Genomic DNA, 102,865 nt, shown 5'->3' with positions numbered 1-102,865 from the left:
TCTAAAGCAAATGGTGACCAGGGACAGCAGGGAAGCAGACCTGGAGCTGATCTGCATGGAATATGAATCTGGAGTAACTTTAAAATTTGATTTATTCCATTTTACTCCCAAACTAAATTAGAGTATATCATATTAACACCACTGACATCTTTAATGAAAGCATCCACATTGGGATTCAATGTATTTTAAGTAATCTGCTTTTAATACACACCATGTATAATTTGAATTAATTTTCCTCTGCATTCCTGTGTACACAAACCCTCCAAGGCACTGTGTCTTTCTGGCACTGTGCCTCTGGGGTGACGCCTCTCATGCAGATTTCCTTATGTGGAGTATTGTCTAATGGCAGATATCACCCATAAGGTTTTTATATCTTCATTAACTACTACACAGATGCTGCAGTGCCCATCTAACATGGATGCATTTAGCATCTCTGACAGCCTCTGGCTAAGATAATTGTCAGAACACAGAAGCTTACACTAGGCATGGATAAATCACATTTTATTTACATGAATTGCTTGTACTCTCAGCTTCCTGTGTTCATTCCATTAAAACTAACTTGTAGAAGAACTGGAAAATTCTGCCAGTGCTTGAGGTGCTGTTGCATGGCTGTGTGCAGCTACAACCTTGCTGAGGCCACTACTGAAACACAACATTTGGGCTGTATCTGCTGCTGGGTTTATCCCAGAATGATGCACTGAAGTTGATCATCCTCTCTCTCTCATCCCCTCCTGGGATAAATCCATAGTACTTCCCTGCAGGCAGATGAGGTATCCCAGTGCAGAGTGCAGAGCTGCTCCATGTGCCAGCCTGCAGATACCACCATGGGCTTGAATACTTGGGAACCCACTTGCCTCTCCAAAAAGGTCAAGTAATCAGCAGGAAAAACACTGGCCAGAGACACAGTTGCACCTTCAGCAACTGCCCTTTACCCTGAGTCAGATTTTATTATCTCAAAAAGTACAGAAAAATCAGAAAAATCACAGTGCATTTTAATTTTTTCCCCTTTCAGTGAATTTATAGCACATCTCTTCCAAACATGTATATGTGTGTATATATATACACACACGTGTGAGTTTGTACTTATATATATACGCACATATATCTATCTTTCAGAACCAACCACAGACTTTGAAAGCATTTAGCAATAAGTTGAATTACAGTAGCTTCTAGCACATGTGTAAGTTGTGTGAATAGATCATTTTCCAGCTGGAGCTCATTGTAAGTGTTCACACAGGCATTGTCTTTGCATGGGAGCCTTCATGTCTCACCCTTGCCAGTTCTGTTGTATGGGCAAAAAGGGAACCTGCTATATTTGGATGTAAATAATGAGAATTGAACAGAGAATTTTCAGAATTTTTATAAGTGTTTTTAAAAAAAATTCAGCACCAGAACTGTAAATATGCCAACCTCAGCTGGACCTGTTCTGATGTCCATCTCGTGTCTGGATGAAGAGCCAAGGGGACTGACTGCCTTACAGCGCCTGCGTTCCTCCCAGCCAGCAGGGGAGAACATTTCTCTGAATGGTTAAAAACTGTCACCTACCCAACTTTCTTTGGGTCATTCACATCAGGGTTTTGTGATGCTGCTATTAATTTATTAAAGAAAGTTTGTTGGTTTAATCATTCTTCATTATTTATTTTTTTCATGATCTATCAGAAAATAAATGAGTGAACATGCCCTCTCTTTCTTTCATCTGTCCCCAGTTAAAATATGTCCTGACCAAAAAACTAAACCAACCACAAAAAAGGAAGATAAGGGTTTATACTTGAAGTATGGCCCACAGCTGCTTAATCACAGGAATTAGTGTCAGCAGATGTCCCAACACTCCCAACCCCAAAACTTGTTAAATGTGAAAGCAGTGATAGACTATTCTCCCTCTTCAAATTGTTCCCTTTCAGGAACAACTGTTAAAATTTACAATTTTTTAAACTATACAAATTTGAAGAACTGATTAAATTTTCTGAAACTTAACCAAAGTCAGGTTGTTCCCACAGCTCCTTTGCTTCTCCTGAGATGTAACCATTAACTGTGATGGTGCCTCCAGAAGCCCTGCCTGGGGCTGCCTTGTGGAAACACCTGCTGGAAGCTTTGTGTGAGTCCTCAAATCCCAGCTCAGGTATGTTTTTTTCTTACAAATAGTGTCTGTGGCAGTGTTTTGCTTTGATTTAGACTGAAGAAGTGAAGATAGTTCCTTGGAAATGGTTGGAGGCTGAGATGTGCTGGCTGCTTTGTTTCCCAAACCAGATGGAGCTGTGCAGGCAGGCTGCCCATGGGACAGCACACACGCAGAGGCTGTGCCCCAGCAAAAACACACCACCCCCTTGGAACTGGGAAATCTGCTCTGGGGACAGCCCAGGTCAGAGCTGGCATCTTCCTGAGCTCTAGGGGCTTGCTGTTTTCCCTGCCCAGGGTCAGAAGCAAGGCTGGCCACAGTGTTCAGGCACAAACCCTGTGGCTGGGCAGCCTGGCTTCCAGACCTGAGCTGCTCATCTGCATCTGTTCCATGCTGCCCCACACAGCCAGGTCTGGGGTGCAGCCTCCATGGGATCAGCTGTGGTGGCTTTGGGGACCTGTGTGTGCCTCACAGTGCTTTGAGGAGAAGAACAGCTCCTCCCCATCTGTGCTTGCTGAAGATAAGAGCAACTACCCAGAGGCTGTGGCATTTGGGAGGTGACACAGTTCAGCGCCAGTGCTGAGGAGTCCTAAGGCATCCCACCTCAGCATAGCTCTTTATTGTCTGAAGAACTGTGAGTCCTCAATGGTTTTCATCTGAGTGATAATTCAGAGATGTAAATGTGAGGTGATGTGTGAGTAAGCACTGTGAACAGTGTGGTTCTTGCTGTTTTCTCTGCAGAGACACTCATGTCAGTGTTTTGAGCCTTTCTTCTGGACAGCTCTGTGAAGAGTTTCATCACTGGTGTGGAGGGTGCCTGGTGCTCTTCCCAGTCACCATCCAAGGTATTGGAGCCATGAGGGCCCTGAAGAGACACAAATTCCAAAGAAGAAACATCTTTTAAGGAAGAAAAGCAAACTGCAGAAAGAAACACCATTTCACTTTGAGCTGCTGAAGGGTGTGTGATACTGTGGCAGACAAATTGTGCATTCCAAAAGCAGAACCCATCATGTGATAAAGGAGCAGATGTCTCTTGGATGGCTTTCCTCCCTGTGTCACAGCATCATTAGGACAGCTACATGCCAGCACTGCACTTGGCTTTGTCTCCATTTCAGGGGCGGAGAAGGCATCAGAGGCTTTTTCCTAGGAAAAGGCACACAAAAAAGCACCAAGCCTTGTGCAGGTGAAGTAGAAGGACAGAGCTAGACAGATGTGTGCACATATCCCAGAGACCCCAGAGAGCCACAGATGTCATCACACTTTATTCTTGCCTCAAAAAAATGGGAGTATCTGAAAAGCTGGGGAGGAAACCTGTGATGGGGAGATCAAATATTCCTGCTGGTGTGATTGTCACATGGGGGCTGTTCCAGTGATAATGCAGCTTGTGGGGGTGCATGTATCCAAAAAAAATGCTTTTGTTTTTTTCATTTTTAACTGTGAAGTTGTTATTATCTGTTTTGTCTTTCCCCCTGTTTTTCTCCCCTCTGTTTTTATGTAAGTCTCAGGTCTTCTGCTTGTTTGCTTTTGCACACACTGAAACCTGTGCTCTGAAGCTGTCAGAAAACATCCATGGGATGTGCCATTCCCTCTCAGCTGTGCAGGGATGCTGCAACCCCACAACAGCATGGAGATGGAGAGGCTCCAGGTGAGGGATTTTAGATCTGTACACTACAGGCAATCAATGCAACAAGGCACACACTCCTGATTAAAGAACCACACCAGTCTTTAATGAAGTCAAGTGCATGAGCTACACACTGACAAAAAATTTCTTAAGACTGTCCTAAATGCCAGGTTGTGCTGACAGCAGGAGGGTGTGTGGGTACAGTGCAGGAGTGTGGCAGCAGCAGGGTTTCTGCTCTGGGCAGATCTCCCACATGGTCCCTCCAGGAGGGTTCTTGTCTCAGGAGCAGCACAGAATGTCCCAAGACCCCCAGGATTCACTCCACCCTTTCCAACCACACAAAAGGTTGCATGAGCCCATGGGGGCCACAGCTCTCAGGGTCTGTGAGGGGCCTGGCAAGTGGGGAAGTGTCTACTGGTGACAAGCGCCAAATAAGTCTGGTGGCTCTGGTGTGGTGACAACAAGAGAATTGTACAGACTGCTCACAGCAGGCAGTGGGTGACAAATTATTGTGGAAAATTGAGACTCTGGAGCAATCCCTTCTCTGTATTAAATCTCATTAATGTTGTCTTATGTTCTGCTTCCCCAAAACTCAAACATCTCCTAGCAGATAAATGCAATTTCCCCAGCAGCTTCCTGGGACAATGGTAGCTGCTTTGTGACTAGTTGATACCAACACTTAGGTGACTTGAAAAATTAATCATGCAGCACCACAAAGGGGCATGTTAAATCCACTGTTCTGAATTTTCCTGTGCTTGAATTTTATAAATTGGATAAATTAATGTTTAATTAAAATATAGCCAGATAAATCAACATATATATTTTAATAGGATCTAGTTGTGGCATTTTGAGTGATTTAAATTTTGGATACACAGAAAAAAAAACTCTATAAACTAGTGCCTGTAAGACCACTGCCTGGTTACATTTGTTAAAATTTAGAGCAGTTTTGCATCTGTGTGTGCTGCTGATGTTGGTGTCTCCTCCTGCAGGACAGGTGGGAGCCAGTGATGGATGCTGATCAAAGACACTGAAGATTTTAATCAGGGTCCTATTCCCTGACTGACAGCTAGAACAGCTGTTCTGTGATATTTGGGGAGGAAGATTGCAGTGCCTCTCCTACGGACCTTTCCCAAAGATCATGACACTGCTCAAAGCAACAGGTAAGAGCAATTGCCCAGCAGAGATCTCAGGGGTGTTGGGGGTTCTGTCCTTCAGGCTCCAGTGGTTCATGTCCCTCCATGTCTCCACAGGTCATAGTGACTCTCCTGTGAAGCCATGGTAAGGTCTGGCCCCCTCAGCTAAGTGCTCCCCACCTTTTCTTTTGGCAGCACAGCTGATGCCTTGTGAAGGCTGACTTAGAATAGAGACTAGACACATTAAGAATAAAGTAGGGATTTATTAAAAGGCCTCAATGGATGCACCTTGGGCAGTGCAAGAGCCTGGCCAGGGCTACACCCAAGATGGACCCAAAATGGTCACAAAATGGACAACTGGTCACGGGGTCTCTCACTTTTATAAGTTTTGGTCCGCTTGCATATTGGAGTTAATTGTCCAATTTCAGCTTTAGGTTATGAAGTCCCATCTTTCTTGTTTGTCTCTCTTCAGCCCACGTTGTTTGTGCTCTTGGGCCTGAGATTTGGATCATTTGTCTTTGGTTCCCAGCTGGAGCAGGAATTGTTTTATCTCCCTGCTCTGTGAAGAGAGCTCACCATCCCCTCATATGAAGCCCAGACCCACACACTAAAACAGTACAGAATCTGAAAAATATAAAAGCTCAGCCCTGAGGCATCACAACCACAAGGCTGGAGCACGGGTGGGACAACCCTCAAGTGAGCATTTGCTCTCTCTCTCGTACCTTCTCTGGGTGTTCTGAGGAGAAAGCTGCTCAGATCATGCCCAGGCTGTGCTGTTCTGGCCTTCAGCAAAGTGCAGGGATGAGCTCTGACTGTGCAGTACACCAGGGGCAGGAGTTGTTGATTTCCTTTACCCCTTGAGGGTAAATGAACGTGGTTCCCTGTTGGTCTGTAGGCAGTTGCCATGTTTGTTTAGAGAATAGGTGGGACTGTGTGTTGGGCCTGACCACCCTGGTGGTAACACCATGTGGGGACACCAGGCCAGGCAGGCCTCTTATGAGAGGAGAGCAGAAACCTTGGTTTTTTCCTCTTAGCAGCCAAAGAGGGGTGAAAAAAGGTCTCCATCAGGAGATAAGGGGAGAGAGAGGAGCTATTTAGGCTAGAGGAAGGCGTTGATATACAGAAAGGGTGGAAATAAAGTAGGAATTAGAAGCAGGCTTCCAACAAGCGGGGTATTCCCATTGGGACTGCATTTCCTGGTGAGGCACAGTAACAGGAACTGAAATGCTTGTTGAGGGCTCAGCTCTTGCATTCACACAGGAATTTATCCCACAGGAACAGCAGGAGGGCCCAGGTCAGCCCATTTGTCCTCATCCTGTAGTTTGGCAGAGCTCAGGCACCAAGCCAGCCATCTGCACAGCAGCACCGCCCCAGAGACACCTCCCAGAGTGTGGGAGGAACAAACATCCCAAAGGGAGAACACTATTTTTGGGCTATGGCCCTTCCAAGTCCTAGCAAAGCCACGAAAAATGCTCCAATTTTGGAGGAAGGCAGGAGAGGCCGTGCCAAGTCGGTGCAACTCCCACACGCAGGACAGCATGAAGTCAAGGCATGGCAAAGGCTGAATGTTCCCAGCCCTGGGCCAGCCCCAAGTTCTATGAAGCAATATTTCATTTGCATTCTCAGAAGCATCCAGAATCAAGCTAGCCCGAGCCTGGCTGCATGCGGTCACAGAAGTATGGTTTGGTTTATACAACAGCATTTCCATGGACATTTAGTGTTGCTGGAGTCTACTCAGGAGAGCAACAGCATTGAGGTAATGTCCTTTTGGGCTGCCTTCAGCTGCTGTGGTTGAGCAAATACTGCTGAGAAACTCTCAGGGCTGAACCTGCTTCGTGCCTGCACTGCCTGGCTTTTTAAAAACACTTTTCTTTGTTGCTGTAGCCAGGAACTCCATGGTTTTTATTCAGTGAAGTAAATTGTGCTGTTGGCCTTTTAAGCTCTCTGTTGTTAAAAGTGAACTTTGCTGAACCTGGCAGGCAACAAGGTTATTGTTTTCTCAGCATGAGTGTTTCTAAACAAATTGGCATCATGGGCACAAAGTTCTGGGCAGCTACCAGCCAAGATCAATTTGAGAGTCCCAAAGGTTGGGACATATTTCCATTTCAACAGGTAAGAGCTGGAACATCATCAGGCAAAAGGCAAGGACTATTCTCTTCTGGGCTTCATGCATCAGGTGGGACCTCTTGGTGGCACCAGGGCTCCCTGGGCAGCCCTGGCTCTGCAGTCAGACCCTGCGGGGGTACAAAGGATGTTTGGGTACCACTGCCTGGTTGCATTTGTTTATGTTTAGAGCAGCTTCACATCTGTGTGTGCTGCTGCAGTTTGTGTCTCCTGCAAGACAGCTGTTGCTCTGAGTGGTTTAACACGCTGTTGGCATCTGCTTGCTCTCACCAGCGTGCCATGGCCATGCAGGGAGGGTGCCTGGGATGGGTGACATGGCCAAGAGCAGCCTTGGAGGGAGGCTCTAACCCCTAGGGATATCAGTCTCTGTGTGTCTGTTTGCTGTGCATGTTTTCTCCATTACTCCATCAATTCCAGTGAAGAGTGTTCTGCCACTCTTTGTTTGTTTTTAAATCCCAATGATATCTAAATAACATCAAAGGAACGTGTTCTTTGGTTTGCAAAAACCCCCTGATATTAAATACTTCTTTTTCCCAAATGAAAATAACTCCTGCAAGTCGCTGGTGCTTGGGTGAGGTGAGACTTCCTAGCGCACAAAAGGTGTGACCTCCAAGCACACCAAAGGTGTCACAAGCCTTTGTCACCTCCATTCACAGCTTCCCAGGCAAGGAAACAAAACCCATCCTTTGTGGATGATCGCTGATGGCCATGGCTCAAACCCTGTCACTGCAGCTGCAGGAACCTTTCACAGCTTCCATCAAAGGCAAGGCAGTGCAACCTCGTGTGGCCTCTCAGAGAAGTCAGAGGTGCTGTGCAGGCTGTCCTTGCTGTCCCACATGAGTGCAGGCACCACTGGGGGCCACAGCAGCACTGCCACCGTGCTCATCCCTCCTCCCAGCCTAAGGAAGCACCCACACTCAGCCCTCCCTGGGCTGAGACACGCTCAAACACTGAGATTGTTTCCTGAGTAGACTCATCAAGAAAGGAAATATCAAAGCCACGTTTAATATTTTTCAATTATATCCTTTTTTTTTTGTAATTTGTCTGATGGTGTGGGACTTGCTGAAATGACATTTTATTTCCTGGATGTAGCAGTCCTGTGTTGTGTCTGGATGCAGATCCACACAGGAGGCAAGCAGCCCAGGATGGCAGCAGGGACGTGAATCCTCAGTTTGGGGCTAAGCCTTGTGGTGTGTCATTTTTCAGCTGGTTGTTTTATCTCTCTGTGCTCTGGGAAGGGTATCTTGACACAGACAGTTTGCAGAGCTATTTCAGCTGTTCAGACAGCTCAGCCACAATATGTTGCCTCAAATTGTTCTGTCAAGCACATGCATCAGCTGTATTTGCTTGCCTTGAAGCTGTGAAAACCAGAGACCCTCCTGAGAAAATTTAGCTTCTACATAGAAATAAAGAGGGTGACAATGTTCTCAAATGTACAAACGCCACACGAGGCAGTGAGCTGCAAACCTGCCATGGTCTGTGAAGCTCTTTAGATTTCAGATGAAATCATTAGCTGCTACAGTCCCAAGGCCTTGGCATGGAGAAGCTGCAGGAGAAGCTGCAGCTGAAAGGCTATGTTGTCCTTCCAAGGTGCCTGCAGTGGCTCAGGGGTGGCTGCTGAGCTCCTTGGGGGCTCAGGGGTGCAGGAGCTGCTGCCAGTGAGGCAGGGACACACAGCAGGGCACAGTCAGACCAGTTTGGGCTGATGGGACCTTTCTGTGCGTGCTCAGTGGCATGAGCATGGGGGAGGGCAGTGGCAGGGGCTGGTTTTGGCTGGTACATGCCCTGGGGGACCCAGATCTGGTCAGAGGAGCAGCACTGGGCTGTGGGCACGAGGCACAAGGTGAGGCTATCCCTCGGTCACACCAGAGCTGAATGATGGAGCAAAACTGTGACACTTCTCTGCTTCTCAGGACACTTCTCAGCTTCTCAGAAAGAACAAGGCTCCTGTTCCTTATGGTGACAGACACATTATCCCTTCTGTTTCATTTTTGTGCACTAAATACCAAATTCTGGCGGCACGATGCTGCACCTGCTTTCCATGTCCTCTGCATCCAAGCACAGAGGCTGACACCCAGTGGCCATGGGATTTCTAGCACCTGTACAAGATGGAAAATTTCAGCAGAGATGCCTCAGCCGGTGAGATCCAACACCCACCTTTTCATTCCTCGAGTGCAGGAGGAGTAAAGAGTTCCTGAGAGATCACAGAATGGGCAATTCTGTAAGGGAAGTGGAGCTCATCTTGTTCAAACCCCTCTCAAGCAAGGTCCCCAAGTGCTCTTTAGTCAGGATTGTGTCCAGACAGCTTTTTAATATCTCCAGAGGAGACTCCACAACCTCTCTGGGCAGCCTGTTCCAGTGCTCTGTCTCCTTCACAGTAAAGTTCCTCATGTTCAGGTATCAATTCCTATGTTCCTATGTCAGCCTTGCTTTGTGTCAAGTTAGAGTGGTTGAAACACTTGTACTGAGGCCACTCAGAAAAATTTAAAAATATGAGGATGAATATGAGGAAAAAGAATGTAAGCTGATTTTCAAATTATTCTCTTGCTGGCAGCTTGAAAATACACCTCAGTGAGAGAAGAAGGGTGAGTTTGAGTTCAAAGACCTTGGTGTTCCTCTTCCCTGTTTTGCTACTTCCCAAAAGCAGCTAGAATATGGCAGACTAAAAGGATTTTGCATTTCCCTTGAGCATGCACAGGATCGTGCTTTTGTATGTGTGACAAGTATTGACATTCTCTAGGGAGAAAAAAGCTGGGTAGGAAAAGTTGGGTTTATTCTTCGACAAATGGCTCTAAGACTTTATCAGTCAAAGACAGAAAGAAGACTCTAAACTCATGGGTATGCAAAGACAAAGACATGTCTCACCAAACATGTGGAGCTTAGTTGGTAAAAATATGTGGAACCCAGACATGAGCTGGGAACAATAAGAGCAGAGCATGCCAAAGGAGGGATTTTGAAAGTGCTTTACTAAAAATATTAATTATGGAACTACAGCAAATGAATTAAAACACTCTCATGAGACAACTGTGTGAAAGAAATACTTTGGTGTAATTCTATAAACACAGGATAAAAAATCACTACTGAAATTCTAGCGAGGTTCAGGGTGTTAGGAAGGCAAGTGCCATCTCTTAGGGCTGGATTTTGCAAATGAGGCAGATGTGATTCTGTGAGAAAGCAGGAGGGAGGTGTTCTGGTGCTGCTGCAGTGAGGACCCTCTGCAGGGATGAGTTTGGGGAGCAGGGAGCCCTGCACTGGGGCCAAGCCCAGCTTTCCTCACCTAAATGCTCCTGTGAAGATGCAGCATACAGATACCATAAGTAGATGTACTTAATTTATCATTCTGTTACTAGGCAGGTTTCTAGGCAGGCTTCAGCCCAACTTTTATATTCTGTGGTTACTGAAATAGCTCTGATCTTTTTTGGGGTGAGTTCTAGCTGTGGAGGTACAACAGCCTTTCCTTTGCTCTCTCTTACTTGCACCCGTGCACTTTAATTCTTCCTTTCTTACTTTGTTTTGGGTAAAACTGGACTAGAGCCTTTAGCCCAGTTTAGACCCATCCAGCAGGTTGGGGCTGCTGCAGTATTTGCCCCAATCCACATGCCTTGCCCAGCATTCCCACCTGGTAAAGTAGGTGAGATTGCACCAGATGTACCCAGGACAGCAGGCTGGGCTTGGCTACCTGCCCTACTTCTTCCCTTGGGGACATTCACAACGCACTCACATGTTTTTAGTAGATATTTTAACAGTTTAAGAGTCTGGCAGAACATCAGAGGCTGGTGGCAATTCTGAAAATCCACATCCAGTGCATGCTCACAGGTGTTTTTCAAAGTAAAGCCGTCCCGTGGTGGCTGCCCAGGAGGCAGCAGAGGCAGATTGTGTCTCAGCAGAATTACAGCAACCATGAAACTTCATTTCTGCTTCAGTTCATGCAGTGACCTTTTTTTCCTGGTTCTTTCCTCCTTAGGTTGCTCCCCAAATTACACTGGGCTGTTTCCCATTTAGCAGTGGAAGCAGCTGATAGTGATTGAATAATTTTGCAGTTGGATGTGTAAGACGTCCAACTGCTTGCATCCAACAACACTTGCTGTGTTGTTTTGTTTCTGATTGGATTAGTATGGCTCTTTACATAACTGATTGACACAAACTTGATTTTCTCTCTGGGCTTCCACTGTTCATTAGAAATTCCCAGTTTGAATGAATTTCCTTCAAGAAAATACATTTTCAGGGTTGTTGTGATGAAATGAAACCACACTAAACCCCTGTGTTTGCCTTGGTTAGTTCTTCAAGCAAAAAAACCCCAGAATGGGCTTGGAAAAGGGTATTTCATCCAGTGGATGCTTTTTAATTTTTTTTTTTTCTATCATCATCATAGGGAATCATTCCTAAAAATCAGTCAACAATTTAATCACCTGACTACATGAGAAACATCAGGTGTGCTTCATTGAATTCTGGTGCCAATGTCCAGTTCCTAGAGAAATTCCCAAGAAGAAGAGACCCTCACTTCTCTGAATCATCTTGCAGTAGCTGTGGTCATGCCTCTTTAAAGGAAAAGTTTCTCTCAGGGCCTCTGCACCTGAGCTTTTCAGCAGATGAGCTTTTCAGCTGATGAAATGGATATCTCAGGTAGCTCCTGTTCAGCATTTAGGTGCTCTCAGCAGGCTGAGTGGGAAAAGGGAAGACCTGGTGAGAGCAAGGTGGGCACAGGGGCTGGATGCAGGTGTTTGCACACGTGTAGCATTTGCACACGTGTAGCATGGTGTGTGAGCTGCTGCCCTTCAGTGTGTGTGTCCTGCTGACAGATTTCTGGAGTCCTCACAAAAGAAAAAACCCAAACAAGCCCACAGAAGAACATGTTATCTTTATTCATGGCAGTTTCCACTGCCTCTTTTTCTCCCTTGTCCTGGTATCAGAAACACCTTTGCTTCAGAGGCAGGTCAGATCTCTTTCAGTTTTCCTGCAGTCAGTTCAAGCCCCTCCAGTTTTCCTGGGCCTGTTGAGGACTGGGATTGCAGCAGCTGCCTCCACAAGTGGCAGCAGGCAGGGAAGACCCACGTGGGCTGCAGAAAGCTCAGGGCTCCTGGGCTGTCCTTGGGATGGTTCCATGAGCAGCCCACCAAACACCAGCAGTGCAGCAGGCACAGGCAGTTAGAATCCCACAGATGTGTGCAATGGCTTTCCTGCTGGGGATCTGAAAGGGACACAGGCTGTTATTCCCAACACTCACAGAGCTGAGGCCATGCTCCAGCGTCCCCGTCACACATCCCAGTGGCAATGCAGGAAGCATTTGCTTTCCACAGATTTCTCACTAGCATCTACAATTTGTTCAAATTTCACAAACCAAAACATTTGGAAGGCAGATGCACAGCAAAGATGAAGGGGTGTGATTCTGGGAATGCAAACAGGTATCAGTTCATCTCTGGGGACCACACAAGGGTCTTTCTAGAGCCAGTTCTCCCTCATGAGTGATGCCTTAAAAGGCTTATTAGAGAAGCTTTCTGCTTGGTTATGCTACATAGCCATCAATAAAAGAAAACAGTTATCAGTACTGGGGCATCAGTTCTCTCAGACCTGAAGAAATTATCATCAGTAAAAGCAGACAAATTCATCTACTCATCTGCTTTCCCCTCATGGCATCACTGACATGAATGTAAACAGCTGGGATGAGAGTACCAAAAGAATGAGGATTTAGCCCATTAAAATGGCACTGCTATAACACAGCTAGGACAAATCTCTGCTCTTGAGTGGTTTGGGGCATGATAATAGCTTTATTTATGCTGCTGTGCATGCAAGCAACTGCTGCATTTAACAGAAGCAGTCTGAGCTCTTATGAGCAGTATTTGAGTCTCTGCAGTGAGTTTATGGGTTGCTGTAGGGGCATTTCATATCAGAAACAGACACACTCAGAAGGGTTGTTTACTGAAAATGAACTCTTGTTTGCTGTCCAATCTTAGAGCATCTATTAATGTTTGGCCCTTAGACATTCAATGTGATATTTCAGTTACAGCTAGCTGTAGTTATAAATAGTTACAGACACCGACAAAAAAGCACATTGCTCGGACAGGCATCCTTGGTGCTTACCTTTTCTTGCACTGGCCAATCAACATAAATATTATGAGGCTAATTGACAAACTCAGGATTACTGGAATGAGAATAAATAGCTGCTTGTCCTCTTTTCTGGGCACTGCAAAGATAAAGGGCAGGAAATAAGAAGATGGTAAAATGGATTATATTACCTCCTACAAAGCTTGAGTTCAGACACAAACTCACCTTTTCCATGTTGTCCTACACCTTTTTATTTATTTATTTGTTTGTTACAGGTATATATTACTGTGTTGAAGGTGGAACTAAGCCAGCAGCCCGCCTGCAGGGCTGGACACCAGCATATCCCCAGGGCAGCACCTGCACCCAATCAGGTTTTATAAGCCATATTAAAGAAACACAATTTATTTTGAGTTCCATACCAGAGAAACAGTCTTGCGTCCATTCACTCCAGAAGCCTTGGTCTGCACAGAAAATGTTTGTTCTCCCCCTGACACGAACACATGAAACATGGCTTTGGTTTGCTCTGGAAATTGTTACAGCAGTTTCCATTTGGGTCGAAACAAACTGAGAAACAAAACAGAAAGAAATATCAAGGAATTACGTGCCACCACCAGAATCTGCCTGGTGTGGCCTGATGTTCCAGCACATTTTCCAGGCTCTGTAAACCTTTGGATTATCTTTTGGCAGTTTTAAATGATTTCACAATAGTTTTGTACAAGCTAATGCAAATAACATGACTATGAAGACAAATCTACTGAAAATACTTTTTGGAGGTGTCATCATGTATGTTGCCATTTATGCCTGTTAATTTATAGAATCTTTCTTTTAATTACCTAAGAGGACTCATGAGTGGAATACAGCAATTAAAAAAGAGATGTCCCCTATGATTAATTAGCCCTTTTTGGTTTTGCCTCCAAACTGAACCTGGATAACATACAAGGAAAAATCACCATGCATAAAATATATATTCTGTCCCAGGCCACTCCTTTTGAGAGATTAGAATTACAGTTTCATAGGTCCAAGTTATGTCACCCTATTCAGGGAAACAAACCGTAGCGACCTTTAAATTTCCTCGACGGCAGATTTCTGAGATAGCAGGCAGGAGGAAACGCTCTCTTGGAGCCTCCCGCTGGGCTCCGTTCCTGCTCCAGCCGAGCCGCAGCTGCGGGTCAGGGGGTTAAGGAGGAGCGTGTGCGGTGCAGCCGCGATCCCCGCGGGGTAACCCACACGCCCTGCCGCAGCCTGTGCCCCCGCCGCCGGCTCGGCCGCGCTCCCCGACCCCCTCCCGTCCCTGGGACACCCCGGCGCTGTCCCTACCGCCCAGGCCGCCGCGTCTTCGGCCACCTGCACCTCGTACTCCAGGCAGTGCGGCGGCACCCGCCCGCCCGGCGGGCTCCAGGCGGCCCTCAGCTCCTGGGCTGCGGACAGCGAGAGCTGCAGCTGCTCCGGGGCCGAGGGCTGGGCTGGGGAGAGAGACAGAGAGAGGGTCAGGGGTGCTGGGACAGCTCCTGGGCTGCGGACACCGAGAGCTCCCGCTGCTGCGGGGCCGGGGCTGTGCTGGGGAGAGAGAAACAGAGGCCAGGAGGTGCTGGGATAGCTCCTGGCCGAAAGGCTGCGGCTGATCCCCGCCTGCCTCTGTCCCTGTCCCCGCTAATGGATTTCTGAGCGCTCCTGGCTCTCGGCCACCACGCTGGAGGAGCAGGATGTCACCGAGGCTGCAGGGTGTGTTTATTTTAACTTAGCACACAGGCTGGCCGGGGTCCCTGCTCTGGGCTGCGGGGCAGGGGTTTGGAGGCGCGGGGTGTGAGCGCGGTGCCCGGCACGTTCCCTGCCCGGCACGTTCCCTGCCCGCTCTGCCTCCCAGAAAATGTTCTGATTCCTCTCCCAGACCCAGAGCCACACGCGAAGCACGTGGCAGCACTAATTGAATTCAGAAATCCTGCTCGTTAGCCCAGTGGCTCAGCTGGATGATTGGCTATTTGTCCTTCTGGCATGTAGGCAAATGCACCAGCATAGTTTAATAAATATACACCGTAATAAACACGGAGTACATGTAGTGTTTGCACATCATGCTGTGCTCCGCTCCCTTTCCGTGTCTGTCACGGGTTTGAAATCCATCTCTGACAGACCCCATCGCATCTGGCACTCAGCTCACCCCAGACCTTAGCTTGGTTTGAACAGCAGAGCCCAAAGAGCTCTCCTGTGCTTGCAAGGAGTGCAGCAGTGGTTTCAATCCCAGCAGGAGTAAATGAAGATATCTCTGTGACTGTGCTGCTAGAGCCAAACACCCATAGCTGCTCTGCCACATGCCCAGCAGGCCATTTGTGTCCTGAGCTGTCCAAATGCAGCACTTGGAGGCACCCACGGACCTCCAGGGCTATGCTGGGTGGTGTTGCTTCCCTGCAAACACTCCTGGAAACTGAAATCTTGCTTGGCACATGCCACAGCCCTTCCCTGGGGGAAATGCACACATTCCAACCACCCAGGCTCCAAAAGCACACATTGAATGGAAAGCCCTAACGCAGGCAGTGGCCCTGGGCTCTGTGCTGGCCAGCAGGGTCCCTTACCGAGGTTGTGCAGGCGCAGGGTGCTGTACAGCGGCCGGAGCTGGGCGGCTGCTGCCGAGCCATTGACGCAGATGTGGAGATCCCGGTACTCTGCCCGGCTCAGGTTGTGCAGCACACAGCCCAGGTTCAGCCCATGCTCCTGGATGTACTGAGCACACTGTGTTGTCTGCTCCAGCCCCTCGTACCTGGCACGGAAACAGAAAGAAGAACAAAGCAAATTACTGCTTAGTAAGATGGTTTTTATGAGATTGGACCTCAAGTACTGCCCATATCCCAGCCTTTGTCCTAAGCACAGTGCTGTGGGTCAGTCACCTGCACTCCTGCTATGGCACTAGTGTGGAGAAGAGAAAAAACCCAAATTAACATGCACAGACAGCTTCTCAGGTTGGTTTTCAGGTTGTGCCAGGCTCTCCCCAAGCCCATTCCTGGAGCACGAGAGGTGCCACTGTGTGACTGGAGCTGGGGAAGGATCTGGCCTCTATTCATGGAGACAGTCCTGCTCCTCTAGGGCCCTTCCTGCACCATCAGCCACGGACTCTGGAGTTGCAGAAACCCTCCCAAACCAAATTGAAGTGTCTTTGGGCAGGAGATGTGTGCCTGAGTGCTGCTGAGCTGCTCTGGCTGACTGCAGGTGGTTCCCATGGCTCTCCATGGGCACGTGGAAACTCAGGGTTTGCTGTTTGTTACTTGCTGTGCAGCCACAACCCTGTCCCTCCTGCCTTTGGGGGCCACTCCCAAAAGCTGAGCTGCTGGCTGCATCCTGGAAACACTGACTGGTGTCTCATATTGTCTTTCAAGATTCCTGCTGCTCTGTGCCCTCACAACAGGGCTGAATTTGGCCCCTGTACTCCAGACCTAATGAAAGTCTCCTTGCACAGCACATTATGTTTGGGGGAAAAACTTCATGTTCTAGTACTATAAAAATTTGCTCACAGGGATCAAAGGATGCCGTGGTGTCCACCCAATCTTGTGATAAAATGGGACCCAGATCCAAATGCCTGGTTTTATTGAAGGCAATTGACTCAAGGTTGGGTTATTTTAGTGTTTGTTTTCCTTTAAGGCATGAATCATGCATTTCCATGGTTTCCTTCAAGCAGATCTTTGCAGTTAGCAAAATGGTTTTGAATTGGGGCTTCTCCTTTGAAGACTATTTCCAAGAACTCCATGGAAGCTCTTTAAAATGCAGCTATGCTTTTGTCCACATAGCCCAGTGGCACGAAACCCAGCCTAAGTCATCCTTTCCATAATATCATAGGAGCTGAAGCACAAATACAGTATTTACTTTGTCCCAAACCACTAATTCTAGCTGTGTTTTTCCTGCAGAACAGAATTTAGGCACCAGTTTAAAAGAAACAGCTGAGAATTATGTATTATTATTATTATTACCTTGTGGCAGCGTGTTTGCTTGTATGGGATGTGCTGAGGCTATGGAAATATATTTGAACACTAAAGCTCTGAGTTGCTGAGAAGCTCCACTCTGTGTCTAGGGTTCACTGAGCTCAGTAGCCTTGTACTAAATCCTGTCCAATTGAGATATATGCACTGTGATCATGGGAAATGTGCAGCCAGAACTACCCAGGTGTGTTTAGCAAAGAGAAAACACAAGTCTTTATGGTGGACAACATGCAGAAAACACCTCCTGGGGATGAATAAAAGGAAAGGAGGAAGAGAGAAGACATTTCCTGGCAAAGATCAGCATGGGCCTGATTTAAGAAAGTAAGAAAGGATTTGGTGTTTTCTTGCCAGAAGCCATGTGTCGCTTGGGACATTATTTTGGCTCGTTCTGGGTGAACTGGGCAATAGCACTGCCAGCTATAAAAACATATTTCCTGTGGCATTTTTGTACTTTGAGTGGCTCACTTGATTGCTGCCTGGCTGTTTTCCTGTTTTGCTGTTACATACCAATAATAGAGCCCATAATGTGCACCACGCGGTGTGAGGAGACCGGGCTGCCAGGTGCACTTCAGGTATTCCCAGTCATGATAGATGCACTTGAAATTCTGGATCTCTGATTCAAGTTTTCCTGTCAAATGAGAAGGAAATAACCACTATTTAGCAGTGTGCAGCAAAACCACAGTTTTATGCCTTTGAACAACTGTGTGCTGCAGTTCAAAGATAAAAAAATGTAAAAAAAGGAAAAAAGAAAAGGCAGCCAGTCAGAATTATTAGTTTTACTGCCAAGTGCTCTGTTTCTCATAAAAGTCAGTCCACCTTGGAGCAGAAAGATGCTAAACTGACCTTTTCACTCAGCAGTGGAGCTCTTGCAGGGCAGCTGAGCCAAGCTTGGGCAAGGGCAGAGGGAAACAAGCCCCAGGTATCCAGTGACCACAAGCACAGCCTTTGGTAGCAGAGCTGCTCTAGTGCCTTAAACATCAGCAAACCCTGCAATAACTTATCCATCCAGGAACCCTCCAGCCAGCACTGGCTCATGCAACAGGCTCATGCAAAGCACCCAACTGCAGCAGGTGCCACAGGCTGCTCCTGACCTTGTGGTGGGATCTGAAAGGTTGCATAAATCCAGTCACTCTGCACCTCCACGTCACCTGTACACCTTCCTTTGAGCAGTGTCTGCAGCCTCACTTCAGCAGTCCTGCTGAGGTCAAATCCAACTCTGAGTTTTAGCTTCCTAGTAAAAATAACCTGGTTGAAAGACAGATTTTTTTAAGCACCTCTTCTGTCACTAAGTGGGCAGCAGAATTAGGTACCCTTGCTCTTGCTCCAGCTGCAAATTTGTGTGCTTTATTGTCTCTTTATAATTCTGTCCTGCCTCACTTGCCCAGGGCTCCTCCAGCAATAATTCAAGGCTGTGCCCAGCCTTGCTGGCTGTGAGCCCCCTCACCCCACAGGACCCAGCCAGGACAGGGCAGAGCAGGCTGATCAATGGCACCCCAGCAGCAAGGAGCACAGCCTGAGGAGGATACCACCACAAACCCACATTAAAGGCAATTTTTTATGGTGTGAAATAATGAGAAACAGAAAGAACAATGAGTCTTGTAAGGCTGGTTCCTGTGGGAAGTCAAGCAGCCCCTGAAAGGGTGAACCAGCAGCCAGGCAGAGCAGCACTGCCTCACCCACCGTGTGCCGCATGGCTTGCCCTTTGGGGGACTTTCTGAGCACCCCCTTTGAGGATTTTCTGGTTTTGTTTCCCCTCAGACTTACTCCCCTTCACTTTATGCGAGGACAACAAAGTTGATAAATGATGGGACAAAGTGTTGTGTTAGCTCATGTAGGACAGAGGTAACGTGCCCTAAATGCATCTGTGCCATAAAATGCAGTGGGAACAGCAGTGGCACAGCCCACAGTGCCCTCAGCACTCCCCAGGTGTGAGAGCTCTGGTGAGCCAGGTATTTCTAACAGATACCAGTGATGTTGTCATTGATCATCTTCTGCTGATGTCCTATGGATTCTCTTCAGCCTGACTGTTCTTGGTGACCTTATCTGAGGTCAACATTTTGGCAAGGTGTCAGAGGTGATTTTGCTCTAGTCTGTACATCTGCCTCATATAAGAAGCTTTTATTACTCCTAACTAAAGGAATTCAGATTTTTTTTTTGAAACTGCATATGGTTTTCCTTTAATTACAGTTAAAATCATCCTGGAGAGCTCTGCACTGCTGCACAGCTGGGAGCATGAGGTGCATTGTGACCAGCACCTGGTCCAGGAGCCCCTTTCCATGCCCTTGCAATTGCAATCCATAGCTGAAACAGGAATTTCCCCTCTGCAGGCTCCTCTGGGATGAGCCTGACACCATTTCTGTGGGGCTGAGCACAGCCCAGCAGCCCTGGCTTTGCTGCCCAGGCAGGTGAAGCAGTGACCTGTTCCAGCACTGCCAGCCTGACTGACTGCTCCTTCTCTCTCCCTGTCTCTTGAGCTGGCAAGCCCTCTAGCTCTCTTGCTTTAGGATTGTGCAAAAAAATCCCTTTTTTCTTTCAGGATTTCAATCTGTGTTTTGGGTTGTTGAGGGAGATCCTCAGCATATTTTTCATGTGCTCCTCAGTACCTTGTGCCAACCAAACAGCCCCCACTGCTGGGTTTCTCCTCTCCTCGTTCCATTTACCTTCCCAACCCTGCAGCAGCTTTCATCTTCTAAGCACTCACAAAACAAATTCCAACAGCCCTTCCTGTGCTGTGCCTGCTGCTGCCCTGCTACCCATCAATGAGAGATGACTGACAATCTTATCAAAGAGCTGAGTTACAATCAACCACATCTAAAGAGAGAAGTAAATTGCAATTAGAAACACAGTTCTGGATAGAGGGAATTTTAGAGCATTAGGATAATTAATGAAATCTAACTTTTATTAATTCATCGCTCTGCATCCCTAAGGATCTGTTGTTTCAGCTCAAGCCCCATAAAGATGCTTTAGAAAACTGTAAATATTTTTTCCTTTTACAGTGAGGAATGTTATTATTCTGGGCAGCAAACACCCAGCCCTGTGACAGAAAGAACCCCTTCCCTGGCTGCTGCTGCTGTTACATTTCAAAGCACATTCCCATTCAAACCACTGAACCAGTCTGGTTTCTCATGGAAAACTGGAACAGCTTTGGTTCCACTCCTGCTCAAAATGCAGACATGAATTTGTGCAGGAAGGAAAGGCAGAACAGCCCTGGTTTGGGAGGAGTAATCCATGCTGTGCCTTACCTTCCACTCTCTATCCCCAGTGCTGTGATATTCAAGCTTGTATTTTACTGTGCACTCCTGCAAGGTCTGGGCGTGGGGAGGAGGCTTCCACTCCACATCCAGGGAGCCCAGGAGCCCGGGGTCAGTGATCTGCAGGTCTTGTGGGGGAGCAACTGCATTAAAGACAAACAGAGGGTGAAACACAGAGTCCAAGTGGAGAAAACAACCCCAAAGCAGCCATGAAACATCAGCGTGATGCTTTGCTATGAATTGTTGAAATGCAGCTGCTGGATGTGAAGTGCTGCAGCCCTGGCTGTTCAACAAACACACATGAGCTCTGTCCTGCCCACCAAAAACCAGTTTTTGCTGGTGCTCAGAGAGAGCACTCAAGGATCATTGAAAAGGCACACAGAAGGCCACTTTTTCACACCCTTTTTCAAGATGTTTTAAGCAAAACTGCTGCCCTGGGATGACCTTTCATGTGCTGTATTTGCTTACCTTCAACCCCTGGTATTTACCAACCTTCAGGACACTTATCTCTGCAAACATTGTGTTCAGCACATCCACCAACACAGGATGGCAGATCAAAGTGTGCTGTCAGGGGGATTTATATTCCTTTGCCTTAATAGACACAAATCACCCATATTGCTTTAAATATTCCTTTCAAGTATATTAAAGATTATTGGGGGGGAAAAAACAGGGGGAAAAGGTAAAAAGCAGAGAATTAGAATAATTCTTATTTTGGACATCTATCAGCTATACAAAAATGTGCCTTTACAGCTGATCTGCCTTCTACAAAGGTATTTCAAGGTGCTGGTATGTGTCAATAAATAAGGAAGTGTGGATGAATTCCATCCTAAGACATGTCCTAAAGGTCCAGCTCTATATGGAGTTGTCATTCACATGACAAAAACTGTTTGGCTGCTCAGTTTTAGTAACTGAAACAAAGCCAATTTTTGTCAACATCAAAGGTCATTTTTCTCCACTATCTACAGGTGAGATTATCCATTTTGTTTCTATATACTCATTGCATGATACACTTTATTTCACAGGAATTTGGCAGTGCCAGTCCAGAATTACCACCATTCTCCCTTTGAATCTGGCCCCCAGATCATTTCTCTAACACCCTTTTCACGTCTTCATCAGGATTTACACCATTTTTTCCCTTTTATTCTTTTAATAAATCCATTGTGAAAGCAGACCATAAGGATATTTTTCTGTGGAAGATGGTGACATAAATCCAGCTTTAATGTGCTCCCTGGAAAGTTTGCAGGGTATATTGCTGGAGGATTTGTTTCTTCTACAGGAATTTTCCCAAATAAAACACACTCCAGGCAGCAGTTTGAAAATCCCACTGTTCCCAGAATGTGAAGGTCCATGGGAGATTTGTTACTACATTAGGTGGTGAAGTAGGAGATGCATTTAGGATGACACTGGACCAAGGGCTTGGGAGGCTCCTCCTGGGTGTATAAATGCTGAACCTCATAAGGAAAAAACAAGGAAGAAAAAAGCTGCTAGCCTTTGTCATGATAAGCTGTCAAGAGGGGATTGGATTGGTCAGAACTGGAATTTCTGTCTGGGTAGGACAATACTCTGAAATTTATTTATATCTTGAGCTTAAGCAAAACAGAAGTTTTTTTTAAAAACAATTGTAATTGTAAACAGCAATTCTTGCAAAAAAAATTGTCTGGATTTCAGAGAGAACAAAAAAGCTTCTCTTTGGGATGGTGCTTGCATTCTGGGATTTTATTGTTTTTAAATGCCAGCACTGCCTCCCGCAGTTTCTCATTTTCACAATAACACATTACCAGTCTCACTCACATCCCCATCACTCACACTGAACACAGGACTGGAAATGCACTATTTCATCATGCAGTCTTGAAGGAGAGCTGCTCCTGGATGTTTCTTGGAGAAAACCAAACCGACAGCTTCTCCCCCTGAGAACGTTTGTGGAGGTGAGTCAGGCAATGCTGAGCTGGCTGTGGGACAGCCACAGCCCTCAGTGCCACCAGCACCCCTGCTCTGGGGACTGCTGGGACCCAGGGCACAGGGAATGTTCCTCTGCCTGTCCTGAGAAGCCCTGACCCCCAGGAGAACACTGCTTTCAGCCTTCATCCATGGAGAAAGCTTCCAAGGCTTTGGGATGAACTGGAATCCACGAGTGTGTGAAATAGATGGTGGTGTAGTTCATCACAGGGTGAAAACCTCAGAGTTTTGGGTTTTTAGTTTGGAGGTAGATGGGAGACAAGATGGAGGATTTTGGGCATTGTCTGATCTCCTTCTCATTCTTCATCTGCTCCGTTTTCTGCAGTGTTGGTGGCACAGGGTAATTGGTTAGAAAGAGCCCCAGTGCAGATGTTGTGTGAACAGACAAATAATTAATTATTGGTAGAAAGGCAGAAATAAAATTAATTCTAAGAGTTAATTGGACTAAATAGTTTTAAAAGACCTTGAACCTGCGTGGCTTGTGCCCTTTTTGGAGCCTTTCTCTTTGTGTGTTGTCTGGAATGGCATGCAGAACTGTTGATAAGAGAAAAAATAAACAACAACCTGAAGACTGACAAAACCAAAAGTCCCCTTCATTTCTCAATCCTGGCACAGAACTTTTTAGGAGTCTCCCTGTCAGGGGGATTTTCACAGGTGACAAACCCCTGCCTGTCCCCAGCTGCCCCTCACCACCTCTGTCCACAGCACACCCTCTGAGATTCAGGTAGGGTTTGCAATTTCCCACCTATTTTGCCAGTGGAAAAGCAGCAGCCTGCCAGCTGTCCCCAAATGTCCCCTCCTGTCTGCCCTTCCCTGTGCTGCTCAGAGAGGCGGAGGTGCCACTCATGTTTTCTGGAGCCCATTTCAAAGGCAGCAGGCTTTGCTCAGAGTGGCAGCAGGGGGTTTGTCATAGACAGGTAAAAGAACTATAAAAGAAAAGCCTCATAAAGTCAGGGTTGATAGCTGGCCTGTCATTTCTTCTAAGTGCAGCTAGTACTTTGCAACTTCCCATGTGAAAACAATCTTGGTATGAATAGTTTGTTAACATAACAACTTATTCTTGGGTGAAAAATAAGTCCACCTGCATAAACATTAGATCTGTTCCATGAGAACCCACAAAAAATGTAAACACCTGAACCTTAGCACGTACACGCAAATCACCTTCTGACCAATAAATGGAGTAGTAAGAAAACTACCAGCCAAGAGATGTTGCACATGAGGTCTGTGAAAACTGAATAAAACAAATAATGTGAATAAAGATTTGGCTTTTCCCACATTAAGAAAATGGAGCCTTGCCTGATTCATTCTGACAGGGGTTGTGGCAGCTTTCTGTGCCTGCTGGCTGGCAGGACAGGCAGCCTCTCAGTGGCCTCCTGGGCATGTTCTCAGCTCTGCACCATGCTCTGCTTCCATCAGGGAGGGCCAGACCTGCTCAGCATCTCTCTGGGTGCAAAAAAGAGCCAGCAGGTGCAGTGCAGCACAGGGATGCTTGAAGGGCCATGGCCATGAATGGCAGCTTGCAGAGCAGTGCTCTCTTAGCAGCATGACTCTCCAAGTGCAAATAAGCCTTGTGTTTCTTACACCAGCACTGTCTGTCTGTCTGTCTGGGACCATGCTCAGGAGCATTTACAGCAGTGTTTCTATTTGATATCTCTCTATCAAACACCAAAGGCAGTCAAATCCACTCAGAAAATAGCCACTAAACACAACGTAATCACACCACGGATTGCACGTTTATGAACCAGCACTCACACAGCAATGCACACACAGAGAAGAGCAGCTCTGGCTGAAGGACAAAGCCCCAAAGTCCCAATGAACCCAAGCAGTGCCACAAGAGCCTGCTGGCCTTTACCTGTGCTGGGTGAGGAGGAGGAGGAGGAGGCCAGCAGCCAGCCCCACAGCAGAGGCACGAGCAGGGGCGGCCTCCAGGGAGCCATCAGGGCTCAGGCTGGCGCTGGGCAGAGGAGCAGTCCTGCAGAGGCTCTCAGGGGCTGTGGAGACACAGCAGAGGTCAAAGGCTTCAGCACTACCCTGCGTTCCCTCTGCAGGCTCACACAATCAGCCTGGCTTTATTTGTTTACCAAGGCTGATTAATTATTCCCCAGGGGAATTCTCTTTGCAACTTTTAGTGATGGCCAAACGTGGCTTCGTTTGAAATAGCTTCTGGCCAGCTAAGCTCACTGTGCAGAAGTGTGTCGGTGCTTCAGTCACCAGCCCTCTGTCTCATGCCTTCTGTGGAAAGTGATTCAACTCCCTGCCTTGGGAAGTGCCTTGGACCAGTGATACTCTCATTTAAAAAAAAAAGAAAATAGAATGCCTGAGCCTTGCCTTATGTAGACACATGTTATGCAATCATCCCCACCTTTTCCCTTTGCTGTTTCAGGACTTGATAGGAATGGTAGGAATGCTTGGGAGAATTCTTCTTAGTTGTCATGGCAATATTTGAAGGGGACAAATTTCTATTCCTGTGCAAGTCTGCTGGAGGGAAGATGGGGACTGAGAGGGAAAGGAGCAGAGTTTGCAGGGAGGGGGCTACTCTTTCCTTCAGATTTCATGCTAAAGGTGGGTAGAAATTACTGTCTACAGACACCCAGCTCAGCATGCTTCCCTGTGCCAGAAAGCACATGGGTTCTGACAGGGCTTTAATTTTTTCATATAGATACAGGTGGAGGTATAGATTAGATAGAGATGGAGGATGAGAGAGAGATCTAGATTAGATATAGATAGAGATCTAGGTATATAAATGGGTTTAGATAAAGACATTAATCTTCCTGGAACCTTGAGACCACTGCTTGAGCTCCACTTGAGCAAGAGCTTGGCAGCCTAAGTGTGAGCGTGCAATTCATCACTGAGATCTGTTCAGAAAACAAACTCACTTTATATTGCCCACACAAGCCTGGCTTAAGCAGGTGAAATCCCAGGTCAGGCTCTGGCACAGCTGCTTCCTCCTCAGCAGCCACAGCTACCATGCAGCAATGGGAAACTTGGGCTCTGCTGAACAACAGAACTTCAGGTCAGAGGGATCTTTGGAAATCTGAGGACTGGAGCCAACACAAACCCCCCATCATTAAAAGAAGTGGCTCTGGAGAGCCAGAGGAGGAGACAGGTTGTGCTGGCCAGGGTATCTGTACCTGTTTAAAATTAACCAGAAAGTCGAGCTGGCAAAACATAGCAGCAACTAAAAACACACAACAATTTTAAGAGCAAATGTTCAATTTAAATTAATAACAAATCCCCCTAGTCCATCACATAATTGTAACTATTATATCACATAAATCCATCACATAAATATAGTTATTACATAAGTATTATTATTATTATTATTATTATTAGAGCAATAGCAGCAATTTTTCTGTTTCACTGTGAAGCAAGAACGTGTAGGCAGAAGAAATCATAGGAATTACTTCTTTAACCTATGAAACACAGGGTAAAACCAGTGTCAGTACAAACCTGCAGGCAGTGGCTCTGTGTTTCAGAGAGCTCTGGGGTGCAGGGACAAAGGAGAGCTGCCCTGCAGAGCTGGGGGAAGCAGCAGCAGCATCCAAGGACTGTGCGTGCATGCTAGCACAGAAAGCTGCTCTTCACTTCCAGTATTTGAATATATTCATATTATTTCAGAAGGCAAGTAAAAATAAACAAATGCTTTCACAGGGAAGTTTAAAATCATCAGAGTGCTCTTACCTTGACCTCTAAGTGCGTGGGAGCCCATCTATCTCTGTAGTGTGGGGCTCCTCAGCAGCTCCATGGCTCAAAGCTTTGCATTTCGCAGAAGTCCTGTGGTTTTTAAAGACTCCTCTCTGAGCTCCCCAGGGATCAGATGTTGCATTGCAATGTGATGGCTTTGGCCACACGGTCAGAGGCTTTGCTAAGCATCAGAGGGAGCATTGCTGGCTTTTATGAGGTGCTGGTGCTAATTGTTGTTCTTATGTGCTCAAATGGGTCAAAGGTATGTTTGAAATATTGAAGTGATTCACGAAGATGAAAACCAAATGTCAGAATCAGCGCGGGCTGTCTGCTGGCGCCGGTGACACGCAGCTGTCCCCAGCAGGTGGCAGCCACAGCCCCTGGCTCCCTGCATTGCCTTGACCCCTGTGGCTCCCCAGGACCACCCCAGCGTGACCCACCGCAGAGCATTCCCATCATCTCCCTGGCTCTGGAACCAGCCCAGCCTCTCCTGGCTCCGGGGGCTCTGCAGGGAACACAGTGAATTATCTGAATTATCCCCTCCTCGCCCTCTGCTGTGGCCAGCATTCAGCCCTGACCTTGTGCAATGCCTGTCTCCGTTCCCTTCATCCCTCCCTGGCCCCGGCCTGGGGAGCTCTGCAGGGAGCAGGTGCTGCCCCCACACCTGGTTTAGCCCAGGTGAGACATCCATTGCCAAATACACCTTGCTGGAAAAGCATCTGATGGCTCTGCTGATCTGCCCAGGAGCGTTCAAGGTCATGGGCAGTCTCACATGAGTCAGCCAGGCCGTGGTGCCTCCTGTGAGCTGCAGGGGCGGGAGTGCAGTGGGTGCCCTCCAGGAGGGACAATGGGGATGTTTTGGGAGGAGCAGAGCTGTGCCCCATGTGCCCTGACATGCAATGGGCTGTGGCTCAGGCTGACTCTCCCCATGGCCGAGTTTAGGCTTGTTGGGAAAGAGTTCAGGCATACAAAGAGCATGAGAGATGGTGCCAGGAGCTGAAGGAATGCTTCTTGTTAGGAAGAAAAGTGTCCTCCAAGCACCTGTCCAGGACTTAGGGTATCACTGTTTGATGAGAGGCTGAAGGATGTGCTGTCACTTCCCAGTTGCTGTCAGTGGGAATGTTTTGGAGCAGCAGGGGTAGGATCAGGCTCCTTTCCAGCTGCCAGGTGTCCTCTGCATTTCTCTGTGTGCATAGACATGCAGAAATGTCTTGCACTAACACTGTCACCTTGAGAGCCCTGTGAATTCTGGGGGTGAGAGGATTATGGGTGACTTGTCCCTTCACTGAAATTGCACACTGCTGGATTTCCTTCTTACTTCCTGCAAAGGATGGGGAAAAAAGTCCCTTACTGCTGGTAAATGTATGGCCCTGCTTTCAGAGTTATGCAAGATTAGAATTTAGCATTCATGTATTCCTGTTGTGTAAGCTATTTAAAAAAGAAAAGGTCACACTGGACAAATTGTTTGAAACAAATAAGAAACATTTGCCAGTAGAGTGAATGCCAGTTCCCAAATGCTAGAACTGGGTCAATTCCTGAGAAAATTGGGTTGGAAAAAATGCACAGTTGGGATTTGCAACAATAGAGCTCCACCACCCATCCAGCAGCACTGGAGCACCTGGGAAGGGGCAGAGGGTGCAGGTCTGTGCTGAGCAGAGCCTGCTGGGCCAGCTGCTCTGGCCATGTCCTGCCCAAAACAGCCCCTGGGTGAGCTGCAGGTGCTTTTCCCTTCCTCTCCCTGTGCCATTCTCTTTTCCCTTCCTCTCCCTGTGCCATTCTCTTCTCCCTTCCTCTCCCTGTGCTGTCCCTGCTGCCCCTACTCTGTCCCTCCCTGGCAGGGCTGGTGCAGCCAGGCTGCTCCTGCAGGGGCTCAGCTGAGGCTCCTGGAGAGGATCCATGGCCATTGCAGCAGAGCTGGGGAGGCCCTGCCATGGCTGGGAGAGCCATCAGGGCACAGCTCAGCCCCTGGCTGGCTCCAGCCTCGCTGACAAGCTCTGAGCAGTGTCCCAGCACTGAGGGACAGGCAGGGACAAATCCCTGCCTGGGCTGCACCAGAGCCTCAGGGCCCCAAGGTCAGGGCAGGGACAGGCAGAGGATTTGAGTCTTATTAACTGTTGTGTAAAAGGGATAAAGCTGCAAAAAAAAAAAAAATTAAAAAATCCATCATAAGGTGATGTCAAGATCATGGAAAAAGACGTAAATGAAACCAGAGCAGCTCTGGCTCACCAGCAAGCCCTGCCAAAGCTCTGTGCAATGAGCTGAGCCTGTGGCATCACTGCAGGCTGGGCTCAGCCCTCCCTCTGTCCCCTGTGTCCCCTGGTGTCAGCAGCAAAGCCCCAGGGGCTGTGTCCCCTTTGCTTGTCTGCCTCCCTTGCTGCAAGGATGTGGAAGTTGACTCGCTTGCTTTGCTCATGAATGAGTTTTTAGGATTTGTCATCGGGGTGACCGACTCCTGGAGTCACTGTGTGCTCAGGAACACCTCAGCTTCCTCCTCTCCCACAGCCTGGCCAGCTCCCAGAGCCCCACAGCTGCTCTCTGGGGGCAAGAGTAATAAAAACACTAAAGCTTGTGAAGGTGCCACCAGGCTGAAAAAGAGATTTCAAAGAGCCAAGAGTGCTCTGAGCTGGGTTCTTGGACTATGACAGATATGCAGCTGCATGAAGAAATTAAAAAGGCCCTTCTGTAAAAATCTGCTTTTGTTTGAGGAAATAAAGGAACAGCAGCATCATTGCTGAAATACTTCATTGCAAATGGCAAAGCAGTTGGAAGAGGTCATTAATGGAGCTAAATATAAAAAATGGGCCAAATCCTTTTTGGTTGAAATATATTTGATATATTCATCCCATTTGTGCTAAATTGGTTCTGTCAAGCAATCCATTGTAAACCTAGGTTAAAATATTGGGATGCCATAGCTCAAAAGCTTTCAACTTTGCAACTTCCATGTTTAGAAGCAGCTTCCTAATCATCAAAATAAAAACCAGAAAGGCTCCAGCTATGAACAGACCATTTGGTAGAAAAGAGCAAGTTTCATTTGATCCAGAAGGATAGTTTTGAAATTGCCAGGGGCATGGAAAATGGATGATTTATAAAAGCCTCATAACTGCCTGGTGTTTCAGGGAAATCAGTCTCTTTTACAGAACTTGCATTAAACAAGCTCTTTCCAAGGTGCCAGGATGAAGCACTCAGTAATTCCAAGCAGACCTGTGGCCTCCAGCACAGGGTGATGGATTGCACTGCAGAGGGGATGTCACCACAAGGACAAGGGCTGGGAAAAGGAGCACGGGACACTGAGTGTTGCAAGGAACAAAATCCCTTCTTTACATTCATAAATTAAATACTTATGGCTGTTAGAGGATTTCAGGAAATGATGGAAGGAATCCAGGCTCTCTAGCAATGTCCAGTGTCAATATTTATTTTTCTGGTGAGCGAAGACCTCGGTTTTCCATATTTCTTTGCTGATGGCTGCTATCCTGGCTTGGATGGCATCTTGGGAAGGACAGCAGCTGTTGGAATGTGCCTGTGTCATGTGAGCCAGCCAGACTGGAGGTGGCTCCACTGAAATCTCTGCTTTCTGTAATCAGTGCTGCTCCCAGAGAGACCCATCCAGCCCAAAGTCAAACATGTCACACTCCCTCTGCCTTTCAGACGAGTCTGTGGCAGCCTCTCCACTGCCTGTGAGGCAGCCCTTGCACAAACCCATCAGCAGTTTCCTGCAATTCCTGATGAAATGGTTTCTGTGTGCTGTGCCTGCTGCCTGGGGAGCACACCCTGACTGAAGCATCCCCAACCTGCTGGCTCCTGTCGCCACTCTGAGTCAGCTCCTGCTCCTGGAGCCATTCCTTCCACAGCCTGCATGTACCTTTGCCCACACAAGGACTGCCTCTGCCTCTGCCTCTGCCTCTGCTGCAGCTGGCCTTGGGCTTAGCAGAATAATCGAGTTCTTCTCATGGCACAGGGCCAGGCTGGATCAGGAACTCGGTGACTCTACCCTGGAGCAGCAGTGCACGTAAAGCTTCTGTAGGAAAGCAGAAGTTTTCTACAAAGCAGCTGAGGAATTAGTGCTGACCAAAGTGCACAGCAGTGCCTGGGAATCAGCCTGCAGGAAAAACAGGGCTCCAGGGGCTGGGGTGAGCAGGGCAGGCTGGGGAGAGGCTGGAAGGGGAAGAGGAGTGCCAGGGACCAAATTCTGCCACTAAATGCACCAGGGCATTACAGAAGCAACTGAAGACAAAGCTGGCAGAGCAACAACTGCAACAGGCTGCGAGTACATCCAAAGGGAGATGTAAAAGAAGGTAAAAATTCTCTCCAGAACAGAAAGGCTCTGCCACAGAAGCATTAGGGGGGACAAAGAGCCACATTTGTGCAGGCAGCTGCTCCTGGCTGCAGCCTCAGCACTGGGTGCAGTGGGTCCTGCCAGGGGTCCTGCCAGGCTCTGCCAGGGATGTGGGCTAACAGGGAAGATCTGTGTATCCCTGTTCTGAGAAAGGGATTTCCCCTGTTGCTCCTGCTCCCCCCTGCCTGCAGACTGGGATCTCTGCTGCCCAGAGTCAGGGGCAGTGCTGACCCCATGCAGAAGCCCAAGGCTGCTCCAGGACCACTCTCTGCTTTCAGGTGAGAGCAGGCAGAAAGAACACCCTGTATCCAACAGACTGAGCCCTGCTGGAGCACAGAAAATGGAGACACCCAAAGATAAATGGTGTCACCCACAGCATCTCCCCTGCTGTCCTGCAGGGTGGGCAGGAGCCTCCTGGGTCTCAGGCTCTGACTGTGCAGGTGTTCATTCAGAGTTACACAACACCCTCCTCTTTCTTCCTCCCACCGAATGCCCCAGCCTGTGAGGGGACAGGTGAGCACAACTGTTCCCTACCTGGCCCAGAGGCTGCCTTAAAATCTTCCCACCACATGGCTGTGAGCCTGGCTTGAAGGCAGAGTTTATCTGGAATGTCCTAAATCTTGCTGCAATCCTGAAACCTTTCCAGAGTTACAGGAGAGGGCAGAGCAAGCTCCCAGGCTGGCTGGATGGTTTTCTGCCACTGAACACCTGAGTGCAGCCCAGAGCCTGCTGCCTTTCCACAGAGCAGTTTTGTCCCCAGAGTGATGTGGGTGATGGCAGCCAGGGGCTCAATCCCTTCCTCAGAGCTAAATCCTGGGAGGGGCTGGCATGTCCCACTGGGACCCTCCTGCTCAGCCTTTCTGCTGTGATGGGTGCCCGGGTGCCAGCCCAGCCTCCTCCCTGCTGCCAGGCCATCACCATCTCCACTGGCACCTGCCCTCCCTTGTACCAATCCTATCCCAGCAGCATTTGCCCCCAAAAGTAATTACAACTGTGGTAAAAGTAATTGAAGGAATGATCCCCAGTGGTAAGCACTTCCAGTCTCCTTTTCAGGTTGCTCCAGAATTAGAGAGACATCCAAAAAACCAGGTTGAGAGTTGTTATTGAGGCAGAAATATTTCACATGAGGTGCTGTCCCAGCAGCTGTGACAGCAGGACAGAGTGACAATGGGGGAGGCAAAACAGGATCCAGGCAGGCAGGGATCAGCTGCCTCTGGTGGCTCTGGCACAGGCAGCAAAGGGGGCCAATGCTCCATTCAGGCCATCCTAAAGGGAGAAAAACCTCCTGGTTTCTTCTTCTCTGCCTTGTCTTTTAAAACTGATTTGCCCTCCACAAGCCTGTAAGCCCTTGGAATAAGGAAAATAAATTTCCCTTTCCTTCTCCTTTAAACTTCATGCACCAGAGGGTTTATGGAGGTGTTGGCAGAGGTGTTCTGGTGCAACCACTGCGCAATGGGACCAACAAGTGAAAAAACAGATATTCTGGTTTTAATTCATGCAGTTATTCATACAGCTGAACACCCTGACTTGGGAGCTGGCAATTCCCAATCTCTTCCTTTTTGCTTCCTGCCTTTGTCTCCAGTGGTGCCGTGGGCAGGGCAGGATCTGCCAGGGTGGAACAGCACCACAGTCACTGCTGGGGCCACAGGCAGGGAAAGGACCTGCACAGGGACGCCAGGACAGCCAGGCTGGCTGGGAGAATGGTCAGACAGGCAGCCACAATCCAACGCTGCCTTTGCTGCTGAGGGCAGGGTGTGGGATCCTCCAGAGGGATGGGCACAGGGTCAGTGCCTGGGCAGGGAGCTGGCACACACAGGGGAAAGATCAACCTCCAGGTCAGCCTCACAGACTGGTCCTTGAGCCCTGAGCTCAGCCCTGGGCATATAAAACCACATTTTCCCTGTGGGCAGGTGGTTTTCCTGGAGTCTGAGGGGGCAGCAGTGCTGGGCTGCTCTCCTGTGCCTTCCAGCATGCAAACAGCAGCCCGAGCCTTTATTGCTCACGTCAACAGCTGCTGGTGTTGAAAGCTGCTTTGTGAAATGTTAGATGTGCAGTTTGGTCTGAGAGTGAGCAAACTGAGGAGAAATTCTTATAACAAGAAAAAGGGAAAGACAGTCCAAAAATGCTGAATGGGTTTGCCCTTTTCAGAGGCAGATCTTTGACACCTCCCCCAGGAGAGGAGTGCTAGCCCAGAATAAATGCTTGGCCAGACAGCCCTTGCATGATATCAGCTGACAGCTCTTATCAGCAAGCCAGGGCTGGATTAGGACATGCCTAAAGGCTGTCACTGATATGAAAAGCTGTTAAATCTTCCCATAAAAGAAAAAATATAGGAAGGTACTTAAGGAATGACCACCAGAAGGATTTCAGAATGGAGAGAATGTGGCTTGAAAGGGATGAGACAGCAACAATGGTGTAAACACACACGCACACAACTGTCTGAAATTCTGCAATTTAAACATCACCCTGCACTCTGAGCAGATACAACCAAAGTTATTTCAAGAACACAAACATCAGTGCCACTTAAAAATAAAGAGGTGCTGGAAACTCTTACAAATTTGAACAGAATTTTTTTCAAATTTATATAGAAATTCTTTCAAATTTATATAGAAATTCTTTCAAATTTATATAGAAATTCTTTCAAATTTATACAGAAATTATGGTATGCACAAATCCATATTCTGCACTACAACTGAACAGCTTTGGAGAGTTTCAAACACACACAGACACACAAAATAAAATCATAATCTAAAGTAACTACAACTTACCATCACACTTTGGGATTTTCCTTTAAACCAGGTAACGTGTTAGACAGAACACTTACTAGCTCTTTATAAAAAAAGAAAGCTGGAAGAGTGAAATGAAAAAAAAAAGTTCTGTGTAGATTCCTGTTTCTAGAGAGCGAGCTTTGATCAGCTGCGTCTGACAGGGCAGCCTGGGAGTGCTCTGTGTGTAGGATGCACATGAGGAAATAGGGCAGGCAGGGAGAGCTGGCAGACGTCAGGCTCAGCATCCCCTCCCAGCTCACAGCGGCCCCACAGCCTCCCCAGGGTGAGGGACTTTCCCTTCTCAGTGAGAGGAACAGCAAATTTGTCTTTCCAAACAAGCTGTGGGTCGGCTGGGAGATAAAATCAGCGCTGGGAGGTAAAAGAAACAATGGGAAGGATTCTGTCGCAGACATCTTTTATGGAAAATCCTTTCCTTAGGGTTTTTCCTCCTGAGAAGCTGAGAGGCCTCAGGAACAAAATGTGAACAATGGTTATCTGCTGCTGTGGAATGCAACAGGTGCATCTGTGATTGGTCTCATAGAGCTGTTCGTAATTAATGGCCAATCACAGTCAGCTGGCTCGGACTCTCTGTCTGAGCCACAAGCCTTTATCATTCCTTCCTTTTCTATTCTTAGCTAGCCTTCTGATGAAATCCTTTATTCTATTCTTTTAGTATAGTTTTAATATAATATATATCATAAAATAATAAATCAGCCTTCTGAAACATGGAGTCAGATCCTCGTCTCTTCCCTCATCCTTGGACCCCTATGAACACTATCACAGGATTCCACTGATTGATGAATGGAAAAAGAGATTTGCTTTTACAAATAAGCTTTAGGTTTGCTGATAAATGAAATTAGACATTGAGAGATGAAAGAAACAATGGGGAAGAAAAACCACTAAATTCCATAAGAATTAAAAATTAAAAGGGAGAGTTATACATCAGAGCGAAATCTCTGGTATCAGGTGCACTGGGGAGTCTGTACCTCTCAAGTACCTCAGAAATGGAGAAAGAGAGAAGGGAAATGTACCCAGGAAATTGGGATAAAAAGGAGGCTGCATCCTCCAAAAATCCCCAGGGCAATGCCCCATGGCCTCTCCCTTTATTGGAATAAAGCCAGAAAGGACTCCTCTGTCTCCTTTTTGGACATAAACCTCTGGTGTTTGTGGATTAATTTTCCTAACAACAGGATGCAGTATGGTTGGGGTAACCTTGATTAGTGTGACCTGAAGAGCCCTGCCTGGCTGTGGGACACCGTGGGGACAGCGCCACAGGCAGGGCCCAGCAGATGGGAAAGAAATCCTTGGCAATCCTGGCTCCATCACCTGTGGCTGCTGCAGCTCTGCACAGCCTGGACCAACATCAGCACCTCAGCTGGGCACAGGCGTCCACAGACTGCTGGACTTCTTCATTTATGGGGAAAACCTCCCACAAAACAAACACAAGTGTCAGAAAGTAAAATGCTTTTTATCCAATGAGAAATTTTCTTCTCAGCTTCCACTGGGTCCTTTCAAATTGGGTGGGGCTCCTTCATCAGGGAAAAATCTTGCTCCATTGTTATTTCCTGTGAGATGGGCTGTGAGCAAGGTCCTGCCCAGATGACTGCAGCTTTCAGACAGCAGCTCAGCAGCTCTGCAGCCACAGGTCCTTGTGCTAAGGATGTGCTCACGGGGCTGCTCCCCGAGGCACAGCTGGCTGCTCTTCCCAGCACTGACTCCAAGTGAAATCAGGCACAGCTTTGATCTCCCCTGGCTTGTGGATGCTCTTACATAGCTTTGCTCTGCTGCAGGAAATATGGAAATATGGTTGGGAAGTATGATTAGGGAAAAAGGGTAGACCAGCTGAAATAGGGGTCTCCTCTAGCCAGGTGTCAGAAGCTCTTGGAGATCTGTTTCATACCCAAGATAGCTCAGCTACCTTAGGAGGCATAAAATCAGCAGGATGGCTTCTGTGGTAGTGTTGGAAACAAAAAGGTTTTATTAAAAGGCAAAATAACAAACTCTTTACAAAGAAAAACAGATTCAGGTGCAAGAGGCCCTCCTGCCCCTGGTAAAACACCTCACAAAAGCCATTAGTTTCTTTGTTCTCTTCTTTTTCTGGTAAAGTGCCCAGGCAGGACTTTTTGTCTCCTGTCCAACTGGCTATACTTAAGTTTGAGGTGAAGTCCCCCAGGCCTATGAGATGTCTTTTCATTTAATGGAGGAGAGAAACTTCTGGGCTTGTTTCCTTTTTAAGGGGACAAAGGATAATTTTGCCACTCTGTGAGCAGGGGGCACACTCCTATAACCAGCCCAGGAGCACTCACACATCAGGGCACAGTGGAAGGGAAGCAGAGGGGCTGGTGCAGCTGCTGTGATCTCTGGAAGGTGCTGCTGGCAGGATCCTTCACCCAGCAGCTGCTGCAGGGCTGAGGTCAGCACAGGGAGGGAGGGGGGACACCCTGACCCTGCTGAGGGGGTGTCAGGCTCATCCCACCCAGTGGGCTTGGACAGGACAGCATTGGGTGCTGGGAGAGATAAGCTCTGGCCAGAGATGTGCCTGGGATGCTTTTGCCAGATAATTTACCAACAATTTATAGCACTGATAAAGGCTTGGGTCAGTGTGACCAGACCTGAAGTTAACACTGTTCAGACCTCTACAAAATCACAGCAAATTTCCAAAGCCTGAGAGAGCCATTCCCATGTCAGTGTCCTGAGGATCCTTTTCCGTAGAGGCTGTGTTGGGCTTTCCTTTCAGAGGGGTTCACCAAGCACCATTTGCATCAACCACTGCACTTTAGCTCGGGTTAAAAGAATCTGAGGATTTTCATCTCTGCTGAGAACCAACACTTACAAAACAAAACCATGCTGGGATGGCTTCATTGCAGATCTGTTGCTGGAAAGAAAGAATGAATGTTCCAGTTTCACCTTGAAGGCAGGGCTCAGACAGTTTAAAAACTGCTTTTGCAAACAAAAATATTGCCTAACACCTAATTCTGACATTAAATTCTTGAGAAATTAGAGGTCCCACGGGTACAGGCTCTTGTGGGCGTGCAGGATTAAGCCCAAAGATCGTCCTGTTATTTCCTAGTTGTTCCCTTTTCTGAATTTCCCTGGTGTTACGTTCTGTTCTTGGGGCTTGCCCTGCATTAGAGATGACTTCATGGATTTGAGTAATACTACTCAAAAGATTTACAACAGCAAAAACAAAGATTTCAACAAGCTTTAAGAAACATACCAATAAATCCTTCACCAGTGTAATTATCAACTGCCACTTGCAAGATGGATTCTAGCTGGTGGGGGAAGATTTGTCTTAATAGAGAAAATAAAAATATTTATTTTAATGAAAGGATCTCAGTAGTTTGCCTGCTTTGTGAAAGACATTCCTTTACCCTGTGGGTGCAGCAATCTGCACTCCTCTAAAATTGACTTAATTCCCCACAAGGTGACTGAGCAGTGACTTTTTTAATCCCACTATGAGCCTTGAAACTTGAAGAGTTGCCTTCTTCTGAAGCATCTCCCAGTCCTACACCACCAGTTCCTGCAGGAAGCCCCTGGGAAGATGCCATGGGGGCAGAGGAACCCTGTGATGCTTCCTGTGTGAAGTCCTACAGCACACTAAATCCCTGGAGGCCTGAACTCCCTTGCTCCTGGCATTGGCTCAGCCCAAAACAATTATATGGCTCATTACACACCAAAATATATTTAAATAAACCCATATAATGTCAGGAAAAGGATAAACAGGGAGAGTCTCAACATTGAGCCATTGAAGTGGGTCTGTTCCAGTGGATGCTCCAGGGCATCACCTTTAATTCCAAAGTCTGGGATTGCAGGGAGCAAAAGAGAGCTGGAGCTGCTGTGTGTGCTGGGGCAGGAGCTGCAGCTCAGCTGGGCACAGGGGTGGGCACTGGGGGTCCTGTGCTGGGCACAGGGGAGGGCACTGCCCAGAGCAAGAGGGACCCTGCTGCAGCTGGAGCTAAGGAGCCGCAGCCTTGGCTCATCCTCCGGCCCACAGCATCTGCCCCTCATTGGTTTCCTCTTTCCCAGTTTGGAAGGATCAGGCATAAAGCAAATATTCCTGTGCTTGTAGGTTTTGTTTCTGTGAATGTCTGGCGCAGAAAAAAATCATCAGAGGTCAGAAGTTCATCCCCTGTGAGAAGGACTGGTAAACAAAACAAGTTAACCACTGTCTTCTTCCTGCTGGGTGGGAGACAAGTAAATAAACTCTCCAGCCTTAATCAGTTCTGACAGCCTGATTTTAAATGCCTCATTTTGACTTCCAGTTTGTCTCCTACACTGTCTAAAAGAGCTCTGGTCTGCAGCAGCACTTTCATGGCACCACAGTGCGTGAACTGTCCACTCAAAACTGAGCCCAGCTAAAGAGTGTCATGTGGGGCAGGGTAAAAACATCTTTGGATTCCTCCTTTGGTCCACCAGAATCACAGCATGCCTGACAAATTACCCAGCAACTGGGACACATTTCACGTCAATCCAGCTATACAGTTTGAACACACCAGAGCACAGGATGCTTGTGAAGGAAGGAACATCCCACCCTCTGTTCTGCCAGCTGACAGGAGTACCTGTGTGCTCCCCAGCCATTTTCCTAAAAAACCTGTGGGATTTGTCACAAACCAGCATTTACAGCTGTTTAGGGCCTGCTGGCCAACAGGGACAGCCTGAGGCAGCATCCTGGGGCCCAGAGCCAGCAGGACACTGCAGCTGAGCCTGGAGGGGGCTGCAGGAGGTTGTCCATCCCACCCCAGTCCTGGCAGAGGTACCTCAAACGCAGCAGCAGTGAGTAAAACCTGAGCAGAAGGAGCAGCAGTGAGTAAAACCTGAGCAGAACGTGCAGCAGTGAGTAAAACCTGAGCAGAAGGAGCAGCAGTGGGTAAAATCTGAGCAGAACGAGCAGCAGTGGGTAAAATCTGAGCAGAACGAGCAGCAGTGAGTAAAATCTGAGCAGAACGTGCAGCAGTGAGTAAAATCTGAGCAGAACGTGCAGCAGTGAGTAAAACCTGAGCAGAACGTGCAGCAGTGAGTAAAACCTGAGCAGAATGAGCAGCAGTGAGTAAAATCTGAGCAGAACGTGCAGCAGTGGGTAAAATCTGAGCAGAACGTGCAGCAGTGGGTGAAATCTGAGCAGAACGTGCAGCAGTGGGTGAAATCTGAGCAGAAGGAGCAGCAGTGAGTAAAATCTGAGCAGAACGTGTTTCAGCCCTGCAGGGCAGGCAGGGGGGAGCTCACCTGACCTGGTGGGGCATGGAGGGATGCCAAGGCTCAGAGACACTGCTGGAAGGTGATGGAGAGCTGAGACTCCTTTGGGCAGCCCTGAGCAGCACCCAGGTGTGTGTGTTTGACTGCCACAGCCTTGGCTTGTGTTTCTCACGTTTATGAGCTGGGAAGGGTAGCAGCTTCAGTGGCATCAAGTGTTTATTTGTATAAACAGGCTGCAGAAGTGGCAAACAGCAGAATGCCCTGGTTCTAGAGATCAGGGTGCAGGAGAAGTTCTCTGGTCAAAGAAAAGGGGCTGCACTGTCTGTAGGCAGAGCACAACCTGCACTCACAAGGAAATATGGGATTAATTCAAGTTGCAATGCTGTCAAGCAGATGCAATCTGTCAGAAAGTGAAAAATACCTCATGTTTTTACCATTGTTGAGTAAGCTGTCAATTTGGACATGAATTTGTTGTGGTTTTTTTTAAAGACAATTATAAATTTAGTTTTAAAAATTTGTATTCACAGAAACTAAATTTACTCTTCTATGCATAAGGCTTTCTTGGTTTATGGGAAAGTCCAAGTGAGAAAAGACAGATGGTGGTGAGGTTTCTTTCCCCATCTGCACCTGTGGGAACAGAAGTGATAAGATCTGCTCTGTTTTATAGATGCCTTCAAAGCATATTACAGCAATTCTGAGTTTGTTTTTAGTCAAAACAGAACTCCTTGCAATTTGTTGATATCTGAAAGGGCAAATAATTTTGCCAAAAAAAAAAGAAAATGAACGCACCCATCTGGGGACCCATAAGTCCTGAAAGAATCAAGTATTTTTCCTAAATAAAATGTTTGTCATTTCAATTTATGCATCAAACACAATTCCTGAATTTGCAGTGAAAGCTCTTTGAATAAAATGTTAATGCAAGTTATCAGAAAGAGCACACATCAGAAACAGCCTGTGTGATAAAGCTGTTTCTAAGCCAGTAGCAAAAGTAAAAATTGGGAATGGGAGTTTCAAAGTCCCCAAATACACAAATAAGGCTCAGTGATGCCATAGACAGGCAATACACAAAAACTGATAATCAGAGCAGTAACACTGAATAATAACTCATGGCTCATTCACTGGGTGGTCTATCTGATACCTCTCTTTTGTAATCCTGTTGCATATACAGGAGGAAGAAAACTTTGGGAATTCCCCTATGATTTCATCAGAAAAAAAAAATATCGCTATCATTTAAACTAATATTCCTGGGAAACAGAAGTTTATGTTGCTTGAGCCAAAAATTACAAGATGATCACTGTCCTTACTGGAGAAAGAACAGAATGCACTTACTATTTCAGTACACAGTGAAAAGTGCAAGCTAGACACAGCACCCAGTGGTTTGTGGAGAAGAGCTTTCACATAAACATTATTTGGAACTGAATCCAGTAGTACTTATCTATTTGTAAATTATACCCCTGAGAGTTTTCAGAGATAATCCTTCTTTTGGTTCTGTTTCTTAGGGCTTGGAGAATACAGGGAGTGTGGGATGATTTATCTAATTAAGTATTCTTCAGAAGTTCATGCACTTGGAAGCTTCTGCTAGGAAAGCCTGTGTTGGCTGTTGCTTTGCCTTCTTCTCTTTCTGAGAGCTGGAGATTTTGGAAATCAAAAGGAAGAGGATGAAATGAACAACACAGCATCAGCTCATGGATTTATACCTGTCTGTCTGGAATGTCATATTCTTATTAACACAAATAAACATTTACACTGAAGGTATCAGTACTTCTCACTCAAGCTGCAAAAGGATTTCAGCCTCCACTAACTGTGGAGAGGAGAAAGATCTGGAATTGCATTAGGAGAGAAAGTAACAAACATCATTGGGCTGCTGAGGAGTAGGAAGTTTCGTTTCATGGAAGATAAAAATGTCTTTGTATGTCATTGTCTTGGTTTCAACAGGGACAGGGTTAACTTTCATCTTAGAATGGCACAAGCACAAAGGTTGGAAAAGACTCCTGAGACCCTTGAGTTCAACCATTAGCCCAGCACCACTGAGCTCACCATCAAACCCTTTTCCCAGTGCCACATCCCACAGAGCTCTTGCCCACTTCCAGGTATGGTGATTCCACTGGGCACTGTTCCAATGCCTGACCACCTTTCAGAGAAGAAATTTTTCCCAGTATTCAATTGAACCCTCCCCTGACACAACTTGAGGCCGTTTCCTCTCATCCTGTCACTTGTTACCTGGGGGAAGAGACCAACCCCCAGCTGGCTCCACCTCCCTGAAGGGGCTATACAGAGTGGCAATGCTCCCCTTGAGCCTCCTCTCCTCCAGGCTGAGCCCCTCCAGCTCCCTCAGCTGCTCCTCCTCAGACCTGAACTCTGTGGAGTTCAGCTCGGAACAGAGGCTTTTGAACCTGGCATCATTGCCCTTGAATGTCCTTTTCATAAGAGGGAAGTTTTCTTCAGAGCTGAAAACTAAACAACAGACTCAGAATATTTCAACTATAAATCCATCATTGGCAACTGCAAAAAAAATGTTCCAGCTGCTGAGATGCTTTTGTCAAGGAATGGCGCTCACTTTCTTTGGAATGCTGCTCCTCAGTTTCTGCTTTACTGTCCCCAATGTGCCTCAACAAAGAGCAGCTGGGTGTGTGCAGGTGCAGAATAAGGTCTCACAGGGAAAAACATCTCTCAAAACAGAGTATTTATTTTCAATATTCAGGTCTAATAATAAAATTGACTACATCTTTAAATAATCTAAAAGAAATGAAGGTAAAATAAATTTGGTCCTATAAAACACTCTGTTAACCTACATTTGAATAACCCAATTCAACTGCAGCTCCAAAACCTGGCAGTTCAGTTTCCCTGAGCTGGATCAAGCAATTGATGACTGCAAACCACACAGATTATCTGTGCTAGTGCCAGAGCCAGCCCAGGGAACAGAAGGGAAGCAGATCACCTCTGTCAGGAGGAACTTCTGTGCTGCTTTAAGGTTATCATTAGCAAGACTCAAAAATCTGTGTTGTTCCAAATATAAATGTGAGAAGACATTGGGTGGTTCTCACAGCAAAGTGTGTAAATGTATAAAGATTGCTACAAATGAGGGCAGCTTGATCCTTGTGTATTCTCACCACTGTTGGTCAAAACCAAAATCCCAACACACTTATACATATGTGGATGTGTTCTACTTCCCTGAACCAGGAATTAGCTTTCCTTCTGTTTGTCAGAGGATGTATTTCCTGACATAATAAAGCAGGTCACTTATCTATCAAAATGAAAACACAGACATTTGAGAGAACATACAACAAATTCTCATTATTTACTACAAATATATAAACTGAAATGAAATCAAATTGAATAACTTGACTACATGAAAATTATGAAACAGTTTGTATTTTATACACAGCGTATGTACACTGGTTTTGGAAATGTGGGGTTTATCCATGCAAATTTAATACAAAACACTATTTACAAAAACAAATAACAGTAAGAACATTTTTCAAAAGAAACATGTATGTTGGAAGCTCCAGCAATAATGGAAATCCTGGAAAAAGGCTTAATACAGTATAGTACAAGTAGACAACCCTCAAAAGTATGAAAGATGCACTTTACAAGAACATGAACTGCAAAATCAATTGAAATGCACTATCAAAAACTTTGCAAGTATATACACAATTTGAGCATCTATTTTTAAGAATCACTCTCCTGCTGTGCCCTCAGAACTACTTCTGCCACATCCTGCACACATTTACATGATGACCATTTGGTTACATGGCATCTTCTGAGTTTCATAACCACAAATTACAAAATAAAATAACTGAATACTAACTGAATGATAACTGTAAAGCAATCACATTTTCATTGTTCTAGACATTCCACAATAGTAAAAAGTATTCACATTACTCCCCAATGTATTCCACCAACCCACCCTTTCTCACTACACCTGTGTATTCCTCCTGGGAATGTCAGCCTTGCCAGGAACTCTCAGGATTTGCTCCAGGTATCACATCCCTTCAGCAAACACAACTGCATCAGCAAGAGCACAGTCCTGCACAGCTGCAGAATACAAATTAATACTGAACAGCTACTGCAAATTCCTGTGCCAGTCATGGCACAACCAAACCCTACACAAATATAGTCATTTTGGAAATATTTCACTGGTTCACTCATTTTAAAATGAAACAAAGTGTAAAGGTATCCTTGTGGCATTTCCAAATATTCTCTGTTTTACAATTTGCCTTCATAAAACTGTGATGGAAAAAGTTATGTTTGCCTTATTTCACTTAACTTTGAATGAACTGAGAAAACCCTCCTCAGTGCCAGGAATTTAATTTAAATGACTGACTTTGTACAGTAACTGAGTTACAAAACTCTGGAGGGAAATTCTGGTCTCACTGAAGCCTTACAATCATAGATATTTAGTTTGGAAGAGACTTTTAATGGATCAAGTTCAACTGTAAATATAACACTGCCAAAATCAAAACTTTTACAAAACAATTTAATTGCTATCAGTCCAAGCTGTTCTTCTGCTTCAGAATTTCCTAAGATACTAGAGTAGCCATGGAAAAAGTTTTTGGTTTTTGCTTGTTTTAAGATTCTAAAATGTAAAAAACACTCTGAAAATTCTTTTTTGAAAATGCAATTGGCTATATATAATTTGAACTAAAAATGATAGATTAGATGTCATTTTATGATAATTGGTGTGCCTTCCCTAAAAGCAGCTGCAGAAATCTTGCTGCCCTTTGCCTCTCATGCTGAAAAAATAATGGTCAAACCTAATGAGGGAACAAAGACTTCATATAACCACAATTTTAATACAGTATGTTAGCAAAACTGTACTATGTGAAATACTTAAAGACAAATAAATCCAAGGGCATTTTATTATGTAACAAACACAGGAGCCAGAACTGCTTCTGTGCAGTGGCAAGTTTAAACTAAAATTCAATTAATCACATCTATTCTCTATTTAAGCAGTGAAGATCAGTAGAATTTTTCTTCACAAGAAAAGAGAAATTTATCTTCATATTTTCCAAAACAAACCTGTACCATAACATTGCTCATTAAGAACAGACAGTTTACCTGTCCCTCTGTCTGTAAATGAATGACACATGACCAATGTGTGGCATATGGAACAAACCCAGCAGTTCTGTTTGCAATTCCTCCTGGAAGTGCACACATTAACCCCTTCAGAGCCACAGTGCCATTTGCAGTCAGAAAAGGTCTGCAGTTCCCAGAGCAAAAACTGCATCACCCACTGCTGGGGCAAGTTAAATATTGCTGAAGATCTATTAGTGATTACTCTCAAATTATCCCCTGGTGGTTTTGCTCAGGTTGCAGCACCTCTTTAGGAGCAGGGAGGTGTTTTTGTCAGCAGCTGTCCTGCACAGCCTCACTGGCACACAGGCAGGGGAGCACAGGTGGCACCAGCCAGGTCCCCTGCCCACGGGCAGTGCCCCCTGCAGCATCAGCCACTGATGCACCAAATGGCTCTGGGAACACAAAGCTGGCAAATCCCTTGTTCTGAGCTCTACTGAAAGCTCCACACACTCCAGGATCCTCAGCCCTCAGCTACAGAACACAAACTTCTTTACTGAGACTGAAGGCTTTTCCTGGAGTGATTCACTGTGAAATCAATTCAGAGCACTCTGCTTGGACAACTCTACTTTGCCTTTTCCATCGGTGGTCTTAATGACATTCTCTTAATTCCAAATTGTGTGTGTTGGGGTGTGCTTATTTACTTTTGCTTTTCAAGTAGAGATCCTCTAACAGAAACACAGACATTAGCTCGATTTGGTGAGGGAAAAGTGACATTTGATTTGCCAATACCAAACCACATCTCCTATCTGCAGAAGGGCTAAAAACTCCCACAGGTTGTTTTCAGTTGAAACCAGTGGAATCAGCCTTTCAAATAAACATTTAAGGAATCAGCAAAGGGAAGAAGAGCCAGACCTTCGTCTTTGTCTTCAGTACCAACATGACATATAAAATTCCATTTTAGTGAAAATAAATGTCTTCACTTTTGTTTGGATTTAGCTACAGATTTATGTCAAAAGCTGATGAGACTGCCAGTAAATGATATGGTATTTGAAATGAAGTCTTTAGTGCAGTAAAAACCTAATAGCTGTCCTCATCTACAATTTTATTGAGGTAACACCACCTTCCCACCTCACTTCAATGTAATTTTTTCCTACCATCTAAATACTGTTTGGCTTATCAGAAATTTTTTTATTAAATTAATCCACGTAACATTTGACAAGTTCATTTGACTTACCAGGGGTCACTATTTTAGTCAATAATCTGACACTAAAGTTTGCTAGTGTCAAACAAGTTTAAGCCATGTTTGCTATGGTCTCCAGCTCAGGTGTTCCACAAATCAAAAAGGTGAGAATCTACTGAAGTCAAGGGTAAAATTTGCCTTGACTTCAGTAAAGCCTAGGATTAAAAAAAAAAAATTAAAAAATAGATTCATGTCAGTTGTTTATTGTTTCAAATCCATTCCTCCCTATTTTATGCTCAGAGTTCTTGGTTAGATTTTGGAAGGACTCCAGATCAGGGGTCTGGATGGTTTCTGCATCCCCAGCAGTGCCCCAGTGAGCACAGTGGATTAGCAGTGCTGGAGAACAGATTAAAAGCATTTCTGAGACTCTCTGGGAAGACACCACACTTCACAACAATTATTTCACTGTCACTGCTGTAAGACCTCACCATATGTGGGACATTATTGCTCAAGTGAAAGATCAGCCACATGTGACATACTGCATGCAGTGACATAAAACACAGAACATACACAAGGCCAGAAGCCCTGTCACTATGCTGATCCACTCTGTAATTTACAGTTCATGCCACATTATTGCCAAGTTTATTAGGAAAACTTAGTGCACCTTCCTAAAGCTTTTAATGTTGACTTTCCTTCATGTTCTAAGTGAAAAAAGGAAGAGCGCAACAAGAACTGAGCAGGCTCTGTTTTTACCTACCCCTATCAGCTGTATCAAGTACTGAGTAATGGCATCATATCCTACACAAAACTGAAAATGAGTATCTCAAACACAGGAAATGTTTGGAGCAGGGATTCTGGAATCACTGGTACAAATTCTTAAAAAAATTCAAGAGGAAGAAGGGAAGTGGCCCAGAGTAAGCAACAGCCTGAATGCACTAGATCTGAGAATGAACAAAAGTAAGATGCTGGGAATCAAAAGGAAGGGGAAAAAGGAGTAGAGTATATATGTAAATTCTTGTACAGACAAGACACAACTATCTCCACAAGCTTCCTGGAAATGAAAACTTCAAATTCAAATCTTTTTAGTATCACTTTTGAAATTGCTGTTAAAGAAATCACAGTGGTACAAGCCAATGTTAGCAAGGCTGTAGACTATTAGTAGTAGTAGTAAAAGCAGTTAGAGATGAGAAAAAGACTCATCCAAGCACAGTGGATCTTTTCTCAGACTGCTCCTAAGGGTACTTGAAGGCTTTAATCTTTGCTATGCTAAAAGAGAAGCCTTGGAAGAATCAATATTATTCTTCCCCATAAGCAAGAAGGCAGCCACAATAATTTCCAAGGAATGGCAAAGCAAGATTGTGGGTAGCAAGTCTGTGGGGAAGAACTGCAGAGTACTAAAAAAAAATTGTTTTAGTAGATTTCAGTTTAAAATGAGTACATCAGTTTCAAATCCAGTTTGCAACTTACTAAGGAGTTTGAAAACCCCAAGAAGTAAGCAGCTGCCATGCAAGGGAATTCTTAATGTTTACACTGTGATACAATTTAATAAAATTAGTTCAAGAAGGAAAAATGTTACCTTAAGATCAGAAAATGTTTTAAAATATGACTATGAAATAGCAGTGGGGATCAGTTTTCAGATAACAAAGTGACAATTTATATTTAGCATTTCCATGGCTAACACTGAACTAGAACTTTGCTCTGGTAGCAGCAACAACAGTGAAATGAAAGACAAGGATTTATTCTTTTTGAGTGGCTGGTTTTTTAAATGTAGCATGCAAGCATTTTGCTTAGTGAATTATAACTTTTCCTTTAGTTTTTGCATGACTTTTCAGATAGTGACACTAATGAAAATAAGAGACTGAAGTTGTTAAAACAACCATTAGAAGAGATGCAAGAACCAATCAGAGATAGATTTGAAATACAATATTTCAAATGTCAAAGCAATCCAGTTTCTTTAAACACATTTATCTAACCTAAGATTTATATCTAGGACTTTGCAAATTAATTTATACACCAGCCTCTCCATAAGCTGTGTTTTAAGACAACACTATATGAACAATAGTGGATTTTAGCTATTACATGTACACAAACTTGTTTCAATGGATTTAAAAATAAGTGGTATTTTTAAACCTATAATCAGAAAAAGGCTATTTTTCCTGTCAGCTATTGCCTATAAGACTACAGTACAATAGTCAATACTCCTCTCTCATTTTTTAATGGATTATCTTACACAGGGTCTTGGTCAATTGGAAAGAACAGAATCAAATCTTGTCACATGCCTGGCAAACATATCCCTCAACTGAAAATAACTTAGCCTGAAGTAGAAAATCTGTGGCAGTCAAAACACTTTTTTAATTGAGCTACCTATTCATGAAGAACAAACTAATACAAACAGACCTACTACCAAAACGATGAAATTATTTGTAACTTTTTTGGAGAAGAACTCAACTGTGTATGGTTCAACACACCGAGAATTTGTTCAGAAGCAAAGAGATACATGAACTCAGAAGTCTCAAAAGAACACCACGGTGGAAATGTTTCATTTTCACATTTATCCATGGATCCAATGTCTCAGCACAGTGACATTTGTACAAACTGACCTGTGTGCTAATGCCACACTCATGGAAATGACACAATAAACACTGCTAAAAAGATAAACACTGATATTTCCAAGCTAAATTATGGATATACCTGTTGTAAAAATGTCATGTGAGATCAGGAGCAATATTACACAAAATCCTGAACGTCACAGCGTAAACCTGAGATTTTGGCAGTTTTATCAAAATGTCCTAAATTACTCTGTATGAATCACTAGTCCTCATGTCTTATTCATCATGTGTATTTGTTTGTCCCAAAGAAAGAACAACTTTGTTTTTGTCCAACAATACAATAAACCAAAAGTAATTAGGTATTATCAAATTAAATAGCATAAATAAAAAGTATTTACAGTATTTTCTAATTATTAGACAACAATTAAATTGTGCAACAAACTTAAAACACCCAACATCAAAAATGTGAAGTATTACTTAAATCTTCACATACTGATTTTACAAAAAAACTATTAAAATATTAAAAAATTTCCATTTTATCTATTTTAAACAAAGAAACTTCAAAAATGTTTAAGACTATTAAGAGTTATCAATTACACAGGCACTTCACAGGTAAACAATCTACAGTACAACTGAAAAAAAATATTTGGCACCAACCTAGAAGACTGGAAAAACTCAATAAACTGTGTCCTTTTCTCACTGTATCCTGTTCTGTGTAATCACCAGACACTCAGACTCAATACTGGCAATGTTAGAAGTGCGAAGTTACAATCAGGAGTGCAAAAAATAAATATTAAGCTTTCAGAGAGTGAAAGGGGATTACAAGTCATCAGTTGCTCATATTTTACCATCATAGCATCGCTACATTTTTGACTTATCTTAAAATCAAATGATTGACTCAAAAATTAAAGTGACAGGGGGTGTGCTTTGTACTTTGAAAAGTAATTCAAATAACATTTTCAATGTAAAAAAAGAAATCCAGTATTTAACTCTAACACTGAGATGTTAAATGGCAGCTTTTAACTTATCTAGAAAGAGAACCTGATGCTACCACATTCTCTTAGTACATCCAATTACAAAAGAAAAAAAAAAAAAAGAACAGTTACGTTCCTTTAACTGTGAACTGACTCCAAGGTTTTCACACACAGCTCCAAAGTAAGGCTCTCTACAGCATCTGGACAGGTTTTAGTTTTTGATGGCTTGGGTGTTCCTGTGTAGGAGGCTGCAGTGCCTCAGAGCAATCCATAACAGAGCTTTAAATGGAAGCTGTCTGGCTGCCACCAAGTTGTGTCACATGGCAGAGAGCTGGGATACTTTCAATGCAGGCAACTCAAGCAGAGCTTGGACTGTGAGGCCAACCTTCACCAGACCCCTTTCCTCCAGAATGTGATGAGGCAAGCAAAGTCTCTCCTGCAAAAGAACACAGGACATTTAACCAGTTCTGTCCTTTGTCCCCAGGGCAGGTAACAAACACATTCTCTGAAGCCACACACATGTCAGGAAGAAACTTGCAGAGAAAACACCTTAGGCCTTAAATGTCCCTGTAGTTCTCTCCAGCAACAGAATGGGCAGAAACTTTTCATAGTTAGGATCTGTTTGAAGGGTTAAACTATGACAATGTCAGAAGATACATAAAAGACTCCTAAACTCTTAAAGTAAAGGACTTTCTTTTCATAAGCAGAGAAAAACAAGCTGGTGGGTGCTGTTGGCTCAGTGGCCTTCTCCCTTCCCCTGTTTTGCAAACTTATTACCAATCTTTCTCTTGGGATAACTTAGAAATGCTGATAGACTCAATAATGAACCATTCTGCAAGAAAATCATCATTCAGTCTCAAAATTCAGCACAAGCTGGACAATGTTCCCAACTGCCAGCTGGTGTTACAAGCACTTCAATGGTAAATCTCAGCACCTCTAGCTTCTGAATGGCCTGTGGCTCCACATGAGACAGAAGCTATGGCAGAGCAGTAAAACAGCTTCTAAATGCATCAACTAATTTTCTTCTTGCACTAAAGAATATCAAGGGAACTTTTTGTCTCATAATATGCAGGAAATTTTTTCTTTTTTAGGTTTTTTCTCTTCATAAAAGGAAGTAAGAGGATACACTTGGGCAACAGACGCACAAGTAATGGGCTGCAACTACAGCCATGCTAAAAAAGAGAGTCAATCATTCAGGCTACAGACTTCTGTAAGTGTAGGATATTTCCTAGGCAGACTGAATTCCTGCCAAAATGGTTGCTAAACTCAAGACTTTCCAGTAACAAAACAAGTCTCAAGTCCATTTCTTTGTTTAGATGACAATATATTTTATAAGGAGGTTAGTGTTATTTTTACTATTAAGAACTGACTAGAAACCCATAAAGTAGCTTCCTCAACTTCTGGAATGGAATTTCTGTTCAGATCTTCAAGTTCTCTGGTCAATGTCATAATCACTACTGCTCCCTAAACAAAGCTCCCCTAACACCCCAAACTCAGTATTTGTTGACATTTTCTGTGGTTATTAATAAATCAATAAAGCAATTAGAGTACCTGTGGAACGCCCAATTTTTTACAAGCATCAAGAAAGTTTTCAACATTTCTTCGGCACTTTGCCATGCTGAGTTTAGGCTGTGGAGACAGGATATTAAATCTTCATCAGACATTCATGAAGGAGTGCATATTTCTGATGTTAATTCACTTACAGTTACTAAAACACAGGACACATTTTATGAAGACTCGGTATGAGAAAAACAGCTCTTAAACTAAACTTCTGAGCCTCGCTTAAGGCTTCTTCCAAGAAAAACAAAGTGAGTAATGTAGTAAATTAATGTGGTAAACATGAGTCACAGTGTTTAATACTGAAATTCAAAAACTTCTTTTCATGTAAGATGTACCAAGAATGAGATAAATGATTGATGCCTTACCACTGCTGGCGATGGGACGTGAATGCTGGCAACAGAACGTGGCCTTATGTGATTGGCTAAATGGCAAAGAACCACCCCATCCATCAAGGCTGCTCCAATGTCATCTGGCAGGATCACCTTCAACCTGGACTCAAGATTCTAGGAAAAAGGCCATAGGGAAGTTACTCTCAACATTAGATAGCTTTTCAGTTTAAAAGCATGGTATTTTAAAGCATGTAGATGTTTAAAAGGAACATTTTAATGCTAAAGTGAAATAAACAGAATAAATTTATGCTTTACTCAGTATAAACATCCTTTTCTCTTTACAGGCTCTGTGTTCCTTTTGTTTGTATTGTTGGGTTTTTCTTGTGTTTTATGTTATTTTGTGGGGGTTTTTTAAATGACACAACAACATACACTGTGAAAGACATTCTGCCAACAATGACCAGAATACACAGCTCTCAAGCCCATACAAAATTCCACTGTTCATAACTGGAAAGCACAGAACTTAAGGACAGAAATGGTATGCTGAATATGTGATCAGTGCTTAGTGGGCAGAATCTGTGAGTTGAAACCAAACAGGATTTTATGAGAAGGAAAAAAATGATTTTATGAGAATAAAAAAAGAAGGGAACACAACTGTAGGAAAAGTTGTGTTGCAAAATAGAGATGGCAAAAAATGGTTTTTCCCAGCCCAACAACAAGCCCAACTTCACTGCTCAGGAAGTGAACCAGAAAACAAACATCCTTCAGAGAAGTCATACCACAATTCAGCGCTGCCTTGAAAAGCAAAGCAGCTACGATTTAGTCAACTCTAACTGCTAAATGCCTTGAAAACAAAAAACAATTTAGCAGATATCCGAAATGTAGATCCCATTCAGGATTATGAAATTTGCAGCAACTTTTTACACTCAAAAAGCATTTGGCCATTTAGAAAACAGTAATAATTTTTCTTCACATCTCAGGTCAAACAATAGCAAACACAAGCAGATTTATTGTGTCCCTAGAAAATTTAAAACCTCAGAAAAAAATTAATTTCACTTTGTTTTTTAGAAAGAAAACAACCCCAACTAATTCCCAGTTGGTATTTTTGTTGGACACAAACAAGTACCAGTGTAGCCTGTTACATGAAATTCCTTAGGAAGAAATACCACTACAGAGATGCACTTTTACAACAAATTGGAGGCCTTTAAAATGCAGATTTAAATTGTGGAACAGAGCAAAGCAAATGCACTGCACCCATGGAGTGAATGATGGTACCTACACTGCGAAGCTGCCTGATTTGTTCCCTCTCTTCCCTTAAATGTTCCATTTTCCTCCTCATAGTAAAGCCAGGATCCACTGCACCGTAGTCCTGGCGTGAGGCACGGCTGAAAGCTGTCAAACAGGAGGGAAGTCAGTCAGAATTCAGATTCAAAAACTAAAGATCTATAACTGACAAAAACTACAAAAACGGGAAAAAACTTGCAGCACTTCTAAGAACAAACATATTTAAGCATCCTGCTAGAAAAGATGCTGCCTATGAAACATCTTTCAAATAAAATGCAGAGATCATCTGACTTAAGTGTAAGTGGATAATTAGAAAATATGGAGACTGATGTGACCTCAGTATTGAATTATCAGTATGGGACAACACAACTCCATCTGCACTTCTTCAAGAATCTCCATCTGGCTTTGGAAGTATTTGCATTGTGTTTTACTTTTAATCAAGTATAAAGCTTTTAAGCCATCAAACCTTGAGAACAATTGTGTATTGTTTCTCTGTTCTTTGACAATTACTAAGTATGCACAAAATAAAGAAGTGGAAAAAAAAAACTTTAAAAAAAACAATCCCCCCAAAAATCCCAAACAAATCACTCTGAAACTTGAGAAGCTTCCAATTATTTGTTTGCCAAAGCAGCTGTCTGTGCTTTCCCAGTACTCTGCAGTGATAAGTAAATGGAGTGAACTGCTGTACTGTGACATCTGCTATGCCTCTTGCAGCCTGGCAAATAAATACACTGTGCTAGAGAACAGCAGCTTACCTGACCTTGGTTTGAGACCAAATGGACCATGAGTGTTACTATCTGTCCTTTCATAATCCTGTTAAAAGAGATCAAGTCAGTTTTCTTCCACTCATTAAAAGAAAGAACTTTTGTTCCCATCAAGATACTGTTTAAATTATTTTTGCCTAAGATAACTGTAAGTCCTGCTTAACTGTAAGTCTTTCAAAGAGGACAAGATAAAATGAATTGAATGAATGTAACCTTACAACATATAAATAAAACTGTCATGATGAGAGAGGAAAGCAGCACCAGATTATCTAAAATGTATTTCAAAATATTTCAAACTACTGCAAATCATTCTGTGAACAGAGTTTAAGCCAGCTGTAAGCAGATGCAAATATTCTCCCAATATTTAGTATCACAACATTTCTTAAGAAATATCTACTTCCAACTATGAAGACCAGGTTTTTATCATTTCACCATCTGAAAAGGGAATGCACTCAATATCTTGCTATGTACAAGAGATAACCTTGTTTCATTCCTGTGTATTCTGGGAGAGGTTTTAATTCTGCTCTCTCAGGCTCCTCACAGACATGAGGAAGAAATGTTAATAATATTTGCTTTACTCTGAGCTAAGCAGTGCAGTGCTCTCCCAGTGACACTCCATGCACAGCCACCCCGTTTTTGCACCACAAAGGTGACACCCAGGATTGAGAAGGCTCAAGCTCCTCAAGCAGTGTCACCACGTTTGGGTTCCTGGTGATGTATAAAGTACTAAACCATAAACTTCAAATCCTCTCAGGGACTACGTGCCCTGAGGAGCAGTATTCTCTAGGAAGGCCTATCAAATATGGCAAATTTCATTTTTGTTTCATTAGTATTTTCATCAGGAAAGATAATGGAGACAAAGCAATGCACATTTCCTCACACCAGTCAAAAAGAACAACTCTAGTGGAGACCAGAGTTGCAAAGGTAAAACAAGTTGCAATATCTGTCTCTAATTTCTGTCTCTTTTTAAAATTTTTATTATGATGAAATACCTCTAATTGTAATTTCAAAGGAAACGAACAGCTTTGTATCTGCATGAAAACCTGGTGACAGCAATGAACACAAAGAAATGTTTGTTGAATGAAAAGCAAACCCACAAACTTGTACCTCAGACGACACAGGAGACTGTGGGGACACATTAGTATTATCACTGTCTTGCTAAAAAGAAATCAAAAAGATGAAATTATAAAAATGAAAATGATGATTTAACAAGAAACATGAAATTATGAAATCCATGAGACGTGTAACATTTATCAAGTATGCTACAAACTGGCAGCAACTAAATTTAAAATATGTAAGGCAAGGAACCACTGTTGGCTGTTTATCAAATACTAGTTTTACATCACCTCTGCTTGATAGGTGAATTAATTTTGCTATTACCAAAGCAAGCAAACATCCTACTGCTCCCCAGCAGGCAATCATGATCATTTTTTTCAAATAAAGGAGTATAATAGTTATTTCTGCTATGGCTTTGGAATGCAAAGTTAATTTGTTCAAAAAAGACAGAAGAATACATTTATTTCTTAGTATTTCCAACAATTACTACATCTCACCTCATCATTTTCATTTCCACTTGAACTCTTTCTGGAAGACTTATACTGCAAAACACACACAATTATTACTTTAAAATGAAAGCATGGTTTCCATTTGAACTAAAAGCTTTGCTTTCACTCAGATGTTATTTATTACTAATGAAGCTGCAGAGAAAAAAGGCTATGTTACAGAAACAAAGGAACAAAAAGAAACAAACCAAAAAAGAACATGACATTTCTAGGCGAGACAAGATCTTCATTAGTTGAAGAGATAAGTGCATTTTAAAACTAAACACTTTCATAATGTGAACTCTGCATGTGACAGCTGATCCAAGTGAAAAGATCTTAACAACTGCTAACATGAAGCATTATTTCTTAGAAAAAATTATGCAACCTGTGAAAGCTGCTTTTGTAATATGTTTTAAGTGACTAAGATTGCTTACACTTCAGGAGATTGACTTGACATTGCAAAAAATTAAATTGAAAAAGATTAAGGTTGCCTTTAAAACTTCAAAGCCTGATCACATCCTTTTATGTATTTAAGACAATGCTTTACCCACAGGTTTGGCTGATCTGTTGTGTGTTGCCTTCAGCACTGTCCCACTTCCCTGATTATGCAGAAAGTGGAGATAATGAAGGAGGAATTGAAGGAAAAAATTTACAAAAGTGGTATTTAAAAAAAAATAAATGTATTTCATTGTCTACAGATCAAGTGTAGTAAAAATTAGAGAAGCCCCATGCAGATTGAATTAAAGAGACCATCACCACAAAAGTCCAAGTTCGTGGGGTGTACATGGCCAGGCTACTCCTCCTCATGATGTGACACAAATCCAGGCTAAGCAAGAGACAACTGCATTGTCGCTGCTTTCTCACAACAGCACTGGTGTCTATTTTTTTTCCAGTTTGCCATGGCAAACAGGCTCTGTTTCAGTGGCTTATTGCCTTAGTTTTCCAAATGAAACCATGAAAAGTGTTGTTTGTTACTGCTACAGGCTGTTTAATTCACTTAGGAGACCCATCTACAGCTGTGTGTAATGTGATTTCAGGCATCTGCTCCCATCACAGAGCTCACAACTGACTGCTGAGTTATGAGCAACAGTTCTGTAGTGGTAGCACAGCTCTTTAACCAGGCAAACCACTGAATTCTGCTTTACTGAGAAGATTATCTCTCCTTCTCCTCCAATGCCACATAAAAAATTAATTTCAGGATGAAAACCCTGGAAAGAGGATACAACTCCATATTCTCTTCAGGAAAAAAAAGAAAAAGCTTCTGTAAGCACAACAATATATCTGAGATATCTGAGATGGATGGCATGCTCTGTTCTCATAAAGAATTTAATTTCTTTGAAGTTCCCTGGCATTTCACAAAGATGTTTGATGGCAAAGACCAAGAAACTAATTTCATAAGTGACAAATTTAATTTCAATTCAACCTAGCACTGCTCAGAGCTCTCCTATTTCTCTACTTAGCCCAAAACAAATGTTTCCCAGTGCTGCTAGAACTTCCCCTCTGTTCTGCACAAAGCAGACACTGGCACCTGCTGACTGAGGGTGCACACTACAGCAGCAAGGGAACACTGAAAATACTCCTTCTGAAATGAAAACTCATGCCATGAGACCCAAAAGGCATAAATCATTCCTAGAACCATGCTGCAAAAAAAAGGCAATGTATCTTTTCTTTGCACTAAAAATAAGTACATAACTAGCTAAATAAAAATCCCTCCAAATAGATGGTGAAGGACCAGTGACAAAATTAGTTTTTGGTTTTTGCAGAAAATAATAATTAATTACTTTCTTTTCTTTAAAGGATAAACAAAATCTTCAATCATTTTTTTTCCTCTTGATTTTCCTGCACTCTCAAATTATCTTAAATACACACATATATATATTAATCAAAAGAGTAAAATAAAAAATTGTACGTTACATGCAAATTTAAATGCATCACAACCTTTGAGGATCTACCTTTACTTAGTTCTATAGCTTCTTCTATTCTTATTTAAAAAAACCCAAACCAAAACAAAAAAAACTGTCACCCATCCTCACTCCCCTCATTACCTTGAAATACTCTTTTCTAATTTGTTTACTTCTCCTTCTTTCTTCATTCTGCCAGATTACTGGCTGTGTTTCTGGCCAGTGCTGCTCATCCACCAAATCCTTCTGGTTTTCCAGTGGCTGTAATAGTCAGAAATACTTTAATGTAAAATTTAAACATCCCTCTTGTGCATTAGCACAAATTATTATGAACTACAATTGTTAATTGCTTGCCTGCCTCAATCTAGCTTTATGACCTGAAAGTTGAACACTCTTAATGGTGATTCTGGTAGAAACCACTTGTATTTTAGAATTTGAAAAAAATATTTCACAGAAGAAAAAGAACCTATGAAATAATTCTTCAGAAAGTAACACTTCTCAGCATTGAGACTAATTTTGTAGGTAGGTAAGGAAACCACCAAAGGCTGCCAGAAATATCAATTTCAAGTGTGGTTAGCCACCAGCACATCTAATTTCTCACTGTGAATACTCATCACACAGAGAAAGGATGGCTACAACAAGACAGTTGGAGTAGTTGTTGGCTGTTTCTATCTAAAAGATTATACACCCCAACAAGCTGGAAGAGAAATCTCTCTTTCAAAGTATTGTATTATGTAATACATACTGAGGAGACAGCTAAAGTAGATTGATTCTTAAATAATAATAAATATATATGACTGCCTACTACATGAAAATTGAAAGTAGACAATCTGAACGGACTGTTTCTGAAGGGAACCACAAGATTTGTTTCTTCCTCCGAGAATATGAAGGCATTTAAAGCAAGTGTAGACAACTAACAGATTGAAAGAATAAGGTACTCTCTACAGTTTAATTGGAATTTTGTCACATCATGCAAGCTTCTCATTGAGGTATGGGAAATGAAATACTTCATACTTCAACCCATCCAGAAGCTGCATCTAAAATCCAAACTGAACATTATGGTGAGGCAATACCTTTATATGGAAGGACATACTAAACCAAAGAAAGTAAAATTTATGCCTCAGTAGTTTCAAGACCTTAAAGCTGGTACCACATGCTTTTAAAACAAAAGGCCTCCATTACAAACAAGTCAAACTGAGGCATAAGATCTCCAAAGAGTTCATATTTTCCACCACAATTAAGACACCTTCAAGAACTATGTCTATAAGCAACCACACAAATGCATAAAGTTTTCTGCCACAGAGACAAAATCAAGGAAACAACAACAACAACAAAACCACTCAGATATAAAGCCCCCACATTTACATTTGAATATTTACCTGCCAGCTGTATGGGGACACTGAGGAATTCACTTCATTTGTTGAAACACTAAAAAATAAGATGAAAGGCATTATGAAGCACACTACTTTTTTGTGTACTTTAAAACAAGTTACTTGAAAATAACAAAAAAGCGAACCCTTAAAAAGTGGCTTCTCCACAGCACTACAGTATTTTTTTGCCATCTGTATAAGATGTCACAATGTGGATTCAAAGTATGACCACTTAACTAAAATCTGAAATCATATTTCACTCTCCTTTAATAGAACTTGACAATGGGTCTTCCATACTACAGTACTTTATTCAGATAAAGCTTGCTTTGATTCTATTAGTTTGTTTTGGTTTTAAGTTTCAGAACTGCCTGTTTCATTAACAAAAAAGGAAAAGGCAAGTTTATTTCTTCCTGGATTACCCTCTAATAAAGAAGCCTAACAGAGGTGCACACTTGAACAGGTGACAGCAGCTCACAGAGAAGCTGTGCTAAGTAAGCAAGGCCTGGAAGGTTCCAGGTAACAGCTGCAGGAGGGGTCACACAAGCACAGCACATGATGCAGGCAGCTCTGCAAACCACAGGTACCACTGAGAGGGGAGACAGCAAAGGATGTGTCACACTGAGGGAGCTGCACTGGCTCAAGATGCTCCCCTGAGGTGCAGCTGAACTGCACAGAGCCATTCCCACCCCACTGCGACCCAGCACCATCAGCTTTTTTCTCCCCACATGGGTCTGGACATCTCCCAGTTCCCTGAAAGCAAGGCTTTGGGTATTTCTGATTACTGTTGATTTCTGGGCTTGCTGTTGTTTGGTTTGTTTTTTGGGTTTTTTTTGCTTTATTTTGTGTGTGGGTGTTGTGCCTTTTTTCTTTATTTAAATTCAAAGAAAAAGCCTAAGTACAGCTCCTGCAGACAGTGCATTCCTCACTAACACACCCTCCAAAAACAATAAAGGTGCTGTAGGCTGAGCTCCCAGCAATGCTTTTCCAACAGCTCTGAAGAGCACAAAAGGATTGCCAAGGAGGAAAACTGGAAAGTGCAGATGCCCAAGCACAGCTCCTGTGCCACCCTGTGTCACACAGGATAAGGCATCTGCACAGCACCATCACCTGTGGGGGGAGCTACAACCTCCACAATGGAACTGGAGTTCTGAAACAAATTAATTGCTGCCATAATCAAACCTACAAATTTGTTTCTGTATGACATCTACTTTCCTAAATGCTCAGAAGAACACTTTTTTTTTTGATCTGAAAGAAAGAAGCTCAAGAATAGATTACTCTTGTAGCTTCAATTTCATCATGAGCTTTTAAAAGCATTATGACAGAAGGTGGCATAGTAACACAATGAACAAAAATGAAAGCAATAAAAGACTGAAAGTTGTGATATATTTAAGTATATCAATACCATTTTTCAGATTCCATTGGCTGCTTGGGCCTGTTCCTTGTGTTTACTGAAACTGAATGATTAAGAAGCCTAGGAAAAAAAAAAAGGTATTTGAAACAATTTTCTTAGTATATGTTACTTTCACTGCATCACATTTCCTGTAAATAAAAAAAGTTTTGAACATTAAGTGGCACCTTCCATAAAACTAAAATGTGTGTGTATACACATGAAATCCAGGCCCATTCCTACTTCCATTTGAATTAAGAGTATAATTTCCAGCCCTTGAAGTATTTCAAGTTCTGTACTTTAAGGAAGCAAAACTTGGTGATAGTTCAAACCAAAATGAAATCTCCTCTTATTTTTCTCCCTAAATAGATACTATTTCAACTGATCTCACACCTGTGTGAGATGTGCTCTAAACACAAAAGAGCACATCTAAACACCTGTGATGCTGCTCTAAACACAAAAGACCCCACTGTTCCTTAAAATTAAAGACAGATAGTCAACCTAAAGCAGACCAGCAAGGATAGAGAGAGACTGAGCACAAAAAGTCAGAAGGGGCAGATGAGAAGGTGGCTGAGAAAGAAACATCACAAGTGCAAAGGAAATGAAGGTTAAAAGGTGAGGTGGAAATTGAGGAACACAGGCTAAGAACTAAATGAAAATTTTAATGCAGAATTTAATGGAAATTCCATTCTTCTACACGGCAAAGAGCCAAAAAAGCCTGAACTTAGAGAGATTCAGAAAGGTGCTTTCATCTGGAGCAAACACATACCACATGTTTGTGTGTGCACAGAAAAATGATATGAGCTATTATGGATGTTTTAAGTGTCAAAAATAAAATTATCAGTAACACTTAAAACTAAATGTGTTCAAGTAAGCATCACCTTGACTAAAGTGAAAAATTCTGAACTCTTGAAGGTAGCAAAATTACACTTTGACACTGAACTCATGGGCAGAAGTGTGATGGAAGTGTATTTATACAGACTTATATTGAGAACTAGAATGTATTAAGAATCAGAACTCAACTATTCCATGGAAGAAAGTAAAACAGCAGCCCCTTTTTATATTCCTTTACCATTACATAGTGCAGCACAGCCATTTACTTTAAATGACTGATGATTTTTCAATCAAACTTCCCTGATTACTGTGATAACTTTGAGCTCAGTAATCTCATTTGCAGTATAAACCTCTCATAGTGTGACCCTCACTTTAATGGGATTATGAGAAGTTAAGCCTGTAAACCTGTAAATGTCTGTAAAAGTTAAAGCCTGTAAAAGTTAAGCCTGTAAATGCCTGCTGCACTCAGTCTGTAGCATCTGCCTCCTCTATTCTGTGTTCAGAAACTAAGTTTTGAGAGGGCATTCCAGGATTAATTTATACTACAGCCTGAAAAAAATAACCAAAAAGATATTCAGTGCATGGGTTATAAATCCAGAATATAAAGATGCTGTTTTAAAGCCATTGCTTTTTACAGAGAACCCCCATATAAACTAGCTTTGTCTTCAACTGAAAAAAATGAGAAATTCAGTGGGACTTCGGAGCAAACAACAATTACAAGTAAAGAAAAAAATTAGACTCAGTTTGATGCAACACTTGCACTAAAACTGGCACTGTAGTGTAAATGCAATGATTGTATATAATACAGGCTATACCTTTTCTATACTTATTATCTAAAATGCAAGGAAAAACTATTGAAGCTAATTCTAACATATATATACATACACTTTTCAGCTGCTATTCACCATTTCTGTGCAACATGTATGTAATTAATGATTGAGTTCATAATGAACTTAAAATTATTTAAACAAAGTATATTCTTATACTTCCTAAAACAAAGCCAGTAATTTTTGAAAGCTCCTGTTTAAAAATTGAAGAATATAGATGGGGAAGTAACAGCAAGTTCAGCAGCTGACATGTTGCAAGCTCAGTTACAGAAATCTCAATTTCCTGCAGAATAATGAACTTGAAAGCTTTTAACAAAAAAAAATACTGAAGAAAATTAATCTGAATTTGCCAAATTGCAGACAACTGGCTAAATAATTTTTTCAGCTGAAAGGGGGTCAGGGGGAATCACTGCAGGCACATTAATTACTGTCTTCCAGGAAATACAGTGCAAAGCAGAGTATGTAACATGAAAGTAGTTTGAGTTCAGAAGTTACACTCAAGTGTGGTGTTGATGGCCCAAAATTTCAGCAACGGTTGTCACTCATGCCATGGCTCATTAAACTCAAATCTTTATTGTATAGGTCAATTATCAGGCTAAATACTGATGTCCTGACTGATCCATGAACTAAGAACTTGCATAGGATAATTGAGCTAGAACTGCAATTAATTTCCTACTTATGATTCCTACAAATCTCACCAATTCTGTTGTTACAGAGGTAGCACACAAATTAATCCTCTGAAAGGGTTCTAAAACACAATTTTTAAAATCTAAATTACTCAACACCACATATTTATATATTCTACTTTTATATTATGCAAGCACAGCATCTACTCCAAAGTGCTTGACCAGATGAGAGAGAAAGGCAATGGCAAGAGCAACAAAGATATTGGAAAATATTTTATCAAATTTCAGGGTTTAAAGAGTGGAATCTCTTCTCAGCCACTTACACTGTCAGATTTTATGCAAACATAACAATGATTAACAGACACAAATGATGTGAAAATGGAAGTGTTATTTTAAGGTTAGCTATCTTCAAATCTAGACAAGCAAGTACTACCATGAATCTCTAAAGTGTAAAAAGACACTAGAAATCAGTGTGCAGTGAGACAAAGATGATTTGCTTCCAACTTGTTCCAGAGAAGTCCACTGACTTCACATCTGGCTCTGCTTTGTGACTGAAGCTGTGTCTTCTGGATTTAGACAGTTTTAGGAAATCACTGCTGCCAGGTAAGTACTCAGAGTTAATTGTGATGCAAATTCAAACAGGCTCATTTGGAACCAATGAAAATTATTTAATCTAAACTACCCTACTGTCTTTTGAAAAAGACAAGGAGTACCCAGACTAAGTCACAGAGCTTCAATTTATAAGGCAATCAAGTCTGAAATCACTTGATTCAACACTTACATGTTTGAGTATAGTCTACACCATCCTCCAATTTTATGTTACTGGTGGGGTTTGTATATTACAAATACTTCCACCATGGGTCAAATGCAAAACAAATTATCTCTGAATATCATCACTTTAAAACCAAAGTATCAAGCAAACAACACAAAAACACCAACTAAACAAAACCCCAAAAAACTGAAAGCACCACATTGCATGAGATACTGTATCTGAGGCTGTATACTTAAAGAAAAAGAAAAGCTTTTAGGTTTGGACTCAAAGTGCTCTTTGGAGAATTGCCTAATTAAATATTTTTCTTAATTAATATTTAATCCTAAAGAACAAAGAATGTATTACAAACTATTTTTGATAACAAAACCTCTTAGGCTACCTCAGCCAATCCCTTGAGCTCTGTGTTTGTTCAGGAAATGGCCAAGAGCATTTCTTTTGTCCACACTTGAACTCTTTATACCTTGATGCACGTCCTGCCGCCCTGGTCCTCTGGAAGAGCTTTTCACTGAATGAACTTCTATAGCTCAGTGGCCTTCGTCTGAATTCACAGTTCATGCACACCAAAGCCACAGACGGAAGGAGGAAGCAGGAGAGGTTGATGGGAGAGCACAGGGAAGTTATTAGCATAGCAAGCAAAAGGAGAGGAGACTGCATAATATTACAAAAACATACACTGAACAAACAGAAATGTGATTAGTAAGGAGTTATTTTGTGATGCTTAATTTCCCTGAGGATGGATCACTGTTTCACAATTTCCCTGTTCACTGACTGACCATATTTTCCACAAATAAGCATAGAAGTATCTTGAGTAAATGCTAAATAATATTCTTATTGCCAGGTAAAAAACCCCACAGATTCAAAACCAGGGCTAAATTTTCTATTAGAGGAGATTTTGAGCTCATGTACCTGAAAATACATAAGCCAACTTTAAAATATAAATGCTAAACAAAGAAATAAAACTTAAGAACTATTAAGATTGCACATCTGCATCATACAAGACAAAGCAGAGCAATTAGCAAGACCACTGCACTAAGACACGACAACATATAATGAGTAAAATTCAAGCTGCAGTTACTTCAGCAGAGGAGTGGCTTGGCATTTCAAATGATTAGATAAGCAGGAAACACATAATCAAACAAGAGCCTCATGCAACATAAAAACCATCAAACACACTCATTCTCTCTTCCTTCATAGGAGAAAATGATGCATTCTTGGCCTTATTTGCAATACTTTAGGTACTGAGAATACACTGGCATTAAGATTTCATTCCTATTTTTCCCTTCCCTGTGAACAACAACCAATTCTTGAATGCAGGGCTTGGAGTTTTAAGTAAAACCTATTTCATCTTTCACACATGCACACTACTGTTACTATATTTACCTAATATAAAATGCTGGTGAATTTTTAAGACCCTGCAATTCATAGTATTGGGATCTCAGTTTCTCTGAGGGTTTCATGTGTATTTCACATGAGGAGTTTACTCTAGAAGTACCTTAGAGCATTCGCTCGCTTGTTGAAGGACAGAACAAAAACTGTTCCTACACCAGCCCGACCATTTCTATGTGACTCCAGCTATTCCTTCCTGTTCTTCATTTTACATAGTTGCTAACTTGTTCTATTACATTCCTTTAATCTGCTCCTTGTTCCATGGCTCCTTTTCAAGAATTGTTCTGTTGAGATGCCCATAATGAAGCAGAGAAAGGCAGGCAGTTGAAATTATTTATTTTTATCCATAGATATTGTCATTTGACAGAATAATGTAAAAACAAATTTCCCCTTCAGTCCACAGGATATTGACTGATGGAAGTACAACCTAGATTAGCTTGTATCTGAATAAAAATAACCAGTCACAAACAAACTGTAGGGAGGTTGTGTAATTCAGACAAGAAACACAGGACAGGTATCTTGACAGAGTCTGTCACTTCACTCTTTAGCAGCTGGACAAAGCTCTTCTCAAAATAAGGTGTCAAAAGCTTTTGGGTATAAGAGAGGTTAAAGAATAAATTAATTGTAACAGAAGTTATTTTAATAAAATTGTTCTACCTGTGTTTTTGTTCTTGCTGCAACAACTGAGCTGCTATTTTTCTCAGGTCAGTCACTTCTTTGAGTTCATCATCATCTTCAGCCAGCAGCTGCTCTTTCTGAAGTCTGAAAAATTAAACATCAGTGATTTGCTTGGCTTCAGGGAAGCAAGACACAGAAATGGCTCATTATGGCAGTAACTAAGCAGTGCTTCCTGTAAGCTTATGCTCTGTCCAGGAGCACTCTGTTCAGTATGAGAACTCCTTCCTCCATATGCAAGGAGCTTAAAAAACCCCACTATCAGCCCTGCCACTACTAGTAAAACCAACTCAAAAAAGATTAAGAAGATTTACCTTTTTTCATCTCGCCAGTCCTCATTTTGTTCTATTTTCTGGGATTTCTCAGGATGTTTTCCCCGTTCCTTCAACAAAATTGAAAAAAATGTCAGAATTTAATTAAGGCAGGAAAAAAAAAGAGAAAAATCCAGGCTATTGAACAGTTTTTCTTTTGTCAGTCTCTGGTACCTTGACATAGGAGAGCAGGGTGCCAACCTGTGCCTCTCCCTGCTCAGGAAGAGCTCCCTCCTCTGCGTTGGGATCAATGTAGTCAAACGCCTCTTGGTCTAGGGAGGATTTATGAAGAACAGGAAAGACATCACAACAGTTCTCTTGATCAAATGTTATTCCTGAGAGAAGTAAGGACTTATGAAAAATGTCAGATAAAGATAAAACATAGAAACTGTGCCTTCCTCAGCTAGAAATAATTTTTTCTCCATTCTCTCAAGGCTTTTCTGCTTGTGATTATTACATTGTTTTCTGAACTGATGAAAATACAATACTAACACATGATCCTGTCATTCTGTGCCATTTTCTTACATTAGATTACCTAAGCAAAGTATCCCTGCTACCTAAAACAACAAATGCACAAGTGGTATTACCTTTCTGTGGATCCAGTTTACTTCCTATTACATGATTGTCATTCCTTAATGTCTGTTCCCTTGTTGATTCTGACACCTGGGAGTGAAGGCTGATTGTATCATCATCAGATGGCTGCAAAGACACTCACATTTAGTGCAGAACTGACATAGAAATGGTATTATTATATGATTTCCTACATTCCCATCATATCATAATAATTAGAATCAACTTTAACCAGAAAAGTTAAAGAAATATATAATTTGTGTCCGATATGGCAGTCTAAAGGTTTAAACTCAACCGTACACATACTGAAAGAATATCAGATGCAACTTACTGAGGTATTTCTCAAATTATATAACATACAGAAGGAAAAAGTTCTAAAAAAATCAGAAATTACAAATTCAACAGTGAAAAAATACTCACTTCTGTAGTGGACAACCTTTTATCCCCATTATCACTTCCAATGCCAGAGTCTGGTCCATGGTTTTTATTGGGATAAAAGTCTTCCATGCTACATTAAGAAAAATAACACACAAAATACCCACACAAGAATGAAAGAAACAGTTTTACTTTCCATAAGAAAATAAACATCTTTTTCAATATATGTTCTCTATACTCAAAAATCCCACTACTCACCTGTCTGTGAGGGGCTGGGAGGGGATTCGTTTGCCTAATGATGGCAGATCCAAGGAATCTGGTTTTTTATCTATTCTGAGGCACGCCTGGATACTGAGGAATTTAAATATATGCACTTTGCCCTTTAAACATATCTGTGGGGAAACACAGGAACAAAAAAAGTCTTAATTACACAGTATGTCTGCTGAGAATACACCCCAAGAAATACCTGCAGCACTGCATTTACAGCCACAACACCCCAAAAGGAGAAACACAAGAAATACAGCTAAAAAAAAGAGAAAACTTGATTGGCATAACTTAGAACAGCTTCCTCTAAAATCCTAATAAAAATTTTCTGTACTTGTGTGCTTTAATACTAACCTGTGCTGGTGGAATCTGCATTGGATTGTTATCCAAAACTATAACTTGTAAGTGACGTAACTTTCTGTAACAAATGGGAATTTCTGTAATTTTATTACAAGAAAAATCCAGCTTTACCAAGGGAAGGTCTCCTAATTCTGCATTCAGGGAAAAAAAGCAAACAAAAAAAAAGAATCAGTTATCTTCTTAACACTTTGCCTAATTTGCCCACATCAATGGAAAGAAGATGAGTAGCTCACCATCTGGCAACATATGGAGATTATTTCTTCTTATGTTCAATTCTCTAAGTGACTGCAATTTTCCTATTTGCTGGGGAAGAACTTGAAGTTCATTACAGCTAATATCCTAAGAAAGATATAATTAATAAATCAACTGAACATCTTAAATGAAATTACACAGAGGAATACTGTGATCAAAACTATTATAAAGCATACTATTAAAAGAAAAGAAATCCAAGAAAAGAAACCCAACTATCTTGGATTTTCCATGGAGATGTACCAAACAGATCTTGCTGGATCTTCAGTGATTCCAAAAATTCAATTCAAGAAGTTAAATCAATGAATGATGAAATACTGGGTTTGAAATGAATACTGTAGCCTAGGAATCAGAAATTCCTGGTGCAGTTCCCAGATCTGTCAAAACCTTCTTGTGCTATTGCTGCCAACTGACTGGCATTCTGCTCCTCTTCTAAAAGTTCTTTTTTCCTTAATAAACCTTGAACCAACCCATGAAACTAAAAAAGAGCAGGCAATAGCATAGCAGGCTCACCAGCTTTTTGGATACAAGCACTAGAGGGTGACAAAGCTGCATCAAGTGAACACAGAACACAGCTATTTCTGACACTAATTTAATATTAATTTATGTAGACCAGAGTGATTGAACAATCACAGTGTCTTTCCAGCCTTCTCATGTTCTAAATAGGTACATCACAGGTACTGGAATCAAACTCTCTGCTGTGTCCTTAATCACCATCAAGCATGCATTCTGGGTTTCACAACTTGAAAAATAAACCAAAAATATCAATAAAACACAGTAACTGAATTTAAATTTTGTAGTTCTATATTTTATAAATATTAATAATTTATTATACTGAATATATAATGAGTATATAATATATATAGTGCTTATAAATATATATAAATATAGAATAAATATTTTATATATTATATTTATATATATAGTGCTTTTAAGTGTACTGACCAGAAAGATTCCCACTTTTACTTACCAACTCCATTAGATCTCTCAACTTTCCAATTTCTTCTGGGATGGAGACCAGCTTGTTATTACTGACAACCAGAACTTTCAGTGGAAGATCAAACAAGTATTTTGGCAATGTTGACAAAAGATTTCGACTTGAAAGCAAGAAAAAGGGACAAGAAAGGCTCAATTATAAGTGAACAATACAGAGAAGTTATTTATGTAGATATGCATTAAGTCTCTTTTTATGCTGCATTTTGGGTAGATATGCCAGGCTTTTTTGGTTGAAGGCATGAGAAGCAAAAATATGCAAGCAAACTTTTTTTGAACTGACTATAAAAACACGGCAATGAAGCAGTCATTCATGTCCCTTACATAGATTTCCTCTGGTTTTTCCAGGTTTTTGGGGTTTTTAGGAGCTGCCTGCTTTACCAGGAAATGCACAATACACTTCTTCCACCATCTGAAGCCCAAATCAGAATGTGGTTTTCTCCTGTGACAAAGCCCCTGAGCTAGTCAGGCAGGATTTTAGCCTGGTCTCCAATGCTACAGCCCACAAGTTCCTGCACTGCAATCAGCCCTTGGACAGGAGCACAGAAATGAGGACAAAGCACAATTTGGCAAAGCATCATCAGGAGAGCTGACTCCTGAAAGAAGAGTTAGAATACACAGCATTTCTGTGTAAAGAAGTGTATTAGCACCTCAAACACCATCAAAAGAGAAATGGCTTCTGCTGAAGAAAGTTAGGCCTATTTCTTTCAGAACATACTGTGGTTTTGTATCATATTAATCCTCTTTAAAGTTGTGACAGGGCACCTTAGTTATGAATTCATACTGTAAGAACTGATATTTGCAGATTCTGAGACACAGTAGGCTCTGAGGATTTAAATAGCTCTTAACTGAGAAAACTGTTTTGGATTTGATGCAGTTAATATAGAAACAAGGAGTATTCTGGAAAACAGGGTCAGGAGAGTTTTCTAGATTCCCTCACCTTCCAGAGCTCATATCCATCTTCTGTGCTAGTGAGAAAATCCAACCATATGTTTTCCAAGTTTAAAAAGAGCAGTACAGCATGGATGTAAATAATGTGCAAAATGAGCAGGACTTTCTGGCCAGAGTAATTTAGCCTCTTGATAGCAGCAAATTTCTATAGCGGGGTTTCTGAACACTGTCTGTCTACATAGCATCACAAACAAAGGAAACTCTGCAAACACAATGACCTGATGAAGCAAAATGCCAACTCTGAGGAGATATGTTAAATAAAGACCAAAACCAACCACCATTACTCACCTAATGTTAAGGTAGGTAAGCATTTGCAGGTTTTTAATAGATTCTGGAATGGATTTGATGCAGTTGTGATACAAATTTAAAGTTTCCAGTGGTGCAAACAGCCAGACATCAGGAGGAATTTCAGTAAATCTGTTCTTTGAAAGATCTAGAAGCAAACAGGAAAAAAAATCCTTTTTTAGTCAAGACTTTCCCTTCAGTAAGAGGAGATGAAAGTACCCACTGTTATTCTTGTCATGCTCCTAAAAATTAAGGTGTTGCAAGAAGTGTAAAATAATTCAGTTTTACCAGATGCTACTGCATATAATTAATACACAAAAGAGCCTTAAAATACTGAAAGATTATTGCTCAATATGCAATTACAACAGAAAGTAGAAGAGTGACAGGAATTCAAAAATACATTTCCTACTACACAGTTACAATGACACTGAATATCAATTATGATTGTCCCTCCTCTATCAAGTCTTTGTTCTGTGCAATTCTTGGGTTTCTTCCCCTCCAACTCTAGGCACAACAGTGAATCAAGGCAAAAATTCAAAGTTATTTCTCCCGTTTGACAGCTACATTGGAATCCAATGTCATTGTACAATGTATCTGCAATGCTAAAGCCAAGTTCCCAAAGCATCCTTACACAGTAACTGGCATTCTCCAGGTACACATTTGTAACTTAACTGAAAAGAGGATAAAGTAGCATAAACCAATGCCACAGGTGTTTATAGATAAAAGTCAAGATGCAATTTAACCTGACCTGAAAGCAGAAAGAGAAGAGATCTTTGACCATGGAAACACAATTCTTGAGCCAGAGTTATTCTGACAAAGCATGAGTGCATTATGCAAATCTGCATGCAGGAGTTATGACAAAACAAAGCATTACCAAAATGTACAGCACCGCTGACTGTATGAAACCTTGAAAAGAACCAGAAAATAGAAATGAAAAGTGACCCAAGAATCCTGGAAGTTATCAGCTAAACTATCAAAACCTGTGCCATCAAAAGTCCACCAAACTACCTTGGAAGGAAGAGATATTTACTTGAGAACAACTGCCTAGTCTGAAAGGAACTCTGGCTGCCAACCCAGGACATTTCAAAAGGATGTGGTTTCTCAGAAATGCTGAACAAACTCTTTTAACAGAGAAGTAATACAGATCCCTTGCTATTTCAAGCTTTAGTTCTCAGTTTTTAACACTCACATGAAATAACTGTTTCTGCTTAGCTCCCATCACATTATCACTGGAAGGAACAGTTCTGCAAAAAGTCTGAAAAGGATTGGAAAATTAGCTCCAAGTCATTGTCAGGTTCAAAGAGAGCTCAACAACCTGAAGTTTAACTGGCAAACAGCTATGAGCAGCATTTCTCAGGGCCAGCACTGGAATCAATATTGCTCAGCTTCTTCCTCACCAGCCTGGCAAACACGCTGAGCACAGAATGCAGGACACCAGGGTGTGCAGAGGGAATGGCCTCCACACTGTGCTGCAGGTGACCAGCAAACAAAATGGACTGGTACCATGAAACACCATCTTCCTGGGAGTGATTTTTGGCAGTAGCTTTAACTTTACCTCTTGAAGTCTAAAATTTGTGAAATTTTGTGTGCTATCTGACCGTCATTCCATTATTTCTTAAAAACATTCTCAAGCTTAAGTATCACAAAGTCTTTCTAAAAATTTGAGTATCTACTGCTGATGCAGAATTCTGCCAACTCTACCTGCAAAAAGCAGAAAAATATGTTCCCAGGTTGAAGGAGTGGCATTCCTAATGAACTGTGAGAAAAATGGAATAAAGTTAACTACAACTGAACATATCAACAAAACCTAAAAAGCTTATTTAAAAAATTAGCATGCTTGAGAAAGTTTTCACAACTAGTGAAGTTCATTTTCTCCTTTCCACTACATCAATTTTCAAAATGTTACAGAAAAATGACAGCTTCCACACAAAGGTTTTCTGCAAAACCCTTTTTAAACAAATGCTCTCCTGCTCTAATATTCAGCAGAGTGCAACACCTGCATGCACAGAGATGCCCACAGTTTTATTGCTGGCCCACTTTTACAACCTCCAGCACATGCTGAAGTCTTTAATATTGTGAAAAAAAAAAACCCAAAAACCAGCTTTAAGCCCCTTCCTGATTTGGTTTTATCAGCAGCTGCAAAGGTGACTGAAGGCTGGTACAAAGATCAGCCCACAAAACAAAAGGCAGGATCCCACCCTACTGCCACTGTCCCAGGGCCAGCACTATAGACCTGAACTAGAGGTTCAAGGGCACCACAAAAATTTTGCTGCTGTATTTGCTTCCAGTCACACCTCAACCACACATCTTGGAAAGTCCCAGGTTAAAACAGCCTTGCTCTTTCTTCTAGAAATAAAATCTAGAGGCAAGGGCAGACAAGAAGCAGAGGATGCACCAAGTCCCTGCTCTGGATGAGTGGAGCAGGGTGTAACACCCACAGGAACACACAGCAGCTGTGGTTTCCAGCCTGGCTGACACAAATCACAGCAGCACAGCCGGGCTGGAGCCCCTCAGTGAGCCCTGTACAGAACCCACACAGCTGCACAGCAAAATACAGACCCAGGGCACTGCATTGATGTATCACTGCAGAAACCACTTCTCTGGAAACAATGCCTTTGAAGGCACTGTGGGGCAAGGATTGCACTTTCTTATTATGAAACCCAGAAATCCTATTAGAATAGGAAATGACACCCACTATCTCTCAATAATAAAATAAAAAAGGTAAATAAAGAGGTGGGAGATAGCATGACTTCTATTCCAAGCAATTTTTCATTCCATCACCACAAAACACATTAGAAGAGCTTCAGGGGTTGGTCCAGATTTTATGAAGATAAAGATTTGAGTATCTATAGTTTTCCACAATATTCTCATATTGAATGCACTTGTAGCTTTTCAAAATCAAGTAAAGCTATTTTTATCCAAACTAAAGGATGATTTCTACTCCAAAAACGTTTTCATAACAAGCAAGAAGTTTATGAGACAGTATTGCCTGTTATGGTAAATAAAAAGTAGATGTGAAACATGTGCAACTTAGGTACTTTTTGAAGACTAACAATACAACAGATGACCAAAACCAGTCTGAAAAAAGGAAGGAACTTTAGGAACAGAGAGCTCCTCTATAAACAAGCCAGCTTCCATCTCACCTGGAAGCGGGCTGCTAGCATTGAGAATGGCTTTGTAAGGGTTAATAGACTGGAGGAGCAAGGGAAGCTGCTAAATGCAGAACCACAGATGATTCAGGTTGACAACTCCTCTAGAGGTGAGATGATAGGAATCCTTTGCTTAACCAGTTTAGACTGGAGAAGTCTCAGTGGGAGTGCTGTGTGAGGACTAACCAGCAGACACTGCCCATGCTGCTCATGAATCACAGGGTATTTCAATACCTTATCTCTGCAGGAACAATGAAAGTGAGAAGTGCACCATCACTGAGGTTACATTTGGAAGAGGAACTAGAAAAATATGAAGAAGTTGGTTGCCCTTTAGTTTTCTTTTGACAGAAAAAGTAAAGTCTTTAGTTACTATAAGATGGTGATTAAAAAACAATATATAGAAAGATCAAAAGGAAAGAATTCTAGGAAATCAGTCTGGAAGGGAAGCCATAAGAAGTGAGAGGTTACCTTCTATCAATTTAAGCCATGATCAAGAGGGAAAGCAAAAGGCTCAAGCTGTCAGGTTACAGCAGTGTGCAGCCAGGTATTTAAGCAGTATTACCTTCACATTTGCCTTGGTTTTGCACTTTTCCCTAAGGATGCAGTACTGCTTCCCATCAGGAACATGCTGATATGACAAACTGGTTTTTTATTTAAACCAGAACAGCTCCTTTTATATTCAGGTATTACACACACTACATGCTGAAGGCTCAGCTAGGAAATTTACACTGAACCTCACCTTGATATTTTATAATATTTTTCATAAAAATACCTTGCTGATCCAGGATATTGGTGTTAGGCTATTGCTCCAAAACTGTGTTAAGAAACAGATCATAAAACCCCCATATTCCTCACCCCACAAAACCCAGCACTGCTCTCCTAATTCATCACAGATAGATTTTCCCAGCCAGCTTTTCTAGCAATGCTTTAGCTGAAGCCAACCAAAATCTAAGAACAGTTGTAACTGTAAAACAAATCCTACAGAAGACAAGAGATGCTTAAAAACAAGTGTTCGGACCTGATACCAAAGATACTCTTTTAGTCAATCTAAAGCTGAATCTGAGATTGCCACACAGAATATGGGTAAAACCCATTTGTCTGTCAGATGCAGGATGGTTCTGGAGAAGGAAAAAGTAACCTCAAACACTGCAGAGTGGTCTGTGCAGGAAGCACAAGTGTCAATGTCCACAAACCACGGACTGCAGAAAGCTTTGTTACATAAACAATGAAATGGGTTTCTCATGCTCAGTGCCATCTCTGTGGTCAGGCACAGCAGACAGATCTCTTCCTGCCTTGGGTAATTGCTCAGCAAACTGGAGAAGAAGCCTCAGGAGAAAGGAACTCTTCAGCTTCCCAAGCTCACCTCAAACGGGATGTCCCTCTAGCACTTCCCTCAAACTCTACACATCTACTTGTAATTTCACAGTTCCAATCTTAATGCATGATGAATGATAGAAATGTTGTAAAATTTTCCCTTCAAAGAAAAAACAAACACAGAAAATTAAATAATAAAAACCAGAATTCTTCAGACTTGCTTATGATGCAAAATGAAGTGCTGAACAATTAAAATACATCCAGATGTGGACTGATTTCCCATATTGATATAAACAGCAACCATTTCAGTTGCAAAGGAGACCAAAAATGTTGAACTTACTGGCAAAAATATTCAACAATTACAGCACCATAAATCTATGTAACTGTGAATTTCACATACAAATCAACATTTGCTCTCCAACATCAAGAGCAATGGTGAAGGACAACAGGGAACCATCTGAGCACCCATCAGCTCTCATGCACAGTAAGGAAGCTGAGAATGCCAAAACCCTGCAGCTCAGGAAACTAAAATGACCACAAATTGTCAAGGAATGCTATGTACATTTGAAGTCTGTTCTTAAAAGCTTATGTAGCAATATTTAACTTGATTTTTATCTGGTGTGTACACTCAAGTCAAGTAGAAGCAGTCTGCCCTCTGTTTAAAAGAAAGAAAAAACACTCCCAGCACCAGAGGTGGCTACAAGCAGCTTTTACTTTTTTTCTACTGGGCATTTGACAGCATGGAATAGCTTCTGGTTTTGTGAAAAGGTATTACAAATAGGTATCAAAATGGTATTTGGATTCTAAATCCAACAAATGAAGATCTAGGAAATACCTGCTTTATGGTTATCCCCACCTCTAAGTTTAGTTACAGACTTGATCTGTGCAATTAAAATGACAAACAAAGAAACTGCACACAACCACATAATTGAGTTTTCAAGTACAGAGGAAGGGTTCTACAGGCAACAAGAAATTCCATTTGACAGACCTGAGTTCTTGGCTTTTCAAGCTAATCAGCACTTCTGAACAAAAAACAAAATGCTTTTTTAAAACACACTTTTACTGCTTTTGAGATTTCAATAAAAAACAAAACAGCCTGTCAGACTGAACAGTTGTTCCACATGACAGAAATGTTTCTGTAACTGGCCAGACCCATCAATGGTTGTGTCTCACACTTCTGCTCCCAGGGAGAAAGAACTGAGACCCAGCACACTGGCTGTGAAATCAAAGCAGCCTTGGGAACCCACTACTCCAGCCCATCCTCACTAAACCCAGTCTACACTGGGTGCACCCACACTGAACATGTTTAAATTGGCAGTTTGGTTCAAGCAATTCTTGTTTTTCATGTAAGCTCCCTCTGCTCACATGTTGGTTCAGGTATGTGAGGTTTTTTCCTGAAATCTCTACCAGTAGAGAACTAAACCAGAAGCTCTGATCTAAAGGCTGGAACAAGGGGGGGTCATGCTGGTGCTGATCTGCTGCACAGCTCTGCCAGCGCTGTCCACACAAAGCAGATTTATTACTCGAGGTGCAACAAGCACACTTGAGACAGGCACTGATTATTTATTTCAGAGTTGTGCAAGCCTGGGTGCTCAGGGGTATACCACAAGTCAATCACACCAACTATCAAAACTTCTCACTATTTATACATTTTAGCAAAGAAAGGTATTAGTGTTCACTGGCTCCAAGTTACATAGTTCTCTTTACAATCAATATTCTATCTTCCATGGGCTAAGGACCTCTGTTGCTTCTCATGCTAATTAGTTTGTGTGCCCAGTCCCTCTTCCTTTGGCTCAGTGGGCTTCTTGGCTTGGGGGTCCATCAGTCACTGCTGTGATCTCCCCCTGCCACAACTGATCCACTCAGAACTGATCCAGCAGAGATGCTGAACTGGCTTTATGGGCTTCATCCCTATCTTGGGGGTTCTGCCAACTGTCCTTGTGGTCTGTAAGCCCTGCACTCCCTGTGCCCACTATCAGTGTCACATCCTTCTTCTCAAGCCTTGTCAGCTGCCCCACATCTGAGATCATTGACGCCTGTCAAGCCCTACATCTTAACAAGGCAATTCTTACACCACTAATTTGTTTTTTCAACACCTGGATGTCACTTGGTTCTTACCTCTACTAGTTGCTATTTCCCTCCTTGCTGAGCAGGCTTGAAAGTACACAAAGATCAAGGAACATCCTTTCTCAAGTAAATTTTACATATTCCACATTTTACAACATGAGGATGAACTCAACAGATGAACAGATGAATTCTTCAGCACATTGCAACATTAGAAAGGTCTGGACATTTCCAAAAGAAGATAACACAGTGCTCCAGCTCTGGAGTGTGTTCAGCTATTTTAGCACAGCATGATTTAAATGGAAAATAAAGAACACATAACCAGGATCACTCCTCAGTCTGGCATGTGAAGGTGTAAATTCACATACCATATCAAAAGGACATAATCCATTACTTCACATCAAGGATTATCTTTCTCTCCATTACTGAAGGTGTCTTGGCTCCATAAATCTTTCAGAGTTTGAACTGGTAAGCAGAAAATCCCACTGGAAGCTTTTTTGTTTTGGCACTTCAGTATTTAGTCTAGAGTATAGCTACTAAAATGCTTTACCGCCAGGAAGAGTATTTTCTTGACAAGTCAGCAAGACTTCTTAAGCTGCCATATTACAGCACAGGGCATCTTCCTCCCACTTAAACTCACCATCATTTATTGGTTTAATGCTGACAATTTCTTTTCTGGCTCTGAAATTTTTTAATTCCAAATTTCTGTCTCACAGACAAGTAGTATAAGGGAAAGTAATCCTCATCTGGCAATGAAGCAAAGCCTGAGTTTATTAAGGAATATCTCAAATATACACAAAATTCCCAAGACTTACACCAGCCTCTGTATGCTCAGTAACACACATCCAAGCCTTTGTCCTGACAAGCTTACAATCTAAATAGACATGAGACAAGATACAACCAACCTGCAGTAATCAATGTTTACTACATGACTTATCTTCTGTGCAGATAAAATGGTTTGTAGCTGGATAAACTGAGCAGAAACATTTTTGAAGTAAGCTAAACTGCTGGAAGACAAAGAACATTGGAGAACAAGGCAACTGCACTAAGAGGAGAGCAGAAAAAAACCTGAAGGAACTGGGTAAACCAGCAGTCCATGAGCACTGAGTGAACAGGGTCTAGTAACCATTCCAGCATGTTCTCCTGAGACCTGGAGGCCCCTGCTGCAGCAACTCCAGCATCTGCTCTGACTGGCTGGTGCCTCCCACTGGCTCTGTCCCACTCATGCCAGGCCCCACGGCAATGTTTAAGAACGGCCACAGCCTCTCCTATCAGCTCAAAAATCATCCTAGAGTACCTCTCATTAGTGCATGTAATAACAACCTGGAGCAAACACTCTCAGAAACATTTTAGTTCCAGGTCAGTCTACAACAGAAGAAGTTCTGGTCACTACATCCTGCCTATGGGAAGGGTGCTGAGGTGACAAACGGCAGGAGGGCTTGGTTTAACACCCAGATGGTCGAGGATTTGCTCCTGTGCAGTCACACCTGCTGCTCAGCTGCCACTGAGCTCAGGCTCCTTCAGCCTTTAACTGCACAAACCCTTCTTCAGAAGCCATTCACTGACACTTGGAAACACATTTGTGAGAATCATGTCTGCCAAGCACTGAACTATTTTAGTTCTCTATCAGGGTAAAGACTTTATTTTTTATTTTCACCTGAAGTGTGCAACCTCCTCTAGACGTGTGAGCACGTTATGCTAGCAAGTGGCAAACAATCCCAGGCTGGAAGAATGATGAACATCAGACTGTTGGACAGCCACAGAAAAGCACAGAACTCACAAGTCCCTTCCCACAGCCATTCCACTAATTTATTACACACACAAAAATGTTTCAAATAACTTCACATTTTCAGTGGAACTCCAGCCCTCAGCCCTGATTTAGTTACCTTTCTGCTAAGGACAGATTTCAGCAGTAAATGCCAGCCCTGCTGGGAATATGAGTAAGTACTTTTGAATCAGCTCCAACCAAGTAGCACAACTTAAATGGGAAAACACTTCACCAAAAAGAGTATCTCAAAAAGCACAAGCTACTCCATTATTCTTTATCACAAAAGGTTTTGCAATACAATTCACAATCTAAATTATGTGCCACCTCTGTAAATAATCAGTAACAAGTAAAAACATGTATCCAAAGAAGTTCCTTAGTTGATCAAACATAGAAATACTACAGACCTTAGATGTTGGATATTACAAAACACAAAAATAGTCAACACAATGTCAAATTTAATTTTGATGGATGAAGATGGTAAAAACTCAAAAAAATTACACATTGCATGTTTTTTGTAGGTCAGTATTTCAGATAAGGCTGTAACACTACATTTATGGGGTTTTTTAACATTAAGATATAAGTGGTGTTCTTCATAATACAATCCTTTTAGGGAGGCAAATAGTAACAATCAGCTCCTTTAACTGCAAGTCACTGAACTGAACCTGCCCATCACACCAAGTATCTCTAACCAGGACCCTTAACAGTGGCCCTCAGCAAGAAATCCTCAAGCACACAGAGCTCATTTCTGCCATGCCCAACCACAGGACAGGCTGTGAGAACACTGCAGAAAACTTCCAGAATTGTTTATAAACTGCGTCACTTCCTGATTTTGCATCAGATGCATTTCAGAGCATAAACACTGACTCCTCTCCCCCAAAACCACAGAATCAGAGTTCCTCTTTTTGTTCAAATCTGAAGGAAATGCTGCTGAAGAATCCCATTTTGCAATGTGTTTGATTTCCAGAATGCAATCAAGATTTAGGATATACATCCTATATGAATGTTTATTTTTTTAGCTGAATATTGGATTTGTTGTTGCTGTTCAGTCACCACTGTCCTCAATTTAATCAACATCAGCTCCACCAACAGAAATAATTTTATTCAGAAAGGAAAATATAATTGGTTTAGAAGTGCATACTGTAGAGGCAGAACTGCATTATAAATTAACATTCTTATGCATTTCACACTCAATATTAAGCCCTGGGGGTTTCATCTGTAATCACATGAATGACAATGTACCTCAGAAGGGCCAGAAATAAGATGCAAAAAAGTCAAAGACATGCAAGTAAAGGTGACAATGGTTTCTGGAACAATGCCATGCCAAGCTGGCACTGGCCAGGACAGGAGGGCTCACTCCCCAGTCACACTGGAACACACTGGTGTTACTCCTCCATGCTGGGAGGGCAAAGCAGAAGCGAGAAAGGAGAAATTTCAACATTTGTCTATTTACATTCACCTACTTCTAATTGCCTGGGAGTTCCCTCAGAATTAAGAGGTGGGAATTGAAGCTGTTGTGACAAAGCCATAAACAAATAAGCCTGATGGCACCACTGCATTTTCTGGAGCTGTTCATCACACACTGTTCCTATTCACTAAATTCATTTCTTAAAGATGCTCACTAAAAAGGGGGAAAATCACTAAAGGCGCAGGTTGACTTAGGTTCCTGTGCCATACTGTCAGACTGAACCATCTTTAAAAAAACAAAGCAGCAAACAGAACTCTCCAGCTAAGCAGACTGTGATTACACTGATGTGATAGACTCAATTACTTAACTGCCAGGGGGCCTAATGCTGTTCATGTAGACAGAAGCAAAGATACACATAAAATTACTGGAATATTCAAGATATCTCCTGATATCTCAAGAACTATGATTTTCTTTTGTTTTCAGAAGTTCATTAAAAGCAACACAAGATCTGTTTGGGCAGCCAGAAGACAAATTCAGATAAATAATAAAATAAGGATTTCCTGGCCAAAGTGTGGCAAGGACAATTCACAGTTAAAAAAAAAACAAACAAACAAAAAGAGCTAAACAGCCAGACATGGTCACTATGTTTTAGACACATCATTTAAAGTACAAAAACTATGCCTCAGTATTTGCAAATTAAGTATTGGCAAGCCATTATGTAAGTTAGATACAAAATAAAATCCCAAGCTATTTTTGATAAATCAACAGAAGCTGTGCTTCAACATAGCTCTTGCTGACTTTACTGATATAAAGATAGAATATTCTGGGTTTACAGCAACACTGCAGATCCTACTGCCTAAGGGCTGGTGATATGGAAAATAAATTGTTTACATCCACACTGGTCAGAGACTGTTTATTTAAAGTATTTGTTTCAAGTACCACAGAATTGAATTTCAGAGTCACTGACAGAAAACAGAAAGTGAAACCCTGGGAAGATCTGGGACCCAAGCCCCCAGCTCCTCAGTCCAGAACCTTGTTCTGGGGATATTTGCATGTGAAACAGGGAGAGCTGCTACAGAAATAGCAGTTACTGCTCGACTGCTGCCTCTGAGGCAGCTGCTGATTCCCCATGGAGCTCCAGGCCCCACTGACACTGCCAAGGATGTCCATGATTCACCAGAACACCATTTACCCACCTGACAAAAATTCCTACAGATCAAGCCAAAACACACACTACAGGTCTTTCTTACAAGCATCTTTTGAGAGCCATCTAAAATTCCTATTTCACCAGGATTCATTCATAAACCAGGACTACACTAAATGAGGATTCTCCCAAGATGGGACTTACATAGATGCAGTTTAACTATTTCAGTACAGGATTTTAGAGCAGCAAGCAATAAAGCTATTTCTGCCAGAGACAGCCCTTAAAACATGTTCACACCACCATTCACAATAACAATTTAATCCTGATGGGAATGACTGAGCTCTACTACATCCTAGAATACAGACACAAGATCACTGTAGACAGGCTCTGACTCAAACCTTGAGATTCAAAATAAATGGACAAAAAAAACCCTACCAAAATGCACACAGCAATAATTAGAAGCCAACAAAAGTACAGAGCCTTGATTCTCCAGCTTCAGGATACAGAAAATCTTTTTAATAACAGATTACCCACATGCCTAGTGCTTTGGTTATTGAGTATCTACACAAAGCAGTGACCAACAATATTGCTAAAGACATTTTTATGCTGCTACAAGGAAAACTCCAGCTTCCATTATTTCATAGAACCTCTTTTTATTTCCAGCTGCCACCATGGACAGTTTCCTATTCCAAACAATATGCCAGCTATTCATAACCCACGGGGAAAGAAAGGCCCCAAAACAAACCTCCCACAGCACCAATTCACTCAAAGAACATTTTGAAAAGCCACTACTATTTGTGAACAAAAGATCCCGGGCCTCTCAGTAATATTTTCGTCTAGCACATTGTTTAAAATTATCTATTTTCAGCAACTACCCCAGCAGCAAAAAACCCCACAAGCAAATGGAGATGAGCCACAACATGAGAAAACCTCCGTGGAAAAGGTAGCTTTGTTTTCCAGGAACCGTATAGAAAAATGCCTCCATATTTACTGCACCTGAAAGCCTGGGTGAACGCAGGCCCACACTCACGATATCAACACACACCAAGCTCTCCAGGCTCACTGCTGGATGCTCACACATCCCTCGCACCCGCACTTGGAACCACCTTGCTGCTGAGCGGGGAGGGCGATACCCCAGGTTTTACACAGCTTCTACTGCAAGGGATGCGACACCCCTGAAGGTACAGCACAACCACAACGCGGAGCTCTCATTCACCGAGGGCGAACTCCAGCGCTCCCCTCACCCTGCACGCCCTGCTCCGGACACACCAGCTGCAATTCCCCACCTTAAGGCACGTATGGACCGACAGAGGTACAAACGCCCGGTTCCCTGAGACCGCCCCTCCTCCCTGCAGGCACACAGACCGCAGCACCTTCACAGCCCCGGGGCCCGGGCACAGCGACAGCGCCGGCTCCGCTGCCAGCACCCAGGGGACAGCGACTTCCACCCCCGAGCACCGAGCACGGTGAGCTCGGACACGCAGGCCGGGCTGTGCAGGGAGCCCCTCTGCCCCCGCATATGCAACACACACACAGAACGTTGTGCCCTGCCACACTCACACACGCCCCTGTGCTCCCGCACACGCTCACACAGAGCCGCTCTCCCCCCGCCTCCCCAGGCACCGCCGGCTGCCCCGCTCCGCTCGCACACCGCAGGCTCAGCGTGCCCCGCTCACAGCCACACCTGCACGGACGCTGGCCGCACACTCACATACCACAACCGACCCCAGTGCGTGCAGAAGGGGCCGGACACTGCAGCCCCACATCCTCTACACCCCGGCACGGTGCCTGCACGGAGAGCCCCCCAAACGCGGAGCCTCCCCGCTGTCCCCCAGTGCCCTTAGCCAGCGGGATCCCCGCTCCTCACCCACAGCGGCCGCTCCCGGCTCACCGCTCGGCTGCGCCCCCAGCCCTGCCCCGCCACCGCGGGGATCCCCCCGCTGCATCCCCGCTCCCGGGCCCCGCACCCGCCACCGCCCGGCCCCGCTGGACGCCCGCAGCCCCGGCCCGGCCATGCCGGGGCCCCCTCACCTGCTTGCGTGGTGTCGCTCAGGTCGCAGCCGCTGCCGGGGAAGTCGCGCAGCTTCCTCCCGCTCAGGCACAGGATGCCCGAGCTGCCCGCCTCCTCCAGGGCCCGCTCCAGGCTGCGCACCGTGTGCGACTGCGGCAGAGCCGCCGCGCCCCAGTGCGGCCCCGACGAGAAGGAGAGAGTCAGGTGCGCGGGGATGCCGAGCCCCGCCGCTCCGCTCCCGGCCGCCGTCCCGCTGCCGCTGCCGCTGCCGTTGTTGCCGCCGCCGCCCCCCTGCCCGGCCGCCATCTTGACCGGCCCCTCCACAACAACGGCCGCGGCCGCTGCGCAGGCGCCGCGGGGCCCGCAGGGGGCGCCGCGGGACGGGGCGGGGCCTCGCGGCGCCCCTCGGCCGCGCCAACCAATCCGCGGCGGCGGCGGCGGTGAGGGGCGGGGCTCCGTGAGGGGGCGGGCGGCTGTGTGCCCGAGGGCTCGTGTGCCGCTAGGGGGCGCTGCCGGGGCTGAGGGAGGGGATCGGGATTGGGATCGGAGAGGCGCCGGGATCTTTTTGACAACGGAGGCATCCTCGGAGCGGGGGTAGCCCAGGAGGAGGATCATCGGCTCGGCAACCCCGACGCCGCTGGGAGGGCAGCCCTGCCCGCTTCCCTCACGCCCCGCTCGGCTTTGCCGCTACCCTCACGCCCCGCTCGGCTCTGCCGGTGCCCCGGCCCCGCGCAGCGTCGGCCGCTCCTCAGGCCCGCAGCTCTCCTGTGCCGGGAGCATCAGAGCCTCTGTGGCCTCTGCCTCGCAAAGCCGGGCACCGGCAGAGCCGGGCACGGACTACAGAAATCACCCACGAATGGTCTGTGGCAGAACAAAGGCAAAACGAGCGAGCGTCACATGAAATGGGTGAAGGAACGCTCACAAAAGCCCCACAGACACGAATGCGCCGAGCTCGGAATGTGAAAGGGCAGTGGGGAGACATAAATCAGAAGCCCCTTGCAGGGTCCAAGGCCCAGTTACCTGAATAAAATGAAACAGACCTGGTGGTATACTGGGTGGATGGATAATTACTTCTCCTACCATGTAATCAGTCCATGCTAGGTGCTGCATATTTCTCTTCCAAAAATGGCTCTGGAGCTGTGATTAGAAAATGCTAAAGAAAGCCTCACTGCCCCACATTTTAATCCAATTGTTATATGTTTGATGAGCAGAATCTGCTTTCAAGCCTTGAACCTCAGGAAGATCCTTGAATTCTGGAATTGGTTTGGAGTGGTTTTGTTTATTTTTGCATGCATATGTCATGCCTAATTGGGGGATCAAGGGAAATTCCCTCTCCAGGGGCTATGGAAGAGACTGGCCTCCAGCCAGCAGCGTCACTGACAGACAGCTGAGCCATTATTGATCACTGAGGCCCAGAGCTGAAATCCGATGTGGCTGATGATGTCTGGGTGACATTCAGCACAACCACTGAGCCAGGATCAGTGAGCAGGTCCTGAGCAGTGCAGGGTTCAGAGCAGAGCTCTGTGGGTTTGGGGATCTCCCTGTCCTGGCACACAGATTGCCCTTCCAGCCAAGAGCTCTGTGTGCAAAATGGAGCTGTGGGGGAAGAGGTCCCATTGTCACACTGCAAACCAGCAGTGTGGCTGTCTGCCTCCTCTGCCCTCAGCTCTGCCTGCTCACAGGGGCTGTGGCATTCAAGCTTTCAGATGAATCCCTGCCAATCAGTCTGGCTGGGCCACAGCTTCTGCTCCTGCCCTGAAAAAACCAATCATTGCCTGGATTCCCAACAGGAAAATCAGGCCAACCTGTATAAACACTGCTGAGTGCTGCCCTTGGTTGAGGTTCCGGCCAGAGAGGGTGGAGGGTGAATAAACCCAGACTGGTGTTGGGCCAGGTGTGTAGGATGATTTTGTCAGCAGACATGGAGCAGGAGGCACAGTGGCTCTGCAGCTGGTGAGAGTGAAGCAGAGCAGGAGCCAGGACCAGCTCCAGCAAATAAATTTTACTAAACATTAGAGATAGTTGCTCTGAGTTTCCAAAGTGTGTGGCATAGCACAGGGCCAGCTCAGAGGTTCAGTTTGGTTGTCCTCCCTCTCACCCACATCACTCAGCCTCTTGCTCTTTAGAGCCCAACTTAGATAAAGAAAAAGGTTAGCTCTCTTTGTATGAAATAGGTCTGACAAATTACCAAAGAGTTAAAGCATTTTTCTGTCACCAGAGTTCTCACATATTAGTGGCCTTTTTATCACTGTGCCTGCAAGTGCCCATACAAAAAGCAAGCCAAGCTTGCTCGGTCTCTCATCTCACATCTTCAAAGGAACTGAAGTTTCCTATGCTGTGGGCTGGAAGCAATGTCTGAGGCTTTTCCTAACTGTTCACCAAAAATTCCCAATCTGCAAATTGTCTTCAGCAAATAGGTGCTGAGTCAGGTAAAAGCTTGAAAGCTGACGGCACATTCCTGTGGTAGAGCAGATTTACCTGTGGGGGTCATTTATCACCTCCAGTAGCTGCAGAACCAGAGCAGATGTCTGGAATGCTAAGGTCTAATTACTTTTATTTCTAATTTCACAGCCTTTCAACAGTTCTTTTTTCCCATGCCCTCCTTTCTTTGTCATTTCACAAGCAAAACCAGAGTTGCTAGTCTAGCGGCAGAAGGCTCCCCAAACCAACCTTCCTGGCACAAAGAGCAGTAAGCCACAGCTGTGCCCTCCCTCAGTTTCTCCTGGAAAACAGAGATTGTTGCATTTCTTGTTTATTATGGAAGTTGAGTAGAAGAAGAGGTGGAAACACTCAGATGTTGTCATGAGACTGCACAAGACAAACATATTTTCTTGTAGCCATGCCAGACAGAGTCAAGTTTCAGGAGTTTGAAAATTTCTGAAAATGCCACACTGCCATGAAGAGCTTCCACTTTGAAAGTCTTTGTGGTTACCCACATCTGCCCCAGATGAGATGAAACCTCATTAAGATATGACTTCAACAAATGTAATGTTAATGCCTGGAGGAATGAGATCTAGATCAGGCTTTGATCTATCTGACTTTCACCATGGAATGCAAGATGTGGTTGCTCACAACTCTTGCAGTGAGGCAGCCCTTGGCACAGCTCAGAACCAGGCAGTGAGAGCTGTGTGCCCGTCCTGCTGCTCTGCCTGCTGCTGCTCTCAGCCCTGCTCAGCATCATGGCTCACAGAGCTCCCCAGGGCACTGCCTTCTGCAGACAGCCAGACAGGATTATCTGCAGTGTTGCTGTGAAATTGATTGTGGCAGCAGGGACAGCAGGAGAGCAGTCCTGGGTCACCTTTGTCACTCTGCAGGCTGTGTCCCAGGGCAGGCCAGCGCTGTGGTGAGGACATCAAAGCACAGTGACAGGCTGAGGTGCTGCCCAGGTCCTTGTGCAGAGCGATGCTCCCTCCACAGCTCCACAGTGCTGGCAGCTCCACAAGCTCTGCCACCTCTGGCCAAGAACGGGGATTGTCCACAGCAGGGACACCCCTGAAGCTCCCAGTGCTCCTGAGTAAAGTCCGTGAGGTGGACACACAGCAAGGCTCTGTCAGTCTGGATTGCCATTTGTTTAGAGAAATTAAATACTCCTGAAATGTCAGCAACGACCTTTTTTGCATCCTTTAGAGACTTCCTTTTGCTTTAAGCAATTAAACAAGAGCTTTCCTACTGTTCTTGCTGTGCTTCTTTATAACTGCACTCAGTACTCCTCCATGGGTGAGACACTGAGGTAACACAATCACTGTTCCTTCAACACTCCCAGGATCCTGGTGCCATCTCCTTGATGCCTTTTCAAATCCTTTGTGTTTACTTATCTTATCAGCACATGCTATATATGTCATGGATATTGCTTTTCTACTTTGAGACCTGCAGGTGTGCACAGCTTCCCACAGGCAGTTAAAATAATCTCCAAATACCTGGATTCAAGATTCACACTAAAGTGGCACCATCTGGCCCATTTTGAAAGTGAAGTAAGCAAATGATACATATATTCCTTCTTAGATCAAAAGGCAAATGCCACTCTATCTCTGCTAAAGGGCAGTCATTTATCTGAAACACCATTTTAAAGAGCTAGAAATAGCTCAAAATACTCCAGCATCTGATGCTTGAATAGAGAAGAAGCAAGCAGGATTTGATCTGGCTGCCTTGGCAAGCAATATCTGTTCTTTAAGTCTTTTTGTACAGACCACAATGAGAGAGCAGATCCATTAATGAGAATATTCCTGATACCTTTCCCTTTGGGAGCATCTGATTCATTGCACAGCTAGCAATGCTTCATTGAGCACCAGGAAACAGTTCTGAAGGCAGTGGGGAGGGAGCCTCTCTCCTTAAAGGCATCATTTCAATCCCCACCTATTCCAGCTACCTGCACGGCAAATCTCTTCTTGTGGTGCTGCAGAGGCCTTTGTCCTTCACTGAGCATTTTGGTGTGATTTCAGTCAAGATTTGTCCTTTTATTCTATTTTGAATAACTCATTTGCTGTGCAGTAGCACACTTGTCTTGCTTGTTTCTTGGAGAGATTAGAAATGTTGCCCTTCCAGTGAAGGTTTACTTTAACATTGAGAGATCCCTAAAACCAGCATAAATTGAACTTACTCCTACATGACAACAAGCAGCAGAGCCAAGGGTGGTGTACCTGTGGATCTCCATTTACTGGAATGTTGCCTGGCTGGTCACAGATTGCACTGAAGCTTCCAGCTCCCTGTCATCCTGTTCACGTGCTTTTTTATGGGATCACTGTGGGACACTCTGCATAGTCCAGAGGTACAGCTTATGGGTGTTGTAGCAGTGGTTTTGCATGTGCCAGGCTGAGATGGCAATTTTAATACACATACAGAGAGAGAGGGAGAGAAAAAGCCAATAATCCCTCTCTAAAAAACTCAGTTTTGCTCTCTGCAGGCTGCATCTGCTAAATTGTAAGAAGCAAAGGATTTTGTCATTATATGTGATCTTGTTTCCCTGAGCAGAGCTCAGTGATGTGTGTACCTCAGCCACTTTATGGCATACAGTGCATAAAAACTGAATTATCATCATCAATGTAGTTCATTCTGGATATGGCTAAAATAAAGAAATAGTGGTGTAACTAGAATTTTCTTCCAAGAGCCTGAAGAAGTGTTTTGTTTTCTTCCATCTTCTCAAGAAGATGATTTTCAAGTGGTAACATATGGTTGAAAGGCCACATTCAGCATCTAACAATAGAACATGAGCTCTTTCTAGTGGTGCTTCACCAATTTTGGAGCAAGCTATTGTAGCTGTACTGCTACCAGTGTTTCTTGTGAAGTGCTGAGAGTGATGGTCCTGGGGTTCTCATAAATTAAAAGGCCTAAACATCCCCCTTGTGGGCAAAATACAGTGTCACAAAAGTGATCAGAGTTTTGGCCCATTGAATTAAATGATTGTTTGTGCTTTGAGCAATTCTGGGAGAGGCTGGAAAGCTTCCATACCCTCAGATAAAAAATGTGTGCATGCAGATTCCAAGCCTTACCTTGTCACATATTCCTACAGCCACCAGGGCTTAGTTCCCAAGAAAAAAAAAAAAAAACTTTAACATTTATTAGCAATTGAGTCATGTAGTTTTAGGTCCATTTCATGAAAGTGAACAGTCACATATTTTGCAATTTTGTATTAAGTAACTGTGATATGAGGTGCCCCTGGGAATAAAATACAAAGGGGCCAGTGTTAATTCTGAGATCACAGCATAAGATTTGTTACAACAATAAATCATAAAAAGTAATTTAACATGCAGAAGATTCCTAAATCTACTTAGAGACCAAGAACACATTTCAGATAATACAAGTGTTTGACTGCTGCCATGTGTTCCTTTCTCCTACTGAGTTTATTTTTATTTAGTTTTAACTAAAATCCTTCTAGGGCTCCTTGGGGTTTCATTGTATGACAAGCAGAGCATCTGATAAATTGAAAGGCCCAGTGCCCCAAAGTAACACTTGCTCTTTTGGAACAAGTTGGTCCTGCCTGTGCCTAACAAGGGAAGGAATACCTGGAGCCCTTGGCAGAGGTGCCCCAGTGCTCTTTGAGGGCTCAGCTTGATGGTTTGTTGCCACAGTATCAGTGAGTCAACACAAAACACTTCTAGAAGAAAGCATAACATAAATACTTCCCCCCTTTCCCCCTTCTTTGTTTCTTTTTTTCATTGTTCATTTATTTATCTCCCTTTTTAGTTGTGAAAGTCACATTTCTGACATTACTTTTTGAGGATGCAGAGTGAAGTCTGTCTGCCAGACACCTGCAGTCCTCTCCAGGGCAGGGGGATTGTGCTTCAGAGGAGGCTCTGGCTCTTCAGGCCTTTTCACCAACTCCACTGTTGATGTGAGAAATTGCTCAGGACTGAGGTGATGGCAGTGCTCAGACATACTAAGCAAATGGGACACTTGCCAAGATTTTAAGAGGTCACAGACTGGCAGTTGAGAGATAAGAGCACATATCAGCTCATACTTCCCAGATGAAGAAATATGGCTTGGAAAGGTTTTATCTCTGCCTTTAATGCTATGCACTTGAAGGAAAGCAGCTAATTAAACCTCTCAGCTGGTGAAGTGGAATTTGCTGCAAAAGCTGTGTTGTAGTTCCATGAAAAAATGTGCTTTGAATATTTTAGAATTGCCATTTCTAAACTCTGCTGTTGTCTTCCTTGGTCCCAAATGTTTGTTTCACTAAATGTGATCAAATAGAAACACCGCTGGAAATCTCTCAGCTGTTGTTTCCAGAGTTTCTGAAGATACAAATGTCCAAGATTTTACAGAAAGTCAGGAAAGCTTTCATGACACTGACCTCACAGAGTGACCAACTCCACCTACTGCCCTGTGTGAAAACCTGGGTCATTCAGCCTGTAGCTGAGGAGACTCCAGAGCCCTGCTGCAGCCCTTCCCTCTGGAGAGCTGCTGCTTTGCAGGACACTGCCAGAGCCCTGTCCTGCACCGTTCCTGGGTGTTAGGAAATGATACGGCTCTACACCTCCTCTCCCAGTACATCACTAAAAGCTGGGTTTATATGGATACTTCCAGTTCTTTCCCAGCAGCCACAGCTTCTCTGGATACCCCGGCTAAATTGCTAGGAAATCTCAGGGGTTCTCTTTGGAGGAATTCTCTTGGACTAGGGCAGCATTAGAGCCAGGTTCCCCAGAGAACAGCAGAACCCCCAGCACATCTTGCGTACCCCAGAACATTGCAAACAAGGTATCAACCCCAGCTCCTCACATCTCACACCAGTCTGCTTCCATGGTCGTTCTGCAGCGTCACTGCAAAATACAGCAAAGGTTATTTGCTGTCCCTCAGCACTGTTCCATTGTTTTCTTTCATGAAGGAACAACTCCCTTAACCAACACTTTCAGAAGCACTTGATCTTTCCAAGAGCTGTACACATACCAGGAGGTAATTCTTGCCCTGATTGATCTGCTTGTAGAAACTTCTCTCCCATTTGAGGTGCAAGATGGAAAACAACCACTGTATTGAAAACGCAGAACATGCAGACACTGTTCACTATTTATGTGGCCCCTATTATGTACGCGGTGAGAAAGTTTATTTCACAGCATTTGTCTTATGGAAACTTCAGAGAAAAGCATGCTCTTCACTTGATGTATGGTAGCCCTTTGGAAGATATTATCCTATCTCTTTTTTATTTCTTCACCTGTCTTTTAACATAGAGGAAGATGGTTTAGCTCGCATTTTGTATTCAAACTGTAGAATAGCTTTGGTGCCCTAACCAATGTTACAGAGACTGAAAGATCCCTGAAGAATCTGAGTTCTGTGTGTGATGGGGATGCTGCCCCAAGACCAGTCCCAAATGGGTGCTTCTTCCTCCAGGCGCTTACAAATAAGAACAGACTTCATGCACGAATATGAGCCACGAGTACCTCTGTTCGTAGAGTTGCTTGTTTTTCTGGTCTTCAGAAGGAAGCAAGGTCATTCCATCGTTCACACGGCTCAGAACTGACTGCCGGGTTGTTAAAACACATCTGCCGCTGGCATGAACCTCGGGGGAGGAAGATTCGGGGGGAGAAGCGGAAAAGTGTCAGTCCAGAGGCTGGGGCACGGTGCTTGAGGCAGAGAGAGATGGAGGGGAGGTGCTGATGGAAGGGATCGGCGGGGAGGGCGCGGAGGGCAGGCGGCCGGGGCAGGGCTGAACGCGGGCGGGGAGCAGCGCTGGCTGCAGGCGGTGCCGCTCGCTGCGGGGACAGGGCAGCGGGGCACGGAAGCCGGGACAGCCGGGCGGGGACAGGGACAGCCGGACACGGCAGCCGGGACAGCCGGGCGGGGCCGGGACGAGGGTAGGGACAGCCGGGGCGAGGGCAGGAGCGGCCGGGGCGGGCCGGGGCCGGCACATTCCGGGCAGGCGCAGTGAGCGCACAGCGCTCCGGGCCCATGGAGGCGGCGGGGCCGCAGCCCGCACCGGGCCCCGCGGCGGGGCCGCAGCCGGGCGCCGAGGAGATCGACATGTCCCTGGGTAGGTGCGGGGCGCTGCCGGGCCCTCCGTGCGGGCGGGGAGCCGGGGGGGCTGTGCGCAGCGACTCGGGCCGGGCTCGGGCCGCAGGTGGCCCCGCCGTGCGGGTGTCCCTGTCCCGGTGCCGCTCGGGCGGAGGGGCCGTGTGCGGGCCCGGGCTCGGAGCTGCGCTGGGCTGGGCTGGGCTGGCAGCAGCCCGGGGCTCACGGGACAGCGGCACAGGGGGCTCGGGCAGAGCAGCCCCGCTGACAGAGAAGGGGGCCGTGGCCTCGCCGTGCTATTTATAGCAGCTTGCTGCGATGCTCGCCATTCCTCTGGCACCGGGAATGTGCACTGAGCATAAACAACCGACAGCCGCCCTGCCGTGAACTCCCCAGGCCTGGATTCTGACGCATGGATGAGAGATCTTGGTGGATTATCGTGTTGGTGTCTCTGCTGTGAAAGGAAATCCACCAGCGCCTTTTGTTACTGGGTCAGCTTCCTAACTGAAACCTTGTGTCATTTCTTCCCAGCGAAGAGTCATTTGTTAGGAACGACGAACATTTTCCACTGCAAACTCAAACTGATCCCTTGGCGTATGCACCCTTGTTTTAATATCTCTATGAGGAGCTATAGCAACAGTGGCTCCCTCATTTTTGATTTATTTTTCTCACATAGTGTTGCACACCCTTTTTCTCTTTGCTGATGTGTGATGCTGCCTTTGCTTTTGCTCTCCCTTAGTGCTTCTCTGAGTCAGACCTCCTTTGGTCCAACTCCATATTCCATCCAGAATGCACCTTACTCAGGGTCGAAGAGGGAATTGGAAAACAAGATGCCCCTGGTGAAGAACTTTTTCCATCAGGTGGTTTTTCTATGCTTTCAGATACATTTGTGCCTTACATGAGTTAGCAGTCACAAAAAACTGCAGGAGTTACTTTAAAGCTGCCCTGATAGACCTCATTCTGCCTCGAGGGCATAGAAATGACCTCTCAGGATCCCCCTGCAGCCTTGTGTAGTAGTCCATTACATCGGTCTGCTAATCCCATCATGTTTTTAGGCACAAAATGCAGGATAACAACTCATACCCAAACAGAAAAGACACTGAAAGGTGACAGATCAAGCACCTGAGCATTCAGCCCCTCTCATTTGCTCATGCTGTGGACAGCCCACCCTCGGATGAGTGTGGTCACCTCCCTGCAGAGCGTGCAGGGATGCTTTCAAAACGCTTCAAAGCATCCTGTGCTCCAAATCACACGTGCCCCAAAGGCACATTTCACTGAGACCATTAGCAAATTCATCCCAAGAACGTGGCCCAGCATCTCCCAGCCTATTCTTTTCCTGGCAGACTTGAAAGACAAATCACAAAAGCAGCCTATTCTTACATCTGCTCTAGTTTCTTTTCCTTGGGCATTGTATTCATTTGGATATAGGAGTTTCTTGATAGGAGATGACAAGGGAGCAGTGCTGGAGGTCTGATAATTCATGGTAAGCACCCACTGAAAGCTGATGGTACTTCTGTCCTTTGACTCCAGAGATACATCAAGGAGCTGGAGTAGCCTCTGCCTGGGAAAGGCCTGTTTTGGATGCTTCATTTCTTGCTAATTCGTTCAAGTTAAAACATTCTGCCTGCAGCTTCACAGATGTGCCTTTATTATTTGCAAAGTATTTTCTGGAAGATTTGAGGTTAAAAGAAGAAAATGTTGGAAAATACGAATTATTGAAGAGACATCCCTTTGCCATTCCTCTTCATCAGAAGAGCTTGAGTTAAGAAGATCCCGTTGATTGCAGACCAGCTGATTGAGAATGGAGGGGCCTGAGGTGTTTCTTGATAGAGCTCTGCACCTGGCACTGCTTTGTGCATGATCCAAGTAGCTCAACAGCTGTCACATCCTCCCCCCTTTGGCCACCTTTCCTACAGCAATTCAAGTCAAACCTTCTCAGAAAAGTTCTCTGCCCAGCACTGAGCTCCTGTGCCCCTGCAGAAACGTTTTCCCTAAGGCTTGTGGGACGCCTGCAGGATCAGATCCCTCGGTGGATGGGGTCTGAAATCTCTGTCCTGCCCGTGCTGGGGACGTACTGGATGGTGGCTTATTTGTAAATCATTTGCTGCACTCTAATCTCCAGCCCACAAAATTGATCCTATACTTTCTAAACTGAGCTTAATCTTTCATTGTCTGCCCAGCGGAGCTCACAGAGCAGCGAGCTCCGTGTTTACCACGGACAATTCGAGCACCCAGAGAGGGAATGGCTGTTGGTGGAAAGTGCAGTTTCCATGGATTTCTCCTCATTTCATTCCAGATGACATCATAAAGCGGCACAGGAAGGAGCAGCCAGATGCCAGCGCCGTGGGCGACAGCAGAAGGCAGCAGGTCAAGAACAGGAGCTCAGCCCCCAGCTATGGGCGGCCCCGGTACCGAGCCTGGAAGCAGAGGAATCTGCAAGGTACATGGGCACTTGAGGCAGCACAGCCTGGCCAGGCTGGGAAAGGCATTTTTAGCAAAATCCAGCTCTTCAATCCTTCTCCTATCCAATTTCTGTGTGCGGATAAGATGTGCTCAGGCCCTGATTAGCTTTTCTTCCCATAACAATGGAATATCAGGGCCCTTTCAGAGCATAATTCATCCATTTCTCTTCCTTCCACTCTCATGAATTACTAATTTAAAGTGACTTAATATCTATTCTCTATTCCCCTTGGCTTTGCATATTTTAATTATGCCTCTTCCTAATCCTCATTTTCCCAGAGCAGACTTAAATTATCCAAATTACCCCCTCAGTAACTGTATTTGATAGCTCAGTTATTGAGGCTAAATTGTCACTTTTGCCAAGCATGCTATTTTTAGGGTGAGGGTTTTTTTTATAATACTGAGTGATCGCACCTTTGTTTTGTTCCACTGGCTTTTACCTACAAACCAAAGTTGTCTGCTGCATGAAATATCTCTGTGATTTTTTTTTTAAATTACTGCTAAGTCACTCCCTGAAGATTTTAGTGATATTTTTCAGAAATATCTTTTCAGTCTTATATTGGAGTGCCAATCATACATCAGGACAATGGGATCACTGGGGGCAATCCTGCTTGTCTGTGTTCTGCCTCCCACCTTTCTTGGTGACCACCACACAGTGCCTTACTGAGGATTGTTCTAGTTCAAATCATGAAGGTGATAAATGCCCTTAGCAAATTGATTTTTCTATCAGAACCCACAGGCTTTGATATTCTCTTGCCCTCAAGCAATTACTGCACCCAGAGGCAAATCCAATAAAATATTTTTCCCTATTTCTTAGATGGGAGAGCTTTTCTGTTAATTTATATAATTATTTCTGCTAGTTTTAGTATTTCATAGGTTTTCAGGGAGTCTGAATTCAGCCCTGCCAAGTGCAGAGACCTGCCATGCTGTGTGGTGCTGATTGTCAGTAGCAATTTGGGGAAGCTCAGCATGACTGGGAATTTAGCCCATAATTCATCAGGGGCTTAGTTCACTTTGGTCCCTGCTGAAATGCAGTCCCTTCTGGGCTGAGATGTGATAACCATTATCAAAATGATGATCTGAGGAGCCCTGCACTGTAATGACAGAGGAGGGGGAAGGGTATTATGCTGATTAAACCAGCAAGCAAAGTGCTGTTAATCCCTCTTGGAATATGGCTTAAACCTCCCTAGTGGAGGAAAGATGATTTTTAATGACGAGAAATTTGAATTTCAAATCTCCTTGGAAAAAAGAGTCTGTCATACATGGGAACTTGTGCCCAGACTGGACTGGCTGAGCTGAGGTGCCTTTTGGCCATCCCAGGTGTGCTCAGGGCCAGGCTCTGAGCACACATCCAAACATGGGATGTGTGTGGGGGGTTCTTCCCCAGCTGCTGATGCTGTGGGGTTTTATTGAAGTGTTCTTACTTTATTAAATATCTGCCAGACCTTTTGCAGACATGAAGCCTCCCATGTGTCACACACTTCAGATGACAGAGCCTTGGTCCCCAGCTGGTGTGATGGGGTCCCCCTTGGAGGCTGATGGCTCTGTCATGTGTCATTTGTGTTGGGTGAGCTGTGCCTGAGTGCCCTGCTGAGCACAGGCTCTCTAATAGGAACAGACTGACAGGGACACGATTTTCTAGTCAGGGCTGCCTTCTGCAGCAGTCCCTGCCATTGCCCTGAGAGTATCCAGGAAAGGCAGCTGAGCTCAGCCTCTTGTCCTCCACAGGGTGTAGGAGAGCTGTGCAGCAAGGCTGGGTGTCCAGGAGCAGAGCAGCCCAGTCAACAGGCAAGAGATAGGGACAGGCCCAGGGTAGGGGCTGAAGAGAAACAAGGCAGGGCAAAAACAGACTGGGAGAATAGAAGCAGGAGAAAAAATCAAAGGGACATTGACTACAGAAAGTCCACATCTGGTCAGAAAGAAACAGTTTGCCAAAATTGAATGTTTGTCACGAGAGGAACATTTACACACCTGCACCTCTGCAGTGAGAGGGCATTGTCTGCAAAGGAAATAACAACTGGCCCCAGAGCTTGTGAACTGTGTTGTGTTTTTGTGCATGTTCCCAAGCAGCACCTCAGGCCATGGGGCACGAAGCACCCCAGCATGGTGTTTGGGGTCTGCTTCCCACAGGCCTGTCCTGGTGCCCTTCTGTTTAGAGCCAGAGCAGCTCAAATCATCTTCAAGCATGTCCCATTGTAAGCAGCTCAGGTTGGTGCTGGCTGGTGTGACACCCTGAGGCTGCAGCCTTCATTCTTTGTGGCAGTGGTGGCCCCTCACAGCCATGCCACTGCTGCCTCAGGACACTTCATTTGCAGTTGCTCCAAGGCAGTATAAATTGCTGTCACGTAGCAGTTGATGTGAGATCAATATATGCACCTCACTGCTCTGTGCTTTGTGTCAGTGAGATCCAGGGTTTGAGTGCACTCTCACTGCCCTCTGCCATGCACAGCTTTGTGCCTGATTTATTCACCCCAAGGTGTGGGCACACCTCACTGCTACAGCAGCTCTTGGGGGGAATGGGCTCAAAACAGAGGGGCTTCAGTGACCTTGCAGCTGGGGATGGCAAAGTGTGAAGCAGCAGTGAAGGAAAGCACACATCTGCTGTTTACCCTTGTGTGCACTGAGCAGTATAACATCTGGTTATAGATAATGGAGGTGTTTGGTAGGCTTGGGGCACCCTTCTGGACATGCTTGAGCTGCCTGCCTTGGTTCAGAGATCAGAGCACAGCGTGGTGGTGACCCTGTGCAGGCAAACCCTTGATAAACTGGTGTGAGGGGCAGCCTGGTGATTGTCCAGCCCTGGGCCAAGCTGAATGGTGCTGCTGACTGTGCCCAAGTGGCTCTGCTTAGGTGTTGCTTCAGGGATCTGCTGGTTTGTGAGGTAACAGAAAGAAATTCCATCCTGGCATTCCAGCTGAGGCTTTGTGATTGTTGTTGTTGTGCCTGTGGCAGCTCGCACCGTGACTCAGAGACTTGCTGTCTCATTACGACTACAGAATTTTATTATGTGCAGTAATTAGGTTTGGAAGCACTGTGCCTCAGTGTGACAGGGCTTTCCTGTCGCTCAACACTTCAGCACTCTTCAGAATCATCAGCAGGCTTAGGGGAGAAGGTTAAATGCAGGACGTACAGCGAGTGTGTGTGTATCATGGCAGAACAGCAGGACGCTTCTACTACAATAGGAGAAACTATGGTGTGTCAAGCTAAAAGAAAACAAATATATATATATATATATATATATATATATATATATATATATATAAAAATTGTGCTTTGATGTGGGCCCTCAGAGCTGCTGTGGGGCTGGGTTTGGGACGCTCAAGTCATGTGTATATCTGTAGCTAAAGTCTTTTTCTGTTTCATAGTTAATTCATAGCAGTGTGAGCTCTGACAACAGATTGACAGGTCTCCTGATGTGGGTGTTCCTGTCTTTATGAGGAATCAGAATTGTGAAAGGCTTTTCTGTTCTGTATTCTTTCATATCAAATAATGTGTATGGCAGTCCTATATACAATAAGAGTGCTAGAGAGACGTTGGAAAAATTCATTATTTAAAATGAATCAGCGTGACTTTTGCACCACTACTTCTGTAGTATCACATTAAGTTAACCTTGTAATCTATTTACAAAACTGGAGTCATAAACCAAATTTTGAAGGTTGCTAAAGAGGGCTTTGTTTTTAGGACCTCAGCGTTTCAGAAGAGGCTTTGGACAGCAGCAGCTCAATCGGAGGCAGTTCAGGAATGCTCTGCCTGGTGGCAAGAGAAGAGCAGCTGCTGCATTCCAAGGAGTGAGCCCTTTGAACCGCCAGGACTCGGCCCAGGAGGTAGGGCAATGAGGAGGGTCTGGCTTTTCCCTAATGTCATGTGGAAATCTGCTCAATTTTATGATCCTGGATCACCCCAAAGAACAATCTGCATAAAAAAACACCATCTTTTAATGCCTGTGCACAGCATTTGTATGCATAGGTGAGTACAGACATACATGAATATGGAATAGCAATTTTACAGTTAGTTTTATAAAGCTTCTGACTTAGCATAATTTTACTGATCAGTTCCCATGGGTTTTGCTAAAAAAGATTTTTTGAAATTAGTATGAAAAGGTTTAAAAATATTTCCATAAAAATTAATTCCATGGCATCTCATCTTACTATTATCATTTAGAGGAGGTGTGTTAAGATTCTTTGTTATTTGTTCTCCACCCAGAGCATTTTCCTAGTTCCTGTGAAGTCAAAGGACAGACTTGGTGACTTGTCAGGTGACTCTGGTTCAGAGATGTACTTTCCACCAGAGACACTGATTGCCAGTGCTGTGACAGATAGTGTGAGAGGCAGCTGGGTTTTCCTGCACTGATGAAAATCCACTCAGTTAGGAGGTCATAGATGTTCAGTGAGCTTTTAAAAAAAATGCAAATGCTGAAGAGGATGGCACATTTAGTGAATGTGTTGTAGGGGTGTAAATAAGAAAGCCCTAAACTGAGCATGCATGTGCAAGGAGTGAGGTTATTCCTGAAAAGAAAGACCAGGATGACTCAGATATTGAGTGTGGCTGGTATTTACAGAGTAATAAGCAGTTGCTAGGAGGCAGAATTCTACAGTAGCTTCCACTTTGCAGGAATAAACCAAGGGGGAAGAATATGGAATAGACCTCAGTTAGTTGGTACTAACATGATGGTAGCTGTCCCACAGAAGTCACCAGGCTGGAGCCTGGGGCAGTGTGTGTTGGAACTGCAGGACAGACCCTGCTGAGGCTCTTCTGGTGTGTTCCATGCAGCAGGGCATGGTCCAGGCAATGCACCTTCCAGACAAGAAAGAGCTGATGACCAAAAGGGTGAACAGGGCTGAAACCTGAACAGGGCTGTAATGCACAGCTTCTGTGAGATTCACTCTGCATGGACTGATCTTTGTTTTCTTCTTTGGTTTCTGCAGCATTAGAATTAAATTAATTAGAATTAGAATGCAGCATTCTCCCTGGCACCTGCTGTTCCATGTGCAGGAAGCAAGGCACCCCCTGACCGATTGTTATCAGCAGAGAGCAGCCCCTCGTGTGCTGTCCCTGCCCTCACCCCCTGCTCTTGTACCAAGATTGTGCTGCAGGTGACAACTGCTGAGGTCTCCCTGCTCTTTCAGGGCACCAAGAAGAGCAATGCTTTTGCCAAAAGCAGTGGTGGGCAGCAGGAGGAACAGCCACAGCCATCTGCAAGCCCCAAGAGTTTCAGAGCAGATGCTGCCAGCATCCGTGCCCCAGGGAGGAGGTAAAATCTCTGGTAACTCTGGGTTATTTTGGCTTTCAGTGGTTTTTACCTGTGCAAATCATGGGATTTTTTTTACCTATGGGGTTTCTCTCTCTGTATGTGCCAGCTGGGTGTGGCTACAGCCATGTGCATGTGCAGCACCAGAAAAATACCCCTGGGTATGTTAGGAAGGCACTTGGAAAGGAAACAACCTCGTACTCATAGTTAATAATGCCTATATTAATCTGTGATTTTATTTCAGGAAGCACAGAAAATGTGACCTTGGTATTTTTAATAAACTTAGTCGCTTTGGGAAACTTTTGAAGGGTGAAATAGCATTTATTTTCATACAGGCAGGAAATACAGATTCCAGCCATAAGGGATGGGCAGACAGGGAGTGTGTCCCAGTGAGGGGCTGCAGGAGCAGGCTGTGCCCCAGGAGCTGTGGGGAAGGCAGTGTGCCAGGTGCTGGGCACTGTCTCATCGAGATCATTATGTTCTCTGAGCTCAAAAGGAAGCTCCTTGCAATCCTTCATCTGCTCTGAGCAGAACAGGGACTGAATAACATTGAGAGGTCCTTTCTGACCTGATTTTTTTCTATGATTTTCCTCCCATGTTTTTTGCTTTTAATGAGCACAGCTCAGAACACACAAACTGTTGCCTCATTTGAACAGGAAATCAAGTTCCTCTGAAATCCTTTGCTGGCAGAAAAACCTGTTGGGCTGAACTCTGTAACAAACTGCCTCATTTGCTTCTTACACTGCTTTTTTAGACCAGCTTGGGTTAGGTATTTTGGCATTAAGTGTTAGAGATACCTGGTATGATGCTGACCTCTTTGTCTCTCTCCTTTAGCAGGCCTTTCCTGCTGAACAGGGGAGCAGCATTCCAGCAGAAGCGGATGCAGCAGTGGTTCTACAAAGCTCCCTTCCAGAGATGGGTCAGTGCTTGAGCCATTTCCTCTGCAGCCTGCTGCTAGTGACAAACCTTCACGTTTTACCAGCCCAGTTGCAGCTTTGCTTCCTAAAGTAACTGGGAGAGAGATGCCCTCATTTGTTATGCAGACCTGAATGCTGCAGGTATTGATAGGAAAGTATTTGCAGGCAGTTTTTAATGCAGCTTGGTATTCTGGCAGCTGGGAAATAAATCCTGGGAGGGTGATAAAAATAAACCTTGCAATTTATAGAGCAGCACAAGCAGGGCAAGGTAAAGGCACCTCATACACATTACTGTGCTAGTGGGAAACCCCAGATTAGCACATTTCTTCACAACTCACAAGGAAGGAGCTCTTCAGATACACCAAACAAAATCCTGGAAAAGGAGTCACTGTTTCTGAGAGCTAATTCTTTGAAGTAATTGTTTTTAAATATATTTTACAGCAGATGGATTCTCAAGGAGAAGGGAAACCGCCAAGGATGAGAAGGTAATTGGAGAACAAAGGCACAATGCAAATAGGCAGTGCTCTTTCAGGCTTGAAGCTGGATAAATCTCCCTGTCTCGGCAGGTGGCAAGTGAAACCCAGCCCGGGAGCAATTCTGACGGTTTCTGTGCTTAATCCCCAGGCGGGCCAGCTCAGCCTGTAAGTAAATGAGGTGATTTGTTAGGGTGGGAGCCCTACAAAAGCCATTGCAAATCCCTTTAGCATTATTGCAGCTTCACTTCTGTAATGAGTGTGCAGTGGGTTCAGACCCAAAATGGTTGGCAAATGATGTCTGGTTCCTTTCCCAGCATATCAGAAGGAGATAGAAATCTCCTCTATTTACCTGTAATTACATGGTAATCTGTAATTACACTGCCCTCATTTGTTATGCAGAGTGAGGAGAAATGGAAGCACCATTGTGGGAAGAGGTGGCAGGCTGGTTGTGCTGGTCGTGGGGTGTTGGGAGAAACAGCATGCCCCAAAGGGACACCCTGTGCTCGCTGTGTAAGAAGAGCTCAGAGGCTGGAAAGGGGCAGCTGCAGGACCTGGCACCCAGCTGGGGGCAGAGGGGAGGGTGGGTGAGGGCACTGTGCATGTCCTGGGTGCAGAGAGCACCCCTGAATAGCCTGGATGTGACAGTCCCCAGTGCTGGACTCTGCCTGCACGGCTGCTCTGCCAGGGAGACATGCTATGGGACAGGTGGAGTGTGTGGCTGTGTCCTTTACTCCATGCTGGTTTGAGAGGATGGGAAGTGCTGCCTGAGCATCCTGAGTGACAGCAGCTCTGTGCTTTCCCCAGGCCTGGATCCAAGCGCCCGTTCCTGCGAAGCCAGAGAGCCCCAGCACAGGTGGCCAAGCCCCAGCCCCGGGGGGTGCTGCTGAGGTTCAACTTCCGCGCCATGGCCAACCAGGTAGAGGATTGTCGACGGCACAGGAGGCACCTGGCTCCCTGCAGCAGCCCCGCCACTGAGCTCTTAACGTCACACTCAGGTTTCTGGGGCTGCCAGCTGGGTTTATCTAACACAGCCTGGGAGGAAAGTCCCGTAGCTGTGTTGGCCAGGTTGCTCACAAAACTGAAGGCACTTGAGAAGACTGTTCAGCAACTACAGACTCAGCCCAGTTTTCCCCACTCTGATGGCCTGTCTTGGCCTGTCCGTGTGCTTGCTTGGAGCAGGGAGGTCCTGCTGATGAGTAGTCCTGGCCAGAGGGGACTGTTTCACTGTCAGTGCTTCCCATTCCTCAGAGACACGTGGCACTTCTGGGCTTTGCTCGCTCTTTGCTTTGGTGCCCTTCTTGGTGTCACATTTTACACTGAAGTATGGTCCAAGAGCCCTGGGGCAGCTGAGAAATCCTGCTCCACCTTCTTCATTGCCGGCGTCTCTTGTCTGGACGGTTTGGTTTTACCTGGTGCCTTGTGCTCAAATGCCATCTGCTTGCTCCTGTTCTTGCCGAGGATGCCCTGTGTCCTGGGGCTGGGAGCTGCTTGGAGGTTTTCCAGCCACACACAGTCTGTCGAGCTCCCTGTGTCTGTGTGCTGAGTGGTTTAATTGACTAACCAGCTGTGAATCACCAGCCTGACTGATGGGCTCTAATCAATACCCCTGCTACGAGTTTGGCTGTGCTTTGCCACAGGACAGGGGACTGACTCGCTCTCGCTTTCCCCTGCAGACCAGCCTGACTCTGGATGAGAGGTTCTCTGGTCTGAGGAATAAGAGGCGCTTTACAGCGGCCAGGAGCGCCCGGCGGACGGTCACCATGCCTTAGGACACGTGCTCGGCACAGGGGCTGCCTGGGACACTCCAGGCTCCCTGACACGGCCTCAATAAAAGTCCTTAGATTCCCTTTGAGATAGCTGATTTGGCAATGTGCTGTCTCCTTCCTTCCACACAGAGTGAATGAGTGAGTGAGGGCAGGGATCAGGCAGGATGAGCGTTTGGGCCAGAGCACAGGGCAGCTGGCACACGGGCAGGGAGGGGGATGAGCAGAGATGGATTTGCTGGGAAGCTGTAGGGCTGGCACCAGCCCTGTCCCCCTGCCAGGGCACCCTGTACTGACCAGGGTGATGGCTGATAGTGGGAGGGTGTACCATGAAGCCTTCCTACACTGTCTGGGGTGGGAGGCTTTGAGCATCATGTGCCTGCCCACATGGGAGAAAGTGGGGATGCTGCAGCTGCCCACAGTCACCAGCATCCACCCAGCTGCCCAAGTTTTGTTTGCAGGCATCCCTGCCCAAAGGTTTGCAGTGTAAGACCCCTCCATCCTGAAAACCTGTTGCTTTGCCCTGCCAGTCAGGCCTGAGCAGCTTGCATTTCTCTGTGGATTGCTGTGCTGCCCTGACTGCTGCTGCAGGGACGGGGTGAGACGTGCCCTGCCGTGCTGCTGGAGTCACTGTCCTCAGCACGGAGCCAGACAGGCTGCCCCAGCCCAGATCACATTTTCTTTTCAGTGCTGAGTAGTTCTGCATTAGGGTTTTTGTAGTTGCAGCTCCACCCATACTCAAAGCAGCAGCATAACCAAACCAGCAGCAGCACTCTGATAAACATCGGGTGAGATGTTAATGAGCTGGGTTTAGACATTTGTAATGAAGCCCTGCATCAACCCTGAGTAACTGCTCCATCCTCCATCCATTGCTGGAACCCAGCACTGAACATGCTGGACACAGCCTGTTACTGGGCTCTGAGCTATACTTATAACAGCAAATATCTGATAGACTGCTTTATGTTTTACACCAAGCATCTTTAAGAGACTGGACTTGGCATTGGTTTTATAGGAATGTGTGAAATGTTTTAGTTGATGAAGCAGTGATGTATGAGTCCAGTGCACTGAATAAAAATCTTAACTTGTCAAATGTCACATCTAGTTATTTCCTTTCCTTCAACAGCTCTTTGGTGCAAGTTCAGCTTCTGTGTGACACTGGTGCTTTGGGGTAAACTGGCCCCCATTGGTGCCCACCTGCAGTTCACTGCTTTAAAAGCTGGCTCCAAAGCAGTGTCAAGTTTTCAATAGCTATTTTGTAAAATCTTTGCTGTGATCTCTTATGCCTTGAATGTTATTGGCAAAATTATCAGGGCAGTCCTGGCTACTCAAAATTGTATTTTTTGTTCAAAATTGTTCAAAATTAAACAAACCCAACAGTCAGGTTAATGAACTCTGGAGGACACATCACCCCTTCCTGCAAATAGTCTGTATGTCATGGAAGTTAAAAAGTTGAACAAGAAGCACAGTCACAAATGGCAGTAGCCCTGATTTCAGTTGCCTCCTGACTATAAATATGGACAGAAGATGGCAGATTCACTAGGAAAACCTGAGCACTTCTTCAGTCGGGTTGGAAAGGGATGGAGCCATTCAGTCCTGAAAGAACTGAAAGCTGAGTGGAAAACATTGTTCTGCTGTTCAGATCGCACCCTGATTCTATTCTCCAAAGAAATGCTTTATGGCAATCTGTACCTTATAATCTTTTAACCACTCTTGAAATTTATATTGAGGGCTTAGGTGATAAAACCTGCTTTTTTTCCTAGCTTGATTCCCTTGCAGTGCTGGGTGACTTTTTATGTAGCAGGAGATAAAACAGGCTTTGCACTGAATTCACAAGCAGCCAAAATGCATAAGCATCACACAAAAAACATACCGGGAGAGGGCACAGTGTGAGCTCAGCCCAACAGGCATAAAATACCCCATTCTGCCACAGTGGGATGGTCTCTAAACCCACAGAATGATGGTCTCTAACAGAATTGTCCCTGCTGTTGTGCACAGGGTGAGCTGCTGCACAGGGGGTGTTTGACACAGTTCAGCTGCTTCCGGAGTCCTCGGTGGGGCACACAGGGCCTGTGCTCATATGACATTTCAGTTCCTGTGCACTGTCCTGTGCTGGACAGGTGGCCCAGCAGTTCCCCACCTGGGGGGTGGCAGCAGCTGCTGCCTATAGCTGAGCTCCCAGCCAGGATGGCTGCACACAGGCCAGGGCAGCTCTGTGACCTGGAAATCTTCTGCTCTCTGTCAGCCAGGCAACACCACCTCCAGAGTAACATCTCCCGTGGTGACTGAGAAGTTTAAAAATGAAGAAGTAACTGCATAGGGTTAGAAGACAGTCCCCACAGTGCATCCCAGGGCAGGGAGGACACCAGCATGGGTGTGTGGCCCTGCTTGGTCACTGCACTGAACCCACAGTACCATTGACCTGTGTCTTTAGGCACAGGTATCATTGCGTTTCACAGCACTTGGTGGAGGATTCTTCCAGTACACTATTTCACTCTCACCAGCTGCAGAGCCACTGTGCCTCCTGCTCCATGTCTGCTGACAAAATCATCCTACACACCTGGCCCAACACCAGTCTGGGTTTATTCACCCTCCACCCCCTCTGGCTGGAACCTCAACCAAGGGCAGCACTCAGCAGTGTTTATACAGGTTGGCCTGATTTTCCTGTTGGGAATCCAGGCAATGATTGGTTTTTTCAGGGCAGGAGCAGAAGCTGTGGCCCAGCCAGACTGATTGGCAGGGATTCATCTGAAAGCTTGAATGCCACAGCCCCTGTGAGCAGGCAGAGCTGAGGGCAGAGGAGGCAGACAGCCACACTGCTGGTTTGCAGTGTGACAATGGGACCTCTTCCCCCACAGCTCCATTTTGCACACAGAGCTCTTGGCTGGAAGGGCAATCTGTGTGCCAGGACAGGGAGATCCCCAAACCCACAGAGCTCTGCTCTGAACCCTGCACTGCTCAGGACCTGCTCACTGATCCTGGCTCAGTGGTTGTGCTGAATGTCACCCAGACATCATCAGCCACATCGGATTTCAGCTCTGGGCCTCAGTGATCAATAATGGCTCAGCTGTCTGTCAGTGACGCTGCTGGCTGGAGGCCAGTCTCTTCCATAGCCCCTGGAGAGGGAATTTCCCTTGATCCCCCAATTAGGCATGACATATGCATGCAAAAATAAACAAAACCACTCCAAACCAATT

General features: G+C 44.3%; 3 protein-coding genes across 9 annotated transcripts; 1 reads left to right on the top strand and 2 right to left on the bottom strand.

The window, feature by feature from the left end:
- Positions 1-11,835: 11,835 nt before the first annotated feature.
- Positions 11,836-33,141, bottom strand: IL13RA2 (interleukin 13 receptor subunit alpha 2). 4 transcript variants are annotated; one of them, XM_059483056.1, is made up of 11 exons: positions 32,991-33,141; positions 25,082-25,199; positions 24,058-24,196; positions 20,241-20,392; positions 18,090-18,243; positions 17,506-17,626; positions 15,604-15,788; positions 14,354-14,499; positions 13,456-13,600; positions 13,073-13,175; positions 11,836-12,182 (listed from the first exon to the last, which is right to left on the bottom strand). In XM_059483056.1, exons 3-11 carry the CDS (start codon positions 24,140-24,142, stop codon positions 12,140-12,142), a joined length of 1,134 nt encoding a protein of 377 aa, XP_059339039.1. In that variant the 5' UTR covers positions 24,143-24,196; positions 25,082-25,199; positions 32,991-33,141; the 3' UTR covers positions 11,836-12,139. The 4 variants fall into 4 exon arrangements, with proteins under 4 accessions (XP_059339039.1, XP_059339040.1, XP_059339041.1 ...); XM_059483057.1 differs by having other exon boundaries at positions 25,082-25,196; positions 32,991-33,109; XM_059483058.1 differs by lacking the exon at positions 32,991-33,141 and adding an exon at positions 25,887-25,937 and having other exon boundaries at positions 25,082-25,196.
- Positions 33,142-41,538: 8,397 nt separating this feature from the next.
- Positions 41,539-80,677, bottom strand: LRCH2 (leucine rich repeats and calponin homology domain containing 2). Its single transcript, XM_059482675.1, has 22 exons — positions 80,392-80,677; positions 67,520-67,664; positions 66,258-66,384; positions 65,272-65,377; positions 65,033-65,169; positions 64,673-64,806; positions 64,460-64,547; positions 64,057-64,168; positions 63,644-63,741; positions 63,473-63,540; positions 63,141-63,245; positions 61,558-61,635; positions 58,054-58,122; positions 56,661-56,709; positions 55,426-55,542; positions 53,393-53,437; positions 52,947-52,997; positions 51,831-51,888; positions 51,071-51,183; positions 49,828-49,965; positions 49,454-49,531; positions 41,539-48,338 (listed from the first exon to the last, which is right to left on the bottom strand). The coding sequence occupies exons 1-22, from the start codon at positions 80,675-80,677 to the stop codon at positions 48,219-48,221; spliced, it is 2,322 nt and encodes a 773-aa protein (XP_059338658.1). The 3' UTR covers positions 41,539-48,218.
- Positions 80,678-88,657: 7,980 nt separating this feature from the next.
- On the top strand, positions 88,658-100,761 carry LOC132080122 (UAP56-interacting factor-like). 4 transcript variants are annotated; one of them, XM_059483134.1, is made up of 9 exons: positions 88,658-88,829; positions 91,104-91,247; positions 94,949-95,091; positions 96,394-96,518; positions 97,353-97,434; positions 97,877-97,917; positions 97,999-98,073; positions 98,713-98,824; positions 99,582-100,761. In XM_059483134.1, the coding sequence occupies exons 1-9, from the start codon at positions 88,748-88,750 to the stop codon at positions 99,675-99,677; spliced, it is 900 nt and encodes a 299-aa protein (XP_059339117.1). In that variant the 5' UTR covers positions 88,658-88,747; the 3' UTR covers positions 99,678-100,761. The 4 variants fall into 4 exon arrangements, with proteins under 4 accessions (XP_059339117.1, XP_059339115.1, XP_059339116.1 ...); XM_059483132.1 differs by having other exon boundaries at positions 97,874-97,917; XM_059483133.1 differs by having other exon boundaries at positions 97,350-97,434.
- The last annotated feature ends 2,104 nt before the right edge of the window (positions 100,762-102,865 follow it).

The sequence above is a fragment of the Ammospiza nelsoni genome, chromosome 15 (genome assembly GCF_027579445.1).
Source record: "Ammospiza nelsoni isolate bAmmNel1 chromosome 15, bAmmNel1.pri, whole genome shotgun sequence".
NCBI lineage: Eukaryota > Metazoa > Chordata > Aves > Passeriformes > Passerellidae > Ammospiza > Ammospiza nelsoni.
The sequence above is the reverse complement of the archived record's forward strand: the minus strand, read 5'-3'. Positions and strand labels throughout refer to the sequence as shown.

Excerpts from the sequence above, each read along its gene's own strand:
- LOC132080122 (XM_059483131.1), top strand. The coding sequence starts at position 88,748 with ATGGAGGCGGCGGGGCCGCAGCCCGCACCGGGCCCCGCGGCGGGGCCG. Across the intron at positions 97,918-97,998 it reads AAACCGCCAAGGATGAGAAG|GTGGCAAGTGAAACCCAGCC; the intron begins GTAATTGGAGAA and ends CTGTCTCGGCAG. Across the intron at positions 98,074-98,712 it reads CAGGCGGGCCAGCTCAGCCT|GCCTGGATCCAAGCGCCCGT; the intron begins GTAAGTAAATGA and ends TGCTTTCCCCAG.
- IL13RA2 (XM_059483056.1), bottom strand. The coding sequence starts at position 24,142 with ATGGCTCCCTGGAGGCCGCCCCTGCTCGTGCCTCTGCTGTGGGGCTGG. Across the intron at positions 18,244-20,240 it reads CTGGGGATAGAGAGTGGAAG|GTTATTTTTACTAGGAAGCT; the intron begins GTAAGGCACAGC and ends TCTTTCAACCAG. Across the intron at positions 17,627-18,089 it reads CTTTCAGATCCCACCACAAG|GAAAACTTGAATCAGAGATC; the intron begins GTCAGGAGCAGC and ends CTCATTTGACAG.
- LRCH2 (XM_059482675.1), bottom strand. The coding sequence starts at position 80,677 with ATGGCGGCCGGGCAGGGGGGCGGCGGCGGCAACAACGGCAGCGGCAGC. Across the intron at positions 67,665-80,391 it reads GAGCGACACCACGCAAGCAG|ATCTTTCAAAGAACAGATTT; the intron begins GTGAGGGGGCCC and ends GTTTGCTTCTAG. Across the intron at positions 65,170-65,271 it reads TCTCCATATGTTGCCAGATG|AATTAGGAGACCTTCCCTTG; the intron begins GTGAGCTACTCA and ends CCCTGAATGCAG.